This window comes from Procambarus clarkii, chromosome 92 (assembly GCF_040958095.1).
Source record: "Procambarus clarkii isolate CNS0578487 chromosome 92, FALCON_Pclarkii_2.0, whole genome shotgun sequence".
NCBI classification, from domain to species: Eukaryota; Metazoa; Arthropoda; class Malacostraca; order Decapoda; family Cambaridae; genus Procambarus; species Procambarus clarkii.
The window spans coordinates 8,982,315-9,109,963 of NC_091241.1; the positions used below are offsets into that span (position 1 = coordinate 8,982,315).

General features: G+C 42.4%; 4 protein-coding genes across 10 annotated transcripts; 1 reads left to right on the forward strand and 3 right to left on the reverse strand.

Moving 5' to 3' along the window:
* Positions 1–1,599: 1,599 nt before the first annotated feature.
* LOC138359723 (sodium-dependent proline transporter-like) lies at positions 1,600–32,213 on the reverse strand. Of its 2 annotated transcripts, XM_069319287.1 has the most exons (16): positions 31,945–32,213; positions 29,478–29,642; positions 24,640–24,838; positions 23,819–24,104; positions 23,455–23,601; positions 22,928–23,066; positions 21,923–22,057; positions 21,310–21,413; positions 17,161–17,285; positions 15,986–16,163; positions 15,495–15,630; positions 14,857–14,988; positions 12,809–12,976; positions 12,324–12,429; positions 2,514–12,156; positions 1,600–2,170 (listed from the first exon to the last, which is right to left on the reverse strand). In XM_069319287.1, exons 2-15 carry the CDS (start codon positions 29,496–29,498, stop codon positions 12,038–12,040), a joined length of 1,995 nt encoding a protein of 664 aa, XP_069175388.1. In that variant the 5' UTR covers positions 29,499–29,642; positions 31,945–32,213; the 3' UTR covers positions 1,600–2,170; positions 2,514–12,037. The 2 variants fall into 2 exon arrangements, with proteins under 2 accessions (XP_069175388.1, XP_069175389.1); XM_069319288.1 differs by lacking the exons at positions 1,600–2,170; positions 29,478–29,642 and having other exon boundaries at positions 5,152–12,156; positions 31,945–32,210.
* A 22,158-nt stretch (positions 32,214–54,371) lies between these two features.
* On the reverse strand, positions 54,372–71,743 carry LOC138359724 (DNA primase large subunit-like). 5 transcript variants are annotated; one of them, XM_069319293.1, is made up of 11 exons: positions 71,585–71,743; positions 69,361–69,509; positions 67,913–68,025; positions 65,160–65,381; positions 62,891–62,989; positions 60,148–60,285; positions 59,640–59,969; positions 58,048–58,243; positions 57,422–57,589; positions 56,664–56,881; positions 54,372–56,343 (listed from the first exon to the last, which is right to left on the reverse strand). In XM_069319293.1, the coding sequence occupies exons 2-10, from the start codon at positions 69,506–69,508 to the stop codon at positions 56,679–56,681; spliced, it is 1,617 nt and encodes a 538-aa protein (XP_069175394.1). In that variant the 5' UTR covers position 69,509; positions 71,585–71,743; the 3' UTR covers positions 54,372–56,343; positions 56,664–56,678. The 5 variants fall into 5 exon arrangements, with proteins under 5 accessions (XP_069175394.1, XP_069175393.1, XP_069175392.1 ...); XM_069319292.1 differs by having other exon boundaries at positions 69,361–69,527; XM_069319291.1 differs by having other exon boundaries at positions 54,372–56,881.
* A 35-nt stretch (positions 71,744–71,778) lies between these two features.
* Positions 71,779–77,936, forward strand: LOC138359725 (MICOS complex subunit Mic10-like). Its single transcript, XM_069319294.1, has 4 exons — positions 71,779–71,923; positions 72,889–72,936; positions 75,053–75,162; positions 77,054–77,936. The coding sequence occupies exons 1-4, from the start codon at positions 71,848–71,850 to the stop codon at positions 77,102–77,104; spliced, it is 285 nt and encodes a 94-aa protein (XP_069175395.1). The 5' UTR covers positions 71,779–71,847; the 3' UTR covers positions 77,105–77,936.
* Positions 77,937–81,050: 3,114 nt separating this feature from the next.
* On the reverse strand, positions 81,051–108,948 carry LOC138359722 (uncharacterized). Of its 2 annotated transcripts, none has more exons than XM_069319285.1 (6): positions 108,797–108,948; positions 98,181–98,272; positions 97,084–97,903; positions 89,823–89,983; positions 88,024–88,210; positions 81,051–86,236 (listed from the first exon to the last, which is right to left on the reverse strand). In XM_069319285.1, the coding sequence occupies exons 3-6, from the start codon at positions 97,868–97,870 to the stop codon at positions 81,498–81,500; spliced, it is 5,874 nt and encodes a 1,957-aa protein (XP_069175386.1). In that variant the 5' UTR covers positions 97,871–97,903; positions 98,181–98,272; positions 108,797–108,948; the 3' UTR covers positions 81,051–81,497. The 2 variants fall into 2 exon arrangements, with proteins under 2 accessions (XP_069175386.1, XP_069175387.1); XM_069319286.1 differs by lacking the exon at positions 108,797–108,948 and adding an exon at positions 108,088–108,439.
* Between the last annotated feature and the right edge of the window lie 18,701 nt (positions 108,949–127,649).

A 127,649-nucleotide genomic window follows, 5' to 3' on the forward strand; every position in this document is an offset into this window, starting at 1 on the left:
TTCCCTTCCATACCCCCCCCCCTCTCCCCCCGTCCTACCGAGATTCGAACCTGGGATTCCCAATCACGAGTCGAGACCAGACCCCAGCTATACCACCACACACACACACACACATACCTTAGATAGTACAGAAAGACTTTAAGAACAAATATTGACGTAGTAAAGAATTAAAAAAGAATTTGGTACTATTCACTTCATATCGTCCGAAATATACCTGATAATGTACTATGGTACTCGTCGGTACTATTAGTACTTAGGGAAACAGGCTGGGTATGAGATATATTTGAGAGCATATTGATATATGTGGTGGTGCCCCCACCCCCACCCTAAGGGGGGAGGTGGAGGTAGACAATGGAAGGATAAGACTCACCTTAAGTCTGGGTGAAGTTGGTCACTGTAAACTGGTTGTGGTCTTCCCAGCCTGGTATACGAGGGAGGTGGTGTACACAGAGGTCTACTAAGTCTTGCTGGGTCCACGACCTTGATCTTGCTACTAAGTCCACGACCGCATTAAGGCTTATCACCCTCTGGAAGGTTACGGAGATCACCGCAAGACTTTACTGATCAACCACCAAAGTATACTTTTAGTTCTTAACGCAGGCCCGGACTAAAGTAAACTTTCACTGTATATACACCAAGAAACGCGGTATACCTTTCGGTTTACAGTATATATTGACCTATTAAGGGAAGCTGTAACGAGCCAACGTTCTGATCGGGCCGCGGGGCGCCCACTGGCCGGGGGCGGCGCAGACGGCGCTGCGCGCGGCCTCAGCCAATCAGCGCTCGAGTTGAGGAACTTTCCCGCCGGCGCCCACTTTATTTATTAATAAAATAAATAAATAAATAAATGTTTATTCAGGTAAGGTACCAAGATGCGTATCCAATTTTTTTTTTATATAATGAGTTTGCTCTAGTCCTGGGCTTTAACCATATATATGTTTTATATGTTTTCAACACAACTTATACTTCAATCTCAATTAGTATTAAGTTTTAGTCTTTAGTGTTTTTCCTGCCCGAAACGCTTTGCGTCATAGTGGCTTTAGGCATTGTATGTACTAACCCAATCTATAAATCCACTAATGTTTGTTTCACACCTTGTATGTGCGTACTTTACCGGGATAAACATTTGAATTTGAATTTTTTTTTAATGTTCTCCTGCGTTGTATAACATACAGAATTTTGGGTTATCCAGGGTCAGTTCGGAAGGATATTCTTCCTTGTAAAAAGAAATGGTTGAACCCGTTTCCTTTCACCTAGCAGTAAATAGGTACCAGGGAGTTAGACAACTGTTGTGGGACTGCAACCTGGAGGTCATTACGTAGTTTGACCTTGGGGGGGGGGGGGAGGAACCAGGTATCATCCTGAAGTGTGTATTACCCTAGTTCTATTCACCTAGTTATGCTTAAAGGTAGAGCTCTGCTCTTTCGGTCCACCTCTCAACTGTCAATCAGTCAACTGTTACTACTATTCCCCCCTCCCTCCCCAGGAAGCAGCCCGTAGCAGCTGTCTAACTCCCAGGTACCTATTTACTGCTGTAATAACAATCACTCTAATAACAATTATAAAACACCAGAGGAACCTAAATAAAACAGAAGCAGAAAAGTTTGAATACAATTTTATTTGTCTCGATTTTGATTGGTCAATGGTGAAGTCCAAGACTTAAATCTTGTTATAACTTGCAGATATGATCACCTCTAGCGATATGCCTGTGTAACTCTACACCCAGGTTATATTACTGTGTAACTCTACACCCTGGTGATATTACTGTGTAACTCTACACCCAGGTTATATTACTGTGTAACTCTACACCCTGGTGATATTACTGTGTAACTCTAGACCCTGGTGATATTACTGTGTAACTCTACACCCTGGTGATATTACTGTGTAACTCTACACCCTGGTGATATTACTGTGTAACTCTAGACCCTGGTGATATTACTGTGTAACTCTACCCCCTGGTGATATTACTGTGTAACTCTACACCCTGGTGATATTACTGTGTAACTCTAGACCCTGGTGATATTACTGTGTAACTCTACCCCCTGGTGATATTACTGTGTAACTCTACCCCCTGGTGATATTACTGTGTAACTCTACACCCTGGTGATATTACTGTGTAACTCTACACCCTGGTGATATTACTGTGTAACTCTACACCCTGGTGATATTACTGTGTAACTCTACACCCTGGTGATACTACTGTGTAACTCTACACCCTGGTGATATTACTGTGTAACTCTACACCCTGGTGATATTACTGTGTAACTCTACACCCTAGTGATATACTGTGTAACTCTACACCCTGGTGATATTACTGTGTAACTCTACACCCTAGTGATATACTGTGTAACTCTACACCCTGGTGATATTAGTGTAACTCTACACCCTGGTGATATTACTGTGTAACTCTACACCCTGGTGATATTACTGTGTAACTCTACACCCTAGTGATATACTGTGTAACTCTACACCCTGGTGATATTACTGTGTAACTCTACACCCTGGTGATATACTAGTATACCTCAGCTTGATTAAATCATCAGGACAAATGGGGGGACCTTTGGCAAGCCGCAGGCTTCTTGTCCATGTTGAGGCCACTATATAGTGGCCCTCAGGTAAACTCTGGATACCTGTGTAACTATACACCCTTGGCAATACCTGAATAATTCTACACCTGTGGTGATATTTTCCTAACTCTACACATTACCAATCTCTTTGTCCAGTGGCTCCACCCAAGAGAAGGAAGACAATCTGATTACTTTAAAGGCAGAGAACATTGGTCCTTATAAGTGTTAAGTGTAGTGATGAGGTGGTCAAATCTGCTTGGTTCAGTGTGCTTTGGTCATGATCATTGTATCAGTTGAGGTTGTTGTGGAGAGTGCGCCAATTTGGGTCATGGTGACGAGCGTACCAGGTCAGGGCGTTGTGTCGTGTTGTGTTGGGGGTCATTGTACCAGGTTCGATCATTGTGTCATAGTCATTGTATCAGATAAGGACGTGTCAGTGTATGAGGAAAAGTAGTGGTTGTGTCACCATCATACCACGGCAAGGCTCACCATCACAAGGTTAACACCATACTGCAATTATATAACATCTAAATACGGCAATTACAAGTCACCTAAATACTGTCACTGTAATTGCTATCAAACTACTATACTTATATTATAAGTGTCACCAAGTCACTGTTACTAAAAGTGTCAGCACAACACATTCTCCAACTCACAGCACCCACCATTACCTTATTATTACTGGCTGGACTACAAAGTGCACTTCTCTTTTTAAGCAGTAAATGCCTTAACTTTTAACGAATAGTGTTTTGATGCAACTTTAAAATCTTAAATATATTTTAAATTTAACTGGTTTTTGCATGATTTAAATCCTCAACTATACACCCTTTATCAGACCCCTTTGCTCAAGACCTTTTGTCAAGGGTGCCTTAGTTGGTGCAATGCCAGCCACATTTGACAACAAATTCATTTTACAAAATCTTTGAATCTCTTGGCTGCATGATTACGCTGTCAATAGCAATACAAAAATAGATACAGCAGTTAATTTCTGGTTATAGCTTTGAGCATTTTCAACATCAGCATCACAAACGGTTCAGTTCCCCCTGGAGTCAGTCTGAAGAGAAAATGACGCCAGTAGAAGCGCGAGAGAATAAATAGTTTACTGTACTACCGTATGCAATATACCCGGTGTTTACTCTAATAATTTTGATCTATTCTAGAAGTTATTAAGTCTAAAATTCATTAAAAGCTTTGGCTAGACAATACACGAGAAATTAGGCCACTGACACTGCCGTTTTCTCTAATTACCAGTTTAGGGGCAAGTGAAGGATACAAAGATTTAAAACTTAATGCAAGCAACAAGCTTATTAACATTTATATATTAATATATATCCTTCTATTTATAAATCTAGCTGTAGGATACAACACTTTTTAACTGTAAACATCTACATTTATTGTAAAGAAAAAAACTTCACCCTATGGTTGAATCAGTTGTTTCTGATATACTGTATTTTATATATATATATATATATATATATACTGTATATGACTGGCTTCCATTACAGGCGATGAGTCACAATAACGTGGCTGAAGTATGTTGACCAGACCACACACTAGAAAGTGAAGGGACTATGCTGTTTCGGTCTGTCCTGGACCATTCTCAAGTCGATTGTGGATCAATCAACTTGAGAATAGTCCTGGCAGGAGACAATCGACTTGAGAATGGTTCAGGACGGACCAAAACGTCGTCGTCCCTTCACTTTCTAGTGTGGGGTCTGGTCAATAATCTGCCATTACAGTTGTAACCTACTGATTGTTCACTGCTCTGGGTGCCTCATTACCTGCTCTGGGTGGCACACTCCTACACTGGCGACAGTCTGAGAGCCCAGGAATACCCCCAGACTCTGGCACTGAGGTGACAGTGTGGGAGTGGCAGGGTGTGCCTTCTTATCATTGACAAATAATCACTATAATATTTAGCTTTGAATTATGAGTAGTCGCCTGTGGCAAAGTGATAACGTAATCGCCTGTGGCGAAGTGGTAACACAGTCGCCTGGCGTTTCACAAGCGTTTTGGACTGGGTTCATATCCTGGCAGGAGAGAATTTACTAGGCACCAATCCTTAACTGTAACCTCTGTTTAACCAGCAGTGAATGAATACCTGGTTGTTCAACAATTTGGTGGGTCGTATTATGGAGAAAATTAGGATTAAGGACTTGTCAGAAATGCTATGCATGCTAGTGGCTGTACAAGAATGTATTAACTCTTGAATATATAAATAAATAAAATGAGAAAGCCATGACATGGCTTATGTGAGGATTCTGTTAAGGCCTAGTGGTATTGTGTGTACAGTGTACAAGTTAGCTTGATCCTCATACCAGCACTGGAGGCTTGCATCGCAGGTATTACATGTATGGTGCACAGCTGGCCTCCTCCGCCTCTTAACAGCACAGAAGATTTACATTGCAGGTACTGTCTATATAGAGCAAAAACTGACCTGCTACTAGCAGATCGTTGAGTGCACAATGTGGCTTGCGTGCTATTAACGGCACTTGGAGGATCACATCATAGGTGTTCTGCATGTAACTGTCTACTTCTCATTATCATAATTCTCACATTACTCAACATTTGTTAAAAAAATACATTATTAATTGTCAAATTATTTTTTTTGCATCTTTCCTCATTCATGAAGTTTCTAAACATTCTCATAGTACAAATATATCTTACAGAACAATGAACAATAAATCTGTATTTTACACAATTTTAGTTATAAATATAAACATTTACAATTACAGTGTAAAGAATATAAATAAAATCTTCCAAGACTGAATAAATATTGTAGAATTTAATAAAATAAATATTGTAGCAGTTGATTCTTAAGCTTAGTAACATATATGATATAATTAATTAATGACTTATAATGGGATAAATTAGCCAACCGACTAACACAGGTCTTTGCAACATGGATCCACAATTTAACATATTTCAATGATAAGTAGAGTTAACTCTAGAAAAGCTTATTACAGTATATCAAAATTTGAAGTCCAGAAAAGTCATTGTTATTTTAAGTATGAGGTCAATATTATTGCCCAAGTTTATACAATTTATATAAAAAATAACATATGGTCTTACTGTTTTCCCGATATCACTTTCAAAATATGAATAGCACTCTGGTAATGTACAGTGACTGTACACTTATAACAAAAACATCGGCGTATCACTCTGATGGCAAGGCCTTCACCTTTCCACCTTTGTCAATGAGATAAATATATGGCTTTACATGTGACACTTGACTTTACATGGGTCATATATGGCTGTACAATGTATATTAGAGAAATATAATCAATACAGGCAACTTTAATATTTACAGTTTTAGTGTACTTTAGTGTACATTAAATAAATAAATAAAAATACATAGTATGTATGTATATATATATTATATAAATACCTGAATAGACAGTGACGCCTCTCCTTACGAATGCCCCAATTTACGAACTTTTCGGGTTACGAGCCCAATTTCTTCGGAAAATTGGAATCAGTTACGAATTTTGCCTCGGGAAACGAATTTGTTGACACACATATGGCTGACCTAGCGCGTTGGGGCACGGCGATCGCAACCTGTACTTGAGGTCGATCTCAAACCCATTGTTGATGTGACGACTTATATTGAATTTTGTAACTAGCTCATCAAGATTGTAACTTGCTTAGCTAAATGAATTGTGGGGTTCAGTCCCTGAGCCCATTATGTGCCTCTGTAACCCTTTCCACTACCGCCCACAAGATGGGTATGGGGTGCATAATAAATGAACTAAACTAAAAAAAAAAAAACGCCTCAGTTTACCAGTGCCTCCCACCTAGTGACAATCGCGCCTGAATTTTTTGTAAAGAATTTCAATGTTTTTCAGATTTTGGGGTATTTGAACATCAAAGTTATTATTATACATCTCGCCATGGGTCCCAAGAAAGCCAGTGGTAAGGTTCAATCCTTAAATTGTGGCCTGAATGTGTTTCAGCACTAGACTTCGAGGGGTTTGAGCCTGAACCTGAAGTGCCTATTGTTGAAGAAATTGTTACCCTGGGCCGAAAATTGGGCAAATCATCAATTGCATATTATATATAATATGTATATTATATATATATATATATATATATATATATATATATATATATATATATATATATATATATATATATATATATATATATATATATATATATATATTTTTTACACTGTATACTGTATATATGTCATGCCTTAAACTAACAGTGTTAAGTTACATTATAACACAGAAACGGTGCTAAAAGCTAACAATACAAGAAGCCAGGTTCACCAAGAGATGTATGGCCTCCACCTTCAAGAACTCCACCCTCGCGGCCTCTACACACACATGGCCTTCACCCTCACAGCCTCCACACACATGGCCTCCACCCTCAGGGCCTCCACCCTCATGGCCTCCACCCTCATGGCCTCCACACACATGGCCTCCACACACACGGCCTCCACCTTCATGGCCTCCACACACATGGCCTCCACACACATGGCCTCCACCTTCACAGCCTCCACACACACGGCCTCCACACGCATGGCCTCCACACGCATGGCCTCCACATGCATGACCAGGCACAAGCTTGTAATCTTAAGTAAATCAAAGATTACGAAGAGTACTGCAGATATGAAGGTGGTCACTTTAACCTGGAACAAGCCCATGGCTATATCTATTATGTTATTGGAATGCTCTATAATCATTCTCGATGAGTGAAGACGTTGCAGGAACTATGAAATATATATTTTGCGCTAAAAAGCAAAAATGTATTATCTGAATGTTAAATTATCGGGCGAGAAGTTAGTACCATCGTCAGTGTTATCATTCTGAGGGATGACTAGTGGGTAGTTTTCTGTAAGCTGCACAGATGTTAGGCTACGTTATCAACCACACAGAGGCTATGTACACAGATGTTATACTGCGTCATCAACCACACAGAGGCTACATATACAGACGTTAAGCTGTCATCATCCACACAGAGGCTACATACTGTACACAGATGTTAAGCGATGTCATCAACACCACAGAGGCTAGGTATAGATGTTAGGCTATGTCACCAACCATACAATTACCTGCAACTGCTAGTTATAAATTGACAATTACGACCAAACACTGTTAGAGTGTAAGACCTGCAGTAGCCCCCATGGACTAACTTCCCACCAAATGAGTACGAACACGCTCAGAAAACAAACACAACATGCTGACCATGCTCAAGTAACATTTAATCAACAAAGGATAAACATTAATTCCCTGTTATATCAATGTCATTTGCCCAGCTTTGTCCAAGGAGAATTTATGCCTGCCGTCCTAAGTTTTGTCACACCACATTACAATACCAGGCCATTTTAGGCCTGGATTATCAAAATTTCAAGTAAAGCAGTACCAGCATAGAGTACAACCAGATCACAATCCCAGAAAATATTCATAATGCCATGTGTAATCTTGTGACATTTCGAGGAAAAACTGCTGCAGTGCCTATATCTGAATGTATCACAGTACCAGGAAACAACAACTGGAAATCTAACAATGGTCAGTACCATGAAATACTGGTACCTGTATCAAAATCCAACAGTGGTCACAGCTCCATGGAATACTGGTATCAAAGTCAAATAGTTAAGGTAAATCTTCCATGTAATACTGGTATCAAAGAGTTCCCAGGTCACATTTCTAAGGAATTTTGGCATAAAGTCTGAAAAGTCACATTTCCATGACATTCCAATATCAAAGTACCAGTATTTATGTCACATTTTCCTGGAATACCACCAGAATCAAGTCCAAAAGGGCATCACACCTGTAAGCAGCTCTCAAAATAACTACTGTACCACAATGCCTACCTTTTATACCACTGAGTGTGATAGAGAAGGGGGGGATATAAAAAGCATTCAAATCTCGCGCTTCATAAAAGCCTAACCAAAGTGACATGTAATGATAACTACGTCAATATTCAAGTTGGATTCATTACATTAGCCTGTATCTCGTGCAGCACCGCATATAGTAATAAATAACGAGTAATGTTTTAAATGGTCTTTCCAAGTCTAGTCATGTTAATCCATCACTACTCTATAAACAAACCTAACCTAACAAGAATAAGAGAGAAATTTGTGTTTTTGAATGATGCTCTGTGTGAGGTGTTTGACTTCAAGCTTACAGATGCATCTGGGGATCTTTTTGAATACAATACTACTGAAACAACCCCAAACGTTTTGTCACAATACTTGTATAATTAGAGCAACAGTAGCCAATATAAACCCAAACAATAATGACAGACGATGACTAATTGTGCTGTATGTAATACTGTACAGTACTTGCAAAATGCATGAGACCTTAATCAAGCCCAGAGATCACACTTGGAGTCTCAGTTCTGTTCATGTGGGGTGGAGAGATGGGAGGAAGGGAGGGTGGAGGCTGCCTGTAGTGATGGGTGCCTTTTGTGTAGCAAATGTAACGGGAAGGTGACAAGGGGTCTGTGGTCCCAGAGGGAAGGTGACAAGTAGTCTGTAGTCCCAGAGCAAAGGTGACAAGGGGTCTGTGGTCCCAGAGGGAAGGTGACAAGGGGTCTGTGATCCCAGAGCAAAGGTGACAAGGGGTCTGTGGTCCCAGAGGGAAGGTGACAAGGGGTCTGTAGTCCCAGAGGGAAGGTGACAAGGGGTCTGTAGTCCCAGAGGGAAGGTGACAAGGGGTCTATGGACTGAGGCAGAGGTGATGGGTAGGATGGAGCTGGAGGTGTGACCTTCTACTATACCATCCCCCATCCTCATTTCTCCACTTCTCGTCTCCCCCCTTCCTCCCTTCCCACCTCACTTCCCAGGAATGGAAGAGGTGACATCACTGCAAAGAAATATTGTATTCACAACACTGGAACATATTTTACATGGATAATTGGTGTATTTATAGAGGAGAAATTTGGACAGTTTGCATTGCTAAATATTATCACATGCAATGTTAAAGGTCCACTGCCAGTCTTAAGATTTTATTAATATTCCAATACTGTATTTCAAATGGCTAAAACTAGATGACAGACTGGATATTATTGCAAGACATTTTTAAGGTCCATTGTGAATTTTAGGCAGTTCTTACCATGCTTTGACATAACTTGACGGAGGTTATGGGAGTTTTCTACGCATGCCCGGCCACATGCCCGGCCCGGGCCCAGGCTTGACTCCTGAGAGACTTATTATATTTATGAAATATAACATACAGAGTTTGTGGTGTTAAGACATTGCTTGGCAACATGTTATTTTGCCTGAAATGTTTGGTGTAATAGTGGCTTCACAGATTATGTAACTCCTGTCCCTACAATTGTACATTATTCATATGTTCTTTGTACATACAGTACATTCTTTTGAATAAACAATGTATTGTATTATCACTGAAAATACAATTAATGTGTTACATTCACAGTGAACTAAGTTCATGTACATTGCATTAAGTTCATTACATTGCAATTCTGTTCTTATTTACAGTGCATATTCATTTACATTGCAAACAAAATATTTGCAGTCAACAAAGTTTTATTTATACTCCAATTCTTGATATTGTTTAAGCCATTTTCAACTGGTTGAACACCTGCATTACTGAAGAAAATATACTTTTCATATAATTCTGCAAGCATTTGTTTTTCATTCATCTGAACATTTCAAGTAATTTTCAAGACATTTTAGAATTCACTACAGTTGAGTGAGCATTTCCATACTGCTATTTATTGCTCAAAATGAATGCAATGAACTAAACATTTTAATTATATTGAAATAGCCATAAAATATTTTGAGAAATATCTGATACTCTCATGAACACTATCAGTTAGATGTCAATTATACCAGTATAACGTGCTGAATGAGGCCTATTTTCAATCAATTCCCACTAGCCTAGCAATGATAGGCCCATGCTATATGCCTCCATACACTAAAGGTCTACTGTACTTTCATAATTTTTTAATTGGTTCTGCCTTTCTCTAATTGTCTTATCAATTTGTCTTCATTTATCTATAATATTTTGGATATTGTTTGGACAGGGAACAGTAATCAGCTGGCCTGCACATGGAACCCGACGGTCACCCTGGCAAAGACAACCTTAGAGCCCCAAATGTTTACACACAAAAACACACATGAACACATATACAAATATATATTTGCATATAATTGACTAAATGCATATACAGTGTGTGTCTAATTACCTAATAAATAAATATAAATAAAAGATAAATAAAGTGTGTGTGTGTGTATTGTATTAATATATATATATATTTATGAGAGACATTGGCAACATTTATGGAAATTGCAATCAATGGTACATTAAATCCTAATGAAATATATAAAATACTCAGAGTTAATGAAATGTATATAGATACAGTAATGTACATTATTTAATGACGTATTATGTAAATGCCAATTTAACTTATGAAATATATTTTCTGTTAACAGAAGTCTATTTGTTTCATTACTTGAGAGAGCTTTCACGTTTAAACAGCATATACAGTACGTAATTGGGAAAGTTGATTTTGTCTTGGCTTGTTTTGTCTTGGTGCTTAATTTTGTTAAGACCTTAATGTGAGGATGGAAACTTTGTGAGCAAGACTGATGGGACTATAATCAACTTCCTTAAACAGATCAAGTTAAAACTAGACTAGAATGACAATTAGTTTTTTATTCGAGTCAGGCTGTCGTGGGTGGTTATATTCGTACGGAGTGCATCCTTTAAGTGTGACTTCCCTTGTCTATCAGAGCAAAATCTTTTGCGACGACCCGCAACAAGTACCGGTACATAGGTAAAAAGAGCGTGTATGTAGAGGATTTGAGGTCTACTCCATGACCAATAGCTACTTAAATCCATGTTTAAGGGGAATACCATCTCCAGAAGGAGAAGCCCTGTTTACGATCTCAGGGTAAGGTCACCTGTAAGAGACTTGTTATACCTGCAAATGACATCATCTACACTTAGGTAATGTATATCTCCAGAGGAAGATTGGCTCCAATGGAGTCACATAAATGATCTTCACAGGTACTACAGTGCTCTTTGCTAAAGGTCAAATTGATGTGAGTTTCTGCAAGGTCTCCTGGTAAGATAAGTACCAGTATCAGGCAGAAAGCTAATGAGAGTACCAGGGACAGCTGGTCTAAATGAGATATTGTACCACATTGGAGACAAATAAAAAGGGGCCAACTACCAATAGTCCCAATAGGGTCAAAGCCATTTGGCATTGTCTTCCATAAAGTAGCCACTAGCAGGCCCCCCTGAAAGGACTCGATCATTTACTACAGACCAAACAGGCAGCCATTACGAGACTCCAAGTAAGGCCAAACCATCTGATAGCCACTATATTTTATAGAACATCAGGCTAACCTGACCCAGTTGAATTGCAACTAGGAGACATCAGGAGGAGGCCATCTTGCATAGTTCCCCAAAGGTAGCCACTAGCAGACCACAGGAACACATGGTCTTCTGGTTACCACAAACAGCCAGAAGGACGTGGTGTCACGATGCAGTAGTTTAGACCTTGGCTCTAGTGGGGGCCTTCATGTGGAGACCATCATCCTCCTCGTCCTCCCATTCCTCCGACACCCTCGTCAGGTATGGAGACTCACGGTCCATCTCATACTCCTCATCATCTGTAACATCAAACACGTACATTTGTGTGTGAATGTGTATAATATTAAATATATATATATATATATATATATATACTTTTTTTTCCTAATGAGCCCATCTTCATTAAAAAAGGAAAAAGAAAAAAAAGAGAGACTGTGTGTGTGTGTGTGTGTAACTGGGGTCTCACCGCAGGCCAGAGGTGTCTTGGAGTCAATGTAGTTGAGAGAAGCATCGTCGCGGCGCTTGTTCTCAGGACCCCATTCAGCCTCAGGTCGGCACAACTGCTGCACACGCTGTTAGGGGAGAAAGTGCAATGGTCAATGGATAATGGAGATGTGTGTGTGTGTGCGCGCGCGTGTGTTATCAAGCAGCACCACTCATCCTATGAATGAACATACGCTATAGTAGCATGTTCTTCCAATAGGAAGAAAATCAATGGGTTGTTCATTCTATCACTATACCCAGTGATAGGGTAATGTATACAGGATAGATCACTGTATAATTATACCCAGAATAAGCTGAAACTTATTTAACTTATCTCAAATGAACAGACTGGATGCCAAATGAGTAGGGGAAATAAGTTATTGTTGATGGAACCTAGTGAGATAAAAAGGCAGATTGTATAGCATATACACACACACTATCAAATGATGAAAAGGATTAATCACTCACCGCCCACAGAGGTCCACTCTTGCCAGCCATAAGCCAGGCTGCACGAATTGGGACGACAGCAATGCAGGATAATGAGATCACCCAACCCAGGACATCCGCCCACACGGGAAAGTGGTACGTACCATAAAAAGATGGGGAGTAGTCGATGAATGTGAAGACCAAGATGAACTGTAAAACGAGAAAAAGGGAGGTGATAACATTTGCCTAGGAAAGGTATACTGTTCAATGGAATAATTAAACATTCAGTAAAAGAACTGACTTGAACTATATGGGGTAAGCTAACATTCACTAGAAGATGCAGTGGTATTCACAAGAGGTAAGCTAGCATTAGATTAAGAAACTGACATTAATCTAGGCACTCTACCTGTACTTAAAGTAAGTTAACTGTCTCTGAATTTAAAATAGCACAAATTGAGGTAGTGTGCTTTTGACTGAGGTAATTCGCCTTCGTGCCAATCAAACATTTACAGAGAGGAATCGGCAATCTCAAAGGTAAGCTTCTGTTTTTATGCATTCACTTCATTAAAGTTGCATTTGCACAAGAAGTGCAATATTTATCATTACAATAGGAACATTTTTTACAACAAGATCAACAACAAATTTTAACCCCCTAAAGGTTCAGCTGCTTAGATTAGCTAAGGAGGATTAGGATTAGCTGTGGAGGATCAGCCAAGACAGTTAACAACGATGCTGGTAGTTTTTCTTATCAAAGTAAGATTTAATATATAAAAGGGGCCCCAGTAGTACAGTTGGGTTCATTTTCAACACACGACCAAGAATTCCAGGTTTGAATCCCAGGCGGGACAGAAGTGTTTGGGCGCATTTCCTTTCACCCAATTCACCTGTTCACCTAGAACTAAGTAGGTATTCAGGAGTTAGTCAGCTTGTTGTGGGGTTGCATCCTGGGAATGGTGGGAGGGGGGGGGAGGGACTTGATATAAGCCTAACGTGTATGAATACACTCCGGCTGCCAGTCTCCTGACACAATGATTTATTATATCATTATTATATCCAGCAACATTCAGCAAAGACAGTGACAGTTGACAATGGTAGTAACAAACCAAACTAAATACTGTAATAAAATAATATTGTAAAACTATTAATTTTGTATATAACCATCAGAAGGAAAGGAAACGTTGACAAGGAGAGTGGCAGATTAAACAATGAAAAAACAGCTAAATTTTACAAGAACAGTAACATGAACATTGATATCATCATTATCATCGTCATAATAATAATAATAATAATAAAATAATTGCAATTGCCTAGGGAAGTTAGCAAGAACAATGAGTTTTTTTTTAAATGAAAAAAAATATTTGATATATTCAGCAAATTAACAGCAACATTTAACATGGAATACAATGTTGCAGGAAAAATGCAAAATTTAACAGGTATAGCAGATATGACTCGGACAAGAACAAGAAAAAATATATAAATTTTTAAAGAATGTATTATCCTACAATTACAATGCAAACAACATTTAACATAATCAGCAAATTCAAAGTTTTCAGTGTTTAAGAAAAACAACAATATATGCCAGATTAGCCACAAAGAGAGCTGGAAGAAACATTGAGGCAGCGGATAACTCCATGAAGGTCTGTAATAATTATTATGGAAGCATCTAACTACAGGGGAGCCGGTCGGCCGAGCGGACAGCCCACTGGACTTGTGATCCTGTGGTCCCGGGTTCGATCCCGGGCGCCGGCGAGAAACAATGGGCAGAGTTTCTTTCACCCTATGCCCCTGTTACCTAGCAGTAAAATAGGTACCTGGGTGTTAGTCAGCTGTCACGGGCTGCTTCCTGGGGTTGGAGGCCTGGTCGAGGACCGGGCCGCGGGGACACTAAAGCCCCGAAATCATCTCAAGATAACCTCAAGATAACAGTACCATATTAGGATATCTGAAAGGAGCACTGTTGCAGCATCTAACTAGTGTACAAGGAGATGTTGAAGAAACACTAGGACAGCTTCTAACAATGAGGTGTTCCAGGTCTGTCACAGCATCATCTAACAACAAGGTTTGGAAGGACTGCCAGGGCAGGTACTCACAAAGACGCTGAGAGGGGTTATATACTTCCAGCAGTACTTCCAATAATAGTGGGGGAAGGGCTTCGTCCCCAGCATGAGTTTGATGTCATTCATGAAGTTGTCAACCCCGTACACCCAGCAGATGGCAAACAGCTGTTGATGGGGAGAGAGAGAGATCAGCAATCAGTTACGTGAACTGGGTAATGGGACTCGGGTTATGAAGATAAAGAGGTTAACAGAATTGGGAGAATAAATATAAAGAGACAAACATTATGTTATGTGACCTAGTGACAAAAATTAAGAGAGGTAAACAGGGTTTTCTTCATAGTACTAAAAGGATTACTTGGGTTCCAGTGAGAACCTTTGAGATTTCACGGAGTAACTTTAAGAACTTGAGAGATTTAATCAGGGTAACATCAAGGCCTTGTAAGATTTAAAAGTGCTAGCTAATATTCTGTAAGGTTTAATAGGATTTCTACGTCCTGAACCTAAAGGTTTATTGGGTGAGCTTCTATGTCCCAAGATCAACAAATTTTAAATGTTGCAACTTAAAGCTAATTAGAGATTTAATAGGATAACTTATCATTGATAAAGTCAATGAAAAGTTTAATGAGTAGAAAGAGGAGGAGGAGGAAACAGAATTGAACAGAGCTGCTCACCTCAATACAGCCGATCATGAGGGCAGAGTAGGTGCCAGAGTAGTTGTCCAGCAACTGCAGAATATACATGCCATGTCTGGTGCACATTGTCAGGCCTATCAGGCATCCTACCACACACACCGTCAGGCAAACCTTTCTGTCAAAACCACAACCAACACATTAACATCACTCACATATTGTACTCTTGATACATCTTAAGTTTATATCTACCCGGGTATAAATGCTAAGCGGTCAATTGCACATACAGTATACACACACTTATTTATATCCACATGAATATGCATGCCAGGTAACCTCTGCCCGAGTATATGCTCACTTACGGAAACATCACGGCAGGTGAAATTCATGCCCGAGTCATATCATCACACTCCATGATAAGTGCATAGCTCTGAACATTATGGTACCTCACATGTGGTATCCACACAGAGCTCCAAGATTATGGCATCTCACATATGGTACCCATATAGAGCTCCAAGACTATGTCAACTCACTTGTGATGTTTGTGGAGTTCCAGAAAATCAACAAGACAGGTGATGACAGTCTGCACGATGGTGAACTGGGAACCGATGCCAAGTGTGAGCAGCATTATGAAGAAGAGGATAGACCACAGGGGAGAGATGGGGAGGCGTGCGACTGCCTCAGGATAGGCCACAAAGGCTAACCCAGCACCTGTGTGGAATAAAATCAAGTATCACATAGGGGTTAGGAGGGGCACACAAATACCATACTGTGTGACAGTATGCATATCATACTAGGGGGAAGATGCAAATGTTATATGAGTGAAACGTAATACAGAGGGGCACAAAGTCTTCCCAGTCTCACTCTCCACAGGCTCTAGATCGAATAAACGAGTGAATTCGTGTTTTCCCTGAATCCTGTGTGAAAATAATGTCTATTCTTCTGACCATGATTCCTAACCCAAGCTACCCCTGGGAAGCTTTGATTGCTAATGTGTATGTAGTTTTGAGAGCATACTTCATTCTCCCCTTTCTGCCACTACATTAATTAAATATGTTTGTTTTAAGCTGTTCTTTGGCCTGCAGATCACAAAACTTTGACATCACTACTGACACCTGCATTATTTATGACTAACTGTGAAAGAGTAAACATTTATAAATACAAAAATTATTATCATCATTATTATTATAGCATTATTACTAATAAGTAATGGTAATGTCTTCTCACAGACATAACATAGGATAAAAGTCCACATTTATGTATTTGTGAATTTTATGTAAAGATTTACACGAATTCTCTCTCATTCTTGAGTGCCTTGTCAAGGTCTGAGTTAGGACGAGACTTACATCTCAATGACTATTGGCATTAGTCGTTGAGATGTAAGTCTCGTCCTAACCACGTACTGTACTCAGACCTTGACAAAGCACTCAGGAAAGTGAGAAAGACGATGTAAATCTTTACATAAAATTCACAAATACATAAGTGTGGACTTTTATCCTATTATTATTAATGTCACTGATAACTCAAAACCTCCAGAAATAACCTACAATAACTGTATTTACACGATATAAAAAAAATTATAGGCATAATAATAGTATTTAATAAATAAAACTTGCAATATTATTATTATTATTATTACATAATTACAGTACTAGTATTATTTACATTTTCTCAAAATCTTTAAAAAAATAAAAATTATAAAACTGACCCTGAGCCGCCACCTGATCGACAGGAACCCCGAGTTCGTGAGCCATGAAGCCAACAATGCCGAAGATGACGAACCCTGAGAAGAAGCTGGTCATGCAGTTGGCAACACTAATGATGATGGCATCCCTGCAACAAGGCAGAAGATAAGAGATAAAACTGGTGAGATTCTTCGTTGGATGACGTGATAAAGGGGAGGTGAGGGGAAAGGGGGTGAAAAATGAAGAGAAATAGGAAAGAGAGAATGACACACACACAAGGAGATAAAAAGAGTTGGGTAGTAAATGTCCTATTGTGTTTATAAAAAAGGGACTTGAACAGTCTGAACCGTCATAAGGATTGAGCAGGAGGTGGATATTAGTACCACGAAGGACAGGTGGACATAGCATACTAATAGACAACCAAAATTTGGTAACCATTTCACAACGCACTCAGGCAACAATAACCTAATGTCCTTATCATTTTCAAGAGCATCACATTGTCAAGGGATACAGATATTCCTTGATAATGTGGTGAAACACAAAAACATTTAGAATTTTCATTTCGTTTTTCTAGTGGATATTTACGCATACACATGCATACTTTAGGCTTGCATTGAGGTCCCCTAAGATTGAACTGCTGCCCCTTCCCAGGATACAACACCACAACAGTTGCCTAACTCCTAGGTACCTATTTACTGTTTAACAGACAGAGGCATTAGATGAGGTTATCTTGAGGATATCTTGAGATAATTTCGGGGCTTTAGTGTCCCCGCGGCCCGGTCCTTGACCAGGCCTCCACCCCCAGGAAGCAGCCTGTGACAGCTGACTAACACCCAGGTACCTATTTTACTGCTAGGTAACAGGGGCATAGGGTGAAAGAAACTACTCATTGTTTCTCGCCAGCGCCTGGGATCGAACCCAGGACCACAGGATCACAAGTCCCGCGTGCTGTCCGCTCGGCCGACCAGCTCCCCAGAACACGTGCGAACAGAACACGAAAAGAACACGTGCCAAACCATTTGCTCTCCTTTCACTGTACTACTTGCTGATCCATCCCTATCTAACATACAGTATCTGTGCATGGGGTTCAACCACTGTAAATTACCTCAAGCCCATCATTCCCCAGCAAAAATCTGTTATCATAATTATAACAATCACTATCTTCAGACAACACACAGCCCCTCTGTTTAAATCCCTGAGAAGAAGGGATTTGCCCTTTTGCTCTACGCGAGGTTTCTGTCCACGCTGAGCTGGCCTTAGGACACCTGCGTTATCATTTGACAGATGTACCGCCCCAGTCAAACTCCCCACCTGATATGCTAAACACACCCTAACTCCACACATTCTCTTGTGTTATTTATATGTACAAAATCTTATTCCTAAATACTAATACAGTACTGATTTGAAACTCTTCCTTGATAGATGTAACAGAACCAATGAACACTACACCAGAAATAAATATCTCTTTGACATTCCTAGAGTCAAGACTAAATCTGTGCAAGCACTTCATGCAAATAAAAGGACCCAGTATATGGAACTCGTCTCTTAATGAATTAAAGCATTTTCCAACCTATACTTTATTCAAAAGTACAACCAGAAAGTACCTGATTTCATCCTCATAGTTCTCCACTTTGTGCTACCCCACTCACCCAATTTAGTACTGAACTTAAGGCATTCAACTTCAACAAAATAATCTATTCTATCAATTTATAATGTAGTTATTATGTTAAACTCAAACTCTCTTACCTTTATTGTTTAGCTTAAGGACCTGCCTGAAACACCTGATTTACCTGAGGGCAACTAACCCTAGTGGCCTCGTTGAGGACAGGAAGCCGGCAGCTTATCGAAGGTCCCCCCATTTGCCTTGATGGTCTTTTCCGGGTATATTTTTAAACTCAATACAGTTTTGGCTGTTACAGCTTCAGCGGGTAAGCAGTTCCATAGGTTAATAACCCTGTGGTTGAAAAAGCATCTCCTGTCCCTCAGTCCTACATTGTGGTTTGTTGAGCTTGAAACCATTGCTCCTTGTTTGTGTTACATCTGACCTTCCGAAGAAAATATACGGATCAACATCCTCTAACTTGTTCAGCATTTTAAGTTTCAACGAGATCCGCCCTGTCATGCTTGGTTTGCAATGTTGTTAGCCCTGTGGCCTTTAAGCATTCCTGATATGAGAGATGACACATCTTTGGAATGACTTTTGTTGCCTGGTGTTGCACTTTCTCCAGAGCAGCTATATCCTTTTGAAAATGAGGTCTCCATGCTTGGATACAGTAATCCAAATGCACCTGAGATTTATACAGTTGAACCATTACCTCCTTTTCCGTGCAGTCAAAAGTATGCTTGATTATCCCAAGAGTTTGGTTAGCTTTTCCGACTGCTACAACCCACCTGTTGTGCAACTTTTAATGAATGGTGGATTTTGACTCCAAGGTACATTTCTTCATCAATCTCCTGTAATGTAATGCTATAATTTGGTAGTCGTGGCATGGGTTGTTATGCCCCACATGCAAGGTCTTGCATTTGTCGATATTAAAAAGCATTTGCCAGTCTTCTGACCATTTGTGGCGTTCATGTAGATCTCTTTGTAAGGCTTCACTATCATTACCATTTCCCACTTTACGTTGCCATAAATCTGTGTCATCTGCAAATTTCATTATATGGTTTGTAATATTCTCATCTATGTCATTGACGTATGTGACAGAAAGGGTAGGTCCCATGGACCCTCATGGCATCCCACTTATCACATTTCTTCATTCATATTCATTTCCATTTAACATTACCCTTTGTTTTCTTTCCTTCAACCATTGTTTTATCCATTCTAATATTTTACCATTTATTCCATGGGCCTGTAATTTCCTTGCCAGTCTTTCATGTGGTACCTTATCAAAAAGTACCACATGGTACTTTTGTGGTTTTTAAGGTACTTTTCCTGCCCGAAACGCTTTGCGTAATAGTGGCTTTAGGCATTGTATGTACTAGCTCTATCTATAAAGCCAACAAACTTTGTAAAATCTCTTTATGTATGTACCTTACCTAAATAAAATTATTATTATTATTATCAAAAGCTTTAGCAAAATCCAAGTATACTGGTGGACAAAGGAACCACCAGAGTTCCTTTGTCTGAGTAGCTGGTTACAGTTTCCAAAAATGTGAGCAGGTTTGTAAGGTAGGATCTGTTTTTAACAAACCCGTGTTGTGTTGAGTGTTCAAGATTGTTCACTGAAAGATGGTGAATGATTCCCTCCCTGAGGATTCTCTCCATGAGCTTGCAGATGTGTGATGTAAAGCTGATTGGTCAGTAGTTTTCTGCTGAGCTCCTTCTGCCTTTTTTGAAAATAGGGTGACATTTGCATATTTCTAATCTAGGGGGACTACCGCTTGGTCCAGAGATTTTGAGAAAGTAGTTTCAGCAGTAGGCATAGTTCTTCTGCCAGACTTTGGATTGGATTCCATCCACACCTGGGGCTTTTGAGTCTTTTAATTTATCAATTTCTTTCTAATTATTTTGCATGTTATGGGTATATCCATAAATTGATTCTCTCTTCCTCCTTCAAACATTTGTGTGGGTGATGAGATGTCATCCAACCTTTCGAGTGTGAACACTGATGTAGGATAATTATTTTGAGTATTTGCAGCCCTTTTATCATCCATTATAGCTTGGTTAGTTTCATCTATTATGGGTCCAGCGGAGTCCTTTGTTTTGGTTTTTACCTCTTATATAGGCACAGAACGATTTTGGATCTTTCTTTATGTTTTGGCCAATTTTTCTTTCGTAGTTTCTTTTGGCTGAAATGATTTTTCTGAGTGGCCGAGTTTAGTGCTCTTTTGTATAACTCACAATAAATGATGTCCATTGTGGATTTATATATTCTCCAGAGGTCCCTCTTATTTACCAATACTCGTTTTACAACCTGTGTCATTCATATAGTTCTTTCTTGTCTTTCTTCTTTTTGCTCTGCAATGCTTTTCAAAATGTTATGCATGTTAGCTTTGAAAAAATGTTACACTCAAACCCCAATGTATGTACTTGTTACATCTCAACCCAATGTGCCTTCTTGTGTATAAACAAATAAATAAAATAATCTGTCCTACCCAGGAACCGAACAGGCAATCCCTGATTTTGAGTCAAGAACAAAGCCAACTGTACTAGGAGGGAGAGCATGTATTACCTTAGACAATTATTGGTGAACTTGTTATAAGATGCTAGCGTGATGAGTCCTCCCCAGCATGGTCCAAGCGAGAAGAAAATCTGCATGGCTGCATCTGCCCACACCTGTGGCACACGTCAGTATAAATGGCACCTAATGCAGACGAGGAGTCACAATAACGTGGCTAAAATATGTTGAACAAACCACACACTAGAAAGTGAAGGGACGACGACGTTTCGGTCCGTCCTAGACCATTCTCAAGCCGATTGTGTCTTCGTTACTTCACTTTCTAGTGTGTGGTTTGGTCGACAATGTTACCTAATTTTTTTTTTGTGTCTTAAATGTTAAGTTTGATTTACACTGTTGTTCATCTATTCAGTCCAGCTAGAAGTCTTATGATTTGTATAGTACTATAATTATTAATGTAAATTGTTATGAATAAAGCCTTACAAATATCACAGATAAGCATTCAACTGCAGTATAACCATATGCCACCTTTGTGGTACATATGAGAACTGAAACTGGCATCAATCACTGATCTTGGCACTAGGCACTGACCCTGGCACCAATCACTGACCCTGGCACTAGGCACTGATCCTGGCATCAATCACTGACTCTGGCACTAGGCACTGACCCTGGCATGGAGAAGATGGTGCCACCGAGGAGTGATGTAGAATGAGATGCCTTGTAGGTAGCCGGGGAGAGTGACAGCCCTGGCAAACAAGATGATGAGGACGGTGTAGGGGAAGAGCGCTGTGAAGTAGACAGCCTGAAGGAGACCAAAACATCTGAGCAACAAGCCAGTAATTGCTTTTAGTAAACAAAATCAATTTTCATCTATACATATAGACAATTTGTTTCAGTAATTACAATATATGTAAATGGTTTTCTGGGGGAAGACCCGGAGGCTCCCCGGGTCTCCCCCAGAAAATGGGGTTTCATTACATTCAACGCTGGTGTTTTTTAAGGTAGAGTTCTTAACCTAACTAATAATTGTTTTGTACAGATTAGGTTCAAAATACTTTTTACTTTTAATTTTTATACTTTTACTTTTTTTTTGAACCTTAACCTTGAAGTGAATAATTCAGTCATTACTTTTCTATGTGAAACTCTTGAAGATTTAAAAAAAAAATACATTAATGAGTTTATTTCCAATTGAGAGGAAAAACATGAAGGAAAAAATTTATATAGTTCTTGGATTAAAAGAATTTCACATCAATTCTGATGTTGATATCAGTTCCTAAAATTTAGTTAAAAAATTTACCCTCATGATTTTATATTTATTTTTATAGGATCTGAGAAAGAATCAAAATTAATATGGTTGACTACAGATAAACACCAAAATTAATCTCAAAACTTAATACAGTACACATCTTTTATAATTTTTTGGGCACATTGATGCTATATTCTCCAAAAAATTTCTAATTAACAACTTTCATGTACAATACCAAAGTTGATTTTTTTATTAGGCAATACAGTAATAGCCAGAGGAATTTCAAACCATGGTAAATAAGGAGATTTATAAGCACAACCTAATTTTCTAAGAGTGAAAAACCTCAATTGATGTAAGCCGCACCCTATACGTCAACTGACATAAGCCACACTCTTAGGATTAACATTCTTGTGGAGAATGATTCACCTTTCCCATACTGGAGACTCCCCTGAAGAGGCCCAGGAAGACAATGACCCAGGAGAGGATGAGGCAGAGACACAGCCGCCACTGCAGGCTGTGGCCTTCGTCATCATGGAACCCCTCAGAGATGTCCAGCATGAAGTTACTGAAAGCATAGCGAGGTCAACATTAGAAGGGTAGCACAGCGAGTTCAGTATAGTGAGATCAGTCATGACACCAGTCAGCACAGTAAGATCAAACTAGTCAGGTTGGTCACCATAGTGAGGCCAGTTTAGTGAGGTAATTATAGTCAGCATAATCCTACCAGTATAGTACGGTCAGCATAACAAGCATAGCCAGGCCAGTATAGTCAACACTCAGATCAGCACTGCTGTTAGTATAGCATTAAGTGCAGTCAATACTGTTGTCAGTATAGTATCGAGCAGAGTCAACACTGATCAGTACTGTATGGTCAACATAACCATAACCACCACTGTGCTCAACCATCACACAAAATTGTCAAAAATCACACAGTGGTCAACTGCACTACTCACTGGAAGAACTCGTCTGCAGGAAGTTTCAAGCTCTGGGCCGTCACGTTGAGGGACTCCCAGTCTTTATGTGTAACTTGACTTTCGAAGTAGCAGGTGCCGTTGGTGGCCATGATGCCCTCGTGTGCTGTGCAGTTTTTGGCATCGAACCTGAAGAACAGAAGGCAAGTGATCAGACATCCGATAACATTGGTGTTGTGGTTAGAGTAGTTACAGTAATGTTGTTGGAAACAATAATGGTAACACCTGATGAAGCAGAAGTAGGCAGAGTTATATAGCAATAAGGGGATTAGCATCAAATAGTGTTCACTACATCCATTACATCACACTAACGATTATCACCACCACAGAGTACATGAAGACTGACCTTCTACAGGCAGCAGTGTTCCACCAGTGGTCACACGACTGCCAGGGCAGCTCGGCCGTGAAGGAAGAAAAGAGGTAGAAGAGTGCCCAAGCGATGATGACGTTGTAGTAGAGCGCGATGAAGAAGGCGATCATGAACATGCCAACGCCCACACCCTGGAAGAGTGGCACCACCTTCCAAATGGTGATGGGACCTTCCCTTCCAAACTGTCCCAGACTTAGCTCGAAGAAGAAGAGAGGCAATCCGGTGATGCAAAGCATGATCACGTACGGTATTAAGAAGGCGCCTGTGTGAGAAAAGGAATATACAAATTTTAATTTTTAACTGATGGTTCAGGACAGGATGCTGCTAGGATTCAGGGCTCAGGAGAGGATACTGTGGGGGGGGGGGTGATGGTTCATAGAGGGATGCTATGGAGATGGAGTACTCAGGAAGGCATGCTGTGAGGATTGATTGGTCAGGAAGGAATGCAGTGAGGATTGATTGGTCAGGAAGGAATGCTATTTGGATCAATAGTTCAGGACAAGATGCTGTTGGGATTGATGATTTAGAACAAAATACTGTTGGGATTGATGGCTCAGTACAGGATGCTGTGAGGATTGATGAATCAGGACAAGATGCTTTGGGAATTGATGGCTCAAACAGGATGCTGTGGGGACTGATGGCTCAGAATGGAATTTATTCATACAAATTCACACCTGCCCATTGCTCACACACCTGTCAATCAACACACCATTCCACCTGTCCATCACTCACACCTGTTCACCTCCCACAACTCCCCACACACCAGTCCACCACCCACACCTGCCCCCATTACCCACCTCCTCCATTGCGGTAACACAGGTATGGGAAGCGCCAGATGTTACCGAGGCCGACAGCAAAGGAGAGACAAGAGAGGAGGAACTCGATCTTGCTTCCCCACACATCTCGTCCCTCGTCATTGATGCTGATGCTCTTGTCATCCTCGGCCCGGTTCACAGTGATTCTGATCTCGTTGGCGTCCGTCTCCAAGGCAACGGTCTGTTGGGACATCCAGCGGTTAGTTCTCTCGTTCTCTCTCTCTCTCTCTCTCTAACTCTCTCTACCTCTCTCTCTCTCTCTCTCTCTCTCTCTCTCTCTCTCTCTCTCTCTCTCTCTCTCTCTCTCTCTCTTTCTCTCTCTCTTTCTCTCTCTCTCTCTCTCTCTATCTGTTATGATCAATGATAGTTTATTTAGTTGTATATATACAAGAAGGTACATAGAGTTTGTGAGAGTACACAGCATTGTGTTTGCATTCTTTTAAAGTCACTAATATTAAGTAATATTAAGTAAGTAAATTCTAGCAATGTTTTTATAATGTTAACAGGTACATTGTACGAAAAAAATGAGAGAGACACTAGTAGGTATATTAAAGTACACTGATAGCTCTGATTGATAGCATTATGATAATAATAATAATAATAATAATTTTTATTTAGGTAAAGGTACATACATAAAGAGATTAGCTATAGCTATAGACTGATAATTTGACAAAGATTAATAGGCACAATAAAGCATATTGATAGCACATATAAGATGACAGCAATGATCACAATGGTAAAGTTGTATATGGCTTAGGTACATAAATATTGTATCTGGGAAAAACACCTGGAAATTATGATCCATCAGTCATTGAAAGTTGTTGAACAAACAGGAGCTGAGGTAAACAAAAATTCAATCAAACTTTAGGAAAAAAAATCAAACGAACTTTTGCTTCAGAGGTCAAAAACGAACTAGTTATTCACCTGTAGAAGTCACTGGAGCGTCCCCATCTGGTCTACTGGATGCAAGCATGGAGATCTTATCTTCAGGACATATATGCTTTAGAGAAAAGTTCAGCACAAAGTAACAAAAATCCGCCCCAGAACTAAGTCAACTTTCATACCAAGACTGGTTGCGGGCCACACGACTAACTACACTACAATCCAGACATGAGAGGGCCAATCTTATCGATATCTTTAATTAATATTACAGGACTGAACACATTGGAAGATATTAATTCAGATTACTTTAAAAGGTCAAATGTAACACACACAAGAGACAACACCGTCAAATTCAACAAGCCATAATGTAACACACACAAGGGACAACACCATCAAGTTCAACAAGCCACAATGTAACACACACAAGGGACAACACCATCAAGTTCAACAAGCCACAATGTAACACACACAAGGGGCAACACCGTCAAGTTCAACAAGCCACAATGTAACACACACAAGGGGGCAACACCGTCAAGTTCAACAAGCCACAATGTAACACACACACACAAGGGGCAACACCATCAAGTTCAACAAGCCACAATGTAACACACACAAGAGACAACACCGTCAAGTTCAACAAACCACAATATAACACACACAAGGGGCAACACCGTCAAGTTCAACAAGCCACAATGTGACACACACAAGGGACAACACCGTCAAGTTCAACAAACCACAATGTAACACACACAAGGGGACAACACCATCAAGTTCAACAAGCCACAATGTAACACACACAAGGGGCAACACCGTCAAGTTCAACAAACCACAATATAACACACACAAGGGGCAACACCGTCAAGTTCAACAAACCACAATATAACACACACAAGGGGACAACACCATCAAGTTCAACAAGCCATAATGTAACACACACAAGGGGCAACACCGTCAAGTTCAACAAACCACAATGTAACACACACAAGGGACAACACCATCAAGTTCAACAAGCCACAATGTAACACACACAAGGGGACAACACCATCAAGTTCAACAAGCCATAATGTAACACACACAAGGGGCAACACCGTCAAGTTCAACAAACCACAATGTAACACACACAAGGGGGCAACACCGTCAAGTTCAACAAGCCATAATGTAACACACACAAGGGACAACACCGTCAAAGTTCAACAAACCACAATATAACACACACAAGGGACAACACCGTCAAAGTTCAACAAACCACAATATAACACACACAAGGGACAACACCGTCAAGTTCAACAAACCACAATATAACACACACAAGGGACAACACCGTCAAAGTTCAACAAACCACAATATAACACACACAAGGGGACAACACCGTCAAGTTCAACAAACCACAATATAACACACACAAGGGGACAACACCGTCAAGTTCAACAAACCACAATATAACACACACAAGGGGGCAACACCGTCAAGTTCAACAAACCACAATATAACACACACAAGGGACAACACCGTCAAGTTCAACAAACCACAAACAGACAACAGGAGATGCTTCCTGCCCCCGTTAAAGCCACTAAAGATTGTGAGCCTCAGGTAAATTTAGGCAACACAACGAACAACCGAATGTAATGCTATGCCATACTAGGATACGGCACAAAAGAGCACGTAATATTACAATAGATCACACAAGTGTATGTAATAAGACCCTATCACATACACAAGTGTATGTAATAAGACCCTATCACATACACAAGTGTATGTAATAAGACCCTATCACATACACAAGTGTATGTAATAAGACCCTATCACATACACAAGTGTATGTAATAAGACCCTATCACATACACAAGTGTATGTAATAAGACCCTATCACATACACAAGTGTATGTAATAAGACCCTATCACATACACAAGTGTATGTAATAAGACCCTATCACATACACAAGTGTATGTAATAAGACCCTATCACATACACAAGTGTATGTGATAGGGTCTCAGGTTAGGGCACGTAATACTACAGTACAGCACACACGATCATGTAATATAATAATGGGGCACGTACGAACATGTAATATGACAGTAGAGCATGGAAGAGTATGTAATATTGGGGTAGGGTGCATAACAAGTCATAATAGAACCTGTGGTGGAGGCTGACTCTATACACAGCTTCAAGTGTAGATATGATAGAGCCCAATAGGCTCAGGAATCTGTACACCCGTTGATTGACAGTTGAGAGGCGGGACCAAAGAGCCAGAGCTCAACCCCCACAAGCATAACTAAGTGAGTACACCCACACTTCGTCCCTAATGACGAAGCACAGCGGCGAGGGTGACAGAACTAGCACACACATGTGGCAAGAAACATGTGATACCAAGAGGTAAATCATGGTAAGTTATTTCTGTTACACATTTCCGGAGATGACATAGGAGTCCCCTCATTCCTCCCATTCCCTCCCCACTCATACATACATGCATAGCCACACACACACATACACACGGCCGAGCGGATAGTGTTAGGGATTCGTAGTCTAGGAACCGGGGTTTGATTCCCGGCTGAGGCAGAAACAAACAGGTAGTTTCTTTCATCTGATGCCTTTGTTCGCCTAGTAGTAAATAGGTACGTTGTGAGCTGCATCCTGGGGATGTGTGTGTGAGAGAGAGAAATATCTACAACTATTATATATGTCTAACATAAAATTTGGTTGGAAGGAAATACATTAGACAAAAGATGGTTCGAAAGGAGGGGTCCAAGAGCTAGTACATAATAAAATACCCCTCAACCTTACACACACACAATTATACTACTTTAATACACTCGGTTAACAATGTATGAAATGTAGTTTGTGTATATAGAATATTTATATGAAGAAAATCAGCCGATCAGAAAATTTAAATTAGTTAAAAATTTATGAAATGAGGCTATTCTTCCATAAATGATAGTTTTAATCGGTCAATAATCAACACAAATGACTTAAATGGAGCAACTATTCCTTGTTATAAGCAGTCGCGGCTTTGTTGGTGGGATAATGGTCTTGTACTTTCTAGACGGAGGTCAGAGCTCTCTTTACCGGTGTCAATGTTCCATGCTAAAGCCTAACTTTGTCAGGGAAAAAGTCATGCATCAGCTTTAAGATAACACCAATTAATTATGTAATTATTTTTATACATTTTATGAGTAATTATGATTATACATTTGGCCCAAATAATCGTACACTTTGACAAAATAATTGTATACTGTTCTCATGGATAATGTATTCAATTCGCTTGGATAATTGTACGCTTTGATCAGATCATTTTTCTCCTTCGCCCGAATAATTTCAACGCAAACATTTCCGGTTCAATACACATGCGATGTATATACATTGCTCACAAATGAATAATACTAGGTTCGATTCGAGACGTTTGGCTATGTTTCCTTTCACCTGATTTCTCTGTTCACCTAGCAGTAAACAGGTACCTGAGAGTTAAGCAAATATCGTGGGTTGCATCCTGGGGAACATCAGTTGTTGGCCTAGGAAACCCTTACACCTGATATTTACCTAGCAGTAAATGGGTAACATGACCTATACTAATAAACCAATGAATGGTATTGGTAATTATCAGAAGAAAACACTTAAGTAACTAAGGGATATGAGGACAAGGATAAAGGAATGGTGCCCACCACCTGGACGGTCGAGGATTGAACGCCGACCTGCATGAAGGGAGACCGTCGCTCTACCGTCCAGGCCATGTAGAAATAAGGGTAATAAACATTATGATAGGTTGCTCGGATTTGTGTGAAAGTTATTATGTCAGCAGCGAATGTTTTACTTGCGACGATCAATTTTGCTGAGGCGGAGAATTTTTGTTGCGGGAAAAAGAATTCACTTAGCGGCAATAAACGTTTCCAGCTCTTTCCCGACTACTATTTGCAACCTTTTTTTGTCTGCGTAAAAAACTTACCTGAGGGTCACTAGTGGCCATGATGAGGACAGGAAGCCGGCGGCTCGTCAAAGGTCTCCCATTTGCTCAATAAAAGGATGGGTTGGACATTCATATAACTCCATAATTGATTAGGAACTACAAACACTTTACACACTACTCGTCCTCGGGTCCTGTGCCTCCAAGCTGTAGTCGACCCAAAGATACATTCGTCAATTTTAACATATGTATTAAAATATGATTATTATATATTATAATTCTGTGTGTATTTAGGCCTAAGTTAGGTTAATAGACGCTGGGTTGCTGAGTGTTCCAAGCCTAGGCTATATGAATAAGTCCGGGTGGAAATATAGAAAAGCTGTTCTGTATAGGCTAACACACATTTCCTTTCTTGTTGACCAGACCACACACTAGAAGGTGAAGGGACGACCACGTTTCGGTCCATCCTGGACCATTCTCAAGTCGATTGGACCATTCTCACAATCGACTTGAGAATGGTCCAGGACGGACTGAAACGTCGTCGTCCCTTCACCTTCTAGTGTGTGGTCTGGTCAACATACTTTAGCCACGTTATTGTGACTCATCGCCTGCAATTTCCTTTCTTGTTCTCATGTTAGGTGTTTAGGATATATTGGTACGTGTTGAAGTGTTTACTGAGGTGCGGGTCGAACACGGAGGGAGCGGAACAATTACCTGTTCAAGAAAAGTGTGTCAGCGATTTCATGTGTGGATAAAGTGAACGGCGCCGATCAACTGGGTGAAGTGAAATAAGGTCACTAAAGTGCCCCTTGAGGTCAATATAAGAGTGAGGTTTAGAAATCGATGTAATGTCCTTGTCTCACGTTCACCTCCTGCAACAGACATACGAAACGTGCAAGACCGAGATGTGCAAGATGGAAACGTGTAAGATCGAGACAATAGTTTATTTAGTATGTTATTATTATTATAATTATTATTATTATTATTATTATTATTATTATTTTCTACCAGACATGGCCACACATATTACCACACACGGTAAGAGATCTGTTAAACATATAGTTCTGTGATTTATTCAGCAATCAACCACAGGTGTTGTACGCCAGTATAGTCCTTCATCCAACAGCTAATTCACACCATAACCATCCCCACCACCACACTATAACCACCCTCACCGCCCCATAACCACCCCCACCACCACACTATAACCACCCTCACCGCCCCATAACCACCCCCACCACCACACTATAACCACCCTCACCGCCCCATAACCACCCCCACCACCACACCTTAACCACCCCCACCACACCATAACCACCCTCACCGCCCCATAACCACCCCCACCACACCATAACCACCCTCACCGCCCCATAACCACCCCCACCACACCATAACCACCCCCACCACACCATAACAACCACCCCACCACACCATAACCACCCCCACCACACTATAACCACCCCCACCACACCACAACCACCCCCACCACACCATAACCACCCCCACCACACCATAACAACCACCCCACCACACCATAACCACCCCCACCACACTATAACCACCCCCACCACACTATAACCACCACCACCACACCATAACCACCACCACGACACCATAACCACCCCCACCACACCACAACCACCCCCACCACACCACAACCACCACCACCACACCATAACCACCCCACGACACCATAACCACCCCACCCCACCATAACCACCCCCACCACACTATAACCACCCCCACCACACCACAACCACCACCACCACACCATAACCACCACCACGACACCATAACCACCCCCACCACACCACAACCACCACCACCACACCATAACCACCCCACCACACCATAACCACCCCACCACACCATAACCACCCCCACCCCACCATAACCACCCCCACCACTACACCATAACCATCCCCACCACACCATAACCACCCCCACCCCATCATAACCACCCCCACCACACCATAACCACCCCCACCACACCATAACCACCACCACCACTCCATACCATAACCACCCCCACCCCACCATAACCACCCTCACCCCACCATAACCACCCCCACCCCACCATAACCACCACCACCACACCATAACCACCCCCACCACACCACAACCACCACCACCACACCATAACCACCCCCACCACTACACCATAACCACCCCCACCCCACCATAACCACCCCCACATCATAACCATCCCCACCACACCATAACCACCCCCACCCCACCACACCATAACCACCACACCATAACCACCCCCACCCCACCACACCATAACCACCACACCATAACCACCCCCACCACACCATAACCACCCTCACCCCACCATAACCACCACACTATAACCACCCTCACCCCACCATAACCACCCCCACCCCACCATAACCACCACACCATAACCACCCCCACCACACCATAACCACCCCACCATAACCACCCCCACCACACAATCAATACCTACACCGGCAGCGTCACACAATAATCGACCGTCAGAGCTCACCTTTTTAGGCATGGTTTCCGGCCCCAGATAAGCAGGTTAAGTCCTGCTACAACGCCGCCTTCGACCACACTTATAATTGCCTCGATATTTCCGGCCTTCTTCACAGGATTTTATCAGCGTGTGTGTATGTGTGTGTGTGTTACACGCGCGTGTGTTGCGTGGCTGGCTGGCTCTCCCCCCAGCAGGTTGTGTGAGTGACTGAAGAGTGAAGAAAGCCCGGCAGCCAACGTTTACACTCTCCAGGTCCAGTTACTCTGGGCGCATGTGCCGGCCATTGCCAGGGGTCGGAGGTTCCCTTCTTCTCTAGCTTCCCCTCGCTTTAGCACCGTTCGATCCCCTTTTTCACTGGTGGTCGGAGCTGGCCCAAGGGGGGAAAGGGGGTTTGTTATGTGTCTAAGTTATCTTTGAGGATGTGTATGATGGTGAGATGTGTTCAATAGGTGGGGAAAGGTTGGAGAAATACACGGTGGAAACTCGGTCCGGGGAGGAGGTGTTCCCGCGCAGCTCTGCCTCTCTCCTCTTCGCTTGCCGTAATTTTATGATGTTCTTTCCATTTCTCCTGCGCCTTATTTGATAATTATATGCTGCTAAAAATGATATTCTTCAATAGAGAGAGCTATGGAGAAAAGCTAGCTAAAAATGGCGGCGGATAACGTCTGATGTGAAGGGTAGTAATATTGGAAACATTCCCTACCTGGCTAGTTACGTGGTCTGGGTTAGGAAAGTTGCCCAAGGATGAGGAATATTCCAGCCAGAAAGCTGATAATGCTACTAGTGACGCAATCCTACACACGCACACGCATGCACACTCACGTGGGGCCACACATAAACAAACTAAGGGAGGTACTACAGTTACATGAATGAACAGAATGTTTAGCATAGCGCTAGGCTTTTAACCCGGGTGGCGTGTAATAGGCTTTTGTCTGTCTGCCAGTATGTTATCACCTGTTTCTTTGAGGCTGATATATGTCCTCTTAAGACAGGTTTTAAGAGTTTTTAGCGTCATTGTGGATCCCAAACCAATCTTGTGAGCGATAGTGGTAAGGATTAGAAAGACATATAATAGAATAACCCCAATATTTGTTTAGTATGTCCACTCAGGATGAGTGGCGCTGCCCAATAAACTCGCCCCTCGGGGCAAAATTTAAAAATTTAAAAATTTGTTCAGCTAAGTTACACAGGTTACTGACATAGACCAGTACCTAACACGAGACAGGTATTGGTGGTACTGCGCCTGACAGCTGGGTGGACAGCGCTTCGGATTCGTAATGCTGAGGTTCCGGGTTCGATCCCAGTTGGAGGCGGAAACAAATGAGCAAAACTTTCTTTCGTCCTGATGCTCCTGTTCACCAAGCAGTAAATAGGTACCTGGGAGTTAGACAGCTGCTACGGGTTGCTTCACGGGGGTGTGTAACAACAAGGAGGCCTGGTCGAGGACCGGGCCGCGGGGACACTGAGCTCCGAAATCATCTCAAGATAACCTCAAGAAGATAACTGGCTCCACTTATTGTTAAGCTGGTCACAGTGTCCTACATAGTCTCCTGGGCTTGGTGCCTTCTTTAGATAATTACTAAGTGAAGCTGTTCACGCACCTCTCAGCCAGCGGGCGGCGGTGGAAAGTTCACCATCACCTGAATACATTACCTGCAGTAAGCTAAAACTTCTGGTAGTACATTATTTATAATGAAATACACAATTCTTGAGCACATGATATTACTCTCTAAATTACTCCCTTGCCCGCAACGCTGCGTATTAGTGGCTTTAGGTATTGTATGTACTACCTCTATAAATAAATCCAACTTTATGTTTGCAAATCATCTATGTATGTACTTTTCCTGAATAAAAAAATAAAAAAATGAAAATTAAACAAAAAAATGTTTAAATTATTCACTATCACAGCAACGCAGGTGTGAGAATGATCAAATCTTGACAGTTCACATTTATTTGGCCAAACCTACATCAGCAGGTAACTCCCAGGTATTTATAACCGAGCCTAATTAATAAAGCTCCATTCATAACTTTAAAAGCAGGTATGATAGAAAAACAGGCCTGGGGCCAGATTCACGAAGCAGTTACGCAAAGTACTTACGAACGTGTACATCTTTCCTCAATCTTCGACGCCTTTGGTTACATTTATTATACAGTTTACAAGCATGAAAACTTCCCAAACAACAGTTGTTATTGTTATAAACAGCCTCCTGGTGCTGCGGAGCTCATTAACTGTTTAATAATTATAAACAAAGCCGCCAAAGATTGAGAAAAGATGTACAGGTTCGTAAGTACTTGCGTAACTGCCTCGTGAATCTGGCCCCTGGAGTCATTGCATTACACAACCAACGGCTAGACAAGCGGGGGTCCAAGAGCTGAAGCTCGATCGTGCAGGCACAAGAGGTGAGTACATACACACGGAGAGGCTCTTGATGTACGTGTAGAGACTGCAGACACACACCACATCATACCACAAAAGAGTAATTAGACCATTAAGTCTGGTATTTACAAATTAGCTGCCACAGAGAATCATAACCAGACGTAAAATACCTCAGCGACAGAGAAAGTTTAACAATGATTTACGAACAATATTGAAAAAATAAAGGTATTATGTGTGGTAGAACAATGTAGAGAAGGTAGAGGGGAGGTGAGAGAGAGAGATAAAGAGTTAAGAGTAAAATAAGAGGTAACATTGAGTACAAACTCTTCAGCAGGCAGCAATGGGGGTTCAAGAAGAGCAGTGACGGGGCACAATGAACCAATGCATCAGTTCAATATCCTCCACAACAGCTTGATCCGCCCACCCAACAAGTCTACCAGTACTGCTGTCTGGTAGACTGTTGTCTGGTAGACTGTTGCACGCCTGTCCTTCAAGAAGGGGGCAGGAACATCCCGTAGATTGACAGGCAAGCTGATGTTAAATGAAGACTTCAATGACGAATATTCCGACAGGGAAACAATGGGTCTACAAGGCAGTGTGGAGAGAGCACAGCCGTGAGAAACACTATACACTTTTCACAATTAACACATCAGAGAGGAAACAAGAAGTTGGGAAGATGGGTAGCCTGCCAGCGACCTGCCTGCGACCTGCCTGCGACCTGCCAGCGACCTGCCTGCGACCTGCCTGCGACCTGCCAGCGACCTGCCTGCGACCTGCCTGCGACCTGCCTGCGACCTGCCAGCGACCTGCCTGCGACCTGCCTGCGACCTGCCTGCGACTTGCCTGCGACCTGCCAGCGATAGAGCCGAAGGGCACTGAGCCACTGAGAGCATTGAGCATTGAGCATGATGTGCCAACAGGAGCCAGTGAGCAGTGCTGTGGAGAGACCATCAGAAAGGAAAAAGTGAAAGCATTCTGAGGACGCGGTCATTATGAGGTCAGACTCACCAGACAGTGAGTCAGGAGATGGTCAGGAGGCAGAGTAAGGAAGTCAGGAGGTGGTCAGGAGGCAGAGTAAGGAAGTCAGGAGGTGGTCAGGAGGCAGAGTAAGGAAGACAGTGAGTCAGGAGGTGGTCAGGAGGCAGGAACAGGATAGCAGGCTGAGAGCAAGTCAGCGTTATTGATCTGTGTGTGTGTGTAGGCGGGCTTTGGTGGGGGGCGGGGCATCATGTGGGAGGTCTTGGGAGTTCAGGATGGAAGGTCTGATGTGGGGAGGGGTGGAGGGGAAGGGAAGGGAAGGGGTGGCAGGGAAGGGAAGGGGAGGGGTGGCAGGGAAGGGATGGGGAGGGGTGGCAGGGAAGGGAAGGGAAGGGAAGGGATGGCAGGGAAGGGGAGGGGAGGCCCCAGCTCCCCCAGGATAAACAACGCCTGCTGTAGATAACATAATATTGAGAATATACACAATTTAACAATAGCGAAGTTAGTGTTAAAAACATAAACATTACCATTTTCTTAAGATAAAGTCGTGATTCAAATATCACAGTGACTCGTGTATTCTGTGTTTGGCCTTGTTTCAAAAGGTGAATTATATTTATCTTTACATTATATATATATATATATATATAGTAAGGCTCCAAGTAGAGCTAATGAGCAGTCAGTTTATAGTAAACACGCTCTTCTGGTAGCTATTTCCGAGCCACTCACGAGGCATCAGTGGCGTGACGTCATCATTCCAACCAATCGTTAGGACGTTCTAGCCGTGACGTCATTACTTCAGCCAATCCCAAAACGTTCCTACTGTGACGTCATCACTCCAACCACTCAGATTTTAGAGGTTCCATGACGTCACAAAGACACAGGTTTAGATATTTAGAATTATATATATATATATATATATATTATTAAATATGACCGAAAAAGTAAGATTAATAATTCTAACACGAATTTTCTCAATCTTTCGTACATTACGCTTCACTGTTGGAGGTAAATCAAAAATCACTTCTCCAAAATTCATTTTTATTTCTAGTCTGACGCGACACGGGCGCGTTTCGTAAAACTTATTACATTTTCAAAGACTTCACAAATACACAACTGATTAGAACTTACGTATCTCTGCTATTATATCTACATTTGAGTGAGGTGGGAGGGATGATGTGGCATATAGTGATGTGGCATTAACACAAGACAGAACATGAGGGGATATTAATAGGGTATTAAAAGTATCAACACAAGACAGAACAGAAACAATGGGTATTGAATAGAAGTGTTTGTAGAAAGCCTATTGGTCCATATTTCTTGATGCTTCTATATTGGAGCGGAGTCTTGAGGTGGGTAGAATATAGTTGTGCAATAATTGGCTGTTGATTGCTGGTGTTGACTTCTTGATGTGTAGTGCCTCGCAAACGTCAAGCCGCCTGCTATCGCTGTATCTATCGATGATTTCTGTGTTGTTTACTAGGATTTCTCTGGCGATGGTTTGGTTATGGGAAGAGATTATATGTTCCTTAATGGAGCCCTGTTGCTTATGCATCGTTAAACGCCTAGAAAGAGATGTTGTTGTCTTGCCTATATACTGGGTTTTTTGGAGCTTACAGTCCCCAAGTGGGCATTTGAAGGCATAGACGACGTTAGTCTCTTTTAAAGCGTTCTGTTTTGTGTCTGGAGAGTTTCTCATGAGTAGGCTGGCCGTTTTTCTGGTTTTATAGTAAATCGTCAGTTGTATCCTCTGATTTTTGTCTGTAGGGATAACGTTCCTATTAACAATATCTTTCAGGACCCTTTCCTCCGTTTTATGAGCTGTGGAAAAGAAGTTCCTGTAAAATAGTCTAATAGGGGGTATAGGTGTTGTGTTAGTTGTCTCTTCAGAGGTTGCATGGCTTTTCACTTTCCTTCTTATGATGTCTTCGATGAAACCATTGGAGAAGCCGTTATTGACTAGAACCTGCCTTACCCTACAGAGTTCTTCGTCGACTTGCTTCCATTCTGAGCTGTGGCTGAGAGCACGGTCGACGTATGCGTTAACAACACTCCTCTTGTACCTGTCAGGTACAAGAGGAGTACCTGACAGGTACTCTTGTACCTGACAGGTACATATATATGTACCTGTCAGGTACATATATATGTATATATATATATATATATATATATATATATATATATATATATATATATATATATATATATATATATATATATATATTGGCCACTGTTGGTGCCCGAGGCTATGGTCCCCGGTTCGTGTCTCCAGAGACCTGCGACACACGGGTCTACCTGTAATATCAATAATATTTACCTTAAACTTGCTCACTATGCAAATTAGCTGCTGGCGAGTGTGTTGTGAATTGGCTGCTGGGTTCACCGCACTTTTCACTATTTTCTTATTCACATTTGAGTTTACTGATCTTTATCTGTGAGGTTAAGCGCCCTCGGGTGTGAGCAGTAGCTGGACAGGTGATGATGAGACGGTTCTAGGACGTAGTAGGACTGTTATGAGCCTAACACAGTTCCGGTACTGGTATAGAGAGTTCTAGTGGTATTGGCAAGTGGATGACGCCCACAACAGTTGACTAGGACAAGGGACCCCAGTTGCTACTGGGTGAACAGAGACACCAGGTGCATGAAAGCGTGTCTTATCCTGCCACGTGGTCTTTACATACCCCTCTTTAACCCCTCCCCCCATACAACCCCCTCATATACCACCACCAGCCCTTATACAACACTCACCCCTCTCATACATCATACACCACCCCTTATACATTATACAACATCCCCTACCCCAACTCCCCTCTGGACCCCCTCCTCCCCAGCACCCCCCCCCCCCCCCCGGTCATATATCACAGCGCTGGTCAACCTTGAGACAGTCATTCAATTGACACGTCTCAAGGAGTTAACAGAGTCTGTCACTATCAATACCGACCCGAAGCGTCCTGCGCAGTTTCTTGACGTACTGGCAAGTCCCGGGTTAATGGTCGTTATCGTGACGCAGTTAGAGTAGTTGACTCCTATTGCCAAGAAGCGTAAGGGCGAGGAGGATGTAGCTAACAAAATAGTTGCTTGATTGGTCTCTCCGTGTTCGGTAAGAGCGTAGTCCGTAAGCTGGCGTAGTGGTGATGGTATTTGGTACCCCTATTATGGTTTGGTATTTGGTACAAAGGAGGAACTGATAACAAACGACAAGACCTCATAATGGTCATGAGAGACAATATAGTATAAAAGATAAAGATAAGTCACGATTGTTAGTACTGAGGAACTTCAACTTGAAAGCAATAGACTGAGAGACCTACGAAGCAAGATCAGGGGCCAGATTCACGAAGACCTTACGAACCTGTACATCTTTTCTCAATCTTTGGCGGCTTTGTTTACAATTATCAAACAGTTAATGAGCTCCGAAGCACCAGGAGGCTGTTTATAACAATAACAACAGTTGATTGGCAAGTTTTCATGCTTGTAAACTGTTTAATAAATGTAACCAAAGCCGTCAAAGATTGAGGAAAGATGTACACGTTCGTAAGTGCTTTCGTGAATCTGGCCCCAGGCCAGTGGAGTGGCCAAAGTGGCCACTCTGGCCACCACTAGTGGCCTCCTGCCTGAATGACTGTACTATTATAAGCTGTTACTCTTCTAACAAATTGCGAAACCTCTACATCTTTTTTCCAATCATGGCGGCTTTGTTTACCTTTATTAAAGAGATTCTAAGCTCCGAAGCATTAGGAGGTTGTTAATAACAATAATAACCTCGGGTTGTTAACAACATGATAATGAAAAGATGTAAAGGTTTCGCAAGTGGTTAGGGAAATCCTCGTTTTGATATTTCTACCACTGCAGGTAATTCTCTGGATTTGCCACTCCGTAAAAAATGTAACTGTTTTACCATGGCGAGGATTCGTTAATCATTTACAAGTTCACTTACGAAACCTTTACATCTTTCCTCAGTTAGAGTGCCTTGTGTTTGGTAAAGTTAAGGACAACGAGGTCTCGTAAGTGGCTCGTACGTGATTGATAAATTGTGGCCCAGATTCTTAACTCAGTCCGACCTCTTATCTCTCTCCACCTCTCTCTTGCCTGTCCCCGGGTGACGGGTGAGGGGCTCCACCCCGGGTGACGGGTGAGGGGCACCACCCCTGGTGACGGGTGAGGAGCACCACCCCTGGTGACGGGTGAGGAGCACCACCCTGGTGACGGGTGAGGGTCACCACCCCGGGTGACGGGTGAGAGGCACCACCCCGGGTGACGGGGCACCGCCCCGGGTGACGGGTGAGGGGCACCACCCAGGGTGACGGGTGAGGGGCTCCACCCATTACTACAACTCAACCATCACGTGGGTCGCATAAAACCATCACCAACCACCCACTTGCCGGCTTAACAACCGCTCTACAACAACCGGGCAATTGCCGCCTCGTCACCTCATCATGGAGCTCAATTGACTCTTTTTATGACTGGCACACTTCTATACTCTCTCTCTCTCTCTATGTCTCTTTCTCTCTCTCTCTCTCTCTCTCTCTCTCTCTCTCTCTCTCTGGCTCTCTGTCTCTGTCTGTCTCTCTCTGGCTCTCTCTCTCTGGCTCTCTGTCTGTCTCTCTCTCTCTGGCTCTCTGTCTGTCTCTCTCTCTCTCTCTCTCTCTCTCTCTCTCTCTCTCTCTCTCTCTCTCTCTCTCTCTCTCTCTCTCTCTCTCTCTCCCAGAACGCTAAGTATTAACTTCACTGTTGCTGTATCAACTATTTCTGGAATTAATAAAGTTGTTTGTAAACAAACTCTTGCTGACTGGTCAATGTACATCCCGTTTTTTTATGAATAATTTGATGGGAAACAAATACATTACACATTGAAAATAACTCCTTATATTATTATTATTATTATTGAACAAATCCACAAGAGCCGTGATAAGGATTCGAACCTATGTGCCGGATGTTCCCAGGCACGCTTCCACTGACGCCTATAACTGGGGTTCAGTGGAAGCCTCGAGACCCTCGTGGGGGTGCAGTGGTACTCTAGGTTGCAATTCTGTTGACCATGTCGTTGTACAGTTGACTAGAGCGCGTCTGGGAATACTCAGGACATGGGTTCGAATCCTTATCAAGGCTCCATTGGATGTCTTCATTGATATATCACGTTAATGGGATTTATCTGTGAATTATTATTATTATTATTATACAACATAATTAATAAATTAGAAATTCTGGAATTATCAGAAATAAAATGTTACCAGTGGTAAGGGAGGGTGGTGCCAGGTGTATATATAGGACTGTTTTTACACTGGTCTAGTCCTTGCTGACGCACTCTAAAGGCACTTCCTCTTTCACTCTCACTCCCTCACTCTCACTCGCTCACTCTCACTCCCTCACTCTCACTCGCTCACTCTCACTCCCTCACTCTCACTCGCTCACTCTCACTCCCTCACTCTCACTCGCTCACTCTCACTAAACTACCAGGTGCTGGCCAGGTCGTGGCGTTAAGCCACCTGATTCCACCCATAATACCAGTGAATCCACGTACACGGGTTCGATAAGACGTATGGGAATGTAAGCGACGTTAATCCACGGTCGTTCGTGTACTGGTAATCCGCTTCACGAACCGTAGTAAATATCAGGATGACGGCGTCGTAAACATAATATATATTCAATAGATAACCTGAGTCATGTGGCTGGATTTCTCAGATAACATGTTATCTCTTCCCGGGTGTGGAGGAGATAACATGTTATATCTTCCCTCTTGTTCACTCTCACCTCCTTCCTAATCTCAGATTAACTCATCATTCTGAGGATTCTTTTCTATCCAAGTTAACAAATCTATGATGGTTGGTGTGTTGCGTGTCTTTAACGTTCTTACTACCAGTGATCATGATTGATTATCATCACATGGAGAAACTCTATTTGTCTTCAGGTCTCACTTTATTATTTTCCCAGTCTACATCTTTAAAATTGAAATCTCCCAATATAAAACCGTAAAATTTATCTCATAGGCTGAAATAAATAGGCCTTTCAGGCTTTTGCATAATCCTATTAGCTACAATATTACATATATATATATATATATATATATATATATATATATATATATATATATATATATATATATATATATCCCAGAGCTTAGTCATCTCTCGTATCAGGAACAGTTGAGGGCCACAGAGCTAATAACAAACCAGGCATGACAGGGCGAATGTCATTGAAACCTTCAAAATACTGAACAATTTGGAACATGTTCATCAGAACAAATTCTCCAAAAGGTTAGATGTAACACAAATAAGGAGTAACCGGTTCAAGCCGCAATAAGCCACAATGAAACACTGAGAACACGAGATGTTTTTTCACCCAAAAGGTTATCAACCCATGGAACCTCCTACCCGCCGAAGCCTTAAAGTTTAATAGCCAACAATATATATAAATATATATCCATATTTAGGTGAACATAACATTTACCTCGACCCAGGGGTGAACAGGGAGGGTGCGTCCTTCCTTGAGATATTTTTACACTTGTTTAAAGTATGATTCCGTGTTCTGTGGGAATGTTCTGCCGGCGGGTGGGTGACCGGTCTTCACAACCCGCCACTTCGGGCCAATATACACATATATATATCACACGTACACTGCTACATGGGGTAATATAGGTTAGTTTCTGTGACTGCTATTTATTCCCGTTTTCTTCGTGCCACGCTAACGGTGACTCGGGAGAAAACTTTATACGGGAATGACTGGAATTATTAGTGTTGTTGGAGACAGGAAGCCTGTGTGTGTGTGTGTGTGTGTGTATGTGTGTGTATGTGTATGTGTGTGTGTGTGTGTGTGTGTGTGTGTGTGTGTGTGTGTGTGTGTGTGTGTGTGTGTGTGTGTGTGTATGTGTGTGTGTGTGTGTGTGTGTGTGTGTGTGTGTGTGTGTGTGTGTGTGTGTGTGTGTGTGTGTGTGTGTGTGTGTGTGTGTATGTGTATGTGTATGTGTGTGTGTGTGTGTGTGTATGTGTGTGTGTGTGTATGTGTGTGTGTGTGTGTGTGTACTTTAGGGTTATATCGAGGTCCTTTACCAGAAGGCAACATACAGGGATGGTGAGTGTGAGTCACTGTAACTCACATACAGGAATGGTGAGTGTGAGTCAGATGGAAATATTAGAGTTGGCAGTGACAAGTGACGTCAGAGCCCCAGTGCCAACCAGGTGTCACTGACTCATCAATTTTAAACACCTCTAATTGGTCTTCCTCATTCCAGGGTGGTAAACATCCCCCTACAACACAATAAAAATAAAAATAATAATAAAAGATTGTAATCAAATTTGGGTTATATATCCGTAGACTTTTACTGTGTTAATTTTGTTCATAGATGTCATTACTATTCCTATTATTATTGTAATGGGTGTGTGTGTCTCTCCTCCCCCCCCCCCCTGGTGTGGGTGTGTGTGTCTCTCCTCCCCCCCCCCCTGGTGTGGGTGTGTGAGTGTCTCTCCTCCCCCCCTGGTGTGGGTGTGTGAGTGTCTCTCCTCCCCCCTGGTGTGGGTGTGTGAGTGCCTCTCCTCCCCCCTGGTGTGGGTGTGTGAGTGTCTCTCCTGCCCCCTGGTGTGGGTATGTGAGTGCCTCTCCTCCCCCCTGGTGTGGGTGTGTGAGTGCCTCTCCTGCCCCTTGGTGTGGGTGTGTGAGTGCCTCTCCTCCCCTCCTGGTGTGGGTGTGTGTGTGTCTCTCCTCCCCCCTGGTGTGGGTGTGTGAGTGTCTCTCCTCCCCCCTGGTGTGAGTATGTGAGTGCCTCTCCTCCCCCCCTGGTGTGGGTGTGTGTGTGTCTCTCCTCCCCCCTGGTGTGGGTGTGTGAGTGCCTCTCCTCCCCCCCTGGTGTGGGTGTGTGTGTGTCTCTCCTCCCCCCTGGTGTGGGTGTGTGAGTGCCTCTCCTCCCCCCCTGGTGTGGGTGTGTGAGTGCCTCTCCTCCCCCCTGGTGTGGGTGTGTGAGTGTCTCTCCTCCCCCCTGGTGTGGGTGTGTGAGTGCCTCTCCTGCCCCCTGGTGTGGGTGTGTGAGTGTCTCTCCTGCCCCCTGGTGTGGGTATGTGAGTGCCTCTCCTCCCCCTGGTGTGGGTGTGTGAGTGCCTCTCCTCCCCCCTGGTGTGGGTGTGTGAGTGCCTCTCCTGCCCCCTGGTGTGGGTGTGTGAGTGCCTCTCCTCCCCCCTGGTGTGGGTGTGTGAGTGCCTCTCCTGCCCCTTGGTGTGGGTGTGTGAGTGCCTCTCCTCCCCCCCTGGTGTGGGTGTGTGTGTGTCTCTCCTCCCCCCTGGTGTGGGTGTGTGAGTGTCTCTCCTCCCCCCTGGTGTGAGTATGTGAGTGCCTCTCCTCCCCCCCTGGTGTGGGTGTGTGTGTGTCTCTCCTCCCCCCTGGTGTGGGTGTGTGAGTGCCTCTCCTCCCCCCCTGGTGTGGGTGTGTGTGTGTGTCTCCTCCCCCCTGGTGTGGGTGTGTGAGTGCCTCTCCTCCCCCCCTGGTGTGGGTGTGTGAGTGCCTCTCCTCCCCCCTGGTGTGGGTGTGTGAGTGTCTCTCCTCCCCCCTGGTGTGGGTGTGTGAGTGCCTCTCCTCCCCCCTGGTGTGGGTGTGTGAGTGCCTCTCCTGCCCCCTGGTGTGGGTGTGTGAGTGTCTCTCCTGCCCCCTGGTGTGGGTATGTGAGTGCCTCTCCTCCCCCTGGTGTGGGTGTGTGAGTGCCTCTCCTCCCCCCTGGTGTGGGTGTGTGAGTGCCTCTCCTGCCCCCTGGTGTGGGTGTGTGAGTGCCTCTCCTCCCCCCTGGTGTGGGTGTGTGAGTGCCTCTCCTGCCCCCTAGTGTGGGTGTGTGAGTGTCTCTCCTCCCCCCTGGTGTGGGTGTGTGAGTGCCTCTCCTGCCCCCTGGTGTGGGTGTGTGAGTGCCTCTCCTGCCCCCTGGTGTGGGTGTGTGAGTGTCTCTCCTCCCCCCTGGTGTGGGTGTGTGAGTGCCTCTCCTGCCCCCTGGTGTGGGTGTGTGAGTGTCTCTCCTCCCCCCCCTGGTGTGGGTGTGTGAGTGCCTCTCCTGCCGCCTGGTGTGGGTGTGTGAGTGTCTCTCCTGCCCCCTGGTGTGGGTATGTGAGTGCCTCTCCTGCCCCCTGGTGTGGGTGTGTGAGTGTCTCTCCTGCCCCCTGGTGTGGGTGTGTGAGTGTCTCTCCTCCCCCCCCCCCGGCCTAGCTGCCTCCAGGCCACTCCAGGGGGGTGGCAATAAACCCATCCCCCCCCCATTTGGCACTGTGCCATCCACATTGAAAGTAGGTCAGAGCCGCCTGGCTCAGGTTGGTGTGCAGAGGGAGGGAAATGGGGGGTAGAGAGAGAGGGAAAATGGGGGGGTGGTGGCGAGGGAGGGGGGGGGGGGAAGATGGGGGGTGTAGAGGGCGGGAATAAATACCATATATTTTTCATATATTTAACAACTACATTCACGACCGTTAAATATCACTCTGAGGACGGCATGGCTGGCCAACATCCCCCAGTTGGGTAATTCCATAACTGGCGACTCCAGCTTTACCACAAACCAATTACTTCCAATTGTTTCTACGTCAAAACCAGGTTGGCGTTTGTTCATATTCGTGAAATGTGCGGATTTTCTATTTTTGGGAAGACAGGAACTATGACACCGGAACTGAATTGTGTAATAATTAATCTTTAACGCAGTGCCCCCTTACACAAGCCCTTCCCACAACAGCGTCAACACTTACACAAGCCCTTCCCACAACAGCGTCAACACTTACACAAGCCCTTCCCACAACAGCGTCAACACTTACACAAGCCCTTCCCACAACAGCGTCAACACTTACACAAGCCCTTCCCACAACAGCGTCAACACTTACACAAGCCCTTCCCACAACAGCGTCAACACTTACACAAGCCCTTCCCACAACAGCGTCAACACTTACACAAGCCCTTCCCACAACAGCGTCAACACTTACACAAGCCCTTCCCACAACAGCGTCAACACTTACACAAGCCCTTCCCACAACAGCGTCAACACTTACACAAGCCCTTCCCACCACAGCGTCAACACTTACACAAGCCCTTCCCACAACAGCGTCAACACTTACACAAGCCCTTCCCACCACAGCGTCAACACTTACACAAGCCCTTCCCACCACAGCGTCAACACTTACACAAACCCTTCCCACCACAGCGAAGTACCAGAACAAGGGAGTATTGGTGTAAACCAGGCTGTGGTGGAGAGGGCTTGTGAAGGAGGCGCTGTGGTTATCTTGAGGTTATCTTGAGATGATTTCGGGGCTTTAGTGTCCCCGCGGCCCGGTCCTCGACCAGGCCTCCACCCCCAGGAAGCAGCCCGTGACAGCTGACTAACACCCAGGTACCTATTTTACTGCTAGGTAACAGGGGCATAGGGTGAAAGAAACTCAGCCCATTGTTTCTCGCCGGCGCCCGGGATCGACACAGGATCACAAGTCCAGTGTGCTGTCCGCTCGGCCGACCCGAAACGTGGTGGAGACTATGAAGATATAACCCAGTTTAACAATCACTACCGGATGTTTTGTACTAAGGTGTGTCTCAGGCACGTCCCAGTCATGCACTCACTACCCATTGTTTCTTCACTCTGACCCTCTGCTTACTATCAGATAGGTACTCCCTTAATCACACAAGCTTTTCCAGTCATTCCCACGTTCTTGTTCAACTTGTATCCGTCCTACAGGGTGGTGAGGGAATGCTAACTATCGAGGAAGAATCAGTCCGTCGATACGAACTACCTCTCACAAGTCAAGCCTGGCCTCAGGCCGGGCTTGAGGAGTAGAAGAACTCCCAGAACCCCATCAAGCAGTTATCAAGCAAGCAGGTACCGTCGATGAACGGACTAATTGCTTTTTGAAGGCAACAAGCCGGGGACACTAGACAGCGCCGTCTTGCTGGACGCTGCAAGTCTCAAATATCACCGAGGATGCAGTGTTCAGTCTCTTTAGTACCTAGCAAGGAACGCCTGCTAGCAAGATGGACCTGTAGGTGGATGTAGAGCAGCGTCCATCAATGGGATAATACTTAGCGCATGCTCGAGGTAGTGATAATCACACCTGACTGGTATTATTACTCCATCACACTGTCTGCAGGTTTGGCGGCCTCCACACACACACAATGGGGCCTCGTAGCCTGGTGGATAGCGCGCAGGACTCGTAATTCTGTGGCGCGGGTTCGATTCCCGCACCAGGCAGAAACAAATGGGCAAAGTTTCTTTCACCCTGAATGCCCATGTTACCTAGCAGTAAATAGGTACCTGGGAGTTAGTCAGCTGTCACGGGCTGCTTCCTGGGGTGCGTGTGTGTGGTGTGGGGGAAAAAAAGTAGTTAGTAAAGAGTTGATTGACAGTTGAGAGGCGGGACGGAAGAGCAAAGCCCAACCCCCGCAAAACACAACTAGGTGAATACACACAGACACAGACACACACACACACACACACACACACACACACACACACACACACACACACACACACACAGTTCTGCGACTTCAACAGGTCACAATATGCACCACTGTGTGTGTCCTGGGAGGGTGGGTGATATTCCCGCCATTATTGATCTACCTTGTCCCCAGTGACCTTGCCAGTCTTCCACCGCCTCACCCACCCTGCTCCTCATTACCAACTCCGTCAATAATGCAACTGTTTAGCCTAGCCACAAAGGTACGTAGCCTAGCAAGACATCTGGGGCCAGATTCACAAAACAGTTACACAAGTACTTACGAACGTGTACATCTTTCCTCAATCTTTGACGGCTTTGGTTACATTTATTAAACAGTTTACAAGTATGAAAACTTGCCAATCAACTGTTGTTATTGTTATAAACAGCCTCCTGGTGCTTCGGAGCTCATTAACTGTTTAATAATTGTAAACAAAGCCGCCAAATATTGAGAAAAGATGCACAGGTTCGTGTTTGCGTAACTGCTTCATGAATCTGGCCCCTACCCTATGGACGGCGATGTATAGAAAACGTTAATATTACGGTGCCTTTGGTTATCACTAATGCGTCGTGTTTGGGTCACGGATGGGTCGATTCCCTTGGAAATGCGACGTATTATATAAGCCTATCTTCCTCTGGAGGGTTATTAAGGCCGCTTCAACTGTTTGGTAACCAACCACCAAGTATACTTTTGGACATACTCTCAAGACTAAAGTATATATATATATATATTTCCACATTAGATATGTAAAAATAATACGTATTAAATTTGTATAATCTTATGAAAATTGCCTCCCAACACTCGCCTGAATGTATTAAATACATCACTCCTAATTGTATGTAAATACAAAATAAATTCAAACATTTACAAATTTATGACAAATCTTTAAAAAAAATGATTTAACATTTGTCATTTTACCAGATTACCAAAAAAAAATAATTCTATAATATCCAACATTGTTATCTCATGTCCCAGAGCTGAGGGCGAGAGGGGAAGTCCCAGAGCTGAGGACGAGAGGGGAAACTCATATAGTTTCACCCGAGGGAGCTTTCCCCCCCCCCCCCGCCAGCCAGCCAGCCAGTCAGTACCTTGAGGTTACCTTGAGGTTACCTTGAGGTGCTTCCGGGGCTTAGCGTCCCCGCGGCCCGGTCGTCGACCAGGCCTCCTGGTTGCTGGACTGATCAATCAGGCTGTTGGACGTCAGTCAGGCCAATTTCCTGCACCAATTGGTGTTACTGCTCCCCCCCCCCCCCCCGCCCCCCCTCCCTCCAGTGGTCAATACCTGCCGTGTGAGGTGACCTTGACCTCGGGTAATGGAGGACGTGCTTGTTGTAGTGTCCTTGGGTACACAAGCTTGGTTTTTGTTTGGGGGGGGGGAGGGGGGTTGCTGTATTGTCCATTAATACATTGCTGTATTAATGTATAATAAAATCATTAAAGTTTAAAAGCACAAAGCACATCTAGCAAATCACGAAATAAATCATGAACGAGAGAGAGAGAGAGGTAAGAGAGAGAGAGAGAGAGAGAGAGAGAGAGGGGGGAGGGGGGGAAGGGAGGCAGATTGAATCAATATCCAAAGAATCCTTTTCTACCTTATCTACTCACCATCTACCTTATCCACTGACCATCTACCTTATCCACTTATCATCTACCTTATCCACTTATCATCTACCTTATCCACTTAGCATCTACCTTATCCACTTAGCATCTACCTTATCCACTTAGCATCTACCTTATCCACTTAGCATCTACCTTATCCACTTATCATCTACCTTATCCACTTATCATCTACCTTATCCACTTATCATCTACCTTATCCACTTATCATCTACCTTATCCACTTAGCATCTACCGTATCTACTTATCATCTACCTGTAAATAAACCGGTTAACTACTGCTCGCTGCAGAACTGTTGACTGAACAGCCATAATATTTTAACTACACTTGCAAGACACTATGACAACCTGGGTGCCCGAGCCAGACCAGCCCTGGGCATGAAGCCTCGCACCGAGCCAGACCAGCCCTGGGCATGAAGCCTCGCACCGAGCCAGACCAGCCCTGGGCATGAAGCCTCGCACCGAGCCAGACCAGCCCTGGGCATGAAGCCTCGCACCGAGCCAGACCAGCCCTGGGCATGAAGCCTCGCACCGAGCCAGACCAGCCCTGGGCATGAAGCCTCGTACTTCTTTATGCTGTATATATGCTGGTTAGCATTGTAAATGTGTGGCCACGTCTGTGGTAGAAAAAAAACAAAAACAAAACTTCTTTATGACTGGCTCCAACCCAGGAGCACGTCAGTCAGTCTGTACAAATGGTCAAGACTTCTCAACTGTCGTCTCCCGAATAAGCCTTTTTGAGAATTTACATGTGCAAGTGTATCTTCATAAGACTGTTAGGCTTATCGTTTGACCCGCTGGGCCAAAAATACTGACTGTCACCAGTATGACACCCACAACAGTCCCCTAGTTCCCGGGTACCTGGGGCCAGATTCACGAAAGCACTTACGCAAACACTTACGAACCTGTACATCTTTTCTCAATCTTTGGCGGCTTTGTTTTCAATTATTAAACAGTTAATGAGCTCCGAAGCGCCAGGAGGCTGTTTATAACAATAACAACAGCTGAATGGGAAGTTTTCATGCTTGTAAACTGTTTAATAAATGTAACCAAAGCCGTCAAAGATTGAGGAAAGATGTACACGTTCGTAAGTGTTTTCGTAAATCTGGCCCCTGTTTACTGCTAGAACAGGTGAAAGAAAAGTTACCCAACCGTTGGACGCAGACCACGGTGCTACACGCCTAGTTTACCTGACATGTGGCGACAAAGAACACGATAAAAGGCTCAAGGATGATGGACTTACACTTGGCCAATATTATCTCTCTCACACTTTAACAAAAAATGTAGTTTGAATCTGGCCCCTTATCACACACACATCAACACCTAAATTATTCTAAGTTAACGTCTACGAAAACAACGTAGATTTAGGACACAGCGTCAGTATATAAATGTGTATTCTTCACTCAATATTAATGTCTGGGCAGAAGTCGTCGTTCTCGCTCGGTCGGGGACAACGTTGGACCGAGCGACTCGTCCGACCTTGGTAATGCCAAGTCAAGCTTATTGTTGGTAACCCTAGCTTTTACTGCCTTTTATCACGCACCTCTTGGGTAGTGTGGCTGGCCAGGCGGCCTGTCAAGCTTCTCAGTCTGGCCAGGCGGCCTGTCAAGCTTCTCAGTCTAGCCAGCCTTGTCAAGCTTGGCAGTCTGGCCAGCCTGTCAAGTTTGGCAGTCTGGCCAGCCTTGTCAAGCTTGTCAGTCTGGTCAGCCTGTCAAGTTTGGCAGTCTGGCCAGCCTTGTCAAGCTTGTCAGTCTGGTCAGCCTGTCAGCAATTAAAATCCAGGTGGTCGACCACGGTTGACTGGTTCAATAACAATTAATAACTAATATCGACTTAATGTCTTATTTTATACCTATTGTCGCCCGCCACAACAGGTGCCTATTTCCCATGTACCTATGTTACTGTTAGGTAAACAGAGATATCAGGTGTTAGGAAACGTGGCCAACAATTTCTGACCTTCCTAAGGAATTGAACCCAGGTCCCTGGGTTGCGAGTCGACGACGCAGCCCACTGTGCTACAAGACCCATGTGGTGGTGGAGGTGTCACGAGGGTACATGACAGGTGCAGCTCACACAGGCCATCTACCTACAGTAGATAAAGTCTATATTAGTACAATGGCGCCAGTTTCATATTTGCTTCATAATTTACATATTACGTACATACACATAGAAATATGTGGATTTGTTCATTTGTTACGTACATGTTTTAATAATTATTTGGACACAAAATTGAAAAACTAAAATTATTTTGAAATTCTTCAGGTTTTAAAGTGAGTTCAAATTATAGTGTTAGAAGGGAATCAACGAGGCTCAGAATAGGTTCCAGACGCTGTTAGTTTCCCTGTCTAAGAATTCCTGCTCGACCTGTTTCTCGGCGGCGCCGCATATCCAGCCAAGACCAGTAAGCGTCGGTGTGGATCTCTGCAGCACGAGTATCGAACCTGCCTCCCGAAACTCACCTCCCCAGCATCCATACACCAGCTACCACCACACAGACGGAGGCGGGGCAGCAGAACTGGCCTCTGATTGGTCGCCTACCCACCCTTAACACTTCCTATTGGTGGAAACCCATGACGTCAGTGTAAACACCCCCGCCCCCCCAGAATATCGGCCTAATAGCGTTCAGCCCTGCCATTGGCGGAAGTCCATGACGTCACACCCCCGCTTGCACCTTGAAAAATACTCCTTTCAAGGTCAACTACGTCGCACCTCTCAAACACCATAAGGGTTTAATGACCTTCACTATGACAAAACTGTCATACAATAGTGTACTGCATGACAGATGCGGTGACACAATGGCCCCATATGACTCATCCTGGCGTAAATCGGGATTGACAGCCCCAAAGGCATCAGACAATTGGTGTTTAACCTTGAGTGTGGAGGTGCGTTGTGGCTGTCGTGTTGATACTAGTCTCCAGCCACCATGTTATTCACAGTGGGCGCCTTTGTGTCGCCTCCTGTACCTTGTGACGTCTCTTGTACCTTGTGTCGCCTCCTGTACCTTATGTGGCTTGTACCTTGTGTCGCCTCTTGTACCTTATGACGTCTCCTGTACCTTGTGTCGCCTCTTGTACCTTATGACGTCTCCTGTACCTTGTGTCGCCTTCTGTACCTTATGAAGTCTCCTGTACCTTGTGTCGCCTCCTGTACCACCACCTCTCCTTTACGCACATACAAAGTACTGAGAGGATTTTTTAATAACCCCCCCTCCCACAATGCAGTTTCCATGTTCTTCCACACTTTTTTTTATTTGATAATTTTAAAACGTCACAAATTAGTGAGCACAATGAACCTTATTAATATGCAGCATTTAATTATTTTGGTTGTATTCCTCTATTCCATGGAAATGATTTCTTCCCATCTATCTCACTTTTCTCCCACCAGTGAAACCAATCATGTTAATGTCTCGTATTTCTTTCCTCAACTATGCCAAAAAAAAATTCAAAGCTCATTCTCTATTGTATTTTATGTCGCTTAGAATTGTTGTGTGTATTCCACGAGTATTTTTACCCATATTCTTGCCTTCTGTAGCCTCCTTCCAACACATCTTGGTTTTTTGCACATTCATTTCTTATATTTCCTTCATTCTCCTCATTTAATCTAATATTTTCTTCTTGGCTTGTATTTTTCACAATGGTTTTTCTAATAAAGCATCCTCTTTCTCGACTCTTTCTCTCTTCAAATTTCATCCACAGAAGCCACTTCTCTTTCTTGTTATTTACTGTTCTTGCCACTTCTCGTTCCTCCCAGCAGTTCCTCTCATTCTTCTGCCAGTTAGGTCAACACCTTACACCAGCTTAGCATTCCCAATCATACAGTCTTTGTACGCCTATCACACAACAACAATATTCATCTGGTTAAATGTTGCTATTAATTCTCCTTTTGTACTTAATAAGCCAGTTTTGTGTAGCTTGTGTATCCATGTCTAGTAATTCCATAGGTAAATGGTAAGAGACTGAAGGCTGAGCCACCAGCAGGGCGCAAATTCCTGATGTAACCTCGCCCTATCGCCACTGGACAAGGTCACAGCAGCATACACATTCCCTAGAATATGCCCCAAACTTGAAGCTGCAATGTTAGTGACTTGGATGAGGAATGCAGGTTTACAGTTTCTGACAACCAACAGACCAAGGTGAAGACATGACCTATCCCTATCCTAAACTTCTCATTACGAAAAATGGGTGACCACCCATAGTGACTCTGGGTACAAAGTTAGTACTAAGGCTTGTAACATTTGGGGATACAAGTCTGCTGTCCCTAGAGCCCCAAGCAGAAGTGGGAGCAGACGGCAGCTTCCAGCAAACAAGGGCAAGACTCACATGACTCTCAAACACTGAAATACTTAATGTCAGCAATTAGAAACCTCCTGTATGATGTGATTGAAAACTATGAGTTACATTCTCAAGAAAGATGATGAGTAGCAGGCAATTCATGCATATAAATGGAAGAAATGGTATAACAAAGTGGGGGGGGGGTGAATATAGAGGAAAAAAATTGAACCCAAAACAAAGGATATAAGTTGGATAAGTTTAGACTCAGGAAAGACCTGGGTAAATACTGGTTTAGAAATAGTATTGTCAATTTATGGAACAACTTACCGGGCAACATAACAGACATACGATCATTGGATTACTTGAGACAAAGGTTAGTCATATATGTACTGTACATGACAAAACTGTCTTCTGCAGTTTCCTTTATTGTTATGTTCTTAACAATATTAGACGTGCGAAAATCATTGGAGCAATCCGGGGATTTGAACGATTTTTGTATAATGTATTTCATGCCATTGTGATTTCTTAGTGTGTAATATTATATGTATTATTGTTAATGCCTCTTGATATGAATCCCAGTGTTCTTCTTTCTCTATTTAAAATATTAGACTCAAGATTACTACTAATTAAGATTCCTTGATATATTTTTAGATTTCAACATTAATCAGCTGATACTGCATCTCTATTAACATAACCCAATATTTCTCAGCATTACACTGCATCTGCCAGTCTTTCATCCTTTTAAAAGGCTATCTAAATAGTCTTGTACCAGTTTTCAGTCCTTTTATGCCCAATATTTGTCCCATCTGCAAATTTGCTAATGTGGCTGTTCATTGTGGAAGGAACGACCATTGGTAATGAGAGGTGCTGTCACCTGGTGTCTGTAGGCTGGGCTTGGCGACCAGTAGGGGGTGACCTTCTCCATTGGTCACTAGAGTGACCAATGGAGTGTGATTGTGTGACAATGGAGTGTGGTGGAGTATGACATCACACATGAGTGTGATGTCACTAGAAATCTGTAACTCATGAGTTGCTGAATACACCTTTGGACCTCTTTTTTTTATTCTTGGTGTTTGGACCTTTGCCTACATGGACACTTCTCAAAATGCTACAAGTGATTAGTGGCTCTATATAATACCTGTTATGTAAAATTTGTAATCAGAACCTCGGTAATTAAAAATAATAATAATAATAATTACTATTAATAACTCTTGAACAGTGAACTGATATATGGTTCCTTGGTCGCAAGGCACCATACGTCATCTTGCTTGCCTGCAATCGTGAACCTTTTTGGTGCCCAGGATAGATACAACTTTGTTGATTGCAGATTTAGTAATTCAAGAGAAGAGAGATCCAAATGCTTTTGGTTTCCCAGTCAGGGACAGGAAGCCTGTTAGGCTTATCCAGGTCCCCCCTAGGTCAACTGCTGATCTACTGATGACTTTCACCAGCATACAACCCACAACAGTTGCCTAAATCCCGGGTACCTATTTACTGCTACGTGAAAAATTGTACTGGGTGTAAGGTTCCCTGAGACCAACTACTGTATGCACCCCACAAGAGTTGCCTAGCTCCTGGGGTGCCTATTTACTGCTAGGTGAACAGAGGCTTGAGATGAAACCAAACGTGTTCCGCCATCTCTCAGATCCGGGGGATCAAATGCTGATCCTCAGTTGTATGCCACATGAGACATTATTACACCAGAACAAAACTTACTACCTAAAGTAAATAAAATAAAGATTTGTATATATAAGGTCAAATAAAAGAAGCCTCTGTACTGTAAATTGTTTGTGCTATTTATAATGGATTTAGAAAATAAATATATTACACGTGATAAAACGCTTTGTTATTTACATTACCAAGACAACAACAAAATTCCAATGCTTTTTAGAAATAGAAACCATATAGGTGGACCTGGATTTGCACAGGGTTCATGCTCCTGTAAAACTGTACAATAAAGAACAAAGCAAATCAAACTAAAAATATTTGTAAAACAAAATAATGTAATGTGTGTTGGAGCCTGACACTGCCCACAATGTGGTAAACCTGAAGATTAGCTTGTATTATTTGCACTAAACCTGCATAACATCAAGACTCGCTTGCATACTATGAAACTTGATGTGTGTGTTTACCAGACACACCACGGACCAGTGTTCCCCAGTTCTGTGCAAATTGAGGCCACCTATATTAAGTTAAATTATGGGATGAACATTACCAATGTTTATTCGCATGACCAAACCTGAAAATAGCTGGGTGGAATGTGCACCCACGTTCTCTCACACACACACATCTAAGGTCCTTCTTATCTATGCACAAATATTTACACATCATACATTGGAATCTTGTGTACCAATACTAAGTTTTATAATTTTCTATGGCTGTACACTTAGCATGTTTCTTTAATATCAAATCTGAAACATAACTCAATGAATTGCACATTTACTGTATGTCACATATAAGTATTATATATTTAAGACTATATTTATCTTGTGTTTACCAATGTGTTGCAACATTTCTCAGCATGACTATACCACTAGATCTGTATGCCACATCTCCAGTACCCTATAGCGATAAACATCTTATCCTCTCTATCCCCTTTACATCTGTGTAGAGTGTCAGTGATAAAGGTTTTAAATTCTTCATCATATGCTTGACTTTTTCTACACGTGACTCACAAAATAAGGAGTAGCAACAATTTATGTCTAAATATATAAGTTTGAGTTACACAGTTGTACACCTGTTCAGTTCTGTCACAATTTTAACGATTTGACTAAGTTGTTACAAATAAACCTTCTAATTCTCTCAACAACTTGGTAGAAAGTTTGCTAGAAGTATGCCACTCAAGAAATTATTTGTACAAAATTTATGGAAGCCCCAAGTCTGCAGAAGTGGCAAATTGCCTTCCACAGCAAATGGTTCTAAAGCCACAGTATCGATCAACACATACACAGTGCACTGCTTCAGTCGATGGCACAAGATGTAACATTTTTAATATATAAAAGCAGAGAAATCCACCAATTAAATATTGCTGTTCTTTTCTTATCACAGCCAAATGCTAACTAGTTATTCCTATCATCTGATTTGTATTCCAATAGTATGCATTTCAAAAAGTATCACTCAAATAACATACTACACAATATTTGGAATATTAGGAAAATATTGGTATAAAAAAGCAGCATTGAATGTAATGAAATGCTTCATTCTGGAGAAGCCCCAGTGGCTCCTTAAAGCTATCTTACTTACATGGCTCCCAACTACTAAGTCACATTAGCTGTGGAGTTCTGTCTTAAGGCCAAAATAAGCAATCCTGGGCCTAACATAGTACAAATATGGAAAAGGGTAGAGCCAAGCCTAGGGTAAAGTAGGTATGGTTGCTGCCTTCTTTCCTCAGGTCCTCTACAAAATTAATAGTACAAAATGTGGACCTTTTTTGCACACAACACTGCGTAGTTTGTACTTTCCATCCATATGTACTATTATTTTTGGAAGGCTGGTTACATTTAAACAATAATCAGAAATACATAAATTTCCTCCAAATTCTCCAAATTCTAGCACTGTACATAACACACAATATAGTATTGCCAAACTAACTGTACATTCAAGGATCATCAAGAGATTACTACAGTGAGGATTTTCAGGTGATTGTCAAACCAGTTATTTGTTTCATCAAGGTTAAACAGGATGTGCAAAGGGCAATACAGTACCTGAATACAGATGTCTTTCTCTCTCTTTCCATTGTCACAACCTAATATAAAAGACAAGAAGAGTTATTTCTTTCCTGAAAAGCTACTCTGCACTCTTATTTGTAGGCCTATAAGCTACCAACACAAACAGTATTCAAAATCAATTTGAAAAAATCAAAATAGTTATGGTGGAGGTCAAAAGAAGGACTACCCAAAGACCATCTTAATTCCATCTTGCAGCATTTAGTCAAAGCTTATAACAGGATAAAGTATATGCTTTCACTTTATTGTATTTTAACAAACACTTGTACTCAATTAATTTTTCAATACTGAATGGACAGACCAGAGCACACTCAAACATTTTTACCTGGCATTATCATACCTATGAACACTGAAATCAAGCTTTCGACGTTTCCATATACTGTTCCAGCATTGCCGAGTCCATGTCATCATCAAACATCGTAGAATCCATATCTGCGGGAGTGGTGTCGTCTTGGGTAGAACCTTGCGTGGACTGGGATGACATTTGTGTTGGCTGACTCAAAGACTGAGAAGAATACATGACAGAACGATTCATTCTCACCTGCGGTGTCTTCTTGGCTGTGGATAAAAACGTGAAATTAATACTCAACTTATGCTAACAAATACATTTATATATATTATACAGTTATTATGTGTGTATGTGTATATTATACACACACACACATACAGTATATATATATATTTATTTATTTATTTATTTGGATGGCATCATGAGGAAGGTTAAGGTAGCAGTCAAGTCTGAGAGGGATGTAAACATATCATAAACTGTAGGCCTGAAACTGTTCGAGTAATTGGAACATGTCAAATTTGAAGTCAGCAGATGATATAGTTCTTTTATCAAAAAGAGTGAAGGTGAGCTATGTAGACTAGCTCAACATTTTTTGAGGTGTTTGAAAGAAAGTTGTTATTTAATGTAAGAAGTGACCAACACCACTCATTCTCTACTCCACGCATCTCATTAGATCATTATACAAAGAGCTTAATACTACAACATGCTTCCTCTTGGTTGTATCATTTCCTGAAGCATTTGCTGATTATCATATAAATGATTAAAGAACACTAACAAAAAGGTAAACAGCGTATAGTGTGAATATTTACCTTGACTTGACTGGGAGAGTCCGTGTAAAACTTTGTAGCTCTCTTCAAAGTACTGGTTAGGATGATTAATTCCAGCCTCCATTTGAGAATTGTGAGTGGCTTCCCAGTACCGCTGACAAGCTATCTGATAATGGTTCTTGCTTACCAATTCCATAATTTCATTAATAGCTGCAATAAACATAAAATATATTCTGTAGTTGGAAATCTGCTACAACAGTTCACATACATAACCATTATCTCATTCTCATATTGAGGGAAAGTGAGGCATCAGGTCAGAGAAGAAAATAGTGCTTTGAATGTAAAGAAATGCCTTTCTGGTGGGCTCTTTGGTGGCTCCCTGAAAGCTAGCCGCCTGGGTACCTCTAGCGTACTATATCATGCCCCACCAGGCCCATATAAATCATGAAAGCTTATCTCTGGCAAGAGCCACATTACTATTGACTCTTGATGTGGCTCAATAGACACACACAATTATAAAACACTATCATACAAATCCTTGTAACTTTTTAATTAAACATTACAAATAAAATTTAAGACTTTCTATAACATACCAATAGCAACATTGTTAAATACCATAAATTTTGGTCATTTCCCTATCATTCTACTACCGAAGCAGTTGGTATTACCTTGTTGTGGGACTTGGAAGCTAGTGAGACGTTGCTTCAATATAGGAGCGTCCGTGTGTTTGAAGGGACAACCATGGGCATCACCGGATCCTATGCTGGTCATGATGATCTTCAAGCAGCTGTACGGAGTATAGTCTGTTCTCTTTCCTTCTTTTCCATAGTTGAAACGGATATTGTATGCGTACTGCTTCTCAAACTGAGGATAAAAATTGTGTAAGTGCACAAAATAGAACCAATTTTAAATGTTGGTATACAAAGGAACATAAAATACGATACAAAGAAAATGTAAAGGCCTATTAGCCCATTAGAGGCAGCTCCTCTTTGTATCCATCCAAACTTTATTCATATATCTGTCTAAACTTTGCATGAAAATCCAGTGATCCTGTCCTTACATTACCCTGTATAGTAATTTGATCTGTAGCAAGTATATTATGTCAGTAAAATATTTGCTCCATATTCTCATTAGCTTATGTGCAGCTAATGAGACGGGTCTGTTAATTCTACTTACTCCACAAATTACAATACCTCTTCCCAAGTGTACAGTTAATACCTTTTCCCAAACCTGCTAGAGGGAGGTCAGGTAAGGTGTGGACCGGTAATAAAAGCAGACGATAGTGAATCATCACCTCGGCACACAGTATACAAATAAAAAGAAACCTTTCACAAGAAAGGTTTCTAGTTCCCTGGTATTAACTTTGTCATGACTCCCAGATATTTTTTATGGTAACATATGGAAACTTCAACACTGTCCAGCCGATAACCAGGAACTGCTTGAATAATGATTTATTAAATATGCAAGACAAGGGCTCACTAAGCTTTTCTTTACGTTCTATAAGAATCTGGGCATACACTTCATCTGGCCCTGGGGACTGCTTGCGGTGCAGTTTTTATCAATTGGTTATTGATAAAAACTAATATGCATTTCCTCCCTGGTAGCAATTCAACTAGTCAACGTGTCCTCTTCGTCACCAACATATTCGCAAAACAAATCAAGATAAATATCTCAAAAGACAATGGTTGAAGTAGTTATGTATAAAACTAAATGTTTACTGGTATCTGTACCAAAGGACATGATGGACTTTTGTGTGATGAAGCCAATATACATTTCCTGGTGAGGAATGAAACTGGTGAATGTGCTTGAGCCTGGTGATCTACTGCATGCTTCACATGGGTATATGACTGGTGCATATATGGTCTACTGCATGCTTCACATGGGTTTATGACTGGTGTATATATGGTCTACTGCATGATTTACATGGGTATATGACTGGTGCATACATGGTCTACTGCACGCTTTACATAGGTATATGACTGGAGCATACATGGTCTACTGCACACTTTACATAACATCACCAAAAGATAAGCTCCCAACTAGGACATAAAGAAGCACCTCAGAACTTGACTAAGAGGGCAATTGATATAGAACATCTGCAAAATGAAAGAAGCAAACTTACAATGGAATAAAAGTTAGGAATGTGAAGACAAAAGTCTGAATGCTTAAATTTTTCAGTCAAACTAGATACTTTCTCAGGCATTTGTCTTAAAAAATCAATGATAATTACACATATTAATGCACTCAAATAAAACTTTACCTTATCTACGTCCATCGTCTTTGTAAAATGAGATCTCCAAAAGTACAGAGCATCTTCTAAGCTCAATCCTGCAGCCTTGAGGAACAACCCATATGAAAGACGCCCACCGTGGCGTAGATGGTGAGTCGTTCTTAGCGTGTCATTTAATTGACGCATGCACAATGGAAAAGACTTGCTGGCAAGCTGGTCAATCATATCTGGTGTTATGCGAAGATTTTCAGAATTTTTCTTCTGTGAGTAGTCATTACCAGTGTACCGCTTGTCAAAGTCCTGTAGGAGTTTCATCAAGCGTTCATCATCCTCTAGCTGCGGAAGCGCTCTATTTGTTGTCTGGAGAAGAACAATTTATTAGGCAAAAACATCATTGATGAACTACACTGACAGCAGACCCCATATTATAACCATTACCAATATTCCCAACAAATATAAACCATGTCATGTATTATGCCAACATACCCCCAAAAATGTAATGCCTTAAAGAAAATGTACAAATGTACAAACCACCTACCGCCAGTGCATGAGAGAGATTACTTCTGAATGAAGCTGTAACTAGGGTAACCAGGTCAGTATCGGGAACATACGCATACCCCCCATTCAGGTAAATTTTTCTTTGTCTCACTAGCTCCAGGGCTTCTATAAATGGCACCTGAAATAACAAATGCAGTTGAGGTCATTTCTACCCAAGAGACAGTATGTGAACACACTGTAGGAGCATGATATAAACACAAAAAACAGCATTGAATGTACTGTAATAAAATGCCATTTTCTGAGCTCAACCCACCTGAGGGACTGAGTCATTTCAACCACACCCAAGCGCACCCACTCCAAGATAACCCGACGGAGCGTAGGAAAAGAAGCCTGCCCTGCCAGCCCCAAACCTTTCTAAGGAGGAGCCACCCAACGCCACCACAGGCCGGAGCATATGATCCGAAACGCCCATGAATCGTGAGACCAGGTGTGAGCAAACAGCGCAAGCCTCCTGCCCATTGCCCCGTCAATGAGGCAAACCACGAAAGGCCAACGCCCCTTACGAGAAGCCGGCCAACGAGCAGAGCGATCATCGCGTCGACCAGACGACGCCGGTTTCAAAGGAAACGCTGGCTCAGAAGCTAGCACCAATGGCCCATCCTGGCCTACGTAACCCAGAGCCTTGGCACAACTCTCCTAAGAAAGCTGAGAACGGTTACCCAGGAGAACAAACAAGTCTGACATAAGACGTCAACTAGACGAAGTTGCCTGCAGAAACTGTGTGACCGCAGTCTACGTAAACAGCAACAGACAATACGGAGATGAAAACCTAAGAGTCAGGGCCCAAGCGGATTCCAAAGGGTGAGCGAGCACAGCTTGCCAGCACGCGGGGTGAGAAGCAAAGAACAGACACCACCTCACTGAGAATTGGAGCAAACAGCTTCAACAGTGCGACCGACTCCCTAGCCGCCAAAACCAGCACCCCCAGAATAAGGCGTGGCACTCAACACCCCCCACATCCTCCTCAAGCCAGTCCAAAGACAGTTAGAGAAGGGAAAAGAAGTGCAAGCCCAAAGCCAAATGCCCACAGGAAGCCATGCCCAAGTTTCCCCAGCAACCAAAGACGCCGAAAGGGAGGGAATCTGCACGTGAAGCTGCACAGGTGAACAAGCACCATTAAGGCGCTCTAAGTCGTCTCCCACTTAAACTTGTAGAATGGTAGAGGTTTCTCGCAATTCAAGTGTGCAGGTCTGACAGAACCCATGCCACAACCCCAACGAAAAGAATGGGCAGTCTGCCAGCCAGGAAGACTCCGGAACCTCTAAACGCACCCAATACGGGAAAGAAGAACTGAACTCAAAGGAGGACGGATCCATAACAGAGGCAGTATCCGCGTCTCGCAGGAGGGAGATCTTGCAAACCAGTGGTTTGTGGTTTGGTTCCCCCTCCCGGGGAAAGAGGAGCTGCGCAGACAGCGGCGCGGTGGATGTGGTGATGTCATGCTTGTTTGCTTGTTTTCTGATTGGGGCAGTTCTGCCTGCTCGTTCAGCTTTCGGTTTGCAATTTTTAACCAGCTGTAGTTTGTTTTGGGATTTCTACCTTTCTGGGTGCCTGACACGGTGATGGCAGATATAGACTGCTTCGAACTACACGGGAGAGTCTACAGGCCACTGGTCCTTGTGCCTCTCTGAGGGAGCCAGGTTCTGGCACTGGTCCCCAGTAGGCCTAGAAATCCATCGATTGACTGTTGCCACGGTCTATTATATACACATCAGCCCGGTATAGCTTCAGGGAGCCGAAGGGGCTCTCCACAGAAAAAATACATATACAATGAAAATGTACATGTCAGAATCAAGTTTCATACTGATCAGGATTTCCATCATACGACGACCAGCATAAATTGGCTCCCAGAAGTGAAGGACAAGAGCTACGAGAAGAGGTTAGGGGCATTAAATAGGCCAAAACTAGAAGACAGAAGGAAAAGAGGTGATATGATTACTACGTACAAAATAGTAACAAGAATTGATAAAATTGATAGGGAAGATTTCCTGAGACCTGGAACTTCAAGAACAAGAGGTCATAGATTTAAACTAACTAAACACAGATGCTGAAAAAAATATAAGAAAATTCACTTTTGCAAACAGAGTGGTAGATGATTGGAACATGTCAGGTGAGAAGGTGGTGGAGGCTGAGACCGTCAGTAGTTTCAAAGTGTTATATGACAAAGAGTGCTGGGAAGACGGGACACTACAAGCGTAGCTCTCATCCTGTAACTACACTTAGGTAATTACACACACACACTCCATGTGGTGGATGGGAGTTAAGATCTTCTATTCGGATTACTTTCTCAAAATCTTGCATAAGTGATACAGGAAAATTATGTTAGGTATTGTTATGTATTATGAAGTTCTCAGCTATCAGGAACTTCATATGAAACATAGTGGATTAACTTAACAATGCTCAGGATACGACATGTTAATCCTTGGCCACAGGACAACAGGTTGATTTCCCTGTTCAAGCATGATCGTGAGAATGCTGGTATCTCCCAAGGTTCTTGCCCTGCACCCTGATTCATGGTAGTCCTCTGCAATTCAGGAAACACCGCAGGCCAATAAAAGCTCAGCAAGACAGGCCAAAGTTTGCTCTCTCTGGACCACTACTTTGAGAGTAAGGAGAAATTTGGGATAAAAAAATTACATTTAACCTTGAATTTTAGCTAAACTATTTTACACAGAAAATAAATGAGAAAATATAATGAAAATAAATGAAAATAATTAACTTACCTTGTAAAATATTCGGCCTTCCAGCATGTCACCGCTGCTTATGTTGTATGTTCCAGCTATCAAATTTTCCCTTTCGTTTTGTACCTCTTCTGAAGTAATCTGAGAGAGAGAGAGATTTATAGTTTGAAATCTAACAAATCTGATCAATGGCATTAACAGTGCTTAGGGCTAACTGCTCATATATCAACACTAACGTCTCAGTCAAGTGATCTTCATTCAAAAAGATTACTCTCCCTGCTGATCTATTCTACTTACTGTTACGTTAACTCTAAAGAATTACTTAATCTACTAAGTTTGCTCTCATTTCAGTTAAGCTATCCTTGAACTATAACATAATCATTATACATTTAACAATAATCAAAATACCATTCATATAAAAATTACAGAAAATACAGAATGCATATTTAACACTTTCACATCCCCGGCGGGCGGGCCGCTGTGCACCCCAAGGTAGCGCGAGCGATGTTTATTCTCTTTTCAGCTTTCTTACCTCAATTTACATGCTACATTGTTCAATTTGGTATCAAATTATTCACAATAGAATGCTCTAAAGGAATATTTACACATAAGAACAAATATAAGAACAACATTACCAATACCGTAAGATAAAGTACAGTACATAAAGTAAAGAGTGGCAGCTTTGCAACTGATGGTCCGGGTGTTGCAACACTGCCATTAGTAGTGAGAAGTAGAACTGCTGTCATCATCTTGTTCATCACCAGCGTGTATGATGGTGACGAACATGTTGACATTTTTGAGAGGCCAATCCTTATACTCAAAGTACACTAGTGACCAAATGACTAATTCATGGAACTGGAGGAATATGAGTTTCTTAGCTTGTATAACACAAAAGCATTATGTATAGCCATATATAGCCACAGAGAATGGGAAGACGTTGGCGTGCATCTTAAAACAAACCGCATAATAATCGGACAATAAATGGAATTTTTACAAATATTTTAATTTTGGACAGCACTGCTGTCCACCAGATAACTTAGAGTATTGATTTTAGGACGTCAATATCGTTATCCGGATGCGATAGTGTTAATATTTGTTCAACATTTTTATGTTTTTTTTGGCTGCCTTTAGTACCAAATACAAATTTGAAAAAAAGTTTTTTTGGTTGTAATGTTTTATTTACTGAAATCCATATTCAAGGATTTTCACCCATTTTTCTTTTTATATTTTGTTATTTTTTAATGAACTGTTGTAAAGCAGTAGGAGTAATCGGGCAAAACACAGTAAGGTGAAGGGCAGGTATCCGAACATGGAAAAATCACTAAATTAATAGAGAAAGTGAGCAGGCTGGCAGAAGAGTGTGGTACAGTACTGTACTGGCATTTGCACCAAAGTGTTTATATTCAAGAGTTTTACACTGTATATATGTATAAAAGCCATGAGGTTAATACATAGAATGACTGGAAAAGTCACGTTGATGAAGATTTTGCCCTTGCATTGTGAGAGAGGGCATCACAGGCCCATAGAGAAGACGGAAGCAGAACAGGAAAACATGGTTCAAGACACTTCAACAAAACCATCTGTCCATTCACTGTACAGCATCATGGAGAACCAGTACCACCAGTACCAAGTTGCAACCCACAACAGCTGCCTAACCCACTCATACGTATTTAATGTTAGGTGAACAGGTCATCAGCTGAATGGAAACATTACTTTAACACTTCTAGTCTGCCACGGTAATTGAACTTGGGGCCTTTTGGCCGAGACTCAACTGCACTGATCCCTGAAGCATTGGACATTTCATCGCCAACTCTAATTATTCTCCTAACACCATACATACTTTCAGATTACCCATAATCTGAAATCTGATTATCCATAACTACTGCTCTGATTCCTTTTCATACCATACGTCTCACAATGATAACAAGGAAAGGTGTTATCATCGTGCTAGTGATGCATTAATACCTTACATTGGTCAGCACAAGCCATAATAAAGGTACTGGCAATACTGTACATGTATATTAAACACTAATATGACTGAAGAAATTGCACTTAATACTTTGTACTTAATATATATGTATAAACAGAGAGAGAGAGAGAGAGAGAGAGAGAGAGAGAGAGAGAGAGAGAGAGAGAGAGAGAGAGAGAGAGAGAGAGAGAGAGAGAGAGAGAGAGAGAGAAAGAGAGAGATCGGTGAAACAAAATCTGGTAAAATAGCTAAGTTATATAATGGAAGACATTTAAATTGAGTTAAAAATATAGAATTAATGTAGACAAATATGTAACAAATAAAACTTCATTAATTACTTACTGGTGTAAAATGAAGATTATTACTCATCATGAAGTTTTTAATATCGGTTCCATTCTTGGAGCAATGGATAAAGCGAGCACGAAATAAGTCTGTTTCGTGAGCGATGAACCAACGTCGAAGATCTTCTGTGCGGCAGTAAGCCAGACGCAGCACGAAGTGGGACACATGGTCACGTCGTCTTGCTGCCTCAACCTCATCTCTTTTATTACTTGATATCTTTTCCTGTTGAAAAACTTCTGATTAATATAGTTCGTTTGTACTACAGTATCGTACTTCTACAATAGATTCCCAGAAACCTTATGTTCATTATTTTTTAACTAAATAGAAATCAGGCCCCCTGACGCATTTCGTGACCTACCAGGAGTACAGGATCAGAATCGGGCTCTATTTAAGAGGTCAGGGGAGCAAAGTATCATTGATCAATCGACCAATGATTATTTATTGCCAACCGATCAATCGATTGGCAATAAATAAACAACTCGGTTACTAGCGCTATATAGATACCGAAATGCCATCTCAAGCAGGGATGGCGGTTACCAAACCAACTATCTATTTTCACAGCTGAATTATATGCCTTATACCAAGCTCTCCAAATAATTACAACATTACCAATTGGGATATATACAATCTGTAGACTCCAAGAGTGCGATTCAAGCAATTACGTACTCTTCAACAACTTGCAGAGTTTGTTTACCCATGCCTTCAACTTCTCCATGAACATCGATTGAATGATTATGACACCTCTATCCAATGGGTCCCAGTGCATTATGGTATTCTCCATAATGAACTTGTAGATCAATTAGCCAAAGCGATGCACAACACGCCTCACATTACCAGTCATCCAATTCCTCATGTTGCACATAAAGGAGATACCATCAAAGATACCATCACCCAAGACTTTGTAATGAAATGGAAAATGTCATGTTCATCTTTGTACCATGGGTCCATAAAAAAGAAAAGGGAAACTTGGAAACATGTCAGATATAAAAGTAGAGAAATTGATGTAATGATGACCAGATTAAGGCTGGAACACACCAAACTGGCAGCACACAGCTCTAAGTACAGAACAGCCATTAACGAACTCTGCATCCACTGTCAGGTGCCTGAAATAATCGATCACTGTTTCCGACATCATAGTGACAGAGTAAATTTCAAACAAGTATTTATCACACTTAAAATACCCTTTACCATCGAGCATATATTAGGAGGAGGTGACCACTCGTTATAGGAAAAATATAAAATAGTCAAAGCACTGGGTAAATATCTCCAGTCGACCAACAAATTGGGTCACATCTGACCTGTGCCACATTTATTCCTGGCTCCACCAACAGCTAAATACACAAAACTGTCTCGTCGCAGCATCATCGATCAGCCGACGCCATAAACACAATATACCGCCCTATGGTGCGGCAAGTTTTTCTCTAACATACTGTACACCCCTGTTTTAGTCGCCACTCCTCTATCTACAGCACAACGCAACAAGCACTTTCGAAGCTCTAATCATTCTCAACATAAACGAGCCTCCCTACATTTGTACTGGTGCAGTCATCGGGAGGACAAACCCCTCATGCAAACTGCACCTACTATTAAGAAGAAGAAGAAAACCAAATAGCCAATGACTCCTCTATTGAGTGTGACAGACAAAATGATGATAGCATAATACATAAATATTCTGTGGATTTTTGTTTATTGATTGGGACCTACTGACTTTCTGTGCAGATTAAAATAATAAAAGGTTCGCTGCACTGCGCCAAACGACAAATGCTGTTTTGAGAGTTGTCTGTTTTTTTTTTTTAATTAGGCTATATTTTAATGTTTTTAATGTTTTATCACTCTTTGTGTTTTGAAATGAAAATAGTTGAGTTTGGAAACATTTTGACATTAACTTTACCTGAACATTTATAAAAACAACAAAAATATGTCCTTAACAATTGCACTAAAAAGTTTTTGCCAAAAACAAGTGCGCAGTGCAGGGGTTAAGGAGTTATCACAAGTCGAGCCTGGCCCGGGGATTGGAAGAACTCCCAGAACCCTCTCCAGGTATGCTTCAGGTAGGTTGTCAGAGGTCTGATGCAATGGAAGAAATCTTTCATGTACAGTTTGTTCGAGTGAGGTCACGGGTACAGTAATTCGTTCAACTCGGTTTTTAATCTAAGTAATTGAAAAATGTTTTCACCATTCAGGTTCTTCTCCTCAGAATACAAAAGATGAAGTGTGACAAGGATTAGATTTGCCTCAAATTTATATGACTGAGATTGTCCAAAGTTCAATTCTCACAAGACATGATGTTTGCGCACATTTCTTTACACCTGGTGCCTCTGTTCACCTAGCAGTAAATAGGTACCTGGGAGTTAGTCTACTGTTGTGGGTTGTATCCTGGGAAGGTACAGCTGTTGGCTAGGACACTGATAAGCCTAACAGGCATCCTGTTCCTGACAATGAGAAACTATGCAATAGTGAAGTAGGTTCTCGTCCTCCTCCATAGAATACAAATGTTTAACATAATTATGGGTTACTTCAATAGGGATACAAAATAGATTTGATAAACAAAAATCACCCAATTTTTAGTACAGAGCAAATAAAGTTTTCAATTTTGTTCCCCCATCAATACTTCTATTTCTAAACATGTAACTGCAAGGAAATTAAGTTAGCTTGATAAATAAGTTTTATAAAGAAATGATAAGCACCATAACACAACAATTCCTACATTTGTTATTTACAAAACAAGAAGCATTTTCATTCATATTACTTACAGCAGTATGAATAAAATATTTGTGCTTTGCAAATTCATCATACAGCTTATTCATCCAGTCATCGGAGTTCTTGATATGGCCACTGAGGTTCAAACGCTCAACACATCTTAAAACTGAAAAAATACAAGTACTGTACTGTACTTAGTTTTATAATGTAAAACAATACAAAATACAGTAAATTTCACTTACAGTATTACAATTCCATGTAATATTGTACCTTAAGCCAAAAGTAATATATACAAGATTTTTTAAGAAATTTTACTTTAAAAGGTGATTCTCTTTTACTGTAATGAGAAAAAATCAAGCTTTAAATGTAATGAAATTACCTTATTTGTTGGAGTCTTTGGTAGCTTCCTGAGCTGTGTTGGTTCAGTCAAGCCTTAGGGAGATTAGCACTCATACATTCTCAATTTCTATGATATGAACAATGATATCTATTCTTCTTTTAGCCCTTATAACTTTCATCTATGCCTGACCTCACAACTAACCCCCTCAAACCTGTCCGTACCATTGACGTTCATTACTCTGACTTAACATACAAGAATGTAACAACTCTTGTACAGTATATATCTCAAACTATGCCTAACACTATTTCCATTAATAAGTTACTTTCAACCTTTCTTTCTCTTGCCCACCTCATTTATGACATTAACCTTAAACAAGCACACTGACAATGCTTCGTCCAACCCCTCCTACCCCCTCCATGTCAAACTGAGGTGCTGGCTGATAGCAACAAAGACACAGTCCGCACAGTGGAGTCTGGTTCCCTTATTCCCAGGCAGATAAAATTATCTGGAACCCAGAAAAATCAGCCAACATGTTGAAGAAAAGGTTTTATTCTTGATTGCAAGAAAAAATCCTATGCACACACAAAAGACTATACAACTAGAAACTCCTAAAACATGGATAAAACTAAAGCAAAAAATAACTGGAAATATCAATGTACAGTACATTACTGCTTCCCATTGACTTTAGTTTCACCACAAGAATTGTATAGTACTGTATTAATGAGGCTAACACAAGGTGAGGTGAAATCTGGATACCTTTACTGAACATGGTAGCTGTTAAACCGTTAATATTCATACTGCATCACAGTCTCAGAGCTATTAATAAAGCACAGCACTAGCACACCTTCAAGTAGACCTGTGTGTGCATATCTTCCTATCTTATTTCTAACCAGTCATTTTTTTAACTGGTTAGAAAAACTTTCCTTCTGACTCACAATACTGTACTTTCAACTTTATTTGCATAACTTAATCTTTTACCAATCACATATCCCAGATATAAGACCACTTTTAACCTTCATATTCACATTTATGTCAAACATAATCTCCTTTCTTGCCACCATTAAAACCTTACTTCCATCCACATTCACTCATTTTTTTGTAAGCATGGCATATTAATTTACTCTTATTCTGGAATAAGATATCACACAGGATTTAACTTACTCTTCAATCTCTCAACTGCCATCTCATCAAATTCAGCCAGTGAAACATTTCCTGACGGCGGCGAGGAATAGAACTGGAGGGTAGATGGATATGACAGCTCAATTTCTATTCGCCGGTTCTTGCGAATTCTTCGGCCTCCGAATTCCATCCTGAAGTTTTAATTTGAACTGCAAATATAAATAATTACTTACAATTCTGATGAAATTTAACAGTAGCAAAGGTTCAGGCAATACCTAATTAATCTATAGTACAGAGCATACACATATTATTTAATTCACACTGCCTCTAATTCATGTTATGTCCAACCTAGTGTATTACTATCAACAGCCTATATTAATGTACAGCCTGAACAACTATATATTAATAACATGTATCAAGTTGCATTCATGCTGGTATAGTCAACGGTCTTCCATACTCTATCAGCAAGTCTTTCATATTTTCCACAATGAGCCAAACTAAACTTTAGGTATACAGTATACCCTCAGTATGTCCGATTCTAACAATCTGAGCATGTCAGAACAATTCTGGATTATGCAGCATCAGTGTGGAGTCAGTATCTTGTAAAACACAATAGGATGCAGGAGAAAGTCCTGAGGTGTGCCATTAGACTAGTTGCAGAGCTGAGAAGTATGAGTTATGAGAAAAGATTAAAAGTATTTAAATTTCAAGTCAATAGAAGATATAAGAAAGAGGAGATATGATAATCACCTACACAATTCTGAAGATAATTGAGAGGGGGAAGACAAATAAAGACTATTTAGCATAGGAGGTGCACAAATAAGATAACACAGGTGGAAACAAAATACCCAAATGAGCCACAGAATAATAGAAACAATTTATTTCAGTTAGTAGTATAATGAACAAATGAATGCACTAAGAAAAAAGTGATGGAGAAATATTTCATATATAACTTCAAATGCACATCACAACTATCTTATTAACACCACCACCATGCAACAGATTGATGAAGAAATGGATCTAGAAGTTAGGATCTACCAGTTATTGAATGTTGCACAGCAAGTGGGAGCCTCAGTAAAAAAAAATAGCAAACTATACCTTAGTAATAGTTACACTAACATTTGACTTCAAGGAAAAGATAGTGGTTATTCAACTGCGCACCCCATTTAGACTACTATATCCAAGCATGATACAGATATATCCACCTTCAGAAGGACATATCTGCTTCGGAGAAAGTTCAACACAGAGCTACAAAAATCTTCCCATAACTAATTGAAATCTCAAACTAGGACCAGTGAGGGCCACAGGACTAACAACAGTAAAACTATACATAACACAGCTGATATTGAAACTTTTTTAAATACTGAACAAGTTGGAGATTATTAAACTAGAGCATTTCTTTATAAGATCAAATAAAACACATAAAAGGGTCAACAGCTTCAAGCTTAACAAGCCACAATGTAGGATAAAATACAGATGCTTTTTCACTCATAAGGTTATAAACCTACAGAACTGTGTACGTGCTGAAGTCATAAATACAATGATGTAATACAAAATACTGATAAAAAAAAATCCTCAGGAACATTGGGGGACCTTGATAAACTGCCGTACTGTATTCTTGTCTGCATCGACAGATAGTGGCCCTCATGTTACTGTAGATATGACCGAGCCCAACAAGGCTAAAGAACCTGTACACCAAACATTTAAAGGTCGAAAGTGAAGGAAATACTGTACTATATATAAATCATCACATGTTGTCCAGGATTTGAATAAGGGTCTTCTCTTTTGAAAAATGCATGCTAACCACACCAAATATACCCCCTAAAATGTGTTTTTGGTGAGGGTTAGAAGGTTGATGATGATTTAGAGGTCACGATGGCACAGGGCAGCATAAGACATTTGAATTATCCTAGTAGTCCAGTGTAGGGTTTTGAAAATGCAACCTAAAGAATAGACGAGTGTTTGTAGTACCTGTGTGATAAGCATGCTTAAGGATTTTAATAATAGCTCTGCATACAGTATTTTCATGTCTGGACTGACTCTCTGCAGATATATACAGCTTAACAATCAATAACTGAACAATCTGTAGGCCTACTTTGCATCGAAGTTAAGAACCATATTGTGAACGACAGAGGAACGAGTGCTTGAACGGCCGGACAAAATACCCGAAAAGGCCGCACACAAAATACACATCAGTATGTACAAAATACGTACAAGAGAGTGACAAAATAGTGTGTTATACCCCCACACAAGACGCCATAAATACCTGCCAGAGAGAACAGTTGGCGCCAAATCTGGTGTTTACAAATATTCAGCGTCAGAAGCCGCCGTCGCCGCACATCCTCACTCACGCCCTCCCTCCTCACATTACTCCTAACAATCTACCCAGATCTCAACCCATCTCAACCCGGAGTTCGTATTAAATACTACCGCATTCAGCGCAATAAAACGTTTTAACCGAATTAGAGGTGATATAGGAGGTAACGAGGCAGGTCTGTAGGAGGGTCCCGTGTCCCTCAGCCCTTGACAATGGCGGCGTCCAGGTCGGAAGATATTCTTGGCCAAAAATGGGACCGCTGCGTCGCTGATACCCTCATTAAAATTGGTGAGAGGATGAGTGCGTGTGTGTGGCTGCTGGTGCCCCGTGTTGGGCACCGTGTGGGCGTGTACTGGAAGTGTGGTTGGCTGCAGGTCAGCTGTGTCACCCCGGCTGTATAATTGGGGATAAATGGAGGTATTTTTACGGTGACACTTGGTCTGGGACACGCTAAAGGCGACACTTTCTTATGCCATACGTGACAGTTAGCCAGGATGGTTGTGTGTTGCGTGTAAATGCCTCTTTTGTTGTCTTGACCTACAGCTACTTGACCTACAGCTACTTGACCTACTTGACCTATTTTAATGTTTTAATATTTTCACCACTGTGTTTTGAAATTAAAATGGTTGAGTTTGGAAACATTTTGACATTAAGTCGACACAATCGACTTGAGAATGGTCCAGGACGGACCGAAACGTCGTCGTCCCTTCACCTTCTAGTGTGTGGTCTGGTCAACATACTTCAGCCACGTTATTGTGACTCATCGCCTGCATTTTGACATTAACTTTACCTGAACATTAATAAAAACGAAAATATGTCCTTGACAATTGCACTATGAAGTTTTTGCCAAAACCAGGTGTGCAGTGCAGGGGTTAAATAAAAATATTTATAAATATAAATACATTATTCCAAATAATATTTATAAATTAAAAAAGTTAGAAAATGGTATGATTTTATGAAAATTAAATAATTTACTGCATTCCTCTCTAAATTTCAGAGGGAAATGTGTTTGGTGGATTTGATATGTTAAGAGGGATCCATAACTGTATATAGAAGTTGGGATGTTGGCGTTTGCAGTGTACTGTATATGTTTAGATTAGGTTGGGTCAGGTTATATTTTGTTAGGTTTTAAAATATTTGTCAAACTGTAATATGGAAAAGTTATCTATATCCATACTACCTTTTGAAACATCCTCATCAATAGCTTCTAAAGACAGATGGTCAAGAAGTTAATATTTCTTTCTTGTACACAGGTGGAGGTCTCACCCTAGGAGTTGTATTTTCTGCAATCGTCTTCAAAAGTAAGTGTTAAAAATAGCTATGTATTTGAAATTTGTTTTCCTGAGCAGGCTGTTCTGCCACTCCTTAAGGTATAATATCCATTGTCAATGGAAATTGATAATGCACAATCACTGAAAGGTCATAGGAGATCTTTGACAAGTTGTCGGCCACTAGAAATGATGGCCACTTTGTGAGCAATAAAAGGGCAGCCAAAACTGCCCTTTTATTGCTCACACTTATAAGAGATTATTGTTTAAATATTATCTGGCAAATATTTGTTAATATTGAAAAATTGGGGCTTAACAATGCACATCACAACTACCAAATCAATGACATCACCTTGCAGCAGATTAATGATGAAAAGAACCTTAGTCAGAATCCACCAATCATTAAAAGTTGAACAGGTGGAAGCTGCAGTAAAAAAAGAAAGTCGACCAAAACTTTCAAGGGTCAAGTGAAATTTTTACTTCAAGGAAAAGATGGTAGTTATTCAATTTTACAAAAATCTCTGGTGCACCCCCATTTGGACTACTGTATCCAAGCATGGAGACGACATCGTCAGGAGGACATATCTGCATTAGAAAAAGGTTAACACGATGGAAAACCAGACAAAAATCATCTCGGCCCTAATTCGGCTCTAATGCTAGAAACGGTTGAGGGCCACAGGATTAACATCACTGCAAACCAGATACAATGCGGCTATCGCATCGAAACTTTTAAAATACATACTAATTTGATGGATATTGATCCAGGACACTTCTTTAAAAGATTAGGTAAATGTAACACATACAAGGAGCAATGGCTTCAAGCTCAACAAGCCACAATGTAGTACGGAAAACAGGAGATGCTTTTTCTCCCATAGGGTTATAAACTTGACACTGCCTACCTGCCAAAGCTGTAAATACCAAAACATTGTTGCAGTTAAAAAAAAAAATCCAGGTGGATAAAATTATTGGGACAAATGGAGGAACCTTTGACAAGCCACCAGCTTCCAGTCCTCGTCAAGACCACAAGCGAGATGATGGCCCTTGGTTAAATAATTAAGAAAGAGGCTTCAAATTCTGTAGTACTGAAATTAAGTAGGAGGTTATTGTGATTTATGGTATTGAAGGCTTTCCTTTTTTTTCTTTTTCTTTTTTTTTAATATATACAATAAGGTACATTGGGTTTGTGAGAGTACATAACATTGGTGATTTTTTTTACATTGTTGCAAAGATACTAACACGCATAGCATTTTGAGCAGGTCCTTAATCTAACAGATAATTATAAGTAGGCATTGTAGCAAAATTTAAAGAATATTAATTGGTACACTGTAGCATAATTTGAAGATTATTAATAGGCTTTAATAATTATTTGCTTTCATTGTAGCAAAATTTGCATTCAACATAACAACTATGATATAAGATGATGGCAGTGAATACAATGAAGAAGTTGCATGTCTTAGGCACTAATATTGAGGGAGTGGGTAAATTAGATACATTTTCATTTTACTTTTGACTAAACCAAATACTCCTTTATTTGCATAGTGTTTGCAAAGATTTGGTTTGACTCTAGGGATATCAAAGAGAGATTTATTTCTGCTGTGGCACTCATGGGTGCTATTGCATCTGTCAAGGAAGCGTTTCAGAACAGGATTAGCATTTAAGAACATGGTTTTGTACATGTAAAGAGCACAAGAGAATGTGTAAAGTGAGTGTATGTTTAGCATGTTTAGGGATTTACACAGAAGTGACTGTTTAAATTATAAGTCAATGAAGGGGTCAGTTGGAAATTCATTTTTGTTCCGAGTAGATTAATTCAAGTACAGTACAGTAAAGTTGTACTGTGCATTTACTATGCATTGTCGTTGCATCATTGGTACTCTTTTTTCGAGATATGAAATTAAATTGGCTTAAATTTAGTACAGTATTTTTGTTTTTTTTTTCTTGTAAAATTTAACAGAGTACAATTGCTTGTATATATATATAGTAATCATTAAAATATCTGTAAATTTAATATGAATCTGAAATTGTTTGTCACGTTGATGATATTCTTAGTATAGAATCTGTATACAGTATATGTATTTATAAGATTAATGGTAGAATATGTTAACCCATTTGATTTTTTATTATTTTACTATGCATTGTATGATTGTAGGGCGACCGTGGCCCCTCGTCTTCGGTCTAGGCTTTGGTGCGGGTATGGGGTATGCCAATTGTCAACATGAATTCAACGAACCATTCCTAGTGAAAGCAGAGAAAGTTATTGTAAGTAGCTTCTGTATTATTTAATTCACTAAATTTTGCTTCTATTTGACATGTTTCTTATTTATTGTATTGTAGGCTAGCTATACCACTCGTACATAAGCTTTCATAGGTGACTTCTTGTTTCAGGTTTTAATTTAAAACTTTTTGTAAAACAAATTGTCTGCTCATCCCACTAAATGTTTTGTGGAATAAGTCATCTTAATCTTCCATTAGCCTTTAACTAAAGAAATAAAGGTCTGAATGTTTTATGTACATTTATGTAGGCCTCGGTGATAGATTTTAGAGCATTATTTAAATTGTTAAATTATACAATTTAAGGTGTAAAGATATGTAGATACATAAATATAACAAATACGGATAGAGCGGGGTTGGTTTAGTAAGATACGGATGGAATGGGGTGGGTTTAGTAAGATATGGATGGGACGGGGTGGGTTAAGTAAGATACGGATGAAATGGGATTGGTTTAGTAAGATACGGATGGAACAGGTGGGTTTAGGAAGGGGGTGGGGCTTTACAAATCAGATTGTATCCATGAGAATGGGTCTTGAAAAGATTTTTAGCAAAGGGGAGAAAGTTCTATAGATTTAGGAAAAAGCATGTACTGTAATTGGATTAATCCTGAAGCATTGTGGGTGGGTATAAAGGGCTATGCAGTAGGAGGGAGTTTATTAACAGCAGTAAAACTCATAGCAGAGCATATTTGAGAGCAGGGCAAAAATTTGTAGACGATTTTAATGTTGAGGTGGGTGCAAGACACGGTTTCTTACCTTACTACTTCAAGTCTTCTTACCAAGACTTAATGTTTCTTTGGCTCTTAAATGTAGATATACCAGTACAGTATATGGATGTTAGTTACTAGTTTAGGAGCTAACGTCCAGGAGGCCTGGAGCAGGAATGGACAATGATTTTAATTAGTTTCCATTGTCAAAGATATGAAACCTGTTAGTCTTATTGAGGTCTCAATAGGCTAACTAATGATCCTTTTTGGGTTAAAAAAATAAACAAAACATAATATATTATATAATATTATTATTATTATTATTAGTATTTAATAAATATATATATATATAAATATATATAAAATAATATTATATATAATATTATTTAATTTTGTGAACTTTATTGTTTTGTAATTAATTTTTGTAACTTTTGTAATTATTCTTGGAGGAATCCCAGGACAGTTTTTAAATTATACAATAATTTCTTTCTTTCCTGTGCTACACAATAGTCATCCTGGCCTAGTGCCATATTTGGATAATTACTTACATCTTTCTTTCTTGGAAACTCGCAGACCACCACTTTAAGTATTAATAGCCTTTGGGGGGACAACTAAGGGTAATGGCTCAGAAAATGGTGTTAAGTAAATTTGAAATGCAGCCGTGTGAGCAGTCATACAGTTGCCTCCTGCTTTTTTTCTCCTTCCCCCTTTTTTTTCTGCTTGCAGCATGTGAGAAGCTGAAGGGGTCTGATGCTCATGTGGAAACATTGGTGTCATTTAGTGGTGATCTTGTATACTAGGTTGCTGGGTGGGTTGTAGGCAGTTATGAAGAAGACCCTCATTTAGTACAGTAGTCACATTTGAATGCGAGGGAGAACTTGAATAATTTCAGCGTCCATGGAATACAGCTGTTAGTCATTCTGTACCAGATAGAGCTTGCATCCAATGACCCCCACTAGTGCCTTCAACAACCCTGCAGGGACAGCTTGAAAATATCCGTGCAGCACTGGTGCAAAAAATAATGTCACTTGCCAGACTGCCGTGATCCTTGTCCAGAGAAGACAGCGGATTGTACCTTCGGGGGCATCATTGCTCGGAAAGGTGCACGTTTTGTTTACTTGACACTATTTTTACCTCTATAGTTTCTTAAAGTATGCTGTTGTATCTTTTCAGGTTAAACCTAAAGCTGGTGCTGTGCCCGAGGCTCCTACAGAAGCCCAGTAGTGCAATAATGTAACAGTTTCTTGTACATTTTATCTTAAGTCACTTTTGTATATTGAGGAAGTCTATCCTGTAATTGGAGTAAATGCATATGCATTTTTTTTTTTTTTTTTTTTTTTTTTTTTTTTTTTTTTTTTATGTTTACTTTTACTCGAAAGTCGATGTTACTTCTGTAACGGCTTGTACTGATGCATTATGTAAAACTTACCTTTTGTAAATAACATTGCCATGGATAACTAATCTTTAATTTTCCTCCCGTCATGTGTAAAACGATATTGAATAAATTGTAATGAAACGATTGAATAAACAACAATTTTCACACTTTTCAAACAATTATCAAGTGTAAATTGAATAAAACATTTTTTCACATCACTGAATAATTTTCACACAGATAATTTTAAAGATTTGAAAAAAAGATGGAATGGGCACAAATTTGACAATGTGGATTAAGAATAATGTATTACTATATTCATAAAATTACTTTGTTAATTCTTCTTAATGGGAAGAAGCTAAGTTTATTTAAATATATAAAAAGCAATTTAATGAAGCATAACTATATTGAGAAAATATTTGTATATTTACCAGCAGCACAATCAAAGTAGCAGATTAATTTTTAAATTGCAGAGTGTAGCATTCATGTGAGGAAAAGACAAGTGTCTGCAGGCTACCAGTTGTTACGGGACAATAAGGTAAACACTGAACTAGTGTGTGTTATGTGTAAACAATTATACCTGACCCGGGTTGTGGGTACATAATGTGAAGTTGTATTCTATTGTTCTTTCCTGTTGGGAAAGACTAGCTACAGTGGAATGTTGAGTAAAGGGTTCCATAGTTATATGTTGCATTTTTATTTTTGTATACCTGAATTACATAATTGCCTATGATTTTAACAAAAGTATTTGTCTCCTGAGTGTAGTGGCAAAAATGTACAAAACCTAAAAGGTTTGGATTAATATAACAAAATTTACATATCCCCAAACTTTAGTGAAACTGCAAAAAAAAAAAATCTGTTTTAGAAATGCTTACCAAAACACAAATACTGTACAAAGCTAAACAAGAGGGCAGGTGATCAAGATAGGCGAGACGAAGCCTATACATCTTCAACAAACTGAGGTATGTATCGTGTGTTATATAATGTGTTATAAGTATTGTATTGCGTGTTATAAATATCATGTACGTTGTAAGTATTATGTGTGTTGTAATGTGCGCTTTGTAAGAAATTGTGTTGCAGGTATCATGTGCTATAAGTATATTTTGTGAGTATGTATTTATGTCAAGTAGAAATTGAAAATTATATTGAGGCCTTACAAAAAGATCTACACAAGCTCCACGAATGGTCAGAGGAATGGCAAATGTTTTTTTTAATACAGAAAAATGCAAGATCCTGCATGTGAACCATTGTAATGCACATCCCCCCCCCCCCCCAGGGAAGCAGCCCGTGACAGCAGACTAACTCCCAGATACTTATTTACTGCTAGGTAACAGGGGCATCAGGGTAAAAGAAACTACCCATTGTTTCTTGCCGGCGCTAGGAATCGAACCTGGGGCCACAGGATCATGCATTCTGTCGGTCGGCCACCGGCCTCCCGGGATGTGTTGTATTGTGTGTTATAGGTATCGTGTGTTGTAAGTTCTGTGTACTTGCCTAAATGTGCTTGTGGGGGAATGGGGGTTGAGCTTTGGCTCTTTAGTCCTGCTTCTCAATTGTCAATCAACTGAGGTATAAGTTCCTGAGCCTATTGGGTTCTTATGTCTACATTTGAAACTGTGTGGATTCTGCCTCCACCACATAACTTCTTAGTGCATTCCATTTATTAACCACTCTTACACTGAAAAAATTTATTCTAATGTCTTGTTGATTCGTTAGGCAAGTTTTCACCCATGTTAAATAATATCATTATTCACCATATCAATTTCCCCGAGAATTTTATATGTGGTAATTACATCACGCCCTAAATCTTCCATTTTCCAGTGATGTGAAGTGCAACTCTTGCAACCTTCTCTCATAACTCATACCTCATAGTTTTAGAACTAGTCTGGTGGCATATCTTTGAATTTTCTCCGTTACCTTATCCTTGACTAAGTTTGGACTTTGTTGGAGTGACATACTCCAAGATTGGTCTCACATATGGGGTATACAAGGTTCTAAATTGATTGCATGCCCAAAACACACTGTATTAGTGGCTTAAACATAGTATATACTTGCTCTATCTAGAAATCCTGCTTTTAACTCATTTTATATGTATGTACTTTTCCTTAAATAAACATGATCATTACTTGCACAAATTTCTAGACAGTTCTGATGTTAGCCAGCCTTGCATAAGCTTCTGATGATATAATTTTTATGTGGGCTTCAGGAAACAGGTTGTGTTATGTCAACTAGATCCATCTGTTCATTTCGTGGACTTCTTCTATTTGGTACCTTGTGTCTGGCCTCTTGTTCCCGCCACATAGCTTCATTATTTTACATTTACCGTACTATACTAGAGGTAAACTCTAGTAGCCATTTGTTGGACCATTCTTTCAGTTTGTCCAGGTCATCTTGTAGCCTCTTTCTATCTTCTTCCATCTTAATCGTCATAACTTTCTCATCATCAGCAGACATTGTGTTTTAAGTGATGTGTGTGTTGTATCATGAGTAATAGAAATTGTAAGTTCCCCATTGTCTGGGACAAGAAGTCTGTTTGGCTTATAAAGGGGACAGGGGTGCAAAACTTATTTGCAATCGCATCCGACATTGTAATTGCTATAACTGTGTTGGGATATCATTACATATGGCTGCAAGAATGAATTTCCCAACAGTAGGCACTCCATATGTACTCTGAAATATTATTAGAACACTCAACATTGTGAATGCCATTGTCAATGCTTTTAGACCAAATAGCATGAGATACCTGTAAATTTATAATAATTCATATAATTTATAAAGCAAAATTATACACTGGTTATATTGGTACATTGTGAATTATCAGAGTTAGTCTGGCTTAGCTTTTCTCAGATGAAGAAAGGTAGACCCTTAATTGATATTCCTTGTTATCTTTTCTTTCTAGACAAGCCTCTTATCTGTAAGGTTGTAGTTGTTCATATAGCAAACTATGGTTTTAATGACATGGAATGCTTGGCAGTCACAACACTGCCTCATTCAACTATCAAATAGTTTGTGTAAAAGTTTGCAAATTTTGGAACACTTGTTTTAGCATTTATTTAGGTGGTCTCATCTACATTGGGACAGTATGAAAAGCATTGGGGGTGGCAAAGGCCTTTGCTTATAAGGGCCTGCAAGCCTTACTCCTCTCTCATGATAAAACAGTACCCATCGTGAGGTCACTGGTTCAAGATGTAGGTTATCGGTTTCATGTGAGGACAATAGTTTTAATGTTAACTCAGATTTAACACTATTATTACTGTTCTTAACAATATTAAATTTGTTTAAATTGCCATTTTAACAAATCTTAGTAAACATAAACTTCTATATTAAAATAATTCATTAAAAGTCTTTGGATCATAATGAAAACAGTTTGGTTTGTAACTTGAAAATAATATAAGCCTAAGGTAGTTTGTTTTCAGTCCAAATTATTATTAGACTGACAGTGACAAACTAAGGACACTCATCAGTGAGCTACTTTTAAAATAACAATTTGTTCAAGATGCGACTGCTACACTTCTTCAGGTTATCTTCAGATGATTTCGGGGCTTTAGTGTCCCCGCGGCCCGGTCCTCGACCAGGCCTCCACCCCCAGGAAGCAGCCCGTGACAGCTGACTAACACCCAGGTATCTATTTTACTGCTAGGTAACAAGGGCATAGGGTGAAAGAAACTCTGCCCATTGTTTCCCGCCAGCGCCCGGGATCGAACCCGGGACCACAGGATCACAAGTCCAGCGTGCTGTCCGCTCGGCCGACCGCCTCCCCACTTGTATCAAATTGTGGAATTATAATTGAATACAAGATTGTTGGAAATATTTATTTGTACTTAGGTCTAATAACTCACTTAAAAAAGTATTTTATAAACAAGTTATATACATTCCTTATAACTTTAGAACAGGTATCACAAACAGAGGCGAGTACAGTATAGTACATCCCTGAACAATGGTCAGAATAATCTGAGACTGACATATTTAGATGAAAACATGGCACATTTTTGTTGATAGTAAATACTGTGTTACTATATACATATCAGATCAGATTTACTATTACAAAACGGCAATTCATAAACACTGTAGTGCTGAACAGAATAAATAATTCATATAAACTTTCACATTTTCTTCCAAATCCTATTAACAGCTGACAGGAGTCAAAATATCAAACTTATGAGAATTTATTAACTTTTATACATATTACTGTGTATATATATATACATACTGTACAGAACAGCCCAGGAAGATACGAGAGAAACCTCACGAGAGACATTTATCTGTCAGATGAACAGTCTCTACAACACTATCAAGGTTTCCAACATTGGAGAGAAGGCCTTCACCATTCTCTGCATAGCCATCATCACCACATGCTTCATCAATTGCCTGTTTTTTTATTTCTTTTGTTTTCTCTTGTAATTTTACTATTTCCTTCCCTTCAGGGCTCAAATGTCCTTTCTCAGTGTCTATATTTCCTTTTACTGGCCTACCTACCCAGGTCTCTTCCATTTTTACTACTGCATTCAGGTTGTCCACTTTAGCCTTTGAACTCATTTCTGCATCACAATTCTTTATAGCTTTCAGTTTCAATTTTGTTTGCTTGTCCTTTTTCAAAATTAATTTCTTCATTTTAGTAGCATCTTTATTGACAGTTTTTCCTTTCAAAGAGGTCATTTTCTGTCCAGAATCTACCCTCTCCTTTTTCACTGTATGATGAGGCTTGCTTTTCTCTTCAATACCTTCTTTATGTGCCAAGTTATTCATATATAAAGTGGACTGCTTTGTCTCCACATTTCGGTCAACACATTTCTCATTTTCACAGCTTGAAAATACAGATATATTTCCCTTGGACAAAGAGGATTTGTTTTTAAGATACTTACTCTCAAACTGTCCAGGTTGACTGCTGTCATTTGCCACTCTTTCAAGAGTTTCATGAGGTATTTTATCAACATTTTCACTGTCTGCTGATGTGTTTCCTGCATTCGTACCAGTCCAAATGTCACTGTCTGTAATCACCATAACTTCAGCAAGATTATCCAAATTAGTATCAAGATCTTCTAAGCTCTCTTCACAATTATCTTTACACATTGGTTTAATGTCCCTGTATTTGCCATTGCGTCCTGGTAACCACTTGTAAAGGTTCCTCTCTTTGACTAACTTGTATGCATGCTCTGTCTCCATATGTTCTACCAGAGCATCACTTACTCTAAATTTAACCTCACAAACATGGCATCTATATGGAGTCTCTTCTGTGTGTTCCCATACATGTTCTCTTAATTGTTTATATTTTGGCACCTTAAATTGGCACAATTTGCACCTATAAAAGCCCTTCTTGGGCCCATGATGTACACTGCTGTGTGCAAGAACTGCTTCAGGTGATTTGAAACTTTCGTGGCATCTGCGACACTTTGTACTTTTCCTGTTGGCTCCTCCCCTGCCCTGCCTCTTGGTTATTTGCTCTGCTACTGGCACCCGTTTTATAGTAACAACTACAGGAGGCTCACTCAGTTCCTTACTACTACCCCTTTTTTCACTGTTTAATTCTAAGGGGAGTATAGATAGAGATTCTGATTCTTGGCTCCCTGGCAGGGAAACTTGCAGGGAAACATATCTTGCAATATGCTCAGGCATTTCAACTTTTTTGTACACTGCCTTACAAAGTTGCAGGGCTTCACTTGCTTCATTACCTTTCTGAGGCACACTGCAAATACGAGATCCACTGTTCAGAAACTCTTTTTCCATATCTGGTATCTTGATACAGCGCTCTTTCATATGCTTAAGAATAGCAGATTCTCTGAAGTACCATAAACCACAGTATGAACATACCAAGGGCTCTTTGGACTTCGAAAATTGTAATCCTGGCAAAGGAAACGGGAACATTTGACTAGGTGCACGGTTGGCAGGTGGAGAATCTATTGTAATTATCTGTGACACAACTAAGGAACTAGAAATATTTTTCTTTGCAGTGGTTAATGGGTTGTCATTTACAGTGGTTGATGGGACATTACACAGAGTGGGAGGTGGATTATAATCTTCACTGTGTGATGAGTTGGCTTTTTCAGTGGGTGATGGGTTATAAATTTCATTTCGTGATGGGCAGTCATTTTCAAGGAGTGATGTGCAATTATTTTCAGCGGATGATGGGTTATGACTTTCATTTCGTGATGGGCAATCATTTTCAAGGAGTGACATGCAATTATTTTCAACGGGTGATGTGCAGTTATTTTCAGTGGGTGATAGGTAGTTATTTTCAGTGGGTGATGTGCAGTTATTTTCCGTGGGTGATGAATTATTAGATGCGAGCAAATCTTCCGATAACTCAGGTTTATCACTGCCATACAAAAATCCAAGCTCTTCTAATGTTGCACCTAATTTGAATTTTTTGACAACATCCCTTGGTATTTTTACACAATATTTCCATATGTGCCGTTTCATTTCTGCTTCCCTCCTTGTCACCATAAGACAATATTTACAGGTTATGGGTCCTTTGTAAGTTACTGTGCTGGAGGTTTTTGAAGGAGATGGGTCACACACAGGAGTATCATCAGGATTTCTTTTAATTATCCGATAGAGGGGTCCATTTCCCATAGATTCTAATTGAGAAAGAGTTACACCCAAGGATATTTTAGCCTTTAGATGTTTAGGGATTTTAACACAATCATGCTTAAGATGCCTTCGTAGCTCTCGTTCCCTTCGATACAATTTCTCACAGAATGCACACTGGAAAACTTCAGTGCGCTGAACTGGCATATTTACATCATGCAATACATCTGTGTCAAATCCCTTGTGAGCCTGTGTTCTGTGCCTATTTAAATCTGTGACAGATGCAAAGTGTCCCTTGCACATTGGGCACTTGAACCTTTCAAATCCCCCTACATTAATGGTTGCAACTTCAGTACTTTGAAGTTCTTCTACCTTCAGCCGTTTTAGTACTTCTTGTCTCTCTTGGTCTGCTGTGCCAAGTGCACGTCTCTTTTCTCCTCTGCGACTCCGTGATTTGAGTCTATGAAAGAACATGTGTTCGCTCAATTCTGCCTTAGAAAGGAAACTTGCATCACACATTTCACACATGTAATAAAAATCTGTGTCCTTATAGATGTAATTGCTTGATAATTTATTAGGTCTTCTACGACTAACTGGCCTTTTACCTCTGTAAGCGCCCAAAGGTTCATCATCAATACTAAGCAGATCTTCTGAAAAAGTATCCACAGGCTCCTCCTTCACATCAATCAAGTCATTATGCATAATTACCACTGTTACATCTTTAGAACTGTCCAAGAATATTGTGTCTTGCTTTGGGCTGTCATGTTCTTTGGGTTCTCCATGAGACTTGGAATGTTTTACATCAAATTCTTTAGGAGGAGACATTTCTTGTAAGTTGTTTCGTATTTGCAATTTCTGGATGCGAGGACCACTAGGGTTTCCTTGGGTGGCATTTGATTTCTTCTTTCCACTTCTTATGTTCCCTAAGCTGCCCATAGGTTGAACAAGTTTTTTATAATCTGCTAAAGTAACAACCAAATGATCATTGGAACCAGAATTTGGTTTGCTAATGAAAGTTTTCTTGGACCGTCTTGCTTTTTGAGGCCTTGAATATCCTTTGGGTATTTCCTTTGGCCTACAATATATTGGCTCATAACATTCACACATAAGGCTATGGCAAGTTTTACAAGAAAACTGACAATAGTACTTTTCATCTTCATAAGCTGCAGTGAGATGATCATGTATATGGAGCTTGAGCATGGGTTCTGATGGAAATGGTTGCTCGCATATGTCACATATATACTTGAAGTGGATGGTGCAATGTTTTATCATTAGCCACTCGGTTTGAAAAATTTTACTGCAAGTTGGGCACTGATAGCCAATTACTACAGTCTCATCTGAAGCATTCCTGATATTCTGGTGAGATTTTAATAAGACTGAGGTCATAAAAGGTGCTTGCAAGTAGTGGGTATTTTTAGTGTTTATGTGCTGGGACTCTATATAACTACCAGTGCCCTCAGTGGTTCTGCATCTTTTTCTTGAAATGCACACTTCAGCATTTAAACTTGTACTTCCTGATGCCTGATTTGTAACTGGGTTAACATTTACATTTGAAGTGGAACTAATACCATGAGTAACATTTATATTGGGGATGGAAGGTGCATTGGTCTTGGCCTCCTTAATTACCTTAATGGCAAACTTTTCACATTTCTTCTCTCGTTTTTGTAGGGTATTTACTTTACTATTTGTGTCATTGCTCAGATTATTGCCAACTTCTTCAAATCTAGAATATTTGTCACCTTTTCTTTGTACTAATGGACCTGGTTGTAAAGTTGAAACTTGAGCCATCTCATTATCTTGCATCTGTTTTCCTATTCTTTGCACTGATTTATTTTTATAGGCTGAAATATTGATGGAAACATCACTAATTGTTATGACCTCTGGTTTAGAGACACTGGGGACCTGTAGTTGCTTAACACTATCACTGTTATTTGAGCACAGCTCTGCAGGACCAACAACAACAATAGGATGCTTCACACTTGTAGGTAACGAAGCACCGGTGTCACCAGTCGGCAAGGTTTCTGTTTCCACTGTCTCTGTGCTGGATTTGGTGTCACTGCCAATAGTGTTTTGCACGATTCCTTCTTCTCCAGCTTCCATTTTAATAAAAGTTAAACATTCTTCCTTTTCTTGTACCCTATTACCACCACTGCCACTTTGAAATCCAAAAGATTTATTACTTAAGCTTGTGCCTGAAGCATTTTTCTGTAAAGATTGTTCCCTTATGCTTTGAAGCAGCACAGAATCTGTCCATCGTTTTTGAAGCTTCTTTGATTCAATTTCATCTGCTTCACTTAACTCCTCAACTGCTTCATCTGTGTGAGTAACTTTATCTGGCTCAGTATTATCATCCACAATCTCAGAATAGCCAACGGCCAACACTCGACCGCCAGAGTTCTTACTGACGGCTTTCACACTGCTTGGTAGCTTCTTCCACCTGATAGGCTTTGAGCCAATTCCTGAAACAAAATTAAAATTGATTGAAAATATTATCTTTCATATTTGCAAATTTTGTTGGATGATACAAACATAAAATATGTATTTTCTTATCTTTAAACAGTTTATGGTAGATACAGTACATAAAATAAAAGCAGTCAGTGAAGAGGTGTACAAATCTTATTAGTTTATTAATGAACGAGTCTACTTGAGAGAAGGCATAGATTCAAGTCTGCTGACATATACAGGATACATATATACACTGTACATGCATAAATAACTTATCTGTTGTTAAATACACAGATGAGTATCTAACACAGTTGACCAAAAACAAAACAAAATTAGTGCTTCATAAAAATCAGCGTTGAATGTAATGAAATGCCTCTCTCGGGTAGAGCGTCGATGGCTCCCTGAAGCTATCTCACTGAGATGGCATCCCCCTACTGAGTCACATCAGCCATAGGAGTCCTGTGTGGCCTACCAGGAAACAGCTCAACTGAGGCCCCTCACAGAAGTATGGGGGGCTCGGGACTTTATACGATCACCAATAACAAAAAAAGTGTCCAGAAAGTAAGTGAAGCAATACAGACAGCCGCAAAGTTCATAGAAAATGTAACACTGAAACAGCCAAATGAATCGACACATTATTCACTCAAACCTAAATGATTCTCTCGAAACTATCTCGAACCGTCTAGTGTGAGTGGCTGCCAACAGGTGGCAAGACCACGGGAGCTCCAGGCTTCATTGTCATCTTTGTCTCAGTCCATAACTGATAGAATGAGAACAGAAAAACCTGGTAGAGAGGGAAGGAATCAATCATGGAGCCACCGAGGTCCTACCAGAAAGAGCCATTTCACTACATGCAATGCTGGTTTTCTGGAGGATCCTCTTTATGGCGTTTCAATTTCAATTTCAGGCCTGAAGCTAATTAACAAAGATGGAAGACATGCAACTTACCTAGGAGGATTATTGTTGCAACAAGATTCACAAAGACAAGATGCCAGGATGGGAAACCCAAGAGAGGGTAACACAAGTCCAACTGGGACCAGGAAGATTGATCAGTTAATGAGCCACCAGGACTCTGTTAAACATCCAAAACCCTCAAGCCCAAATATCAGCTTATGACATGTTAAATGAACACAGCAACTAAAGTCATGAACTTGCAAACATAATGGACCCGAGGGTATACCACAGGCTGGCTAGATTTAATGACACTGCGGACAACCTGGGAAAAAAACAGGGAACCAAGGAAACAGAATCAACAAACAGTATGTACACCAAAGCACTGCAAGTAGTGACAAACCACCACAAGAGGACAACAAATAGTGTACCACTGACTGGACAAATCAAGCATCAATTCCCAAAGGATCTCTACAGAAACCAATCATCTCATTCTTTGCCAAAAAAGGGGAAGGGTACAAACAAAACCACCCACCAGGGCTGAAGGGACAGAGCAGAAGCCTCCAGAGGAAAGCATGAAGGTTCCCAACTTGACAACCAGATGCGAGAGCTCACAAAAAATCTGCATTGAATGTAATGAAACGCCAATTTCTGGGTGAGCCCCAGTAGCTCCCTGAAGCTGTATGCAGACATGGTTATCATCTATTGGGTGAATGAAGCCAAAATGAAGCCCCCCCCCCAAAAAAAGGAAGTAATTATGTCTGTGTAAACTAACTATTCATTGAAACTGACCAACCTTGCTTAATCAACTTTCATTATTGACTAATATAAACTTAGCACATTTATTAACAGGTAGATAAAAGAGACAAGTTCAGCTAAATAATGTAGACAATTGATAAGACTCACTTACCACCATTAAATTCTGCCCCAAGAACCTTCCTGACATGAAGTATTGAGAAGAGATGGTTCTTCTGTTCTACTTCAGTGTCCAGTGTGATATCGCAATAAGGACATTGTACAAGTACTTTGTCTCGTGGGAATATACCTGCCTTCTTATTTTCCACACGGCAATCGGTAAACCAGTTTCTTATTTGTGACTGAAAAGAACAAAATTTACTTAAATACACAAAATAAAAACAACAATTTGATGAAACATATGTATATTAAGAGCAAGAGGTAGCCAATCACTTCTTCAAAATTTCAACTACAGTATAATCCCTCGACACTCGTAATTTCTTCAATTAAATATCTTTTCACATTTCTTGAAGCTCCTATCGAAAATTGTCAAAAATTAAGTGCCTGTCTCCTGCCTTCATCATATAAAATAATAATGTTAATGAAATCAAATAAATATATTTCAAATGCCTCTAAGAGATGAGATAATCCACACAGATCAGAACACTAATAGTACACTATACAAAGCATATGCTAGGCCATTACTATACCCGAGTACACAGTCCAGTATGGAACCCCACACCTGTTAAAATATATGAAAATTTAGATACTGTAGAGATATGGCACGAGGCAAGTACCAGTGATGAGAGGAATCAACTATGAAGACTAAGATAATTCAATCTGATATGAGAAGTGAAGGATAAGAGGTAATATGATCACAATGTACGAGATACCAAAAGAATAGACAACTTCAAGAAAAATTGCAGTAAACCCATCCAATTTTTCCATGTGTTTGATTTGTTATTCAGTTAAGCTTGTTAAGCATAATTTCCTTCCATGATCTCATGATTCCTTGTTATGAATACTGTTTTCTCCAGATATTTTAATATTCTATACACGAATATTTTCTTGCCAGTCTTCTTTCTGAAACACTGGTATCATGTTTGCCATTTTCCACAATTCTGGAATCTCTCCAATCTCTTTAGAGTAGTCGTACACTCTCGTCAGTGACTTCCACAGTACTACTTTTGCTATCTCTGGTAATCAGGGAGATATTTAACTTGCACCATGAGACTTTTGATATATATACAGGCCTACTTGGTGTTTCTTATTTCTTTCTCTGACACCATACTATCATTATTCACTTGACTGCCTGAAATGTTTTGCATAATAGCATAATAGTACATGAATGGTATGACCAATTGCTTTTTAACCACAAGATTCTTCCCATAATGTAATCTTGTGAATAATTTACTCCCTGCCATTTTATCTTCTGAAAACTCCATTGAGAACAGAACAGCAAGGCTGCCCCCCCCCCCCCTTCCCTATGCTTTGTCTCTCTTACTACTGCACCAGACAAGTGCTCGGAGATGCAACACCGTTTAGCTTACTATGACTTAGTTTGATCTCAACGATCCCTATAGATTGTGCGTACGATACAGTGACAAGTGCATTAGAAGGTAATGCAATACAGTATACATCAGAGGATATCACACAGGTTACAGCACTGCTAATTTATATTTACCTGTGTGTTCAATGAGAGAAGGGTCTTGCTGTATGTGATATTCTGATAAGTCCTTTTCCATATTTAATGCAAGATGTCCATAAAATTTCCATTAGTTAAATTTTTTTAATATCTCTAAAGCTAGCACTTTTAAGAGTAGCATACGAGAGAATTGTGCTCGGGGGCAAACTTTTGAAAGAAGAAAAATAAAAATAATGACTACACATGACAGCATCTGTGTGCAGCAAATTAAAAGAAAACCTACCCTCTAAGTTGAAAAAGGTGCTGAAGTTGATAATGATGGCACTCACCCATTGCACGCCCATCATTTTGGCCAGGCGTGCCATGTGGACAGATGTTGGGAAGTGTTCATGTGCGAAGGTAAACTTCAGGAGCTCCCGCATTCTGGGTGACAGCTTAAGTCTGGATGTTGCAGTGGATTTACCCTTGCTTGCCACTGCCTCTCTCTTACCTACAGAATTTTTGACAAATTAAAAAAGAGGTGTCTGTCTGTAAAGTAAGTTAATTTGCACCTTTTTTCGTCACTCGCAAGAAGCTGTACTGTATTACCCGAGGAGCTAGTTTTTGGTACTTGGCATTATCAAAATTAGAGCACTGAGAATGGCATCTACAAATATCATGAGCCATGAACAATTCCCCACACCTCCAGGATATGCTAATGTTGAAAAATCAATGTAAGTATTAAGCTTTTAAAACTGTCCTTAACAAGAAAAACAAACAAAATGCTGTACGGCATATGGGCACCACCTTCCCAGATCCATTCTTAAACATCTCTTCAATTTGTTGCTGCATTAAAACTTACTTTGGAGTAACATCTAATTATATTTTCAGCTTCTTCTAATTTATCTGGAGTCATGTACACTAAAACCAGGCCCGTACATGTTGCTAGTACTGTACTGGTAGTTGTAATAAGATTTTATTATTGTAATAATTATCCCTTGTTCTTTAAAGATATTACAGTGCTAAAATATAAAGAAACTTGAATGATGCCTAATATTTCAGAGATAAAATTAAATGTGTTACATTCCAGTAATGTTTAACACAGCAGCCGTAAAGTTACACATAACCTTAACGTCTTGTATAGTCATACTACACATTAGTACTGTGCAACATTACAGTATAGCATTGTCCAACACTACAGTATGGTTAGTACTGTACTATATTATTTAGGGTCCCGGTAGTACAGTCGGGTTCGTTCTCGACTCACTATCAAGAACTCTGGGTATGAATCATGGGCGGGACAGAAATGGTTGGGCGCATTTCCTATAACCTAATGCCCCTGTCCACTTAGCAGCAAATAGATACACAGGAGTTAGTCAGCTTGTTGTGGGGAAGGATCCTGGGAAGGGTCAGTAATTCAACCCAGAAGGGGGGGGGGGGGGTAACCCCTCGATATAAGCCTAACACATACCGTTTGTATATACTATAAACGACGTTTGCCTGAAACTGGTTAACGTTTGCCGAAACGTTTCGGGGGTTTATCCAAAACGCTATGCGTATTAGTGGCTTTAGGTATTGTATGTACTAGCTCTGTCTATAAATCCAACATTATGTTTGTAACTCAACTATGTACTGAGTATGTACTTTTCCAGAATAAAAAATTTAATTTAACACTTTCGCGCTCTCCGCAAAGGTCACTCAGCCAACCGAATGTGCGCGCTGCGTTTTTATCGCTTAAGCGTAAAAACAAAAATGTGTATACTCTTTTTACTCTTCTGACCTTAGTTCTCATGCTACGTATTTCATTTTGGTACCAACGTGTTCGCAATAAAATTCTCTAGAAGAACATCAGTAAAAAAAGTCACGAAACGTATAGGGATACCAGCACCAAATAAATAACTACGAAGATGACTCGCCATGAGCGCCCATCAGCAACAAAATGTTTTTACTCTTGGGATTGTAATCACCTCCACACTTGTTCTACAGCGTTAATTTTGGTATCAATGGATTCGCAATGAAATTCCCAACACGGTGATATGAATATAAGCGTAGAATAATGATTGCGGCCCGCCCGCAAGAGTGTGGGAACTGGTGAAATTGTTACCCGGTATCGGTGACGGGACGACGCACGGCGCTTTGAAAGTTTATACTTATTTCACTCTCATGACATTAATTTTCTATGTACGTCATTCATTTTTGCGTCAATGTGTTCGCAATAGAATGTTCTATGTGCCCATAGGTAAAAAATATCAACAAAGCGTAAGTTAGAATAGCGCCAAATATAAAACAACGCTGGAACATATCAGTGAGCGTCAAACACACACGAAATGTTTTTACTTTTGTTATGTTTGTCAAGTTTATACTTGATGCACACAGTTATTTTTGGTTGTATATTGATCGGAATAAAATTCCCTAAACAGACATATGCATATAATACATGATATGGGGGAAGCATTACCAGTATAAACGGCTAAAGTCACCCACCTGCAACCCGTTTGGGACAAAATACCATTTGATCGAAGTTATCCACACCTTTCATGAACTTATTGTACCATGCAGCCTAGTGGTGAGAAAGAGAGCCTCATAGCGCGCAGTTTAAAACAAACCCAAAGTAAATCGGATAAAAATTGAATTTTATACAAATATTTTAAAAGTTGACATAACTTTATGTCCACTATGCGTTTACGTTAGACGAAACCGGACGCGCCGGCGCGTTCAGATAGCGCGAAAGTGTTAATTTAATACTGACTGCCTGTCCCCCAACACAATGAATTATTATCAATTATTCTTACCCTTGATATAAAGCTCATATTATAGTTATTACAGGATCAGTACCATGTACTGTACTCTACACTAATGGCTAATATAAATTTACTGTACTGTATCTTGCCACTACAGGAATTAAACAGGCTTTATCCCCCCATTCCTGTTCCTTTTGGTTTTATAATTAGGAAATGAACAATAAACATTACTGTTTGTAAAACATGCAATTGGCTCTATTCACTCCCACTACCCCACCAAAAATACTACATGAAGATGTATAAGTATTTATAGATGCATACATGTACCATGACACTTGTTGATAAAGAAACGGACTGCAAGTGTTCGTGCTACTTTACTATCTTCATTATGTCTTTATGTTTAGTGATGCTCTTTCATGATCACCCAAGTCCCTTGGCAGTCAGCAAGGCTCCTCCATGGTCACCCAAGTCCCTCCATCGTCACCCGAGTCCCTCCGTCGTCACCCGAGTCCCTCCGTCGTCACCCGAGTCCCTCCGTCGTCACCCGAGTCCCTCCGTCGTCACCCGAGTCCCTCCGTCGTCACCCAAGTCCCTCCGTCGTCACCAGAGTCCCTCTCTCATTTCCAGAGTTCCTCCCATCATCGCCCGAGTCACCCCATCATCACCCAGTGGTCACCCGAGTCACTCCGTGGTCACCAGGTCACTCCATGGTCACCCGAGTCACTCCGGGGTCACCCGAGTCACTCTGGGGTCACCCGAGTCACTCCGGGGTCACCCAAGTCACTCCGGGGTCACCCGAGTCACTCCGGGGTCACCAGAGTCACTCCGGGGTCACAACCCACCCTCCTGTTTAGATAGTATTTTTTGTAACTATGTGCACCATAGTAGTATAAACATTGACATACTAAGCAATTAGCTGAATTTTGTACTATTCACTTTATAGTCCAAAAAAATGAAGCTAAAAAACAAACTTAAATATTCCTAGGTCTAGCATACACACATGTACTATGTGTGCTATTAGGCCTCAGTGTGTGTATTAGGCCTAGGAAGGTTAGGTTAGTTTAGTTTGTCTCTGCAACATATGTAGAAAATCGTTTTCCGGTTTGTCCAAATTCAATAGATTTCTATTTTCTAATTCTGTTGTACGTCGGTATATGTACTATGGTCTTTATTGTTATATAAGTACAGTACTACCACAACAGCAGGATGGGCTGGTGATCAACAAGGTCCCTCCATATTCACCCAAGTCCATGATCAACCATCCCTTTCTGGTCACCCAAGTCCATGATCAACCATCCCTTTCTGGTCACCCAAGTCCATGATCAACCATCCCTTTCTGGTCACCCAAGTCCATGATCAACCATGCCTTTCTGGTCACCCAAGTCCATGATCAACCATCCCTTTCTGGTCACCCAAGTCCATGATCAACCATCCCTTTCTGGTCACGCAAGTAAGTCCCTATGTGGAAACAAAGTCTCTTTGTGGTCACCTAAGCTCAGCGTTCCCTTGCATGAATCCAACACTAGGTTGCGTGAATCCAGTGTTCCCACGCGTGAATCCAGTGTTCCCTCACATGAATCCAGTGTTCCCTCATGTTCCACAGGGCTCCCTCATTTCCCTTAAAAGTTCCTCTGAGTTCCCCCCTAGTTCCTTGATGTTCCCCAAAACATGCTTTTGTTCCTCAGGGCTCTAAGTTCCCCAGTGCTTCCTTATGCTCCCCAGGGCTCCCTTATGTTCCCTGGGGCTCCCTTATACTCCCCAGGGTTCCCCTTATGTTCCCCAGGGTTCCCCTTATGTTCCCCAGGGCTCCCTTATGTTCCCCAGGGCTCGCTTATGTTCCCCAGGGCTCGCTTATGTTCCCCAGGGCTCGATTATGTTCCCCAGGGCTGCCATATGTTCCCCAGGGCTGCCATATGTTCCCCAGGGCTGCCATATGTTCCCCAGGGCTGCCATATGTTCCCCAGGGCTGCCATATGTTCCCCAGGGCTGCCATATGTTCCCCAGGGCTGCCATATGTTCCCCAGGGCTGCCATATGTTCCCCAGGGCTGCCATATGTTCCCCAGGGCTGCCATATGTTCCCCAGGGCTGCCATATGTTCCCCAGGGCTGCCATATGTTCCCCAGGGCTGCCATATGTTCCCCAGGGCTGCCATATGTTCCCCAGGGCTGCCATATGTTCCCCAGGGCTGCCATATGTTCCCCAGGGCTGCCATATGTTCCCCAGGCACCATTATGTTCCCCAGGGCTCCCTTATGTTCCCCAGGGCTCCCTTATGTTCCCCAGGGTTCCCTTATGTTCCCCAGGGCTGCCATATGTTCTCCGGGGCTCCAGGGTTCCCTTATGTTCCCCAGGGCTCCATTATGTTCCCCAGGGCTCCATTATGTTCCCCAGGACTCCCTTATGTTCCCTAGGGCTCCCTTATGTTCCCCAGGGCTCCCTTGTGTTCCCCAGGGCTCCCTTATGTTCCCCAGGGCTCCCTTATGTTCTCCAGGGCTTCCTTATGTTCCCCAGGGCTCCCTTATGTTCCCCAGGGCTCCCTTGTGTTCCCCAGGGCTCCCTTATGTTCCCCAGGGCTCCCTTGTGTTCCCCAGGGCTCCCTTATGTTCCCCAGGGCTCCCTTATGTTCTCCAGGGCTCCCTTATGTTCCCCAGGGCTCCCTTATGTTCCCCAGGGCTCCCTTATGTTCCCCAAGGCTCCCTTATGTTCCCCAGGGCTCCCTTATGTTCCCCAGGGCTCGCTTATGTTCCCCAGGGCTCCCTTATGTTCCCCAGGGCTCCCTTATGTTCCCCAGGGCTCCTTTATGTTCCCCAGGGCTCCTTTATGTTCCCCAGGGATCCTTTATGTTCCCCAGGGCTCCCTTATGTTCCCCAGGGCTGCCTTATGTTCCCAGGGCTGCCATATGTTCCCCAGGGCTGCCATATGTTCCCCAGGGCTGCCATATGTTCCCCAGGGCTGCCATATGTTCCCCAGGGCTGCCATATGTTCCCCAGGGCTGCCATATGTTCCCCTGGGCTCCCTTATAATCCCCAGGGCTCCATTAGGTTTCCCAGGGCTCCCTTATGTTCCCCAGGGCTCCCTTATGTTCCCCAGGGCTCCCTTATGTTCCCCATGGCTGCCATATGTTCCCCTGGGCTCCCTTATAATCCCCAGGGCTCCATTAGGTTTCCCAGGGCTCCCTTATGTTCCCCAGGGCTGCCATATGTTCCCCAGGGCTGCCATATGTTCCCCAGGGCTGCCTTATGTTCTGCAGGGCTGCCATATGTTCCCCAGGGCTGCCTTATGTTCCCCAGGGCTCCCTTATGTTCCCCAGGGCTCCCTTATGTTCCCCAGGGCTCCCTTATGTTCCCCAGGGCTCCCTTATGTTCCCCAGGGCTCCCTTATGTTCCCCAGGGCTCCCTCATGTTCCCCAGGGCTCCCTCATGTTCCCCAGGGCTCCCTTATGTTCCCCAGGGCTCCCTTATGTTCCCCAGGGCTCCCTTATGTTCCCCTGGGTTCCCTTGTGTTTCCCAGGGCTGCCTTATGTTCCGCAGGGCTTCCTTATGTTCCCCAGACTCCCTTATGTTCCCCAGGGCTCCCTTATGTTCCCCAGGGCTCCCTTATGTTCCCCATGGCTGCCATATGTTCCCCAGGGCTGCCATATGTTCCCCAGGGCTGCCATATGGTCCCCAGGGCTGTCTTATGTTCCCCAGGGCTGCCTTATGTTCCTCAGGGCTCCCATATGTTCCTCAGGGCTCCCCTATGTTCCCCAGGGCTCCCCTATGTTCCCCAGGGCTCCCCTATGTTCCCCAGGGCTCCATTATGTTCCCCAGGGCTGCCATATGTTCCCCAGGGTTCCCTTATGTTCCCCAGGGCTCCCTTATGTTCCTCAGGGCTCCCTTGTGTTCCCCAGGGCTCCCTTATGTTCCCCAGGGCTCCCTTATGTTCCCCAGGGCTCCCTTATGTTCCCCAGGGCTGCCATATGTTCCCCAGGGCTCCCTTAAGTTCCCCAGGGCTCCCTTAGATTCACCAGCTCTCCTTCACATTCCCCTGCATTCCCCAGAGCTCCCCCACATTCCCCAGAGCTCCCTCGCATTCCCCAGAGCTCCCCCACATTCCCCAGAGCTTCCTTACATTCCCCAGAGCTCCTTCACATTCCTCAGGTCTCCCACTTGCTCCCTAGAGAATTTAGGTGACTTAATAAATTTCCCTAGAGTGCATTACACTGAATGAATAACCTTAAAAGGATTAGTGCTACAACTTTTGTCAAATATTATGGATGTTTATCTTAATATATTTAGACACCAGTGTGTGTGTGTGTGTGGTTGAAGCAAATGACACCTGTTTATTGCATGTCTAACCATGTGACACACACACCTGTTACTGCTTGTGGTCTAACCATATAGCAGTAAAATAGGTACCTGGGTGTTAGTCAGCTGTCACGGGCTGCTTCCTGGGGGTGGAGGCCTGGTCGAGGACCGGGCCGCGGGGACACTAAAGCCCCGAAATCATCTCAAGATAACCATATGACAAACCTGTTATACCACTGTACACTTGTTCCGGCGTTGCTGTTGTGTTGATGCTTCCACTTGCCCCATCTCTCTCTTCTAGATTATTAGTCTTGCATTTCTTTACCATCTTATTACCATTTACCATTTCTTACCTTCTCTGCCTCTTTTTAAAACAATATCTGAATATTTTTTTAATCCTTCAAAGTAAGTTGCAATACATTTATAAACAAAATTTTTAATTTAGATCAGTAACTGCTGATATTATCAGGTTAACAAAATCGTCAGTACACACTTCAATATATGCTGGTTAGCACCGTAAATTTGTGGCCACGTCTGTGGTAGAAAATAATAATAATAAAAAAAAAAAACTTCAATCATCCTACCTTGCATGCATGAGCCTTCCAAGTTAACGTGCTGGTCATTATGAGAATCTTCAAGTAACGAGGCTGGTTCACTTTGGACTGGTATTTCGGAGGCATTTCTTACATTTTCTTTCTCCCCATCTGTAATTTTGGTGTCTATGCTAGTTTCCCCAGTAAGACTTGTCTCCTCCCCTATTTCAATCTTAATTTTCCCTTCATGTTTTGGCCCAACTGAAGCAGAACTGCCCACGGGAAGTGGTTGTGTTGCAGGATCTGTTAGGATGCTTCCACCCACATTCTCTGCTTCACGTGCTTCCTTTAAAATGATGGAAATACTTTGTCTTGCATTCTCTGCTTTTTCTAGAGCTTCGCCTATTGTGATTCGAGAACTTGATATGGCTCGTGATGATTTCCTAATCTTTTTTTGAGAGTTGGTTCTTTTAGAGGGAAAGGTCAGAAGGGAGAGCCCTTTCTTCATACTCTCACTTAACTGAAAGGGAAACCTTGATGGCTCACTGCCAACCTTCGATGCAGCAGCTTTCTTTGTGTCATATTTGGCTTCAGTAATTTTACTGCTGTTCTCTGCATTATTGGTTGATGTGGGAACCTGCTCGCTACACACACTAAAGATAAGGTTATCAAGAAGAGTTTCGGATGTCTCTAAGCGGTTGTCATCATCATCCTCCACCTTTAAGTTGAGGGAATTACAAACCATTCCAGCCTCTGCATTTACCAAAACATCTTCACTTGATATTTGAGAGTTTTGCTCAAGGAAATTTAAGATAGTTTCTGAGTCACTAAACTCCATTATTTATTTCTCCACGGTGAACTCAACCAAAACCTGAAAGATATGAATGAAGTAACCTATAATGACTGCATTGTATCACCAGCAATATGGGTGGCCCTCTTTAAATAAAAATAAGCAAAATCATAGATTCCAGTAATATAACAGGAAACAAATAATTAAATTATCAAGCAATAGATATAGTATACTGTACAGCATATTCCATGAGAAACTAACAAGCACAAAATTTACATTTAAATAAAAGAGCAGGCCAGCAATGAATTTACTGTAAAAACAAAAAAAAACATGCATACTATGAAACATCATCTCATACCATGCAAGGCTTTCCTGCCTTCATAGAAAAGAACATATGCTGAATCTTGATAAATTATTTCAGCTGCTATGACCATCCTCAAACCTTCATGCCTGGAAATCAACAATATGATATGACACGTATACTGTATTGAATATATATGCATCTTGGTATGTTATCACTTACTAAAGGAGCTAATTATGATTTACTTGCAATATGAAACCACAGAGTAAAAAGAATGCATGTAACAATAAGGTAACATTATAAAATGCCACGGTATATTTTGGAATGTAGTATAACATCTTGAAATAGGGATGCAGAAAGTGGGGGGGAAAACACTGAAGTAAAACACTAAGGAAGCTACTGATGCTCACTTCTTTAACACCAACCACTCTATTCTCTGAAAAAAACAAAATATTATAGTGTCCATAAATACTGAAATAACAGAAAGACACTTATGATAACTAAAGGAAAACTCCAAGGCAAATAATAATAAATGCATGCACCATCAAGAGACAGAAGTGGCTCACAACACGTTACATGGAGAATTACATGCACCATTTTGCCCTCTTGAGGCTGAAGCAGCAAGTCTCCTTCCATGTATTCTCATCCTTCATGTTGAAGAAGTATTTTTACTGCACTTAGGTAAAAGGTATTCCTTTGTTTTTCTTGGAGAGGAAAACAAGGAAAACACACACCTGTTACTGCTTGTGGTCTAACCATATGACAAACCTGTTATGCCACTGTACACTTGTTCCAGCGTTGCTGTTGTTCCATATGACAAAGGGCCGTGACAGGGGTTCGAATCTACGTCCGAGAGGATCCCAGATGCTGCACAGATAATTGCAAAAGAATTGCAACTGGGAAATCATCCTGATTTACCAATCGCTGTTAGTCGATTAAGGCAGCGCCAGGGATCCTCTCGGACGTAGGTTCGAACCCTCGTCACGGCCCTTGTGGATTTATTCACTATATTAGGCATATTATGCTTTTCGGTGAACATGCCAAATTCTCAGCTCTTTCCATTGCAGATCTGACATGGCTGGTGTTCATCTGGGACTCCAATATGAATTAAATTTCCATACTGCAGGAAACATTATTGGCTTCACTTGCTTTTAATCTCCATATCGTTCTTGTTAAGTACCACTTCTCATGGTGATCTTGAGCAACTCCTAGGCCATCTCCACTTTGCTTGCATTGTGCTCCCTCTGAACCTGGTCTGGCTGAACATGCCGACTCGAATCTTTGACGGTGACCTGTTTCCTATCTTTCAGGCATTAGTCCTCTTATCCAGTTCAGTTTCTTTCCTGTAATCCATCTTTCTCTATACAGTATCTTATACTAGCCTCTTGCGAAGAACTTTCTGACAGCCACGTTTCTGAACACTGAATACTGTGCTTCCATTCACCTAGCAGTAAATATGTATCCACAAATTAGGTGACAGTTGTAAGTTGCGTCATGGTGAAAGTCAGTCACTGGCCTAAGGGGTGTTTGACAAGTCTAACAAGCTTCGTATCTCCAAAAATGGGAAACCATAATGAGATGTTTACAGAATGCAGATTATGAAGGGTTGGAGCTCAAATAGCTTACTGAAGGAAAAATCCACTTTCTTTGATAAAGTATACAGTAATATATTATACAGTATAACCATAACGGATAATGTAACCCTTCCCCCAAAGGATTTTTTTCTTTTTTTTTTTTTTTACATTTGTCAATATGTAAATACAGTGATGTTATTTTCATAGAAAAAATATTAGATTATAGTGATTACTAATATTAGAGAAGAAATTTTAGTGAAAATACACAGCACAATAATTCCTCTGGAAGCAATGAGTGTTCATTGTGCCACTAACCCGTCCTCTCAACTAGCATGTCTCATTTAGTATGTACACTGGAGACTATGCTTATAGTCTCCAGTGTACAAATTACAAAGTACAGTACAGAAGTACTATGGTGGCTCGCAAATATCTGCATTTTCTAAGCATCGGAAGGTTAGGTTAGGTGGGATGCTTGGGTTCGTTCATTTCTGGTTAGGTTAGCACTTTGTACTTTGTATGTTGTGTCAAATCAAGGTTGATGTTACAGTGTATACACATTTTCACCAGAGTGGTAATTTAATTTCCGAGCATGAATATAAATGAGCAACGCTATGATAAACGACAATATTTTAACATTCTCCCCGTTTGTTTAGTTTTAACTCTCGGCACTTGTAAAGCAATTTTTTGCCATTTACAAGGGTAAACTATAAATTCTTGAGTAAGGATTAACTACTGTTTTCCTTATGTGGTGGTGATTGTTGCATTGCATGTAGTTATAACAGCAGTATATAGTTACAGTGGTTTTGTGTGATATGTCACAGGTGAATGTGGCAGCTATAATTTTTTTTTTCTTTTTTTTTTTTTTTGAGTAAAGAGGAAGGAGAGGCATAGGTGAAGGGAAGTATAGAAGTGGGAAATACAGTGAGAGGTATGAAAGCAGGCGGGCTGTCCGCCTTGCTGACACAGCTATAATAAAGTTGCCCATATTCTGACAGTTGCATTATAAGCCCTCCATTTCCTTCATCGTTATAAATGGCATTCAAAACTCACAGGATCATCTACATACACTATATTATTACAATGACATGTAATATTCAAAAATTTTATATTTTGAGAAAATATTTATGATCAATATTTCCAACAACCCGGTTCAAACAGAAAAATTTATGTTCATAAACAACAAAAATGTTTAAAATTTGGAAAAAAGTTGTTTATTCTTTTCAGGCAGGTATGATCCCAAAGTTTAGGTTAACAAATCAGTAGATACCTACAAAGGTTAATACTAGGTGCGCTAAGCCCCGGAAGCACCTCAAGGTAACCTCAAGGTAACCTCAAGGTATGGTCCTATTAAGGAATATGTAGTCTCTACACATAACCAGATCACCAGAGACATCCTAACAAACACCAAAATAATCAACAAATACAGTGGCAACAGAATACTGGTCATTGGTGAGACATTATATATCAACCAAACCAAGCCATGTATCAACAGCCACTGTCTGTACATATGCAGCACGTGTCTGTAAGTGTGCAGTACGTGTCTGTACGTGTGCAGTACGTGTCTGTACGTGTGCAGTACGTGTGCAGTATGTGTCCAGTACGTGTCCAGTACGTGTGCAGTACGTGTCCAGTACGTGTCTGTACGTGTGCAGTACGTGTCTGTACGTGTGCAGTACGTGTCTGTACGTGTGCAGTACGTGTCTGTACGTGTGCAGTACGTGTCTGTACGTGTGCAGTACGTGTCTGTACGTGTGCAGTATGTGTCTGTATGTGTGCAGTACGTGTCTGTACGTGTGCAGTACGTGTCTGTATGTATGCAGTACGTGTGCAGTACGCATCTGTACATGTGCAGTACGTGTCTGTACATAAGAACATAGGTAACTGCAGAAGGCCTATTGGCCCATACAAGGCATGTGCAGTATGTTTCTGTACATGTGCACTATGTGTCTGTACATATGCAGTACGTGTCTGTACATGTGCAGTACGTGTCTGTACATGTGCAGTAGTAGTAGGCATCCATCAGTCGCAGGAGACTATGGAGTTGCACTCTGTCGGTCTGAAGTGGCCTCTCCAGGGCACAAAGCCAGGGTAGGTTGATGCAGGGGAGAAGCTGTCTCCCATGCAGCAGGTTCCCCCCTCTCCATGGAGCCAAAAGTCTCCAATGGAAAAGCAAATGCCAATACAATTGGTTCCAGTGCCGCCGCAGCTACTGTCAGAATGAGGTCGAAGGCAACAATGAACTGTAATTAATTTATACATATTATATAGTTGTTTAATACGGATGACATCAAAATATATTTATATAAACATACACTAAGATACCAGGTCAAACTAAATGTATGATCCAACAAGTGGCTACAAGTGTTTAACTCAAGCAAGTGCAAGGAAATGAAGCTTGGTGCTGGAAACAGGAAGCCAGACATAAGGAACCAACTGGAAGAGAAAAGCCTTGAAAAATCAGGCAGAGTGAAAGACAACAGGATTTATATATCAAGCTTGTCTTTTGAAGCACACATCAAACTGGTGACATATGGTAGCATAGCCAACATAGGAACTGACTAGCAATCTGAATAAGTAATCATTCCAAAACTTATATACAACACATGAAACTTGAGAAATTCCAGGGGATGTCATTCAACTAACTCCAGAACCAAAAAGCAAGATTTAAGTATTGTGATTATGGGAATTAAGCCTCAGGTCACTGGAAGACAGTAAGGTGGTTAGGGGGAGACAATTACTACCTGTACATACAAAATTCTAAGGGGAAGCGACAAATTTTGACAGGGGACGGAAAGTACACAATGAGCCACAGAGGCAGTTCCAAGTATACAAATGATAACCCAGTAGACCAGAAACCTGTACCACCAGTTGATTGAAGTCTGAAAGGCAGACCCAAAAGCTGAAATTCAACCATCGCAAGCATAATTAGGTCAGCACAAGACACTCATTATGACGACTTTGTGATAATGAAAAAAAAGTGTTTTCTGGAAAAGCCGGTAGATGAAAGACGTTTCCATAACTTGAGGTCTGACTGATATTGAAGCCTACGTATACGGTAAACCACTTCCCGTCGTGTGAAAGCCTAAACTACGATAAAGTTGCTAACATACATCACGGACATTAACCTAAAAGACGTGCACTGTCAATTATATACAACAAAATTCATCAAAGATGCTTCCAGACCCAACTAACCCCCTCCCCTCCATCCCACACGTGACAAGCTAACTAAACCCGGGCAGACAATTTAAGCAATATTTACCAACAATGGTTCCAAAACGTCGAAGGATGGTTGACTGGCGTCTTCCACCACAGCCTAACCACGTTCCATCGATTCGCGTCGAGCCATGATCAACGTTCTGTTTGGTCTCCCCAGGTCGGGGCCAGGAAACCTGCCAGGCTTATCAAGGACTCCCCCTAGCCAATGACTAGCCATACCCCACAGGATACAAACCATAACAGTTCAACAAGAACATACTGGGTGTTCACCCAGCGGCACTTGGGTTTAAAGCAACGTACTCAAACGTCTCGCTTTGTCCTAGAATCAAACCCAGAAACAATCGCCTGTGAAAAGAATATTGGGTTTCAGTTCCTGAACTCATTACTGTATATGATCCTGCAATGCCATTCGATTGGAGCTGGTTCACTATTTGCCGATAGGTGACCTATAACAAAATTGCCGTTGGAATAGTGGAGGCTTTCAATAGAAAACTGGACAAGATACTTCTGAAGTTAGCAGATCAACCTGGCTGTTGGTAGCTATGGCAACAAGCTACTAAGACTATTACTTGTCTTCGGGCTACTAAGACAAACAGCCTCGCATATAATTAATTTTGTCAGGGGCAGACTTTTATCGAGATTAGCTCAAGGTCGAACTAATGACCCTCAACCCGATGCAGCCCCACAAACTGACTAACTCCTGGTATCTATTGACCGTTATGTGAACAGAGGCACTGGGGTCATAGGAAATGTGCCCAACAATTTTTGTCCCGCCCTGCATTCAAACTCTGAATTCCAGATTGTGAATCGAGAACGGAACCAACTGAACTACCGAGACTCCCTTAAAAAAGGCTGGCCACGGGCCAGGCTGCTAGAGCAGAACAACTCTCCAAATCGCTAACAGGTATCGTTTGAATTGACTATGATAAAAAAAGACAAATGTTTCACGTTGGGTCCAATTACACAGCGCGAACAAATATGGCTGAAATCAGCCTAGGTCTAACACGAGGCTCTGAGCTGCGCCACGCTCCCTCCTGAGCACGCATGCGCTCACTACCCTCTACACAAAGGGGCGAACACTCGAGACAAATACACTGGGTTTTTTTTTTTTTTTTTTTTTTTTTTTTTTAGATATATACAAGAGTTGTTACATTCTTGTACAGTCACTAGTACGCGTAGCGTTTCGGGCAGGTCCCTGGAATACGTTCCCCGCCGCGAAGAATCGTTTTTTCAACCAAGTACACATTTTACTGTTGAGTTAAACAGAGGCTACAGTTAAGGATTTTCGCCCAGTAAATCCTCCACGGCCAGGATACGAACCCATGACATAGCGCTCGCGGAACGCTAGGTGAGTATCTTACCACTACACCACGGAGACTGGTAAAGACTTAATAACACGCACAAGAATATTCACAAAAATCACGTGATACGGTTATGCGTAAGTATCCATGTAGGAAAAACGAAAATTCCCAATGTTTTCGTGTTTCAACACATTATCAATGAATACAGAGAGAACACATGGGTTTGGGATTATATACCCCACTACACCTGAGTAAATAAGTTTCATAAACAAATATCGAATATCGATCTTTATCTACTCAGGTGTAGTGGGGTATATAATCTTAAACTCATCTGTCTATACCTTACTTGCTATTCATGCCCGTGCCACCTTTTGGGTGGCTTAATCTTTATCAATCAATCACCTGCCTTGACTTTACGGGCTATTCATGCCCGTGTCACCTCTTAGGTGGCTTAATCTTTATTAACCAATTTGTCTTGTTAATGTGTTGAAACACAGAAACGTTCGGAATTTTAGTTTCATTTTCCTACTTGAATATTTACGCAGTTAACACGTACGGACAATAATACTAAACACTGCTCTCTCTCTCTCACACACTCACTGTTAACACAACAATCTATATAGTCTTTGTTACATCAATAATGGAATGTGCAGAGCCGGCCTGGAATCTGCACCTTGTGAAGCATGAAACCACAATGTAAATGGTACAAAGGTTTGCAACAAGATTACTGCCAGAGCTACGATTAAGTTGTGAGGCTAGATTAATGGAACTAGATCCCATAACTCTGGAGGACAAGAGAAACAAAGGGGAAAAGACAAGGTAGAAAAGAACAACCTCTTTGAATTGAAACAGTGGAACGAGAGGCTTGGAAGCTTGAATCGCAAATGTGCTAAAGAAATTGCGTAACTCGCCTCCATCCACAACTTTAAGGCCAGATTAGACAATGAACTTCGAACGTCCGAATAGTTATAACGCAATAGTTATAATGCAACAGATCAGAAGCCTGATGGGATGGGGGGGGGGGAAGAGTTCAATGTAACGAGGCTCGGTCGTGGGACAATTACCACTTATACTTCATCCCCAGAAAAGTATAAGATAGCGTAATGTTGATAGTATGTGGAGAAAAAAGACTAGGAACAGTCTACACTATAGGAATAAGGCAGTAAGAACAAAAGAGACTGCGGGAGGGGATATAATTTCGGCAATCCGCCGTGTTCACTCAAATCATACAAAGGTGCTTCCACGAAGCCCGTTTTTCTAACAGTTTAAAACTTTAAATGATTAGGCTTGGTTGAGGTCTGTTAGGTAGGTTTGAAAATTCGTTTAGTTTGAAAATTCGTTTAATAGAAAGCAAGCTGTATCTAGGGATAGTGGCATCGGCCACACATGTGAAACTGGCAAAACATGACCGGCGTTTACAAAATTAGAAAACCCCTTTTCAAGACAATCTCCACAGCCTATGTAAGGCCACTACCAGAATGCACGACATGTATTAAATCCGTACCTCGTAAAGCCCCAACCAAATCTAAAGTGAAGTGGTTTTAAAATAGGCACACGGGAACTGAAAATCACAATTAGAAGACGAGGATATTACTTATTATCAATATATATATATATATATATATATATATATATATATATATATATATATATATATATATATATATATATATATATATATACAAAATATCGTGGGGACCTGAATTGAGAGAAACTGGGACAAAAGGCCATAGGTGGAAGCTGTAAACGCAAATTATTTTTAAGAAATGTAGGCACCCAAATTTTCTTTCAAGGGAGTCGAGTCCTGAACCCATTATGTAACTTACCATTATGTAACTGTAATAGGGTCACCGCTCGCAGGATTCGTAAAATGGTCCAAAATAAATCATTTAAACTAAGACTATAAGGATGGTCAGTAGGGGGAATGTATTGATAGAGGAAGAAAAGAAGCCACCCCCATCAACAATTTCAATAGAGCAGTTCCGACAAAGAACTTGAAACACAGGAGGGCTTGCAAAATAGGCACCAGGAACAAAAAAACATGTAGTTGGTGTATAAACAACAAGATTCTCCGTTGTCAATAGGCACACAAATACACCAGAGAAACTCACACACAAATACACCAGACTCACACACACAAATACACTAGACACTCGCACAAATACACTACTCACAAATACACTAGACTCACACAAATACACTGTAGACATACAAATTCATCGGGAACTCACACACACAAATTCACTAAGGACTCGCATACACGGTGTGTATATAATACACCGGGGACTCGCACACACCCAAATACATCGGGGACTCGCACACACGCAAATACACTGGGGGACTCACACACGCAAATACACCGGGGACTCGCACACACGCAAATACACCGGGGACTCGCGCACACGCAAATACACTGGGGGACTCACACACGCAAATACACCGGGGACTCGCACACACGCAAATACACCGGGGACTCGCGCACACGCAAATACACTGGGGGACTCACACACGCAAATACACCGGGGACTCGCACACACGCAAATACACCGGGGACTCGCGCACACGCAAATACACCGGGGACTCGCGCACACGCAAATACACCGGGGACTCGCGCACACGCAAATACACTGGGGACCCACACACAAATACACTGGAACCCCACACATAAATACACTGGAACCCCACACACACAAATACACTAGGGACCCCACAGACAAATACACTAGGGACCCCACGCACGCAAATACAATAGGGACCCCATACAAATACACGGACCCCACACACTAATACACTAGGGGACCCCACACACAAATACACTAGGAACCCCACACACGCAAATACAATAGGGACCCTACACACAAATACGCTAGGGACTCCACACATATACACTGGGGACCCCACACACAAATACACTAGGGACCCCACACACAAATACACTGGGGACCACACACACAAATACACTTAGAGACCCCCCACACACACAAATACACTGGGGACCACACACATACAAATACACTGGGGACCACACACATACAAATACACTGGGGACCACACATACAAATACACTGGGGACCACACACATACAAATACACTGGGGACCACACACATACAAATACACTGGGGACCACACAAATACACTGGGGACCCCACACACAAATACACTGGGGACCCCACACACACAAATACACAAGGGACCCCACACCCACAAATACAATAGGGACCCAACACAAATACAATAGGGACCCCACATATACAAATACTCTGGAGATTCAAACAAAAACAGTACACTGAAGTTCCCCCCCCCCCCTTATACACTATAAACGTTACGAGAAATGACTGTGACATGGAGTATATATGTGATTGGAACAAGAGGGGACACGATCACAACGTCAACGATACTCAAGAGATATGAAGTGTTGATACGTTATATCAAAAGAGGCCAAGACCACGTGACAAATGGAAGCGAATCAACGTTTCATGCCAAGGTTTTCTGAAACGGAACTTCATACAAAGTTGATATGACTGAATTCGCCTAGATTACGGCCAATAACTAGAGCTCAACATCTAGCCAACGTGGCTTGGTGAGTACACACACACACACACACATACCCTGGAATAATGCACGAATACAAATATCAGTAATACACACGAATATACTAGAGTACTGTATAAATATAGTTGAGTATACTTACGTTAATGGCAGAAGTGATCCACTCAGACACAATGTTACCTGCACATACAGGATTGGGGAGACAAGAGCCGTAATACATTAAAATACAAAGATATTCTCAGCCACATTAGAGAGAGCCATCACCACTGCCCACACACGCACACACACAGAGACACACACACACACACACTAAGGAGACTCACCTGTGTGTAGAGTGTTAAACAAGTGTTCTACGGGAGCAAGATAGAAGCAGCAGTCCACCTGGCTAACAATACCAGCCCCGGAGTTAAGACTCCCACCACTGGCCAACCATCGAGGCTCCAGGTTCCTGTCCACTGTGTGTCCCCAGAGTGTAGGGGGGAGCTGGTCAGGTCACGAGGGAGGGGTGAAGACAACAGGTGGAGGAGGAGAGAGAGAGTAGAGGTGGATGGGGAATTGAGAGGAACGGAAATGTTGGGGGGGTAGAGCGAGGATAGATGTACCGTCCGTCCCCGAAGTAAGGCGAGCGTTGACTGGCTGTCCCCCCCCACACCACACACACACACACACACAGCAACTTGTGTGTGTGTGTGTGTGTGTGTGTGTGTAGGGGGTGTCCCTATACATTGTTACTAACTACAAAACTGCCGCCGTCCACCCATCACCACCCCCTACCCCCCCTACACAGGACAAGTGAGACCGTATCAACATATGACATACTATAAACAGTTGAACACAGATAAGAACACCAGGCCAGATTGCTGGGGCGCACCACACACACACACACACAAACACACCAGCACACGCGCGCACACACACACACACACACACAAACTCTCCGGCTACACTACTTTTGTCAATATTCCCGACACCCGGGACTACACTCTCCATTTTTTCCTCCATTTTAAGACCCCAGACTACAAGAGCACTTACCTTGACTACTCATGTGGGCTCCTCAGAGAGTGGGAGTGGTAAATCACACACGTGTGTGTGGTGAGGCTGGGAGAGTGTGTCCGGGGCTGGGAGCTCCGCCTGCGTGTTCTCCATTGGTACCACGTGACCATGACGTCACCACGTGGGTCGCCCCGGCTGCCACCAACCGTCACAACTCCCATACTAACTCTCCACTAATGCCACATAGCCGGAGGAGAGTCGTTTTTTATAGCAATTGCGGCGATGGAGAGGGTCAGTGCGAGGTGTGGGCTGAGAATGGCGTACAGGAGTGCGATATAAATATGTGCAGACACTTAGCATAAATTTCATCATCTAACATCGTTTTTTGATGTTCCTGTCATGCTATGCTTTTAGTGCTAAAGTTCCTCTTGGAAGTTCCCTGTGTATAGCAGAGTGAAAGAAGCGTGCAGAGGGTCCCATCCTCCGTCATAGAACATTTCTGGTGTGAGTATGCCTCACTAATTTGGGAAATAAGAGGAGAAAATGCCCGTGAGTGTGGCTAGCTTCATGAGGGCGCACCCAGGGTAGTCTCTGCAGGGACGACTACGCTAAAACCCTCTCCCACCGACACAACTCAATATATATTACTTCTCTCACTCTTATTTACAGACACATGACACAAAATATAATATATTTTAGGCTTGAGCAAAACACGCAGAGAAAGGGTGTCACGTATGGATTTTCGGGGCAATTTTATATTCGTGATATCTGTCATGGATATTATTATGGTGTTTTATTTCACTAAAAAGGTGCCTGTCAGGCTTCCTAGGCACATAGCACCCATGCTAGAGTGCCTCTAGCAATCACCACCAACACATATCACTGTCTCAATTAGACAGAAAAGAGTGTATAGGAGCGAGAGAGACACTGAGCACCACCTCGCTGTCCGCTCAGCTCGGCCACACAACTCGTAATTGCAAACGAGACAACAACGAAATCCAGCGCCACTACGAAGATAAAACACAAGATGTGTCTGTGTGTGTGGACGATGTGCACCTGAAGTGAAGCTGAAAACAGTAGAGAGTGTGCCATATGGTTTAGTTAAGAGGTAGTGGAGGTGCCGATATAGCCGGTTGGCGTTGTGTGCGCATGCGTCAGCTGCTGTGTTTAAGAGGTGGGGGGGGGCAGTGGCGACCTCTCTCACTGTCTCCACCACCATTTTGACGCCTTTCTCATCAACCCATCCCGATAACCCCACCTCTAATACTCAATTTAGACAGATGATCATTATACAATGTGGAGTGCCGGGTGTGGAGTGTGTGTGTGGTAGGGCGGGCCAGCCCGCGCTAGGCTGCTGAACCCCCACAATTCTCACCTCATATAAGAGCTGTTAACTCCTTGGGCCGCCATCTCTCATCTCCCAAGTTCGGTCACTTCCTTCCCCCTCCTACTGCCTCTTGGTCCCTCACTGGGAATTAAGAGTAGCGAGGGTGTTCCCCGCGTTACTTTATTGTACTCTTTCCTTCTTGGACCTCCTTACCACTCCTCTTCTCACTCTCACACGTCCTTAACTTCCTACTCCCCATGTCTTCACACTCCCCATGTCTTCCCACTCCCCGTGTCTTCCCACTCCCCATGTCTCCCCACTCCCCATGCCCCCACACTCCCCGTGTCTCCACACTCCCCGTGTCTCCCCACTCCCCGTGTCTCCCCACTCCCCGTGTCTCCCCACTCCCCGTGTCTCCCCACTCCCCGTGTCTCCCCACTCCCCGTGTCCCCACACTCCCCGTGTCCCCACACTCCCCGTGTCCCCACACTCCCCGTGTCCCCACACTCCCCGTGTCTCCACACTCCCCGTGTCTCCACACTCCCCGTGTCTCCCCACTCCCCGTGTCTCCCCACTCCCCGTGTCTCCCCACTCCCCGTGTCTCCCCACTCCCCGTGTCTCCACACTCCCCGTGTCTCCACACTCCCCGTTTCTCCCCACTCCCCGTGTCTCCCCACTCCCCGTGTCCCCACACTCCCCGTGTCTTCCCACTCCCCGTGTCTTCCCACTCCCCGTGTCTCCACACTCCCCGTGTCTCCACACTCCCCGTGTCTCCACACTCCCCGTGTCTCCCCACTCCCCGTGTCTCCCCACTCCCCGTGTCTCCCCACTCCCCGTGTCTCCCCACTCCCCGTGTCTCCCCACTCCCCGTGTCTCCCCACTCCCCGTGTCTCCCCACTCCCCGTGTCTCCCCACTCCCCGTGTCTCCCCACTCCCCGTGTCTCCACACTCCCCGTGTCTCCCCACTCCCCGTGTCTCCCCACTCCCCGTGTCTCCACACTCCCCGTGTCTCCCCACTCCCCGTGTCTCCCCACTCCCCGTGTCTCCCCACTCCCCGTGTCTCCCCACTCCCCGTGTCTCCCCACTCCCCGTGTCTCCCCACTCCCCGTGTCTCCCCACTCCCCGTGTCTCCCCACTCCCCGTGTCTCCACACTCCCCGTGTCTCCACACTCCCCGTGTCTCCACACTCCCCGTGTCTCCACATTACCCGTGTCTCCCCACTCCCCGTGTCTCCCCACTCCCCGTGTCTCCCCACTCCCCGTGTCTCCCCACTCCCCGTGTCTCCCCACTCCCCGTGTCTCCCCACTCCCCGTGTCTCCCCACTCCCCGTGTCTCCACACTCCCCGTGTCTCCACACTCCCCGTGTCTCCACACTCCCCGTGTCTCCCCACTCCCCGTGTCTCCCCACTCCCCGTGTCTCCCCACTCCCCGTGTCTCCCCACTCCCCGTGTCTCCACACTCCCCGTGTCTCCACACTCCCCGTGTCTCCCCACTCCCCGTGTCTCCCCACTCCCCGTGTCTCCCCACTCCCCGTGTCTCCACACTCCCCGTGTCTCCACACTCCCCGTGTCTCCCCACTCCCCGTGTCTCCCCACTCCCCGTGTCTCCACACTCCCCGTGTCTCCCCACTCCCCGTGTCTTCCCACTCCCCGTGTCTTCCACACTCCCCGTGTCTTCCACACTCCCCGTGTCTTCCACACTCCCCGTGTCTCCCCACTCCCCGTGTCTTCCCACTCCCCGTGTCTCCACACTCCCCGTGTCTCCCCACTCCCCGTGTCTTCCCACTCCCCGTGTCTCCACACTCCCCGTGTCTCCCCACTCCCCGTGTCTCCCCACTCCCCGTGTCTCCCCACTCCCCGTGTCTCCCCACTCCCCGTGTCTCCCCACTCCCCGTGTCTCCCCACTCCCCGTGTCTTCCCACTCCCCGTGTCTTCCCACTCCCCGTGTCTCCACACTCCCCATGTCTCCACACTCCCCATGTCTCCACACTCCCCATGTTTTCCCACTCCCCATGCCTTCCCACTCCTCCATGTTTTCCCACTCCCCACACGAGAGAGAGAGAGAGAGAGAGACAGATGGGGGAAGGATTCATGCGATTCGAACATAATAAAAGATGGAAGCACTATTCGAGATGTGTTCGAGTGCCATCAGTTGGGAAAATATTTTCATTCATAATCAGGGGATATTTGGCCATTACTTATGTGGACGAGTTTATTTGTAGCCCGTCCTCGTCAGCAAATGTCAAATGCTCGTTAATTCAGCCACTAAACCTCCTGTTTATGAGTGGTTAACACGCGGCTCACGTTCGATGGTGTTCGAACATTTTTTCGGATAGTGCTTCACTGACTACACCTGTTGAATCGCAACTCTGTAACCCAGCCTGTCCTCCAAACAAAGACCCAAAAGTGATTCCATGCACCCGCCAAACCCCCTGTTTATGAATGAAAAGCGGTTTACACACGACTCACAACTGCTGACGTTCGAACATTTCCGGAACAAGTGCTTCACTGACGAATTTTGTTCGAACCACAACGCTATAAATGCTTCACCCACGTACTACAAATACAAATAATCGCCAACAGAACCTAAACACCTAACCTATCCTATGCCTATATATACACAATATGTTAATATATTATAATATTAATTTATACTTGAGAAAATTCCCGTTTTGAATGAACAGCATGTTAAAATTTATGAATGCGTCTGTGGGGTCAACCGCTGGATGTAATGGACTTGAGTCGAGGATGGGTTGACCGTCAAACGGTCAACCCATCCTCGACTCAAGTCCATTACATCCAGCGGTCGACCCCACAGACGCATTCATAAATTTTTACATGCTGTTCAATCAAAATGGGATTTTTTTTCAAATCAAGACTAATATTATAATATATTAGCATAGTGTGCATATATAGGCATAGGTTAGGCTAGGTGTATAGTTTTTGTTGACGAAAATTTGTATTTGTAGTACATGGGTGAAGCATTTATAGCGTTGTGATTCGAACAAAATCCGTCAGTGAAACACTTGTTCCGGATATGTTCGAACGTCAGCAGTTGTGAGTCGTGTGTAAACCGCTTTTCATTCATAAACAGGGGGTTTGGCGGGTGCATGGAATCACTTTTGGATCTTTGTTTGGAGGACGGGCTGACGTCTGTGGGGTTGACCGCTGGATGTAATGGACTTGAGTCGAGGACGGGTTGCTTTCAACGATCATAGCGGCTTTGTTTACATTTATTAAACAGTTTACGTGCTTCGAAACTTCACATTCAAGTTTATTATTGCTATAACAACCTTGTAATGCTTCGGAGTGCATAAACTGTTACAAAGCCGCCATGACTGAATTAATGATGCATAGGTTTCGTAACTGCTTGTGTAAATGGTTAATGAATTCTGTGGAGAGTTGAGCAGGCTGCTGGACGTCAGGTGTTGGCAGAGGTTACCACGAAGCTCGGTGGTGTCGCGGAGAGGCGCTGCCAAAACGTTACCCTGTGGTCAGGGAGTTCGTCAGTGTGGGAGGTATGTCAGCCGCCATCCAACAGCCTGGTTGATCAGTCCGGCAACCAGGAGGCCTGGTCGACGACCGGGCCGCGGGGACGCTAAGCCCCGGGAGCACCTCAAGGTAAGGTATCTTTAGTTTTCAAGCTCAAGTTTATTGAAATAATACATTGTAAAAGGTTATAGTAGCTTAGGCTATTAATTGACCGGGTGGTTATCTTGAGATGATTTCGGGGCTTTAGTGTCCCCGCGGCCCGGTCCTCGACCAGGCCCCCAGGAAGCAGCCCGTGACAGCTGACTAACACCCAGATACCTATTTTACTGCTAGGTAATAGGGGCATAGGGTGAAAGAAACTCTGCCCATTGTTTCTCGCCGGCACCTGGGATCGAACCCGGGACCACAGGATCAGAAGTCCAGCGTGCTGTCCGCTCGGCCGACCGGCTCCCCGGCTCCGGGCGTAAGTCATGATTTGATGGACCCGTCAATGGGCTAAGTAGCAGGAAGGATCAACAGATTTCCTGAGTCAGTAATTGTCATCAGAAGGTGCCAAGTCCGGAAGATTACTTATCACCATCTGTGCCACATAATATTACACAAATATCGTAGCTATCATTCAGTATACCCATACTGAAGCTTAGCGTGCAAGATTGGAAGATTAAGAATTCGCACCCGGAAGACAATTACACTTCAGTTCAAGTCAATGTCAAATCAAGAGAGCTCAGCAGCTAGAAAAAAAGCGGGAAAAGAGGTGATATTCCAATTAGCATATAACGTCTCTTTCCGGCGATAACGGTTATTCGAACCAGCGCGCTAATTGTGGATGGGTAACGATGACTCTTTGAAGTATCTCTGATATTGACTTCAATTGGCGCAAACATCAGTAAGCTAGTTCAAGTATGTTAATTGAGACAAGAAAAAAATACGTCTCAAGGGATAGAGTACCTTAGGCTATTCTACCCCCCCCCCCAAGTAAGCTACTTGATCTCATCTTATTTACCACAGAGCACTTAAGTTATTAATATGCACTAAATAAATTGTGGTTTTGGATTGTGATGTGATGTGATAATTATTGTAACTAGTTAGGCTATAGTTTGGTGATCATAGGAAATTTTGCTGAAGAACTTTGATGGGGTATTATTGGCAAGGCTGATGTTATTTGAAAATACTAAATCATGTTGATTTTGTGGCCAATTACATGTTAATGCCCCATCGTGGACGAGTAGTTGTGGTAGTTATATTGACAAATTTACCATAATCTGACAGTTTGACAGCTAGTCTGATGGGCCTTGACACATTGTGGTGATTGAACGTGTTTAGAAATCTCGGTGATTTGAAACTGATTTAAATTATATATATATATATATATATATATATATATATATATATATATATATATATATATATATATATATATATATATATATATATATATATATATTATAAAGTGCTTAAAGGTTATATTAATAATATATATATATTAATATATAATATGATAATAATATATGTATATATATATAATATATACAATTATATATTTATATATTATATATAATTATATGTATATTATAATTTATATATAATATGTACCAATGATTTTTATTTAAAGTATTTTGTTTTTGATATTGAAGCACTCGGGTAAAGAAATAATAGGTAAACCGAAGCTTTGCGTACTTAATTTCCTGTCTCATTATAAATTGTTGTTTGATGGACTAGTTTGTATGTGTGTATTTGCTCATTCTGTTTTTGCATTTGAATATTTTATAAGAACACATCAGATTCCCGGGCTAAAATGTGTACTAATCTGTCTCACACTTATGGCATAAGCTACTACGGGCTCACCATAGCCCGTGCTACTTGGAACTATATTCCAAGTAGCGAATCTTTAACAATTAACACACTTACATTTCTGCAAGTTGTTGGTTCCGGGTCTAAGAGCTGAGAAATCTTGAATCACCGTTATCTTGAGATGATTGATGATTTGATTTGTCAATCGTCATTGTCATTGACCTGTTTCTAAAGATTCGCTACCTGGAACGAAAAGTTCCAAGTAACACGGGCTATGGTGAGCCCGTAAGTCATTGACCGTCGTCAATGTTGTTCTATAAACATAACCTAACGAAAATAAGAGATAAAATTTTGCGTTTTTATATATATGTTGTGCTCAAGGTGTATGACATCAATATAATGTATATAATGTTATAATGGTGGTTTTAGAACCTACTGAGGTTCTGCGTGACTTAGGATTTGAGGTAAGCAATTATAATATTCATTAGGACAGCCTAGCATTTGAAATTTGAATAGGCTCTAAGTCGTATTATCAGTTAAAAGTATTGAAGGCAACTCTTCACAAATATACGCTACATAAAAATTAACATATCAGTATACGTAAGGAGGGACGCACACACACATCTCCTGTGCCAGGTTAAGTCCACTACGGGCTCACCATATCCCGTGCTGCTTGCAAAATTTTGTTCCCAGTAGCTGAATCTAAATCAACAACGTATACGTAAGCTTGATAAGTGTTATGTGAGGGTGACAATACCCGCCATATTGGCCCTGTGTGTGTGTGTGTGTGTGTGTGTGTGTGTGTGTGTGGTTTTGAAGAACATCCAGAGGTTCTTCAACACGCACCTCTCACTTAAGAACATAGAACAAATGCAACTGCAGAAGGCCTATTGGCCCGTACGAGCAGTCATATATTTTGCACTTTGTTACTGTTACTGTGTGTGGATAGGCAGGCAGGAGGGTTACTGTGTGAGGATAGGCAGGCAGGAGGGTTACTGTGTGAGGATAGGCAGGCAGGAGGATTACTGTGTGAGGATAGGCATGCAGGAGGGTTACTGTGTGAGGATAGGCAGGCAGGAGGGTTACTGTGTGAGGATAGGCAGGCAGGAGGGTTACTGTGTGTGAGGATAGGCAGGCAGGAGGGTTACTGTGTGAGGATAGGCAGGCAGGAGGGTTACTGTGTGAGGATAGGCAGGCAGGAGGATTACTGTGTGAGGATAGGCATGCAGGAGGGTTACTGTGTGAGGATAGGCAGGCAGGAGGGTTACTGTGTGAGGATAGGCAGGCAGGAGGGTTACTGTGTGTGAGGATAGGCAGGCAGGAGGGTTACTGTGTGAGGATAGGCAGGCAGGAGGGTTACTGTGTGAGGATAGGCAGGCAGGAGGGTTACTGTGTGAGGATAGGCAGGCAGGAGGGTTACTGTGTGAGGATAGGCAGGCAGGAGGGTTACTGTGTGTGAGGATAGGCAGGCAGGAGGGTTACTGTGTGTGAGGATAGGCAGGCAGGAGGGTTACTGTGTGAGGATAGGCAGGCAGGAGGGTTACTGTGTGAGGATAGGCAGGCAGGAGGGTTACTGTGTGAGGATAGGCAGGCAGGAGGGTTACTGTGTGAGGATAGGCAGGCAGGAGGGTTACTGTGTGTGAGGATAGGCAGGCAGGAGGGTTACTGTGTGAGGATAGGCAGGCAGGAGGGTTACTGTGTGAGGATAGGCAGGCAGGAGGGTTACTGTGTGAGGATAGGCAGGCAGGATTGTTACTGTGTGTGAGGATAGGCAGGCAGGAGGGTTACTGTGTGTGAGGATAGGCAGGCAGGAGGGTTACTGTGTGAGGATAGGCAGGCAGGAGGGTTACTGTGTGAGGATAGGCAGGCAGGAGGGTTACTGTGTGAGGATAGGCAGGCAGGAGGGTTACTGTGTGAGGATAGGCAGGCAGGAGGGTTACTGTGTGAGGATAGGCAGGCAGGAGGGTTACTGTGTGTGAGGATAGGCAGGCAGGAGGGTTACTGTGTGAGGATAGGCAGGCAGGAGGGTTACTGTGTGAGGATAGGCAGGCAGGAGGGTTACTGTGTGAGGATAGGCAGGCAGGAGGGTTACTGTGTGTGAGGATAGGCAGGCAGGAGGGTTACTGTGTGTGAGGATAGGCAGGCAGGAGGGTTACTGTGTGTGAGGATAGGCAGGCAGGAGGGTTACTGTGTGAGGATAGGCAGGCAGGAGGGTTACTGTGTGAGGATAGGCAGGCAGGAGGGTTACTGTGTGAGGATAGGCAGGCAGGAGGGTTACTGTGTGTGAGGATAGGCAGGCAGGAGGGTTACTGTGTGAGGATAGGCAGGCAGGAGGGTTACTGTGTGAGGATAGGCAGGCAGGAGGGTTACTGTGTGAGGATAGGCAGGCAGGAGGGTTACTGTGTGAGGATAGGCAGGCAGGAGGGTTACTGTGTGTGGATAGGCAGGCAGGAGGGTTACTGTGTGAGGATAGGCAGGCAGGAGGGTTACTGTGTGAGGATAGGCAGGCAGGAGGGTTACTGTGTGTGGGGATAGGCAGGCAGGAGGGTTACTGTGTGAGGATAGGCAGGCAGGAGGGTTACTGTGTGAGGATAGGCAGGCAGGAGGGTTACTGTGTGTGAGGATAGGCAGGCAGGAGGGTTACTGTGTGTGAGGATAGGCAGGCAGGAGGGTTACTGTGTGAGGATAGGCAGGCAGGAGGGTTACTGTGTGTGGGGATAGGCAGGCAGGAGGGTTACTGTGTGAGGATAGGCAGGCAGGAGGGTTACTGTGTGTGAGGATAGGCAGGCAGGAGGGTTACTGTGTGTGAGGATAGGCAGGCAGGAGGGTTACTGTGTGTGGGGATAGGCAGGCAGGAGGGTTACTGTGTGAGGATAGGCAGGCAGGAGGGTTACTGTGTGTGAGGATAGGCAGGCAGGAGGGTTACTGTGTGAGGATAGGCAGGCAGGAGGGTTACTGTGTGAGGATAGGCAGGCAGGAGGGTTACTGTGTGTGAGGATAGGCAGGCAGGAGGGTTACTGTGTGAGGATAGGCAGGCAGGAGGGTTACTGTGTGTGGGGATAGGCAGGCAGGAGGGTTACTGTGTGTGAGGATAGGCAGGCAGGAGGGTTACTGTGTGTGGGGATAGGCAGGCAGGAGGGTTACTGTGTGTGAGGATAGGCAGGCAGGAGGGTTACTGTGTGTGAGGATAGGCAGGCAGGAGGGTTACTGTGTGTGGGGATAGGCAGGCAGGAGGGTTACTGTGTGTGAGGATAGGCAGGCAGGAGGGTTACTGTGTGAGGATAGGCAGGCAGGAGGGTTACTGTGTGTGGGGATAGGCAGGCAGGAGGGTTACTGTGTGTGAGGATAGGCAGGCAGGAGGGTTACTGTGTGTGGGGATAGGCAGGCAGGAGGGTTACTGTGTGTGAGGATAGGCAGGCAGGAGGGTTACTGTGTGAGGATAGGCAGGCAGGAGGGTTACTGTGTGTGGGGATAGGCAGGCAGGAGGGTTACTGTGTGTGAGGATAGGCAGGCAGGAGGGTTACTGTGTGAGGATAGGCAGGCAGGAGGGTTACTGTGTGAGGATAGGCAGGCAGGAGGGTTACTGTGTGTGGGGATAGGCAGGCAGGAGGGTTACTGTGTGTGAGGATAGGCAGGCAGGAGGGTTACTGTGTGTGAGGATAGGCAGGCAGGAGGGTTACTGTGTGTGAGGATAGGCAGGCAGGAGGGTTACTGTGTGTGAGGATAGGCAGGCAGGAGGGTTACTGTGTGTGGGGATAGGCAGGCATGAGGGTTACTCAGTAGACCAAATATTGAAGGTCTTGCAAGGCAGGATCAAGTATAACATTTGGGGTTTATAGCTCATGTTCGGTGATGATATGGAAAATTGGTTTACTGAGAATTATATAAAATGTATATAAATGTAATAATTTCCCCTGTAAATTAATTTAAATATAATCTCCAATTTTTGTAAATCATTTAAAGAAAGATAAGTATAACATTCAGGGGTGTTAAAGATCATGTTCTGTGATATTGAAACACTTGTTCACTGAAGTTCAAGTTCAAGTTCAAGTATGTTTATTGAGACAAGAAAAAAATACATCTCAAAGGGATAGAGTAGCTTAGGCTATTTCTACCCCCCTCTACTTCAAGTCCCTCAAGGGGCGCACAAATTCAGTGAGTACAGATACATGAAAATTATAATGTAGTATTGCCTTGTAAAACTTATGTATATATGATTTATATTCTATTTTCTTAAATATAAAAAAAGTTCTCAAGTTAGTATAATTTTCATGGAAAAATGTCATTTAAATTATCGATCATAAGAGCGTTTGAACACACGTAGCATTTCTTGAGGATTTACCTCACTTATTTCTTATCAGTGAATGACCCCACCTGTAAATATCGGAGGTTAAATTAGTAGTTTATGTAGTGAATGATAGATTTTTGTGCTATTTAAAATATTCATATGAACATTATTTCAACAGGCGTATGCAGTGTATGTTAAATTACAATGTGATCATTATTATTATTACCAAAAATTTGAGACAAATCGATAATTCTACCTTTGCTCATGGCGGGTTTCTTAGTAGGTGAGTGTGGTGGTGTGGTGGTGATGGTGGTAGAACCACAGGTGGTGTTGGAGAGGTTGTCCTGATAGTGAAGGTTGATCGGGGTGATATTGATGGTGCAGGGGGGGGGGGGGCAATGGTGGTGATGTTGGCTGTGGTGAAGAAATTGAAGAAATTGAATTGGTGGTGGGGTTAGGACCCTCAGGCGAAAACGCTTAGCCTAGTGGCTTAGCCACTATGACTATATAGATCACAGAAGTTGTTGATCACAGATATAGGGTAAGCTGCATCCCTCTATGTCCGTCTTTCTCTCAATTTGGGAATAGGCTGTTCTTGTCCAGCTGGTTGATTTCCCCTCAGTATTTTGTATGTAGTGATCATAGCAGTGATGATAGTAATCATTGTGATGGTGGAGGATAGAGTTGGTGGTAGTTGTAATGGTGGTGGTTGTGGTGGGCTTGTTGGCGTTCTGTCATGTGGTGGTGATGGTGGTTATTTAAAAGTGACGGTCTTGTTAGTAATTGTTAGTGGTGGTGTTATTGTTAGTGGAGGTGGTAGTGTTGGTAGTTGTGGTGCTGTTAAAACTAGTCTCCGTGGCGAAGTGGTAACACACTCGCCTGGCGTTTCGCAAGCGCTTTGGCCTGGGTTCGTATCCTGGCCGGGGAGGATTGAATGCATGCCATTCCTTAACTGTAGCCTCTGTTCACCCAGCAGTGATTGGCTACCTGGTTGTTAATCGATTTGGCGGGTCGTATTCCTGGGAAAATTAGGATTAAGGACCTGCCGGAAACGCTATGCGTGTACAAGAATGTAACAACTCTTGTATATATAAATACATAACAAATAAAAAGATGTTGTTGTTAGTGGTGGGGATTGTGTTAGGAATCTTAATGGTGTTGTGGTAGTGTTTGTGATAGTGTTATTACTGGTGTTACCGTTAGCCATAATGACACTTGTCTCTGTGTCCATTGTGTAATTATAAGACCAAATTCGACAAAGAATCCGAAGGTCAGAAAAGTTCATCGGGTACAAGACCAGTAGGCGGGGTATAATGAGCATGGACCCCCCCCCCCCCCCCTAGTGACTGATAGTTAAGCATTATTAGGTAAGCCACATCAGGGAATGAGGACGCTTAACCCTAACAGTTGTTACCTAATAGTGACTACAGGGAACTGAGGTCTAGCTCTTCATGTCCCACAAAGGATAGACAAATAAAGGAAAAACACTAACATCAATGCAGTTTCTTTGACACATTTGGATGTGCAGTTCCTGAGCCTTATAATTGAATGTAACCTCTGCCAACTAGCTTGTATACGATGTCCATATAACATTCTGATAATATTGGCTAGTATGTTGTGTGTTTGGCTATCCTTGTAGGAGTCTCGAAGGGCTAAGCACCTAAGATGGGTGTATGTGAGGGGCGGGGGAAGACATTGGAGGTTGTGTGGATATAGAGACATGAATTAGCTCCGCGGAACATATAGATACATGAGCTCCCTCGGTCGGCAACGCTCAAGAGGGATGCCAATGGTGTAATATAGCAAGTCAATAGTGTCGGCTGTTACGGGAGTGACGTCACGGAATATAACGCCTTCTGCTGCCCACCACAATACTTCCAGCAGGATCGTTACGTCACGCCGTCATACGAATTGGCGTGAGTTCGTAACTTTGGGGTAAAAGGCAGGGCTATGGGGAGTGGTGAGAGGTGCGGGCGGGCAGCCGAGGCACCAACAGGTGTCTGAGAGGCAGTGCTGGCAGTCGGTGAAAGGTGAGATGGTATAGCTTAGGTGTAAGACCTTGTGCCAGCGATACCAGTCACTTCTCACTTAAGACGCTTCGCCAATGAGGTAGAAATGGTTGGGCACGCTTCTTACCACATGCCTCTTCATCTAGTAATATGTAACCAATTGTTGTAGAGTTGCATCCTGGGAGGGGGGTGTAGTTTGACCTTGGGGGGGGGGAGGGTTTCCATACTAGCCTTATATATATACACACACGCACACAGACTCCCTGTACCACCTATACAATAAATTATATACGCGTTTAACAATTAGCATATGTCGAAACGCTTGGGTATATATGATTTAACCGCAGGTCTTAACCTTCTGAACCCTATTGACACGTCTCCATTTCCCGTGAAGGTCACATTATTGACCTCGTCCTGCAGTTGGCTAGCAATAGCACTCAACATCCACACAGAAGACCACAAGAGCAGCCCTAAAACAACGTTAAATGGCCAGCCGCCATTATTCATCGCCATCTCTGCTCACAATGTCGATTCCTTGCAGTTGAGCCCAAATATCAGGCGCTGGGGGTGACGGATCAACAACTCACGGAGAGTTACTCAAGGATTGACTGATCTCGCAGCATGATCTTGACGCTGGATGCTGCAAATGGTAATTAAACGCAGACCCGCGGACAATTTTGTACGGCGCTGGGTGAGGCAGACATATAGCGACGCCACCGCCATCTGTTGGGTCAAGGCGCACTTACTGGCCCGCTTCCTATCACACTCTCCATAACAAACTCGCTCATATTCGCGCTATACCTGGCTGACACAAGTGTGAAACGACATGAAAGTGACGCCGTTTCGGGTTCAAGACACCTCGAAACATTGTCACTTTCATGTGTGTGGGGATATATAAAGGTTATTTGTCACTATATAGTAGGCTTTCTCTCTTGTTCTCCTCAAACTTGCTAGCCAGCTAGTTCACTCTTGCTGGCTAGCGCATCTTTCCATTGTTAACTAGCCCATTCCTTTCTATTCCCCTCTTTTTTTACCTTCCCTTTATTCCCACTATTTTTAATATTTGTCTGTAATGATCTTTCGTGATAGAATGCTATCTCATAGCCCCGCATTTCTTCCTTCAGAAATATTTTTTTTTCTTTCAAAACTTCAAAATTTACATAAAATTTGGTCAACGTTAATCATATATTTTTTTTAACACAAATAATAGCAAGAATATGGAACCACAGAAGGCCTATTGCGATTATCTTAGGAGTTTCAGTAAGTAGGTGAGGTGAGCTTACATATAACACAATGTACTATACAAGTATATTGTACTAATATATATATATATATATATATATATATATATATATATATATATATATATATATATATATAATTTTTTTTTTTAAACCTAGAAGGGGTACCACCTCTGGTGCAAGTGTAGGGACCCATAGCCTCGGAGAAGAAAATAAAGAGTACTCAGAGAAGACCTTGTGGATCCTCACTGAACACTTTGATGTTTTCTTCTACCACCCCTATTCTTTTGGTATGTGTGTATATTTATCTAACTTTATTTGAAAATGTCATTACACAAAAAAGTTACAATATTGATTACATGCAGGGTGCAAGGCTGCTTGTCACAAGTTGTACAGCTCTTCCAGCTCCTCAGATGGCGGGCAGGAACCATGGATGCAGTGAGCATTTCCTCTCTGGATTGCCACACTAAGGCGCTGAAAAAGAAAACTGGCAGCTCTAGGGTCTCTAGTTGTTTCGATTAGCTTAGACCCCAACTCCTTCAAAAAGCTAGCAGCACTTTTACCCCAGGCACCAAGTGTCTCTGAGGCAATGGGGACAAAATTGTAGTGGTGCTCAAGGTCTCTGTATTTACGTGACTTGGCCGCTTCCCGGTGATTGGCAGCTCCTCCTGCTTGTGTAGCACTGAAGTCAACATAGGTATTGGCTAAAGTTGAAACGCATGTGTAGTCCCACACCAACTGTCTACCATTCTTCCAGGGGTTCACCGTGATTCCGTCTGGGCGACCGACAGGCTCATCAGAGTTGCGTTGATATATATATATATAATATATATATATATATATAATAGCCTACACCCATCCGGTGGGCAGTTGTGGAAAGCTCAGTCGTGTGTATGCACTAAATACAACTAGCAAACTGCATTTTTGGCTAACATATCTGGTGGTAGAACATTTTGAATGAAACATTTACACATTACCTCTGAATGTTGATATTTTGTTCACATTCAATTACATAATGGCGTGAAGTATGTGAATAGTTCAGCCAACATTTTATATTTGGTCAGATCTACTTCAGCTTCCAGAGGTACTTGTATATAGCCTAGCAATACTTAGCAATACAATGCTAAGCCTAGCAATACTTAGCCTAGTAGTGTGCTGACCTTATATCATAACACGGGTATGTGGCGCTTCTTGCACAATAGTATAATGATAGAAGGAATATATAATGTCGAGTTAAAGTTTGAGTTGGCGTCCAGCACGGTGAGGGGAGTGTGGCAGTGTCCCCTCGTCCAGCACGATGAGGGGTGTAGCAGTGTCCCCTCGTCCAGCACGGTGAGGGGAGTGTGGCAGTGTCCCCTCGTCCAGCACGATGAGGGGTGTAGCAGTGTCCCCTCGTCCAGCACGGTGAGGGGAGTGTGGCAGTGTCCCCTCGTCCAGCACGATGAGGGGTGTAGCAGTGTCCCCTCGTCCAGCACGGTGAGGGGAGTGTGGTAGTGTCCCCTCGTCCAGCACGGTGAGGGGAGTGTGGCAGTGTCCCCTCGTCCAGCACGATGAGGGGTGTAGCAGTGTCCCCTCGTCCAGCACGGTGAGGGGAGTGTGGTAGTGTCCCATCGTCCAGCACGGTGAGGGGAGTGTGGCAGTGTCCCCTCGTCCAGCACGGTGAGGGGAGTGTGGCAGTGTCCCCTCGTCCAGCACGGTGAGGGGAGTGTGGCAGTGTCCCCTCGTCCAGAACGGTGAGGGGAGTGTGGTAGTGTCCCCTCGTCCAGCACGGTGAGGGGAGTGTGGTAGTGTCCCCTCGTCCAGCACGGTGAGGGGAGTGTGGCAGTGTCCCCTCGTCCAGAACGGTGAGGGGAGTGTGGTAGTGTCCCCTCGTCCAGCTCGGTGAGGGGAGTGTGGTAGTGTCCCCTCGTCCAGCACGGTGAGGGGAGTGTGGTAGTGTCCCCTCGTCCAGCACGGTGAGGGGAGAGTGTGGCAGTGTCCCCTCGTCCAGCTCGGTGAGGGGAGTGTGGTAGTGTCCCCTCGTCCAGCACGGTGAGGGGAGAGTGTGGCAGTGTCCCCTCGTCCAGCACGGTGAGGGGAGTGTGACAGTGTCCCCTCGTCCAGCACGGTGAGGGGGAGTGTGGTAGTGTCCCCTCGTCCGGCACGGTGAGGGAAATGTGGCAGTATTCCTTTGTCTAGTGAGGGGAGTTTGGCCGTATATATTTTTCCATCATGTTGATTTGAGTGTGGTTGATACCCCTCGTTCAGAATGATGAGGGGAATATTGTAACATTCCCACTTGCAGCATGGTAGGGATGAATGTGGAAATGTCCCCTCGTTTTGCATGTTGAAGGAAGTGTGGCAGTGTTGTTTCTCGTTGTTTATCACGATGAGGGGAGGGTAGCAGTGTCCCCTCTATCAGAACGGCGAGGGAAGTGCGAAAGTGTCCCCTCGTGTCAAGCAAAGTGAGAAGAGTATGGCATTGTCCTATTTTTTCATCATGTTGAGGGGACTGTGGTAGTGTCCCCTCGTCCAGCACACTGAGTGGAGTTTTGCCATATCCCCATGTCCATCACGGTCCCCTCGTGTTGCACGTTAACAATAGTATGGCAGTGTCCCCTCGTCCACTATTACTGAGAGAACTATGTCCCTTCGCTCAGCAAAGCGAGGGAAATGTATTAGCGTCCCCTCGTCCAGCACGGTGAGGGGAGTGTGACAGTGTCCCCTCGTAGTCCAGTTTAAATGGATTAAGGCAATGTCTCATGTATCGCAATAAAAAGTGTAGTGAGAGGAGAGTTACAGTGTCCCCTTATTCAGCATTGTGACGGGGGGGGGGGGGGGGGGACACTGCCCCTTTGTCAGGCACGGTGAGGGGAAGTGTGTCAGTGTCCTTCGTTTTGCCCTTTCGAGGAATATGGCAGTGTCCCCTCATCCAACATGGTGAGGGGAGTACTGCATTATCCCTGGTTCAGCATAGCGAGGGGAGTGTGCCAATATCCCTTACGGTGAGGGGAGTGACCTCATTTCCAGCAGGGTGAGGGGAATATGACAATCTTGTCCAGCACGGTGAGGGGAGGTGGGATTATGTCCCCTCGGCTAACATAGTGATGGAGCGAGTCCCCTCACCAGGGTCGGATCTAATTGTGTTTTGGTCATAGGCCTAAACAACTCAATGGGTCCACACCATCTGCTCAAAGTGATTTTTCAAAGACAAATCACATAAATGTAGAGAGCTCGTATCATAATAATATCTAACTATTTATCATCAAACTTATATTATGCATAGTTTTGAAGATGGATACATTGAAGGCTATATTATTATACTTATAAAAAAAGTATATTCACAGTGTTCATCACGAGTTGATATCTTCCTGATTTACACACACACATACATACATATATATATATATATATATATATATATATATATATATATATATATATATATATATATTTAGGCTTGGGGTCAGGTCTTATAGAACTGGTTATAGATAATTGTCTAACTCCTAATGTGCCGCCCACTTGTCAGGTCGCTGCGTTCAAATTGAACTATTTAGACGTTCGAATTCTTTATAAAATCCATGGGCAAGGTTGTGAATGCAGGTGTTGCCTTAGTTGTTACTAGACAACACGTGCCAACCAGCACAATAGCATGTACTCTCAAGACTCCAGTTCAAATATTGCGGGTGTTCGCGCCATATTTAGGCACCCCAACTTCTAGAATTATATTATCGTCCGTTCTGCTTAACCTGCAGTTAATTCCTGTATTTAATTGCCACAACTCTTTTTTTCATTTCACTTTGTGATCGTTAATGACAGATTGTCAGTTAGGTTTCGTGTATTTTGATGTTATTGCTAAGACCATGTCGACAAGTTACAGAACTACGACGTAAGTAATTCAAGATTATATTTTCTTGAATAGGTGTTTCATATAAACACATGGGTCATTCAGATGCCTCTCTCTGTACCCTAGATATACGCGCCCCTAACTCAGCTTAATTGCAAGAACTTTCCTGTAAAATAGTAAACATTTTACAGAGAGAAGCGACAGGTGGCGAGGAGCGGAGGCGCGTACATCCTCCCTCCATCGCCACGTGGCAGCCACTGAGGTCTCGCATGCGCCTGGCGGACACTCTTGCTAGGGACGACAGTTGCCATCGCCTCGCTTCATCCCTCAACTCAACCGCTAAACTACTCAAGAATCCCAACACCAATCCACAAATTTCCACTAACCTAACAAGCACATCATTCCCAAAATAAATCACCCATATAGAGGCAGGAGATCGAGGGAAGTGTATTGTAGGATATATATATATATTACTAAGTGTTGCTGTTTTCGGTAATAGGGAGGACAGCCTATCCTCGGACACACAATTATATATATAAATATATCGATGTTCTGAAGGTGTAGGCGTTCGGACGTGTTCGCGGTCTCTGATCCGAACACATTACTTCGAGAAACAGAAGGTATACAAGGGAGTCTCAGAATATAATGATCACTACCACAAAAGCACTTTGGGAGTAACACAAAAGCCAGCAACTCAATGGCTTTAAAGAGTGGGTTAAATATCCCGCCGGAACTGGGCCTCGTGGTACATGTACCCGACTTCCTCACCTCGCTAAGCATAAATAACTTATAATTGGGGCCCAGTTCCTGTTCTAGCTTCTCTCTCACAGGATAGGTATTACTATAAACTGTTTACTTTGGAAAGTTATTTTTTTTGGTTCCGTATAATTAGGTGATTATGCACGACACCCATCCCGTG

What these genes read in the sequence shown, in the direction of transcription:
- LOC138359724 (XM_069319293.1), bottom strand. Translation starts at nt 69,508, where the DNA reads ATGGAATTCGGAGGCCGAAGAATTCGCAAGAACCGGCGAATAGAAATT. An exon ending in AGACGATGGACGTAGATAAG is followed by an intron (nt 58,244 to 59,639) that starts GTAAAGTTTTAT and finishes TTTTATCCTCAG; the next exon opens with TTTGAGAAGCAGTACGCATA. An exon ending in CTTCCAAGTCCCACAACAAG is followed by an intron (nt 57,590 to 58,047) that starts GTAATACCAACT and finishes TGTTTATTGCAG; the next exon opens with CTATTAATGAAATTATGGAA.
- LOC138359725 (XM_069319294.1), top strand. Translation starts at nt 71,848, where the DNA reads ATGGCGGCGTCCAGGTCGGAAGATATTCTTGGCCAAAAATGGGACCGC. An exon ending in TTCTGCAATCGTCTTCAAAA is followed by an intron (nt 72,937 to 75,052) that starts GTAAGTGTTAAA and finishes GTATGATTGTAG; the next exon opens with GGCGACCGTGGCCCCTCGTC. An exon ending in TGAAAGCAGAGAAAGTTATT is followed by an intron (nt 75,163 to 77,053) that starts GTAAGTAGCTTC and finishes GTATCTTTTCAG; the next exon opens with GTTAAACCTAAAGCTGGTGC.
- LOC138359722 (XM_069319285.1), bottom strand. Translation starts at nt 97,870, where the DNA reads ATGGAGTTTAGTGACTCAGAAACTATCTTAAATTTCCTTGAGCAAAAC. An exon ending in GGAAGGCTCATGCATGCAAG is followed by an intron (nt 89,984 to 97,083) that starts GTAGGATGATTG and finishes AAAATTCTGTAG; the next exon opens with GTAAGAGAGAGGCAGTGGCA. An exon ending in TGGGGCAGAATTTAATGGTG is followed by an intron (nt 86,237 to 88,023) that starts GTAAGTGAGTCT and finishes ATTTTGTTTCAG; the next exon opens with GAATTGGCTCAAAGCCTATC.
- LOC138359723 (XM_069319287.1), bottom strand. Translation starts at nt 29,498, where the DNA reads ATGGCCACTAGTGACCCTCAG. An exon ending in CCTGCAGACGAGTTCTTCCA is followed by an intron (nt 23,067 to 23,454) that starts GTGAGTAGTGCA and finishes CTATGCTTTCAG; the next exon opens with TAACTTCATGCTGGACATCT. An exon ending in GAGTCTCCAGTATGGGAAAG is followed by an intron (nt 22,058 to 22,927) that starts GTGAATCATTCT and finishes GGTCTCCTTCAG; the next exon opens with GCTGTCTACTTCACAGCGCT.